The 144179-nt window shown below is 38.2% G+C and overlaps 2 protein-coding genes across 2 annotated transcripts; both read left to right on the forward strand.

Moving 5' to 3' along the window:
• Window positions 1-30999: 30999 nt before the first annotated feature.
• LOC149233873 (uncharacterized) lies at window positions 31000-32389 on the forward strand. The gene is made up of 2 exons (XM_089461050.1): window positions 31000-31273; window positions 31458-32389. Exons 1-2 carry the CDS (start codon window positions 31000-31002, stop codon window positions 32387-32389), a joined length of 1206 nt encoding a protein of 401 aa, XP_089317176.1.
• Window positions 32390-32500: 111 nt separating this feature from the next.
• On the forward strand, window positions 32501-32908 carry LOC149233874 (protein DNA-DAMAGE INDUCIBLE 1-like). Its single transcript, XM_089461056.1, has one exon. It carries the CDS (start codon window positions 32511-32513, stop codon window positions 32802-32804), a length of 294 nt encoding a protein of 97 aa, XP_089317182.1. The 5' UTR covers window positions 32501-32510; the 3' UTR covers window positions 32805-32908.
• The last annotated feature ends 111271 nt before the right edge of the window (window positions 32909-144179 follow it).

The following is a 144179-nucleotide window of genomic DNA, read 5'->3' on the forward strand; positions in this document are numbered from 1 at the left end:
TCTACCGAGCTACAATAGGTCACCACTCTGAGCTTCAAAAGATCAAGTTCGAGCCTCTTGTAGATGATTGTTACAGGTCGAAGTCTGTAATTTGAAATAGGTATGTTTAGGTTCTAAAAAGGAGGTACGAGCTTCCATGGATAAGCTTCAAGTGTGTGAATTGCTCCTCGGGCTATTTTCTACTTCTATGCTTCTTATCTTATTTTCTTTACCAGGTTGATGATCAAAATGGGGAATTCCAACTTATATTTATATATGTTTTTGTATTATAATGAAGATACATGTTTGTTGGGTGAAGGAGTTGACATGAGAGCTGACATGAGGATGAGGAAGCCAATCTACATTAAATATTTATACTTCTTTCTTTTGACTAGCAATTATGCCCAATCTTACGTGGTCTTGTGTATAGAGGCCTTCCATAATCATTCCTTAAATGCTCTTGATTTGCATGGTTAGCTAGGAATTATATCTCATGAAGGTTAGCATCATTCATGTCTAAAGGCTTCATATGCATTTAGTATTTTTCATGCATGTAGTATATGTATCTAGAGTTTCATATATGCATTTAGGGCATTTGTAACATAATTTATAGGTCATCATGTAGTCAAATATCTAGGGTATTGGCATTAGGGTTTCATCATGCATGTAGTGTGCATTAGGTCATGCTCTAAAAATCCAGGGAATCACTTTTAGGACTTCTTGTAGGCCATTCCAATGACTAGTTCATAACATCTAATGTTAACGTTCCATCAAGGTTTAGCACCTTAGGGCTTACATCATCTATTAGGGTTTCCATTATCTCGAACTATATTAATTTCCCTAGGGTTGACTTCATTAATGTATTGACATCATAATGACTTAAGTGATTCTAGGATTAGGGTATCATGGATATATGAAAATAGGAATTTCTTCTAGAATTTTTGAACCATTTGTTGGCTTAGGGGGTTATGACCTAGGTTCAGAGTTAGTTGTGCCAACCAAAAAAACCCTACACTACTAGACCTTTCAGAAACAACCGGTGTAGCGCAGGCTGTAGGCTCACCTGAAGCAGTATGGGAGGATGTTGGAACCAAGTTTCCACATCAAGAGATTTGTGTGATGTATTTTAGCGCCCGAGATCTACCTTCGTGCAGATCAATAAGCCCTTAGGTCTCGTTATTGTAATTCTGCTAAAGCAGATTTCAGACCTTCGCGAAGGTTTATGATCAGTGTTTGTAGACCCTTAACAATCGATTTATCCACTTACATGCATTAGAGAACAACCCTAATTTAGTGTTCACGTAGATCTACTTAAGTTATTAGCAAACATAGAAGAATTCATCAGAGTCTTCGGGAAAGTATTTAACAAGCATTGCGTACATTCATAAAGACTTATTAAAGAGAATCACACATCATTAGATCAATATTCCATAAATACATTATCCATCAACGACATATATCATAAACAAAAGTAAACAACAATACACAAGAATTATTCTGAAACTGTCTTTATTTATCTTCAATTTAGGACTACAGACTCAAAACTACCCTACGCACTCAGCTGGAGGGGTCCGTGCACTCATATGCGGACTCTACCTAGGCCTATGTGCTCTTAGATGCAAAGCCTTTCTTCTCCTATCTGACACACTTCTCTTTGCTATTAATTCTCTTCTATTGACTCATTACATCCATATCATCCCTTAGACTCTCTAAGACACACATATTTATAGTCTTTTTTATACAATCCCATGGTCTGCGGACCATGGGTGGGTCTCAAAATTGACTCAAAATTTACATAAAAAAGGGGCTAAAACTCCTTTGACTCCTAATCATCTGCACGCTCTACATCCAAAATCACGAATACTTTACATTACTTACAAAAGTATATAACAACTTGGGTTATTTTAACCCCAAAACCGACCCAGGGTACCCCATCCCAACAGACCCTGAGCACAAAGATCGTGACTCGCCCTTGAGTCATTTGGCTAGCGCTACCATCTTACTGCAAATATCCCCGCAGCTCCACCTGGATTACTATGACTTCAGAAGCCATTTGAGTTGCTGCCTACTTGGCGTCCTCAACTAACTTGTCTATAGCTAGTCCCACTACGACCAACCTCATTGTCTGCTGTTTCTGTTGCAAGCATTTAAGCTTATCCAGGGTCATTGTCATGATTTGATAGGCTTCTTCCTACCATGGTTGCAACTGGGCCTTTAGCGAGGTCTCCTTCTTCTGTGCTTCCTCGACCTTCGCTAGGAGCTGCTTTCCCTCCTATAATTTGGCTAGGCACTGTGCTGCTGCTATGCAGCGTGCGGTTGCCCTAAAATCATCATACTACTTTTGTAGCTCCTTTACTTCCATATTCAACATCTGCAGGTTTGGATCCTGCTGCAAATTTCTCACCAACTCCATTGCTTGCTCAAATAATGTTGTGCACTCAATAATTGTGGCATCCAAAGTGGCCATTCCTTCTTTTATCGCATCTCCACACTACTCCCGGACCTTAGGTGGAGTCATGGGATGCAACTTTAATTGCAGCTCGATGATATTCATGTTGAGTTCAAATTGAACTCGACCAACCTTAGCTTTAGCTTCACGCACAGCAATGACTATTTTTTTTTTCTTTGCTTTTGGCTATGTGTCATCGAGGATATGAAGCTCAGGCACTATCTTGCATGCCTCTGCGATTGCTGACTCTAATCATGAACTCTACACTTGCAATGTCTCCTTTTCCTTCAGAGCCTCTATGTTTTTCACAAACATCTGCTCTTTGTTTACTCTGTACTCTCTGATGAGGTTGAGAGTGCGTTGGTCTCGAGCTCTCAATTCCTCTGTCACCCCTGCATGGAGTGCATGGAGGATCTTGTTAGGTAGCACTGTTATGTGCAACCTGATGATCTTGATTGTGCTCAGGATGATGCGATCATCAGACCCATCTGGCACTACAATAGTCCTAAGTTCTAGGGTCCTTACCAACTCAGCTACTTGGCTCATCCTTGGTGCCAGGCTTGCTTGTTCTGTGCTAACTTGTCTGGTGCTCACCTGTATTCTGCTTGCCTATATCTACAGCTCATGTAGATCATTTTGGGCACTGCCCGATGTCTGCATATATTACTACTCGAATTGCTGCAACACTTCAGTTGTGGTATCTCTCATTTTATCCATGATCTCATTGAGATCACCCTCCGTAAAGACCATTGGATCACCCTGCGACTTATTCGATTTCTCTAGGTGATCACACAAATCATCCATCCCATCATATTTCTCAGTCATTCTAGTGTTATGATGCCCAAACCATAACCTCATCATTCTTCTATAATCTCGCCATCCATCAAAACTATCTTTATGCGTACCCCACCATCGTGCAGGCATAACGCGCAGTGCCAAATCTAATGCTTGGAAGCGATGATCCTCACGGAATTCATGCTCAAATGCATCCAAAAAATTATCTACGTCAGTCAAACCATCATAATAGGGTAAGTTTCTTACCTCCGACGAGACACAACGCAGTGACTTCATCATCATATTGCCCTGCAACATGGATACTTCATGCAGTCGATTCTGCTAATGTTCCAACTCTTCATCTGAATTAGAGGTGCATGAAATCTCCCGGTCCCATGCAATCCTTACATCTTCCATCGAATTTATCCAATCTTGGTCTCATGCTGTTATTTTGTAAATTTGATCCATCTCATTCTCACTTTCCTCATAATTGCAGACTGGTTTAGTGTAGCGCGACCCTTCTGTAGGGTCCAACGCTACTACAACCTGAAAGGATTTCATTTCAAATGACATTATCCTCTTCTTCAAATTGATGACCTCATTCATGTCAATGGGCCAGTCAATTCCCAAGAGCGCGGGGTATGGATTACTGTCATCAACGATCTCTATCACTTCAAAGTTGGCCATCGCGCTCGCACCTTCTATATCAATTGTGACTCCATATAATCAACCCATGGGGATGATTTTCTGCTGGTTTTCCATTCAGAGTTGAATCAGAGACCACTGTAGCACAGGTCTCCCCATGCTTTCCCATGTTTTCTTTGGTAGTACATTCACATCGGTCCCTAGATCCAAGATGACTTGGTCCATCTCATAATCTCCTATTTGCGCGGTGAGCCTCATCTCACGCCCCATTCTTGCCTTATGTTTGTCAATTTTTCTAACTATGTGGTGTCCATTAAGGACGTTCTCTTTGCTGAAACATTTGTTTATTAACTCCTGCAGGCCTTTCACAGCTTTGCTATCATGCAACAATTACATGCACGTTTCTGAAAATGTAGTAAGCACAGAGGGATCAACCTCTGCAGGCACGCTAGTGTCTTGCATCTTGTCTTGAATTCCTAAGGTGGATGCCTCAATGAAGATTTTCTTGGCCTCCATAAATGTTTCCTTAGTGTGCTCCAGATCAAAACCAACTTCCTTTTCTGGGGCCTTGCGGACCCATATGTCCTCTTCAGGTTATTTTCCCTTATCATCACCAGTTGTTATTCCACTTATAAGCACTATATTCACACTCTGGTCCTCTTTGCAGGGCTCAACTCTCATCATCTATAAATTTTGTGTAGGGTGGAGGCTGCACTTTCTTCTCCTGCATCTTAGCTATTAGCATCGAGCATTCTCCTATAGTATGGTCAAACTGACTGCAGTACTGACATGACGAACGTGTCTGATTCTGACACTCCTACGCATAGTGCCCTGGCATTCTGCAATTGTAGCAAATAACCTGACCGCGACCTCTACCAGGTCCTCCTCCTTCGCAACCTCATCCTCTCCCCTGATAACCTCTTCACGCCCCTCTGACGCCCTGATGTGGAGGCTGAGTCTATGCTTTCATCCTGTGTGTTGCTATTCTTCCCATCATCAACTCATAGCTCTGACAATGGCGGTCATCATGGCCCACAGATTTGCAAAAGTTATAGAACAACTCCTTAGGTGTCTTGATGAAATTTTGAATCAAATGGAAATAATCCATCACATGTTGTCCAACAACCTAGAAAATGGCACACCATAGCGCAAACTCTATGCTCAGTCCTGCTAGGGCTTCTGGTTTCAGGGGAATTGTTCCCCCTCCTGTAATATAATTCATGAATACAGAATAATGGTCTTTATCGTGACCCTGGCTCTTGCACTTCAGACATTAGAATTTCGCATGCACCTTTGGTTTAATCTCCTTGTCTTTCTTCAAGCTCTGCAATTCTAAGCAGAGGCTCTGTATCTTACAATGGATCTGTTGTACCCCCAAAGTCGCATTTTGAATAGGCATTGCATGCAACCTCATCAAGATTTCCAAATCTTTTGCCTATGTTCCTATCTTTGGTTGCGACAAAGCAATCCTCAAGTGGGGTAGAAGCGAAACTATAAACGATTTCTGATGTTGACCATATGTGAGTTGCATGTTAGATTCTCGAATTTGACATTTCAACCTTTGATCTAATTCCCAAGGCATCTCGTCAACCCTCATCATGATTTACTTAAATCCAACTACTGACTCCGAGTCAGACTTAGGCTTACGAAACTCTTTGTTTAAAGCAACCTTAGTTTCTGCTAGCAATGCTAGAGGATTATTAGAAACATACTTAATATACCAAGTCAGTGCATGATCCTATAGAGCCGTAAACAATTGTGCCTTCTTTATATTGTCATCAGTAATCTCTTTCACGGTCCACACACAATTTGCAACAAACCAAAACTGCCTAGTGTCTTCACTCCCTATGCCTTTGAAAATCAGTAGATTCACCATGTTTCCTATGTTGAAAGGTGGTGGTGGTGGTGGAGTTGTGGGCAAAGGTGTATGTAGTGGAGGTGGAGTGGATGGATGATGTGTTCATGGAAAACCCTATGTTATTAGCTGGACAACACTCCATGGTGAGGCATGTACCACTCCTTTGTCGTCGCTTGAAGGAGATCCGATCAACAGGCTATATTTTGGACCTGATATCTCTCAATCTCTAAAGAGTCTTCCACTTCATGTGGCTTTGAACTTCAAGGCAATGGCATAACCCATTTTTAACATAACATAATTTTAATCCAGGTATTCTAAAATCTTAAATACTTACCTCGCGATCCTTTGAAAAATCGTCGCTTCGCTTCACTGTAGCTGACTAAGGTATCAACTGCGAATTCTGTAACAAATCCTCCTATAGTTCAATCAAGCGAGTGATCGATAGCCCACACGATCTTGTCTTCAGAGGCGTCTAATCGTCGTACTAGTACTAGAGTCAACACTATTGGATTGTCAAGCTTCCACCTTCCTTCGCTGGTTGTCTATTTAACTAAGCACTCGTATAGTTCAATGGGAAAGGTAAAAAAGAAGATCTCATGTATCTCTATATATAGATAGATATTCAACCATTGTTCCTTTCATAGGCATGGATTTTCGTTTTATTGCACTGCGAACTCATGAATCTTCCAATCCGACCACCTTTCAATTTCTTTCTTTGTCGGATTCCAATGATGCGACATCACACATGTCTTTCAATCAGATCGTGGTCCCCATGACGGAACCATTTGTTGGCTTAGGGGGTCTTGACCTAGGTTCAAATTTAGTTGTGCCAACCAACAAAATCCTACACTATTGGCCCTTTCGGAAACAACTCGCATAGCACAGGCTACAGCCTCACCCGAAGCAGTATGGGGAGATGCTGGACCCAAGTTTCCGAATCTAGAGATCAGTGTGATGTCTTTTAGTGCTCGACATTCACCTTCACACAGATCGATAAGCCCTTAGGGCTTGTTACTACAACTCTGCTACCACAGCCTTCAGACCTTCGTGAAGGTCTACGATCAATCTTTGCAGACCCTTAACATTGGATTTACCCACTTATGCGCATCAGAGAACAACCCTAATTTAGTGTTCGCATAGATCTACTTAAGTTATTAGAAAACATAGCGTAATTCATCAGAGTCTTCATAAAAGTATTTAACAGGAATTGCGTACATTCATAAAGACTTATTAAAGAGAATCATGCATCATTAGATCAATATTCCATAAAAATATTATTCATCAACGACATATATCATAAACATAAGTAAACAACAATAAGCAAGAATTCTTCAAAAAATGTCTTTATTTATCTTTAATTTAGGACTATAGACTCAAAACTACCCTGCGCACTCAGCTGCAGGGGTCCACACACTCAGATGCAGACTCTACCTAGGCCTTTGTGCACTCAGCTGCAAACTCTACCTAGGCCTCTGTGCACTCAGCTGCAAAACCTTTATTATCTTATCTGATTCACTTCTCTTTGCTATTACTTCTCTTCTATTGACTCATTACATCCATATCATCCCTTAGACTCTCTAAGACACACCTATTTATAGCCTTTTTCAAACAATCCCATGGTTCACAGACCATGGGTGGGTCTCAAAACCAACTCAAACTTTACATAAACAAGGGGCTAAAACCCCTTTGACTCCTAATCATCTGCGCGCTCCACATCCACAAATCGTGGAGACTTTACATTACTTAAAAAAATATATCACAACTTGGGTTATTTCAACCCCAAGACTGACCTAGGGGACCCCATCCCAACACCTTCTAGGGTTTCATGAAGAATTAGGGTTTAGCCATAATTCCATATTGACATCAATGACAAATTTGATGAACAATATTTCTCTTTTTCATTAATGGCAATATTCTCTCCCCCTTTGACATAAATGGAAAATGGGGTGTCCACGTACTCCCACTATTAGCACTCTGTAATCACCTCTAGGCTAAGAAAAGGTTTACAGGGGTAACCACAAACCTCATTTTGCTAGACAACCAGCCTTTTCCAATTGGAGGGGGCTCCCTCACTTGAAATAATGTCAAATTGTATAAACAATAATGATTAAGGACATCTGTTAGAGGCCAGATATGTAAAGGTAAAATATGACTTAATGATGATGGTTGATAGACTTGAGAGTGAGGGCCATTAGGCATGGGTCTATGATTCATATTTTTACAGAAAATTATTAGAGTTTACATAAGATACTTATGAAAATGGAGACAAGGAAGGTATTATTTCAAGTCATAACATCTGTCATAGCATAATAGGTGAGTTTTGAAAGTAACTTGAAAATACATAAAGATATCCAATAACATGTAGCATGAAATGATTTTTGTAACATTTATCTTATGATAAAATATCGAGAATAATACCAAAAAGAAGAACCTAAATAAGGGTGTATTCCTTCATAGTTTAGAAAGGAAAGCAATCATTCAGAGTATCAACATAAATGAATTTTGAAAACTATTTTAGAGCCAATTTAAAAGTGAAAATTTAACAAAGACATAGAGACTAGTATGCACATAAGAAGAGTCACAGAACTTGAAATCCATACCACAAGAATCTCTGGTCAAGTGGTGAATTATCTACACTCATAATTTTATTTCAGAAAAATAAAACACATACACAAGCCTTCTCCCCAAATCCGAACCGTCTTTTCATGTATTGTTTAGTTTAAATACATTTAGGTAGAATGAAAAAACATAAACTATATACAATGTATCTTTCATCCACTAAGAGGACCGAAACAACTCAACTTAGAAACATCAAGTCTTAAATATGAAACTATTATAAGCCTAAAATAAAAACTACAACATTATTTTTAAGAAAAACAACCTTATCTTATCTACCTGTTTCATCCCTATACTGATCACTAACATCTTACCCTGATCTAACATAATTATAGAAGGTCCCAAAATATCAAAATGAAAAAATAGGCCTGAGTGATATAGTTGCATATCAGAGTGTAGAAAAATTCCAAGTTTACATGGTTACAAATCCTCCTAAGAAAAATAGAGTATATGGGCATGCTTTCAATGGTGGTGTAATGGTCTAGAATATCTGAGACAGTCTTTCCCGCTGCTGCAAATCTTCAAAATAGTTGACTCCAACTTGCGCAACAGAAGTTGAATTTCAAACTTGTACTAAATTCCCCTAATCCAAAATGATTTCAAGTGCCCATTCTACCATATCATTCACCTGACAATACTCATCATACTTTAAGCCTTCAAAAACTTCAAATTTACAATTTGAATTTCCAAAATTTCAGAATTTTGTCAAGAAGAAAATGTGAAAATGGGTCTCCAAGTGACACTTGTAATTCTAAAACCGTGACACATGTAAAAAATCTGAGATCATTTTTTTGTATATGAACTTTCTTTTGAAAGAAACCACTCTTAGTTTCTTGATATTCTTCCCCAACTCCTCAAAATGTGTTTCCCAAGATTATGACTAAAACAATAAGTTTCACAGTCTGAAAAATATATTTTAAATATGCATTTTAATATCCCTATATATGAAAATTTTGGAGAAACTGAAGAAGTTTTGTGTTACTTTCCCTATTATTAAGAAAAACCTCTTTTTGTTTTTTGAAGTTAGGCTCCATTTGGTAGGAAAAATCTGTTGAAAATGATGACTAAAACAATCAATTTCAGAGCAAATTCGCGGCACAATGTAGCAGACCTCCATGTTTGATATGGTTGCAGATGGTTATGTGCAAGGATGAGTGCATAGATGTGGTTGATATGACATGGTGATGATGTAGCACCCTTTGAGTGCTTCCCTCCATGCTTGCAGGCCTCCAAAATGGTTACTGTCAGTTTGCGCTAAACTTGTGCAGTGACTGTGCAACTCAGAATTTTGTGCAGTTGTTGCACAATAACCTTCTCACTATTGAAAAAAATATATTTTGAAGCTCTTCCGAGATGCTCTTGACCTTGTTCTATGTAACCTGCCAAACTTTCCTCTGAGCGCAAACCTTCTCTAGGCCCAAACTAGGAATTGGAGAGAGAATGAGGGGAATCATGAATAAAAAATTGAAAATGTGTGCCTAATATGTTTTGTTTTGGTCATTGTGTTATGTGGAATTTTGCATCTATGAATAAACACAATTTCCCTAGGTGGGTAGCTACACCTAGAACAATAGATTTAAAGAGTTTAAGCTTTTTCTATAGAAGATAAATAAGACAAGGGACCTACTTGTTATCTTTTTCTTCCCTTTGTGTCCTTTGAATATCTCCCATCGCTCCTTCTCAAACTGAATCCGCTCGATAAGTACCTGCAATAATAAATAGAGGAAAAAAACCAATCAAAGAAAGAGATCTATCTACTATAAGCAAATGGAATCGAAAGCATTTACACATATAAGCATCATACATAAAGACAGGAATATGGGAAAAGGTGTAAACAACTTTATTAAGAAGAAGGAAGAGTTACAACCAAGAAGTCTGATCCCATGTCACTCATCCAGCTTGAGTTACATCCTTCATCACATCAAAAGCACAATACTCCTACAGCATAACAATACTTGCTTACAATCTCAAACCTCACACCAACAGTATCTCCTTACAAACTTTCAAAGTCCAGCCCCTGATCACTATGATGAGTACTCAATTTATAGGGAAATGGAGGTGGTTTTGTCATAAATTGGGCATTGAATGGATTTCCAATTTGGGAGTTAGTTTCCATGGAGGAAGGGATGAGGGGATAGGAGGTTATCTGATTCATTCCCTATCCAATTTCGAGCTCATAGGAGAGGATAAGAGGTGGGAATCTTCCAGAATGGTCTAGAATGAAAGAATATTCCCAGAACCCTATGAAGATTTCGTTCAATCTCACCTAGCGCAGGTCAAAGTGGTCCTAGGTGCTCTGCAAAGTAGGCTTGAACGGGCCTAGGTGCTTTGTAGTGTAATTACCCCTGACCAAGGCTACGTTGGTCCCTCAAGGAGTCATTTTAGGATGTCTTTAGGAAAATAAACTTTCATGAATGATGGCATTCAATGTGATGAGTTCTCTAGGGCATGTAGAAACTAAATTAGGGTTTGATGAGCCCTAAAAGTACTGATGTAAATTATGGGAGTGATGTTCCCAAATAGACCTATAATAGTTTCCCCCTAAAGCATGAATTCAGAAATGATAATGTCGAGTGATATGGTTTACGATGTGATGAGGATATTTTGAAGTGGATGGTAACTTGCATCAATTACAATAAATAATGTCATGATATTTTGAATTTTTTCATGAATCGCTGAGGGAAGGCATACCCATGCTTAACATATAAAATTTCATTACAAGTACGTAGATAGTCATCTACATATATATACCCATGATGGGATGACCATCAGTGCAAAGCCATCATACAGATGATTTAGTACTATCTTGAAATTGCAACCCGGATGGATGAAACTAGATCCAGGGTCTTCTATCTTGTTCAATCGTTCGCTCAAGTACGAGTCTAACCATGTGAATATGTGATCTGAAGTCGTACATGGGAAGACACCATCTCATTACCAGTGAATGATGTAAGCTATTAACAGACGCGAGAGAAATCACCGATAATGATAATGATCCTCAAGGTACTGTAGTACATTCTGCATAGTGTGAATGGATGTTTTGATGTCGAACACCATACAAATTCTTTTATTCAAAGGCCAATGATGTCAACCTATCGCCAAAAGTGAGAAACTTGCCTTTAATGTATGCAAGCCCCAAGGTATTGAAAGGGTGTTTCTATGTCGACTTCTTGGATGATGTGCTGATTCCGACAAGAAGCGACTTGCTGTAGGAGGGCCTCGATGTATCCCACATCAACAGCACGAAATGAGTGTAATTATTTTTCTAGACGGAATGTGACTAACGACATAAGGGTTAGGAATGGCAGTCATGAAAATGAAGGTTTATGAGTATTGCAAAGGATGAATTTAATTGAGTGACTTCTCTTGAACATGTTGGTGACACTGAATGAATTGGCAGCATTGACCCAAAACCAAAGCAATGGATGGTATGATAGACCATAGGTGTGACAACCATCAAGTAGATAACCCAACCCAAGTAGTCACAGAGATGAAGTGAAAGTGTCATGTTCAAGAGCGACCTGCTACCATAAAGTGGTTTACCCCTATTCCCATTTTCCACAGTCATTGCTGACCAATACCTCTTTATTTTTTATCAATATTGAGGCGGATAACATATGCTTGTTGTATAGTTCCACCCTTTAGGTCAATCCATCGCTATGTGATGTTTTAATGAGTTTAGCGAAGGTGAAACTTGGTCTTGTCATGATGGGCAAGTTTGTCACTATTTGATGTTTTAACGAGTTTAACGACAATGATAAGTCGGTCCTTTTCATGTTTAGAGAGTTTGAAAAGGGACAAAAAGAAAACTCCACAAGTTCTTTTTCGTAGATTTATCTCTCAAGTCCGAAAAAGTGTAGAATAATACGAGAGAGAACCTATTGAACATGTTCGATCAACGTATTCCTTTTTCATAAATAATCTATCTCAATCTAGAAAAGGGCTAAACTTATACTGAGTAGATGTCATTTCCAATCCGTTAATGAGTTGAAAAGGACAAGCGCTCGACAATCTTTTCATATTTTGAGAGCCTGCACAGATCTTAAAGAGGACTCCACTTAGAGGAACGAGTGGTCTCTATGATAGCAACTGGTTCCGATGATGTTGGAACTTCTCAAAACATGTAATGGTCAAGAAGCTGGCTAATAACACCACTCATTGAAACTGTTCCTGAAAAAGGGTAAAACAACCAAGTGAAAGCGTATGATCGGCCAAGCAGATAGTGATGATGGAAGGAGAAAAACCAAGGCTCATATGACGGAAGAGGCTGATAGAATGGCAATCATGAGGGTTAAAATGGAGATGGGTTCATTTTTACACAAGCTTGAACCATAGGGAACTATGCTTGGATTCAGTTTCATCTTTACACAAGCTTGAAATGAAAAACTATGCCTAAGATTGGTTTACATGCCCCCAATATGATGAATCAATTCTAGGTGCATGCCCCCCAAGCTTCATTGCATTCACCTAAGTAGATTACTCGTGGCTATCAGGTGGATGGAATGAAGGTTCATTTTTGAGATCAAGTGAAAGACTCGACTGGGATTTTACGAGATCTAATCAAAGACTTGAATTGGAACTTTTCTCCAGGGGACCTTGTTTTATTTTTTAATGAGCTTGACACAAGACATGGAACTTTGCTCAGGGACCTGTTTCATTTTTTTTAATGAGTTTGACACAATAAAAGAACTATCCTCATATTCCTTGTTTCATTTTTTAATGAGCTTGGCACAAGACAAGGAATTATGCTCATATTCCTTGTTTCATTTTTTAACGAGCTTGACACAAGACAAGGAACTATGCTCTCAGACCTATTTCATTTTTTTTAATGAGGTTGACACAATAAAAGAACTATCCTCATATTCCTTGTTTCATTTTTTAATGAGCTTGACACAAGATAAGGAACTATGCTCATATTCCTTATTTCATTTTTTAACGAGCTTGACACAAGACAAGGAACTATGCTTTGATTCCTTGTTTCATTTTTTAATGAGCTTGACACAAGACAAGGAACTATCCTCATATTCCTTGTTTCATTTTTTAACGAGCTTGACACAAGACAAGGGACTATGCTCATATTCCTTGTTTCATTTTTTAATGAGGTTGATACAAGACAAGGAACTATCCTCATATTCCTTGTTCATGACCCATAAGAGGTCATGACTTCCAAGAGGTTCTCATCAGATGGGAGAACAATTCTCTGGAAGGGATCTGTAACAAGGAATCCAAGATCTGGTTCCAATGGCCCTAGTACATAATATACAACATCACGAAATTGATCGTCAGTTGATGTAGGCATGGAACAAGTTTCTGCATAATTGACATGTGGCAGGGAAGATACCATTGGGACAAAAGGACCATTTAGAGAAGATGGTTGACTGGAAGCCATATTTGGACCAAGAAATGGAAGCTGGTCAACGGTGACAATTTTGCCTTCATGCAGGAAACACATCACTCGAAAGAATGTTGAAACAATAGCTCCCATGTCATAAAAATAGTCGTGCCCCAGAAGTAAATTGTAATCTAAAGGGCCTGGGACTACCATCACATTGAGATAAATAATTTTTCCTCCCAAAGTAATAGGCAACCAAGGAAGGATCCCTAATGGTTGACTAGTTCCTTTGTTAAAAGCCAACAGATTTTGGGTAAGAGGCACAAGTGGTGGCGAACTGGGCGCTTGCCAAGAAGTGGAGGAAAGGAGACTCACAGATGCATGGTCACCTATAATAGTGCCAGGTAGAATCGTATTACAAACCTGTACTATGATTTGGAAAGGCACATAAGAAGGAAGATGACATCCTGTCAATCGGTTCCAATCGAAGGAAGTGACCATACTAGTTGGAGGGGGTACCATAGAAACGAGAGAATTAACCCCTTGAGTTACGAGAGTGGGAGGATTTTCCTCCTGTCTTGATGGAACAGGAGGATTTCCCCCAAGTTCATTGGAATCTGAAGAAACAAAAAGAACTTGAGTGGTATCATATTCACTCTCTTTGAGAAAGGTACAATTAACTGAAGGTGAAATTGGGTCAACTGTTTCCTCGACCTGTGATTGGTCAGGTATAGACTCATGGGATTCACATTTAGAGAGAGTGGGTTTGACTGACGGTTGATTTGGGTCAGTCACTTTATCAACTAGTGAAGGATTAAGGGAGAGTCTCCTATAACCAGATGGAAGTCAATGCGGTGAAGCAGGACAATTATCCAGCACTTTTTTGGCTTCATCCAGATAGGGACAAAGGTGAATGGGATGATTCCCCTTCGCATAACCTACAAGGATTTTTAACTTTACCCTTATTTCCATGAAATTTACTACCACTAGTTGATGGTGTGTCACCAAAATGATCTCCAGAAGTTGATGACATAGGAAGATGTGAACGAGCAGACCATTCTTCTAAGATATGAGGAATATCAGGACAATTTCGAAGAAGATGGTCTCCTTTACAAAGTTTGCATGGATATCGAACTTTGTGAGGCTTATCAACCGATTTCTCATCAGATGTTGCATTCAAAGCAATGGTTTCTTGGTTGCCCCCCTGTTTAAGCATTCCATATGTCCAATGTTATGGCATTTGAAGCATTCCATATTTTTCATCAATGAGGAAGCAAGAATTCTTCTTGAAAGGTTACTTCTAGGAGACTAATAGGGACAATTATACTTGTCCTTGTGGCATGCCCTACAATCCTTTTCCATATGCCCAAAATTTGTACAAGAATAACAATAACCAAAAAATATACTTTGGTACCTGGGCGATGGAGATTTTCTTGATGTACTTCTGAAATCATTCTGCCTTGGGATCTTATGATGATATCCATTACCTCTTGCATCCTTCACACTATCTGCATATCTTCTTGGAGTATTGTTTTTTCCAATGTCATCTTGACTCTTCTCCTTGCTTTTGCTAGAACTAAGGGCATCAATATTTCTTCCAAGCTTCCTCACATCCTTGCTGTTTGAAGAATTACGATTTGCATCATTTCTATTTGAGGGTTCACCTCCATAATCAATACCTGATTCATCAAGAGGAGATATTTGATGACTTAGGATGTCATCTATGTTGTTTTCACTATTTCTTGCACCTGCAGCACAAGTGCAGCAAGAAGCAAAGAAATATCCCTAGAGACAGCCTATGGGTTGATTGTAGACTAGTGCCTAGGACATCTTAAATAGAGGAGTGCTTGTAAGATGGTATTAGAGAGGTTTGGAACACTCCAATTGTCACGAAATGAAAATGGTGGTAAGAGGGTTTGGTTCAATATGCCTTTAATGACAGAGATTCAAACCAACTCATGAATCCAAATGCTGGGGGTATATGGAGCAATATCAAAGAGAAATGGTTTCTTCTTTTGGTGGCCTACACATGGAAATGAGACAAATTTAACTAAAGTTGAAGTGGTGATGTAGAGGGGAGGAGAAGGAGGGAATCAGGTGTAGAGGGTTGTAATAATCAAAGTCCTCAACCACTGTAGTTCAGCAGAAACATGAAAGAGAAAGAAGGTGGAATGTCAACAATAGGGGGAGCTAATGTGAAGCTTTAGGCTTCATATTAATGGGTATCAATCTCTGTTTCAATAGCTGAGGTAAGTATGAGTCACCACAGGTACTGTAATCTTCTCACAGACATGGGTCAATATGAAGGATGATAGGTATTGCATGCATAAAGATAACAAAAGTAATTCTGTGTTCTCACACATGTACTCTCTTCTATTTAGTAGTCAAGACAAATCCATTTATCAACTAGAAACATGACAACTGCCTTAACATTGTTTTAAGGAGGAAATACACAATGAAATGAAGTTACAAGAGGGAAAACTTACTGCACATCAACCATTTTTGGAATCAACAGAAGAATTTTGATTAATCTTAAAGGTCTAATAACTAGTCCATACATCTAGTAATGAAATCAATGAATCCCTCCCATGAATATGACAAATTGAGTCCAAATTGGCTTCAGAGAGATCAGCCCTTGCGGGTTCAAGAATCTCTACAACCCCGTGGGAACCTCCCCCCTTTACATAATATATCTTCCCTCTTTTCTAAGAAGAGATGGGTACTGTCATTATAGTTTACAAATATATATGAGCCCAAACCCCAACTATCATACTAGACTAGCTGTCTTGGATCTGTGACAGGCTCTACTGCACCCAAACGTATTACAACAAGATCAAATCCTTTTCTTGAAGAAATATATAAATAAATTCACAGAGAAGGAGAATCGAGAGAGAAAGGAGGAGGTGTCCCGTTGGTGTTTTAGTGGAGGCCTCGAAAGGAGCCACGTCCCTTGTGTCACAGACACTTTTTGGCTGTTTTGAGGCAGTTCATTTATACATCAACCGACTTAAGTCAATTCTGCCATTAAAATGGCTTCGATGCCGACTGATAGAGGCATGTTGCAGGCTGTCTTTCTTTAAATGCACCCATTATCCTCGTAAAATGCCCAACGTCCAACTCATCTGTCTTTGAAAGGCTTTGTGCAGTGTTATCGACGTATCACGTGCTTTTAACCATTTGAACATGCGAACAGGCGGGCTATTAAATCATTCAAACAGGAGAATCGGTAGGTGCTTTTAATTGAGTCTTAGGCCCTCTTTGTTTCTCCCCTTTTATGAATTTCCCCATAGGAACATAGGCAGATATCGGGGGCGTTTCCTTAAAGTGCTTAAGGCCTTCAATAAATGCGTGTTGGGCCTTTTTCTTGATATCGCAATAAGTCCCTTATCGACCAATTTCCTGAACTCGAAAAGTTTATAGGTCGTTGTTTATAATATATTGCGTTCGAGACCCTTCCTCATCACATCGAAATCACCGATAAAACCGAGACCCAACGCCACTGATCATTGATCACTGATAACCTGTTGATGTCATCACTGCCACTTATCACCCTGGCAGTGGTGCCACGTGGGACTTGGAAACAACCCTATAGGACCCATAAAAATGCGAAAAACAAGTGACACATGTTCCCCTTCCATGTCATCATCCATACGTGCCACATCATCACTGATGTTAGCTGCCACATCAGCTTTGAGGACCAATTAAAAGCCGCCATGTGGGCCCCTAGAGGAGAGAGAAAAAGGCCAATTGAGCCTTGGTTTTTCCATGCTTTTCTTTGTTAATTAATTTCTTGGCCTCCCAACGATATTACAATGTATCACAATCATCCCCCCAACGATATTACATTGTATCGGAATCGGCCCCTTGACGATATTACATTGTATCGCAATCGGCTGATAAATGTGGTGCCCTGACTCGCGGACACCATATATGATATCGACGATGGGTGGATTGCAGTTTCTGCAATCACAAATGTTCTTTGCCTCTTGGTCCCCTTCGATACTGATATGTGATTGTGAAGAACTGTCACAAGTCCTAATTACGATTTTTCTTCAACACTTAACAATTTTTGGGTTTTTAGAGGTTTCTAAAGGGATTCTTCAACATGCCCTAACTTCTGATCCAAGAACCCTTTTTTAGACTTCTATATACCACTGGAAATCTCTTTCTGAGAACTACACATTGTAGAGGGTGCCATCTAGTTTTGATAGATTATGTGGCTCGAAATGTGGCATAAACAGTCACTGCTATTTGGCTTTTGAAGCCATTAGTGAATGAAAAAGAAGTGAGTGAGAACATTGGCTTCTACTGGGGACAATGCCTTGCTAGAAAGGTGCTGAGAACCTGCAGACCAACATCCTTCACCATTAGGCATGGAGTCAATAATATATGAAATTGATAATTAGCAAAATCTCGATGGGACTTTTCTTTATCCATCTAGATGTAATATATATATATATATATATATATATATAACAACTGAAAGTAAATGCTCAACTGGTGAGCTTATTTATGTACAATCCTAAATTATGTACAATTCTTAATTCAGATAAGTATGTTCAACTCTCCAATAGAACTAGGCCAACGTTAGATTACTGGACCACATGCCTTCATACTACTGAGAAAAAAAAATCAAAATCAGCATGCACCATAAAAAATCAACAAAAGAAGAACTTGATACATACTCTTGAAATGACTTTGGTGCTGACTGAATAATAGGTTCATGTACTTAGCCACAGGGTCATGGAATAGACTAGGAATGTTTTCAACAAATTTGATTTCACTTGCAGCTTGCTGACCAATATCCTCTTGGTCAAGGAAACTACAAACACTCTTCAGCTCCTCAACTTCAGTGTTTCTAAGGAAAACTCGCCGCTGCTCATTTACTGCCCCTTTTTCAATGGGACAAATGTCCTGGAAATATGAAACTAACTCTTCACTACCTGAACTGTAAGAGTCATAGATTGGAGGGTCTATTGAGAATTATTGTAAGGAATATTGTTGCAACAGGAAGTAGCATACTCTGTGTGTTCTTTCAGCTTTGGGTTCTTCTTGAGGCAGTTGTTGTTGGGATCTTTCTCCCCGCTTATTGGTAAACAACTCCTTTTGCACCTCCATGACCATTTCCTCCTCCTCTGAATCATATGAATCATAGATAGGAGGAGGTCCTTGATCCTACTCTTCATGTGAAATATATGCATCATAAACTGGAGCCTCTTTTACTTGTGCAGCTTCCTATAACTGAGAGTATGGTAGCTCTGCCTCACTTCACTCTCCATCATAATCATATTTATCATAAGAAGGAGAAACATTAGACTTAACTGAATAATACCTCCGAGAGTTTATTTGCACTTCAGTGGTGTTTCCTTCTCTTTCTGGCTCATAGGGTGATGCTTCTTGATGTGAGTAGATGATTTATTAGAGAGGAGCTTCGCCAACATCTTCAATGGATTCATCATCCTCATGATTGTTTTCATCATTACAAAGTGTGCAAAAATATTCAAGCAGAGCATTATGTGGACAAAATTTCTTATAATGTTGATAGAATGTTGTATGGAAACATTTCAAGGAAGATATGCTTCCATGAGGTAGTGTTTTAAACCAGACCCTAGCATCTCCTTGTAAGGACAGTTTGAATAACTTCATTTGTACATATTCAAGAAGAATACCTCATTCCTCCATGCATTCATGAAAGTATTTGAGGTGCTGGTCAAGTCTTTTCTCTAAGTTGTCACTGAATTTAGGAAAATAGGTGTTCCACTCATGATATGGAGGGACATGATTGGGACAACCAATAATAGAAGAAAAATCCAGTGGTGCAAATTGGTTGGACAGGAATGCAGGAAGGGCCATCTTGAAAACCTCCCTATATGATTGATTTCAACTTCAAAAGTAGGGGGATTTTTGGGCTCCTATAGCATCAGAGTGACTATGAGGATGCTTAAAAGGCCAGGATGACTAGAACAGAGATATGGACAGTGGAGTCACCATGTTATTTACTATAGATTTGACAGTGCAGTTGCTAAGGTGAGAGATCTTCAACCCACAATTCCTATTCTCACTTAATAGAGGAAATGAAATGTTTTTCCGTACCCAAGGAAAAATATTCTAATCCATTCCCTGGAAATGATGCCAGAAAGATGTTGTCACTATTTCTTATACCTACGGCATAGGTGCAACAAGAGGAAAAGAAAGCTCCCTAGAGATAGCCTATGAGTTGATTGTAGACTAGTTCCTAGGATATCTTAAATAGAGGAGTGCTTGTAAGATGGTATGAGAGGGGATTGCAACACTCCAATTATCACAAAATGAAGATGGGGGTAAGAGGGTTTTGTTCAATTTACATTTAATGAGGGAGATTCAAGCCAACTGATGAATCCAAATGCTGGGGGTATATGGAGCAATCTAAAAGAGAAATGGTTTCTTCTTTTGGTGGCCTACACATGGAAATGATACAGCTTGAACTAAAGTTGAAGTGGTGATGGAGAGGGGAGGAGAAGGAGGAAATCAGGTGTAGAGGGCTATAATAAACAGAGTCCTCAACCACTATATTTCATGAGAAACATGAAAGAGTAAGAATGTGGAATGACAACAATAGGGGGGAATGATGTAAAGCTTCAGGCTCCATATTAATGGGTATCAATCTCAATTTAAAAAATTGAGGTAAGTCTGAGCCACCACAGGTACTGTAAGCTACTCATAGACATGAGTAAATTTGAAGGATAACAGGTACTACATGTATAAACATAACATAAGTAATTTTGTGGTCTGACACATGTACTCTCTTCTATTTAATAGTGAAGAAAAATCCATTTATCAGCCAGAAACATGACAACTACCTTAACATTGTTTTAAGGAAGAAATACACAATGAAATGAAGTTACAAGAGGGAAAACTTACTGTACATCAACCATGTTTGGAATGAATAGAAGAATTGCCATTAATATTAAGGGTCCAATAACCAGTCCGTACATCTAGTAATGAAATCAATGAATCCCTCCCATGAATACAACATATTGAGCCCAAATTGGCTCACAGAGATCATCCCTCGTGGCTCCAAGAATCTCTGCAACCCCGCTGGAACCTCCCCTTTTACATAATATTTCTTCCCCCTTTTTATAGGAAGAGAGGGGTACTGTCACTATAGTTTACAAAAATATCTGAGCCCAAGCCCTAGCTATCATATTAGACTAGTTGTCTGGGCTCTGTGAGAGGCTTTGCTACCCCCAAAAAGATTACAACGGGATGAAATCCCTTTCTTGAAGAAATTTAGAAATAAATTCACAAAGAAGGAGAATCAAGAGAGAAAGGAGGAGGTGTCCCCTTGCTACTTCAGTGGAGGCCTCAGAAGGACCCACATCCCTACTATCATAGACTCTTTTCGGCTGTTTTGAGGCGTTTCATTTATACATCACCCGAATTAAGTCAATTCTACCATTAAAATTCCATCGGTGCCAACTGATAAAGGCATGTTGTAGGACGTCTTTCTTTAAATGCACCCACAATCCTTGTAAAATGCCCAATGAATGACTCATCTATATTTCAAAGGCTCTGTGCAGTGTTATCGGTGTGTCACAAGCTTTTAACCATTTGAACAAGTGAACAGATGGGCTATTAAATCACTCAAACAGGTGAATTGGTGGGTGCTTTCAATTGAGTCTTAGGCCCTCTTTGTTTCAGCCCCTTTTATGAATTTCCTGATAGGAACACAGGCAAAGACCGAGGGTTTTTCCTTAGAGTTATTAAGGCCTTCAATAAACGTGTGGTGGGCCTTTTTCTTTATATCACATAAGTCCCTTATTGGTCGGTTTCTCGGACCTGAAAATTTCATAGGTCGCCATTTATAATATATCACATCTGAGACCCTTCCTAATTGCATCACAATCACTGATAAACCCGAGACCAAACATTCCCAATCACCGATAACCTGCTGACATCTTCATTGCCACGTGTCTCCTTGTGAGCAGTGCCACATGGCACTCAGAAACAACCCTATAGGACCCCTAAAGATGCCAAAAATGAGTGACAAGTGTTCCCCTACCTCATCATCATCTGTACGTGCCACATCATTGCCGATGTCAGCTGCCATATCAGCTCCGAGAACCAATCAGAAGCCACCATGTGGCCCCATGGAGGAGAGAGAAAATGGCGGGTTGGGACTTGGTTTTGACATGCATTTCTTTATTAATGAATTTCTCGAATCCACGAGGATATTACAATGTATCGCAATTGCCCCCCCCCCCGGTGATATTACATTGTATCGCAATTGGCCCCCAGTGATATTACAATGTATCGTAATCGGTCGATAAACATGGTGCCCTGACCTGCCGACGCCAATATATGATATCGGCGATCGACGGATCGCAATTTTTGGAATCACCAATTTTTTTTACCTCCTAGTCCCCGCTGATACTGATATGTGATTGCGATGAACTCTCCAAAGTCCTGATTGTGATTTTTCTTCAACACTTAGCCATTTTAGGGTTTTCTAAGCTTTCTAAAGGGATTCTTCAACAGGCCCTAACTTCTGATCTAGGAACCTTTTTTTGAACTTCTATATACCACTAGAAATCTCTTTCTAAGCACTACACACTGTAGAGGGTACCATCTAGTTCTAATAGCTTTTGTGGCTCGAAATTTGGCATAAAACATCACTTCTATTTGGCTTCTAAATCCATTGGTGACTGAAAGAGTAGTGAGTGACAACATAAGAGTTGAGATCTCTTTAGAATCTTGTTCAGATGATCAACTTCTTTTCCTAGAAGATTAATTTCTTCTTTCATCATCTTGCATTCTTCATCCTTCTTTGCTAGATGGTTCTCCATTTCTCCTTCATTCTCATTGCTTCACATGATTGGGCCTTAAGTGAGGTGATTTATGATTTTAATTTGGTGATGTTTTCATCCTTTTCTTCTAGTTGGCATGTCATGGAATTTCTTTCCTTTTCTGCTTCATTGCCTTGTCCTTCTAGGAGGGCCACAACTTCCATCACCCTTTCAGTTCCTTGTGCTTGTTTCTTTGTTTCTTCCAATTGAAATTTAAGGGAGGAGACATTTTCCTTGTACTTAACCATTTTTCTTTCAAGTTTGTTCAAGTCTTTATGTCTTTGTTCAAGAATGGAAAATTTTAGGGGCTAATATTCACAGATGGGATAATTTTCCAAGCTTTTTCCAAAAAAAGATTCACCAATTTCCATCTTTTCCTAAAAAAGATTCACCCAAATCTAATAAGAAAAAAATATTTTACCTTAAAAATCTCTATAATTTTATAAATACTACGTAAAATCATTAGAAGTTTGAATATTTTTACTAAAATATCACCAAACATTTTATAGTTTGCATATTATGTATTACTAAGATTCACCAAGGTTTCTAATCTTTAAGATAAGTTTCCATCCTTAAAATTTTCCTTGTGTTCAAGATGGTCATGAGCCTCATCATTGGGTAATTATATGTGCCTTAATTCACCTCCTAGCTTAGTCAAACCAACTCTTCTCACAACTTATTACATGTTTTGATTATATTTTGTTTAATGGGATGAGTTAAATTGATATATTATGCCTAGTGGACTAATATGCATGAATGTAGGTTTGGAAGAGAAAATCAAGGAATTTTGGCAAAATCTAAGGTTTGAAACTTGAATGGGAAAAGGAGAGAGATTGTAGGAGGTGTATCCTCCTCATTTACTCCTTCCCCATTTGAATATTCCTCCATTAATCCCACCAGCTCAGAGTGCAAGCAGCCAAGTCATGAAGATTAGAAGGCAGTTGAGCAAATGATAGAAAAAGAGTTAGTTCATCTCGAGTTTGTGAGCTGAGCCTCCCTAAATTTAAGGAAGTCATTGGGGACTTCAGTTGTATAAGTAGAGATGCCTAGAGCCTCAATAGGATTCAAAATTTTGTTGTAAAAACTCTAGTTATTTTCGAGCTCCCGACTTGTGGAAGACTTTGATGTAAGAATAAGATTTTTCTTGATTAAGTACTGAGTTGAAATCAGAGGGCTGAAGATCTTGGGTTAGGGCTGAACCTTAGCAGCCAAGGTTCCTCTTCTTGTATCTGTATTCTTAGCTTAGTTTCATAGATTGATGATTAAACTGTCTTTAGAAGTATTTCATTGCAAGTAGTGTGGATTTGTTTAATTGTTTATTAGTTTTCTGCCATTTGTGCCTTACTTCAGTAGTAGGTTTGAAGGGATAAAAGAAGCATCACAAAGATTTCAGTAGGTATTTTGGCCTCACTTCTTGCTTTTGGGATCATGATTTGAGGAAAAGACCCTTATGTAGCTCAAAAAGACAAATTTCCATTTCTTTCATAAGATTTAGAGTTTTCTTTACTTAAACTAGCATTTGATCATTTTTGCAAGTGTAGGATTTTATTTCCATCTCTTATATCTTCATTCTTGCGGTAGATATTATCCATGATTCCATTTTATTCAGCAATTTCCTCATGCATAAGGTAGACAATTAGTTCATTAAATTCTGCTTTTCTAGGTCATGGGAATTCTTCTTGTTTACATGACGTTTTTGGAAACTACACATGTTTGATGCAGAGCAGGTGCTTCAGAAGTAGAAATAAATCTCATAGCTAACAACCACCTTCCAATTTTGTCCACCCATAGGCATTCCTTGTTTTCATCAAAACCTTCACCAATTTCATCATTTTACATAGAAATATCCCCAAGAATTTTGAGCGAATCCAACCATCTCCTAAAATTGGTTTTGGGTTCTGAGTGATCCTAGGCCTTTTCTCACACCATTCCACCCATCAACCACCTTCCCTAGGCCTTCCATCACCTCCAACACCAATCATTTTGCTCAAGAGTTGTATTCTGTAGAAATACAGGGAATCTTGTAGGTTTCTAGTACATCTTGTAGGTTTTCCTGTAGTGGCCTGTTTTGAGGTCTACTTGAGGGAAAACCTCTAGGAAGCCTCCCAAGGTTGCCCAAGGCTATCACAAACCTTCCAACCATCTCCTAAACCTTCCATCCATCCACCAGCATCCCTAAGCCACCTGCCACGTCACCAAAAGAGGTCAGCTTACACACTTGATTTTTCATGAAAAGCATAAAAAGACAAAATAGATTTATTACAGTCCTTTACATGCATAATAGTGATGTTTGATGTTTTTAACTTCCATGCTTAGGACAATAGCATTTTTTTCATGTTAATTTAGTATTATTGCAAAGCATAGCTCTTAGCAGTTAATTAGGAAATGGTGTGACTTAGCATTGAATTTCATTCTTTTTCATTATTGCAGTAGATCAACTCTCTCTTAGAGTAGATTTATATTTCTTTCATCAAGGAACCAAGCTTCTTATAAATCCATAGAAGTCTAGCTTGCAAACCCTAGTGGTCTCTGGCTAGCTGAACAGTGACAAAAGGCAAAAGCATCACTTTTACTTGTGTATACAACATTGTCACCTCCAAGTTTGTATGAACCTCGAGTTGATAAAGTAAAGCTAGTAGCCCAAGAGTTACAACATTCAGATGGCTTGACAAAGTTTCTTCCCTTTTCCTTGATTTATCTAACTGATTTGCCATTGATATGACTTCTTCATGATGCCTTTTCTTGTTTTGATGCAATTCCTCCTTTAGCGTGGTGAGATCCTCATCTCTTTCTTTTACTTGAAGATTGAAAATGTTAACTTCCTTCCTAATGTTCTCAAGGTCATAATCTTGTGCTTGCTTCTTGAGTTCCTCATTTTCCTTTTTAAAACTACTCATCTCTTCTAGGGTAGCTACAAGTTTTTCCTTTAGATCTATTTCAACTTCTACTTCAAGATTTTCTTAATCATTATCTCTCTTTATACAACTGGTCCCTTCACTTTTTCTTTCATTTGTCTTATTTGGTTTATCTTGATGCTCTTTGTCATCATATTTTGGATCGAAGGTTATTACTAATAATCTTTTATAGTGAAGATCGTGAAGTTTTTCCCAAAGCTCTTTGCTGATGAACACTTCCCCACTTTGGTAGCCGAATCAAAATTTCCTTCATTTCTATTGCATTATGCACATTGGATTGTTCTTCTTCTATTGTCCTTTCGGTAACCATTGATTCCCTGATTTCAAAAATTTGGCTTATATGGGCCTGACCCAGGGTCGAAAGATTTATTTATCCAAACAAATCCCACAGCTACCAGCCCTTTCGGCAATAGCCCACGGAGCACGGATTGAGGTCTCACCCAAGGTAGTAGGGGAGGGTGCTGGAACTAGGTTTCCACACCCTTGGGATGTCTTGATGTGGTCTGGAGAGTTCACAGACCGTTCTGGGGCTTCGCGCCACTCTGCTTTGCGTAGATCTGAACCCAAGAGACTCCTTAATATTTATTAATGTGTTGTTTATAGATTAGATCTACTTTTTATGGTATTTAAGCAGAAATTTAACAGAAATAACCAGTTTGCACACCCAAAAAAGATACAGATTCACTTAGACTCATAACATAAGCATACGTGCATATATCAAACAGTTATATCAACCATAAATTAGCTAGATCCGCAATAGTTCAAATTTAACATGGAATTTCGGAATAAGCTTATCTTTATTCACTTCCTTCACCAGTACATCCAAATCCACCCTGCGCACTCAGCTGTAGGGGTCTGACCACACAGCTGCGGACTCTACTAGGCCTCTGTGCACACAGCTGTAGAGCCTCTATCTATCTACCAACACCCTTGAGTCGGACTTATAGACACTCAAGACTTCGTTATTCAGAAACCCATTACATTCCAGATCCAAAAGTACATACCAAAAATTGACTTCTATCCATAGAGCCTCACTCTATTTATACATTCCCATGGTCCGCGGACCATGGGACGCCGACTTACTTCCTATTATTTTACATTATTTTTGGGCAAACAAACATTTGACTGGACTCGTTTACACTTTGTGGTCCACGCACTTCGTGGAGTCCTTACCATATCTTTCCCAAAATTGCGGGCTTTGCTCCCAACGCTGTTACATGGGCCCTCTGCTACCCAACATTCCCCCAACATAATCATCGTGACTTGTCCCGAGTCACTCGGTTGGTGTGATTATCTTTGCACGGAGGTCGGACATCAATTTTTGTGCTTCGCTGGTACTTGTAGAAAACTCATCCACCATCTTCTGTACTCGTTCAATGCATGCCACCAACACATCAGTTTCTGTCATAGCTTCTTCCCTAGGTGCATATTCTACTTTCATGTGTGCCACCTTGCGCTCAATGGTGGTGGAAACCACGAATGCCTCATCAATCCATGGCTAGAGGCATTATTTAATCAGGACTTCTTTTTAGCAGGCATCATCAGCTTGGATTCTCAGAACCTGGGCCTCCTTCATCTTGGCCAAGCATTGCGTAACCACAAACGTCTACACGGCCCCTCTGATATTATCATAGGCTTGGTGGAGCTCTCTTGCCTCGGTTTCCAGTCGTTGTAGGGTAGGATCTTTCTAGAGTGAAGTGAGCATAATGAGCGATTGAGTCAACAAGTCAGTGCATTCCTTCAGAGAATGTTTGATCTTTTCCTGACTGGAACTAATGAGGCTTTAGCACTACTCAGTGACCTCTGGTGGCATTGAAGGCTATGCCTACAACTTTAACTCTACAATCTATAAAATGAGCTCCAATCGAATCTTCGTGGCTTCCTCCTTTGCTTCATGGAACCAACTAACCAGCTTGTGGATTCATATGCCAACAGGTAAATCGGCCGGAATCTCCAGTTCAGTGGCATGCGACCTCAACGTCATCCAGATTGGGAGGGACCTTAGTCTTCCCGTTGCTTGGAGGAACATACTTGGGATGGTGCATTGGCTGGACAGTTTCCTCGTCAGGGTTTATTTCTTTGACATATGTCGGGGATCCCTTGTCCTCCTCGTCGCTTTCAATGGTAACAGGTTTTCCCTTTTCTTCCATTGTGAGCTTGATAAAGCACGGTTTTCACGGCGATCACCTCACTGGCCCTGGTATCTGGGGGTCCTTTTTGGTCCACGATGTCTTGAGTGATTTAGGAAGTTTAGCTTCCTGCGGCATGGGATTATGTAGACTATATGTGGTAGGGATTGTTGACTTGAGGAATGACTCTCGATATTCTTTTGGCAGTGCCTAAAACCACAGGCTTTCCTTCAGTACCTTGTCATTCATCTTGATCCTTTCGGCTAGAACCCAGGGTGTCCTATTCTACGAAAGATCAAATTTTGTGGTATGCCCCTTTGCTTGCTGGATATATATAATTTTGAATTCAATGTTGGCAGTTCACCCCCCTCGTGGCTCATTAATGTGAATTTGGCAGTTATCCTTATGCCTTAATTTCCCACCGCTCGCTCCTCTGTTTCTTAAATGGTTCATCTTATCATGAACAGTACTTGTAACGTTTACTTTCCAACCCTTCCCCGTGGTAGCGTAGCCCCTGGTGCGCGGTTGCATCTGATGCATTTAACCGTCCTTGCAGAGCTCATCTACAGCCTGTTTTATAGTCCCACTCCCTCTTCCAACTATGTGGAGCACTAGGACTGGGCCTTCTATAGATAGTCTGGTGGTCGCACCTGTCGTGCGAGCCTTCCACTTCCATACTATCCCGGGCTACGAGCACCATTCGTATTCCTTTGATTCTGATGGCATATCACGGTCTATGATTCCATGTGTGCTTGGGTGTAGGCACAACCACGCTAGCAGGGTCGCAATTTGTCCTAATAGTGTAGGAGAGCTGGCTAGGTCTGGTGCCTTCAATAGCTCTCGCACGCCGTCCGTGTGGGTGAGTTCTAATTTGATTTTATCAATCTCTTCATCTAGCTTCACACTTTTCTTTCATAGTCTGGCCCCCATTTCCGCTAACTCGCGAAGTCTCATTTTGCCGCGTCGAACGGCTTCCCATATCTGTCGAATTTCGTCACGCAGGTCTTCGGGTGTAGGGTGGATTGTGGGGGAAATGGCCCCTTCGGCCGTGGATAGAGTTCCCTTGGCATACCCTGCTCTGGGTATGGTCGTATTGGCCCAGCAGACCCTTGCTATGCGTAGATTCAGTTGGTGTGATGGTCGTGCAACATACGGCCGTGCCCTTTGTTGTAACTGGATGACTGCCCTGCTCCAGTGCGCACGTCCTCCAATCTATACATGGAACCGTCTTCTCTTTCTCAGCTTCCTCTACGTGCGCGGTGCTTCATCCGATGTGCCTTGCTGCTTCTAGGTGACTATTAAGGTACCAAGGTTGGTGAACTGCCCCTCACTGGTTGCGATGCTATCTGCCGACCATTGCCTTACTTCAGTGGTTACACACCACAATGATCTAATCATCAGATTACAGTTGAGTGTGGTGACTCCCTGCAATCTATTCTGCCATCTTTCCATCTCCTCATCTATATCTGATGTGCACGAACTATTGTGCTCCCATGAGAATCTTCCGTCTGCTGAGGGATTCACTTGACCTTGATCTTGCGCTATTATCTAGTATATGCAGTCTAGTTCATCATCATTGTCCTCATTACGCACTGGCTCGGTATAGCGCTCAACTTCAACTGGGTCTAATGGGACAATTACCCATAGTGACTTCTTTTCGAACGCCACTTTCTGCCTTTTTAAGTTGATGACCCCATTCATATCCATGGCCCAATCAATTCCTAGCAATGTAGGGTAGGGATTAGTGTCATCCACAATTTCTATTACCTCGAAGTCGGTCTGTGTACTTACACCTTCAATGTCCACTATCACCCCTTGCAGTCGGCCCATCGGTAGGACCTTTTGTTGGTTGGCCATCCTTAGCTGAATAGGAGACCACTGCAATGTGGGCCTACCCACAAGTTCCCATGTTTGCTTAGGTAGTACATTCACATCCGATCCTAAATCCAGAATGACCTGGTCCATCTCATACTCACTGATTTGCGCTGTCATATGCATCTCCCATCCAGTATGCAGAGCATGTCTTCCTAGTTTCCGAACTACGTGTGGCTCGCTCGACCCTACGCACTTAGTGATTAGCTCTTGGAGTCCCTTAACGGTTGTACTATCGCACAACAGCTTCATACACATCTTTAAAAAGGTAGTAAGCATAGAGGGATCCATCCCTGGCTTGATTGGGTCCCTCCTACCTGGAGTAGAGACTTCTGTGAAGCTCTTCAGAGCTTCCTTAGGCGTCCTCATCCCTTGTTCCACTTCCAATTTGGGTTCCCTTACTAGGGTATTGCAACCCTTCACATTTTCTGTAAATTCTTTCCGCACATCTCCTCCCGTGGGTGCACCGCTCCTCAATACCATATTTATGCTGGGGTCTTCTTCGCGTGGTTTCGATCTCATCATTTGGACATTTTGAGTTGGAGTGGGCTGCAATGCTCCCTTTTCATGCATCTGGGCAATTAACATTGGGCAATCTACCATTTCATGGTCGAACTGCTCACAGTATGGACAAGATATCCTAGTTGGGTTAGTACAGTTGCGAGCGTAGTGTCCTGGTTCTCTATAGTTATAACATATCAGCCATCCGCGCCCCCGCCCAGGCCCCATTCCTCTTCCTCAATCATGTCCTAGAAATCCCCCACGTGTCCCTACGGCTGGGTCGAACCCTCACGCTTCAGTCTGCACCCGATAAGCTGGGGTCCTTTCCATCATTAATTCGTAGCTCTGACATGTTTGCTCATCATGACCTACTGATCTACAAAAGTTGCAATACAACTGTTGCAGGGTCTAGGTATACTTCTGCAACAGGTGGCAGTTGTCTGTTGCGTGCTTTCCCCCCACTTGACAAATCACGCACCAGAGCATGGATGCCACACTTGGCCCTGTTTGTACCTCCATTTTTAGTGGCATCGGGCCCCCTCGGCTAGATAGTTTGCGAAGACAGGGCAATGGTCCTTGTTGTGTGCTTGACTTTTGCATTTAATGCATCCCACCTCTGTATGCGCCTCTGATCGGGTCGCCCTTTCTTGCTTCAAGCTTTGCATTTCTAAGCTCAGGTTTTGTAGTTGCGTGTGGATTTGCTGAACTCCCAACCTCAGATCTTGTATTGGGGTTTCGTGCAATCTCGTCGCAGTTTCTAATGCTTCGGCTTGGGTTGAGATGTTTTGCTATGATAGAACCTGTTAGACTCCGTCTTGTCAAGTCAAATGCGAGATTGATTCTTCTTCAAAACCCTGTTTTGAAGAAGAAATCATTAAATGTGTTTTTTTAGAATATGTATCAAATTCTCCAGCTCTTCAAATGGCAGCAGTTTCATCAACTCCTATCCCTGCAAGCAGACAAAGAAAAAGCCCTCATTCAAAATCAGCAAATTTAAAAAGGGAATTAGAAAACAGAGTTTGTAATAATGTGTTGGAGCATAATTGGCAAAGAATATTGCAAAGAGGATTTCATCAGATGGTGGCGGTGCACTCATCATTGATTATGGACAAATATGGAAGGCGCCCACTTCTAATGATTGTTGCAGGAGGAATGTGCATAAGCTGCTTCATTATTGGATCATTCTACATACAGGGACATTTTGATGGGTCTTCTCTTCTACTACTTGCAAGAAAATTATCATTAATTGGTCTTTTGGGTTATATTGCAACATTTTCAATGGGCATGGGTGGAATTCCATGGGTCATAATGTCTGAGATATTTCCTTTGAATATGAAGCGTATTGCTGGCAGTCTGGTGTCTCTCACAGCTTGGTTTGGTTCATGGATTGTCACCCTCACTTTTAATTCTCTCTTTTCTTGGAGTTCTACAGCTTCCTTCTTTATATTTTGCATATGGCTTTTCTGAGGTTCATATCATCGCACTCTGTGGCATCCAAGGATCGTATATAATCTCTGTACCTGTGGCTTGCATCTATGATTATAATGGTTCGATTTGTTCAGAATCACAACTTATTGAGGTGTTGGAAGTCCTGTATGAGCAGTATACACAATATTTGACTTACTGCAAGTCTTCTGATTTATCTCAAAACACAGGGAAATGCTACAGAACTATACTGTTCATGTTTCCATCTAGTAATCATTTCCCTTTAGCTTGGCATGAGAATCAACAGATCGGAGAACCGGTAACTATGACTGTGACTCTGAGGTCATCTCTTAACATGCTCGAAGGAGGCACAGGCTGTTGTATTTGGCCAGCAAGTTTGTTCCTATTTGAGTTTTCGTTCTCTCATCCACAACTTTTTTCTAATAAATCTTGTTTTGAGGTGGGATCCGGTGTTGGTTTAGTTGGCATATGTCTCGCTAATGTTAAAGCTTCTAAGGTCATACTGAGTGATGGAGACTTGTCTAGTTTATCCAATATGAAGTTTAAATTAGAAACAAATCAGGTAGCCATCATGGAAAAGTTAAAACAAAAGTATTATCAGGATCTTACATTTACAACGCAGTTAGAATGCAGATATCTAACATGGGAATCAGCCTCTGCAGATGAAATTCAAAACTGTGGTGCAGAAGTAATATTGGGAGCAGATGTAATTTATGACCCATCATCTGTGCCACACCTTGTACGGGTTTTGGTTGCACTTTTGGGGACCAAAAAGGGTTCATTGGGGAGCCACGATGGAACACCAGTTCCAGAGCCACCAATTAATGAGAATAGATCCATGTTTGGTTCGATTGAGCTAGAAAAGCCTGATAAGAGTCACAAGGACAATAAAGGTCCTAACAACGCATACCTTTGTAGTTATTTCTCGCAGATTTTATCCAGACTTAGAGTTAAAAACATCCAACAGGCACACATATACTACAAATTGGACCAATTACAAAGGAATGAGGTCACGGGAATCCAAATTTGCAGATCTTCATACGGTTAGATAGTTCGACAAATTCTTTGATGCGATTGCAAAGAGCAGAAATTGATATGGCTTTCACACTATATCAGGAGCAAATGATTTGAGTCTAAATCCAGATGGCTCAGCTGTAAATCCTACAGCTATGCAGCAACACATTCGAAATGATTCACATCTTATGAACCTATTGCTGGAGAGAGATCCAGCTTTTGCAGAGGTTGTTATTGGGGATAACTCAGATATCTTTCAAAATACTCTCAGACAGCAGCACCAGCAAAGGCTGCAGCTTGAACGCCAAAAACAGGAAGAAATAACACTCCTTAATGCAGATCCTTTCGATGTGGAAGCACAGAATAGGATTGAAGAGGCTATTCGACAGAAAAGTGTTGATGAAAATTGGGAAGCCGCACTAGAACATAATCCAGAGGCTTTTGCATGAGTGGTTATGTTGTATGTTGACATGGAGGTCAATGGTGTTCCTTTAAAGGCATTTGTAGATAGTGGAGCCCATATGACAATAATATCTTGGAGATGTGCAGAGAGTTGTGGTTGATGGCATGTAAGGTTGCTGAGACTTTTGGATCGACGATATGTGGGTGTTGCTCGTGGGGTCGGTCAATCTGAAATAGTCGGTCGTATACATGTGGCACCAATTAAGATTGGAACACAATTTTACCCCTGTAGCTTCACAGTGCTTGATTCTCCTAACTTGGAATTTATCTTTGGGCATGGACATGATGCTTGCTGGTTATTCACCATCAAAAAAGAGACTCTTAAAAAACTCAGAAAGCAGTGTGTTCGTGAATTTGATGTCGATGGAAAAACTATAGTCTTTTCAGGGCATGTCAATGTCGAAGGAGTGCCATCTCAGCGCTATTCAAATGGAGCCAAAACACCATATTTCTTGGATAGTATAACAGTGAACGGCAGCAAAGTAAAAAGTCAAAGTTTAAATTGGAACGTAGATATTCATCACAGCAGAAAACAAGATTCGATTGCCTATATTTATCTTCAGTAATGGGATTGACACCTGTAAAGGCCATCGCTTCATCAATTATCAACAGATTCGAGTAGAAGAAGGAGCACTTTTCTATTTTCAGAAGAGCTGATTTTTTTTTAGTTTTACTTATTAATAACGATAAAACAAATTCCTTGTCTTGGGGATGATTTGTTTTCCCTTAGCAGAGTTTATTTAATGTATTAAAAATCACTTGTAAAAGGTTAGAGGTGGGGAGAGAATTCTGAGAGCTGGTGGAGGAGAGAGAACAGAGCTTTCATTGTACAGTCTTTAACAGGGATTTTAATGAAAATACCCATCTCTGGCTTCTGAGATTCCTGTGGTATGAGATTTAACATTTGTGTCCTCTTTTGTTTCATATGTAGCTTGTTATGTGTTTATGTCATTTCATGATCGTTTCCAATTGAACAAATGAAGTGTTAAGGTAGAATTCATATTTTGTATGCTCTGCCTTTAAGTTTGTTCATATTTAATGTTTTCTTCTGTTTGACAAAGATTCATCCTCTATGCCCTTGTCAGCTCCTCAACAGTCTTGCCATTCCATTTAATCTCAATTTGATGTTAAACTTTCTTGCCTACCTTGCCTCAGGAGACAATCTGTGTTTTTGATTACATTTCTCTATTCAAGTTGTTTCTTTGCCCCATGCAGCCCACAAAAACCCCATCATTTTATTAAAAGCCCTTTTTTTAATCAATTTACTAGCCTAAAATCAGTATTCATATCAGTCATCTTAGCCCTTTGAAGACCTTTTGTCGAGATAGACCCGGAGAGAGCCCTCTCCTGTCCTTGTAGGGCTAGCTACGAGGCTAAGTGGTTTGATGTTGCCTTGGATTTTGCCTTCTTCGGCCTGAGGTAGATTCGAGCGCTAACAGAACCATCCTTAGATGTGGTGTCAATGACGCCACAAACCACGTTCAGTGTTGCGCATCCATCAATGTCATGTTAGCCTTGCAGATTGTGCTATTTAATCTCTGATCCAAATCACATGGGGTTTCACCTGGTAACATCGCTATCTCTTTGAACCCAATGACCGACTAGGTCTCTAATTTTGGCTGACCAAATTATTTATTGAATGCATCCTGGATCACCGTTATTCTCACATTCGGATGATTGCTTGAGTAATTTATATACCACGTCAACGCACGGTCCTGCAATGCACTAACCAAGGTAGCATTTTTGATGTTATCATTCGTTATGCCTTGGGCTTCCCATACAACCCTTACCACAAACCAAAACTGACCTGGTTCCTCATTCCCTGCACCCTTAAATACTGGCGACTTGACTGCGCTCGCCATCCCAACCTTCGATGGTGGCGGAGGTGGAGGTGGAGTGGGTGAGGATGGATTTGATGTTGGTGAAGTAGGTGATGGAATAGATGGAGGTGGTATTAGTGGAAAACATTGCTTAATCAACCGGACCGTGCTTCTTGGGGTGAACCTCGCGAGCTCCTCTCGATTTCCCGTGAAATAGAAATTAGCACATTTTTCTCTAATCCTTCGGTTGCTCGGTAGCCTCTTCCACTCCGCGTTACACCAGACATCAATAAATGCACTTAATTTGTTTTTGACACAACAACATCTTAATCCAAGTATTCAATGATTTGATGTACTTACCCCACAGTCCTTGGAGAAATCGCCTTTCTACTTCACTATAGCTCACGGTTGTGTCGATTGCGAACTCGGTAATAAACCGTACTATTACCCGATCCAACTAGTGATCTACTGCGCGTGAAATTTTATCTTCAGATGCTTTCAGCCTGCGTACCAATTCTGCAGTCCACACAATAGGTTGATCTAGTCTGCACCTTCCCACATTGTCGGCTAACCTCGCGATCCACTTGTACAACTCTATCGAGAATGTTACAAAGAAGATTTCATGGATATCTGTGTATATGTAATGATCCAACCACCCTTCCTCCGATATCCGTAGGTTTCTGTTTTCCTGAACCACGAACTCGTGAAGCTTCTTATCCAGCCAATCTTCAATATCTTTCTTTGTAGGATTCCTGTGTTTCAACATTAGACATCCCTTAGGCAGATCCCAGTCCCAGCAATGGAACCATTTGTTGGCTTATATGGGCCTGATCCAGGTTTAGATCCTGTAGCTACCGGCCCTTTCGGCAATAGCCCGCAGAGCGTGGACTGAGGTCTCACCCGAGGTAGCAGGGGAGGGTGTTGGAACCAGGTTTCTGCTCCCTTGGGATGTCTTGATGTGGTCTACAGGGTTCGCACACCATTCTAGGGATTCATGCCACTCTTCTCTATGTAGATCCGAACCCAAGGGACTCCTTAATATTTATTAATGCACTGTTTATAGATTAGATCTATTTTTTATGGTCTTTAAGCAAACATTTAATATAAATAACCAGTTCGTGCATCCAGAAAAGATACAGATTCACATAGACTCATAACATAAGCATACACACATAGATCAAACAATTATATCAAACATAAATTATCCAGATCCGCAATAGTTCAGATTTAACACGAAATTTCGGAATCAACTTATCTTTATTCACTTCCTTCACTAGTACATCCAGATCCAGCCTGTGCACTCAGCTACAGGGGTTCGCGCACACAGTTGTGGACTCTACTAAGCCTCTGTGCACATAGCTGCAGAGCCTCTATCTATCTACCAACACCCTTGACTCAGACTTACAGATGCTCAAGACTTCATTATTCAAAAACCCATTACATTCCAGATCCAAAAGTACATAAAAACAAATTAACTTCTATCCATAGAGCCTCGCTCTATTTATATATTCAGACCATGGGCATGCCGACTTACTTCCTATTATTTTACATTATTTTTGGGTGGACAACCCTTTGACTAGACTCGTTTACACTTCGCACTTCGCGGAGTCCTTACCATACCTTTCCCAATATTGCAGGCTTTGAACCCCAACGCTGTTATGCGGCCCCTCTGCTACCCAACACAAAACCTTGAGCCATTAAAAAATCATTCCTTTTTTCCTTCCATATATCAAAGTTTCCGTTGAAAAATGGAGCTTTCTCAATTTGATTATCCATTGATGAGCTGACACCTTCAAGGGGTTTGCAAGTCTTCTTCCTTTAATTTTCCATTTGTGTTCTAAGGATCTACCTTCCATTTGTTAGACTGTGAGTGAAGGTACTGGCTCTAATACCAATTGTTGGAAATACTGAGAGGGGGGGTGAATCAATATTTCTTTTACAATTGTTACTTTACCAGTTTAGATCACTTATAGACATAACATGAAATTAACAATATAGAGTAAATTATTTTATTAATCAGAAGCAATGAGGACTCCAATCCTCTTCTTTACAATAAATCAAGTACAATAATAGTTTAGGTCCCCAACCCTTAGATGTAGACATCGATCTCCAATCCACTAGGCTCCAACTTGTACTTTTCCAAGCTCCAACTTCGTGTTGGCAATCAAAATTTCAATTAGACCAAAACTCGTAGGTGTTAGTTAATGATCACATCAACAAAGATAAGGATCCATGAGAGGTGGTTAGTCCATGTCATGAAACACATGGGGAGTGTTGGTTGATAAAATGCCCAATAATCTCCCCCCCAACATGAGCTTAGTGTGTATCCAAATTGTTACCTACCCTCTGATACTACTTGTTGGTAATCACGATTGCTATTCTACCAAAAACTGCAGGTGTTAGTTAACGACCACATCACCAGAGGTAAGGATCCAGGAGAGGCAGTTAGTCCATGTCATGAAACACACAGGGAGCGTTGGTTTATCCAATGTCCAACACTTGGACTTCATGAGGCACCAACCTCTAGGGCTCCAACCCTATCTTCCACAAGGCTCCAAACTTGTCTCTATGAGGCACCAACCTCTAGGGCTCCAAACCTCTCCACTAGCACAGGCTCGAACCTGATATTCTTGAGGACACCTATCCTCCAGGTCTCCTACCCTCGGATTGAATTATTCAATATGAAATCAATGGTTCTCCAAGGATTCCAATGACTTCTATAGCAAGACCTAACAATATCTTCAATGATGCTCTCAATCAATCTTCAGTAGCCCTTCATTCATCAATGAAAACTTTGTGATTCTCAGTACGTGTCTCCACAACTCTTCATGATACCCAAACAAAATGCTTCAAGATCACATTATGAGAGCTTCATCATGATCTATAAGAATCTTCAATAAGATACTCAAGTTCTGCACCAAACAATTCTTCAAGTGCTTCACAATGTTTTCAACCAAGGAGGTCTGCAATGGTTCTCCAAGGAATGTCTCCAATAGGCTTCAACAATGTTCTAGGTTCCAAGATCTCCAAGTTCTAGGCTTTAGGTTCTCCAAGTTATAGGATTCAAGTTCTCTGCTATTCAAGCCACAAGTTTGTCTATCCCTTCTAAGTTTCATCTATCCAAAACTCCAAATACTTCATTGTTCAAAGATCCAAATGATGTCAATGGGATGCTACAAACATGTTACCAAAGAACTCTAAAACATGATTATGGAACTTCCTCAAAATATGTTATTGGGTTGGTTCAAGAGGTCTTCTTCAATAGGCCAAAGTTCTGACTGTTAACCCACTGATATGATCTTCAAAGTCTAAGCCTTTTATGCCACAGTTCCAAGATATAAATGCTAACAAGTTTGACCCTTATACTATTCTTCGCTATAGGTCTGAGCCTTCAAAGGATAACCCCTCCACAAATTCATATCTAAGCCTTCTTTCTACAAGTACGAAGTATCACAGGTTTGTGATATAGTACAAAGGCTCCACAGGTAATTGTTGCTCCGAGTTAACAAATATCCGAGCTCCTATAGGTGACTTATCATAGTTCCAAGCCCTCCACTGGTTACTAAACAGAGGTCCAAGGTATTGTAGCCACAAGTTTGAAGTTTAATATAAATCTGAGGCTTCACACAATTTCGAGCCACCACACATGTACACTTCCGATTCTCCAAAGGTTATCTAACTTCAGGTCGGAGCCTCTTCAATAAATCTGAACCTTCACAAGATGACTATCCATAGGTCTGTCGAGCTACAATAGGTCATGAATCTGAGCTTCAAAATGTCAAGTCCAAGCCTCTTGCAGATGGTTGTTAGAGGTCAAAATTTGTAGTTTGTAATAGGTATGTTCAGGTTCTGAAAAGGAGGTCCGAGCTTCCACGGATAATATTGAAGTGTGTGAACTTCTCCTCAGCCTATTTTTTGCTTCTGCACTTCTTATCTGAGTTTCTTCACCAGGTTGATGATCAAAATGACAAATTCCAACTTATATTTATGCATGTTTTTTTCTTATAATGAAGAGACATGTTTGTTGGGTGAAGGAGTCAACATGAGGATGAAGAAGCCACCCTGCATTAAATATTTATACTTCTTTCTTTTGACGAGAAATTTACCATTTTAATTATATATTCCAAATCTTATGTGGTCTTGTGTATAGAGGCCTTCTGTAATTGTTCCTTAAATGCTCTTCATTTGCAAGGTTTTCTAGGGATTATATATCATGAAGGTTAGCTAGAAATGATGAAGGTTAGCATCATTCATGTGTGAAGGCTTCATATGCATTTAGTATTTTTCATGCATGTAGCATATGTATCTAGAGTTTCATATATGCATTTAGGGCATTTTTAACATCATTTATAGGTCATCATGTAGTCAAATATATAAGGTATGGGCATTATGGTTTCATCATGCATGTAGTGTGCATTAGGTCACGCTCCAAAAATATAGCAAATCACTTTTAGGACTTCTTGTAGGCTATTCCAATGACTAGTTGACAACATCTAAGGTTAGGGTTTCATTAAGGTTTAACACTTTAGGGTTTACATCATCTATTAGGGTTTCCATTATCTTCAACTATATTAATTTCCTTAGGGTTGAATTCATTAATGGCTTGACATCATATTGACATAAGTGATTCTGGGCTTAGGGTATCATGGACATATGCACATAGGAATTTCTTCTATGATTTTCCAACCTTCTAGGGTTTCATGAAGAATTAGGGTTTAGCCATAATGCCATATTGACATCAATGACAAATTTGACAAAAACTATCCAAGGAATGAGAGGGTAATCGACCATACCTAGATCATTGGGGTATAGGCTGTGACTTATGTTAATCAAGTGAGAAGGTGGCGAGGGATGCCATCATGCCCCCAAGCATGAGATATTTCCCCCAGCATATGATGATGGAGGGGACTCTTCAAGCATGCAGAGGTGGGAATGATGCCCTTTGAGGGATGATTTTATGGAGCACCATTGTGTTCTAAGTTTTCAAATAAGGGATTCAAGTATTTGGCCATACTGATATGAGATCCTCGACTGGACAATGAGAAGATTTAGGGGCATCTATACCCCCCTGATTTTTTTATGTAGGATGTTATGCGCATGTTAGATGTATTTAGAGTAGTGGAATCCAAACACTGTATGATGAATGTGGTTTGCCATTTTTTGTTCATGGTTGTCTTCCTATTATAGACATATTTGGGCACTGCAACCCCAATCACATATGTCCATAAACCAAGGGCTTCTAAACCCCTAAAAGTGTTGTTTCATACCCTAAAGGAACAAGGTCAGTTGATTACATCATCTCCCAGAAGTTCTCCATGAAAAACTACTCAGAACTAGTCAAAACTGGACCATATAGACTGCTCCATGCATAGGGTGCGATGCATCTCACCTGTTACACACAGGGGGTGTGATGCATACTGGAAAGCCCTTCTGTAGGGTGCGATGAGTGAGAGCAGACAAATGGCAGAAGCAGTGTGCTAGGTGGAAACCCAGAGACTCTTCTAGAAACTACTCATATGACAATTGCCTCTCTGAGTTTGCCCAGGGATGAGTAGGGGATCTAAAATCTCCAAGTGGAACCAAGAAATATCAGTGAAATGACACTAATAAAAATCCCAGAAACTGACTCACTCTCCTGGAAACATTTATATATGGATCCCTCATCCGAGAGATCCAGAGAGGCTGGAATTTTGTAATTTGCAAAGAAGTGTTGTTGGTTTCTCTTTGAAGACATTCTTGTGTGATCTTGCTTTGTTTGAGGTGAAGAGGGCTTTCATGCTGGGAGGATGATGCTGGATCGGATAGCCTAATTGTAATCCTCTCTTCTACTACTTCTATCAATAAATCTATTTGAGTTTTCCTCCATATGCTTGTATATCTCTGAATATTTTTTGTATATGCATCTATATGGTTAATGTAAATCTGATCCTACATTATTTATGGTTATAGATCTCTATGCTTTGATGGTATTTTGCTACTTTGACTTTACAGGTGTTCTTTGAAGCGGGACAAGTGAGAAAGGAGCGACAAAAGCTTCATCAAAGGAGAGAGGAAACAGGCAAGGAGACTAGCGAAAGATTGAGGTTGGGACTCTCTGCTTCTCTCTAATCTATCTCTCATAAAGGAAAACACAAGTAAATTTAATCTGTTTTTTTCTAAGATAGCTACCTATCTTAGTGGGACTAGCAGCTCTAAATGGACACTAGTTTTCCTGCTAACAAAATGGTGACTCTGTTGGGGAACGAATAGTTTGTTTTTTTTGTTACTATTGTTTTCTTTATAAACCACAGACGGAGCCTGAAGTCAAGCCAGCTAGCCTTCGAACTGCTTTTGCTATGCAACTGCAAAGTAGATCAACGTTGCTTCAGTCAATCTCCAAGTTGGTTTATGAACTGAACATCTAGCTTGCAAACATCCTAAGTGCCCTAGTGGTAGCTAAAATAACCTCATTAGATCAGCCCCTATACTTTGTGTTTACTGCCTATCACTAGCTCAGCCTAAACCCCTAAACTTAGCTGCAAACTGTGAGCAAAAACCAAGCTTAGTCTCCTCCCTGGACCATCGCATTGTCTCTTCTTGGAAATTTGGATGCATCGCACCTCTCGTGTGCTATAGGTGAGATGCATCCCTGTTTCCCTATGTTACAGGTGTGATGATCAGATAAGGTTGTTTCTGCCTCCAAATTTTGGTTTTTTCCTCATTGTCTTCAACTTTATTCAATAGTTTTGCTATCTGTGATCAATATATCTCTGTTGAAACCATCTTCCTTTGCATTATTCAGCCTCCATCAATAAAGAATTGTGAATTTTTTTTATGTATTTTTCGTCATTTAAAGTTCTCTTGTGCAAATAGTAGCTTAATTGAATTGTCGTCTTTTGATTTGAAAGTGTCGCAAGTGTCGTTTTCAGTCAAGAAAAAGAGTATTACAAAGAATTCCTCTCTTAGATAGTCGATTACACTTTTTCCATTGTATTTGATTTGAATCATTAGTATTTCAAGTGTTGAAAGCAGTTTAAATTCAAAATCACAAAGTGTCGTCGTGACCCTACTTTCGTTTTTTGAAAAGAAAATTGTTAGTACTGTCGTTTTGAAAGAGAATAGTTCAGATCTATACTTTGCTTTCTTTTTGTCATTCTCACATTAAAGAAACTAAAAAAAATACATGCATGTGCATTTTCATTAAGACTACATGCTGAAGTTGATTTAGGAAAAGTGCATCTAGTGTGTGCTCTCTGCTCGATGTTGAAATAATTTCATCTCTCTTTCCTTAGTAGCTAGGATTTTCATTGCAAAAAGAAAGTAAATGACTGTTTATCATCTTAGATTGCATATTTAGGAATTGTATATCTACATCATGCGGTGAACCTTAAAGGAAAAATTCTTAAGATAGATCAACTGTAAAATAAAATTCAATGAACATAAAAATGCTTTGGAACCTAACACACAACATTTAGAAGTCTAGGCTAGCGACATATTACGGTGTTGTAAAGCTTGGTAACTATCGCTTTCATCGTAGGTTGGGTGATTCCTCCTCTTTGAGACAACAAGTGGTACTACAGACTTGTACTCCCACGTACCGTCGAGTATATATTGGGAGACCACAATAGGCTACATCCTTTATCCTTAGGAAGCCGTGTCTGCCACCCTGTCGAATGAAATGCACTGAACATAGCATTCGGGAAGATTGACTGTTGTATCATAAAAAGTATTCTACAATTTTGTGATTGGTTTGGTAATCCCTCTGTCTAGATTTCCAGAGCAGTCACTTTCGTTCCTTTTCAGACTCCTTAAAAGAAAAGGTCCATCTGAGCACTTGTCACATCAGGTTCATTAAAAATTGAAGGCAACTAGAGTCATCTTTAGCTTTTTCTCGACTCTTAAAAATTGAAAAAGTAAGTTGTGTCAAAGCATCATAAAATTCATTTAATTCGGAATAACATTTTCCCCTTTTTATTTTGAGTTGATGAAGTAATCCGCAATCGTGGAAGAAAGTCAATCAAAAACCCGTCATTCGCGAAGAATAACGAGTCATCCGTCTTTGAATCTAGAAATGAAACCATTCTGGGCCAAACAATCTCGTTTAACAGGATCAAAGTCTCCTGGTTTGTTTGAGACTTGTGTTTCAACATCCTCAGAAACTCCAGTTACTCCAACTATTTCTGGTACCCTTGCCTCTACAGAAGAAGTTCCATAGTTACAAGAGGACACTAGAACTGATCCTACTATAACAGTAAACACATCTATTCTTGAACCAGTTCCATCTAGGACTGATTTGAAAAGCGTTAACCCTCCAACATCTGTCACTGGAGAGTGTGCACCTTCTTCGGCACCAGAAATATTTTACGGACCTGACGGTCTGCCTCTTCCACATGGACTGATTGCAATAGAAGAGATTGTGGAAGATCTTCCATCCAGTACTCCATTACATTTTGGAACTGGGATCCACCTATATCCTTCTAATTTAGAAGATAGTCAACCTTTATCGCAGATTCCTGTAGAATCGTTAGGAAGTCTTTTGGGTAGACTCAATATGTCTGAACAACCATCGACATCTAGGATTGTGTCATCCAATACAACAATAGCAGAACTTCTTGCCACTACTCTGAGAATGTTCGCTGGTGTACATCTGTCCCAACTTGCTCTCAACTGCTAGATGGAGTCCACCCAGGGACAGTTTCGACAGTGTGGTCTATTCCCGTTTGTTCATCCGGAGTAATATCTCAAATTTCTTATGTTGAGTCTCAACAAATTGATCCTCCATAATAGTATCAATTTGGGTAGCCCAGTCTACAAGGACTAATTTTTCCTTTGAACATTGGATTGCCACCATATGGGGGGCAGTATGCCTTTTCATTGTTCCCTCCAGGAGAACAACCATATGAGAGTTCACAACAAAATTTGGGTCAAGCTGGAATTGCCTCCAGTGGTTGGGTGCCAATACTGCCTCAACAACCAAGAGTTGTATATTCAATGCAACCAAATCTACCTGTGTCGAATATCCCCACTACACCAGCTATTGTAACGGTGTCACAAGTACAAGCGCTGCTTATTGCATGTCGACCTCAAGTCTCTCAGGTAGTAATACAACAGCCTCTTATCTCAATGACTCAACCACAATCGCTGATTAGTGGCTCCTTAACTCAAGCGACTCAGGCTCAAACGTGTACTATCACCCCTCATCTTGGTCAAGCATCCAGTATTGGGCAACAACAAATGGTTTCACAACCATGGCTGGTGCAATATCAACAATCGCAATTCCAACAAGTTTACCGAGAACCTGAGCAACAAAGATTTGTGGGTAATGGGCAACCGTATATTAAAAACGGTCACCATCAATCATATCATAATGGTTATGCCCATCAACCTTATCAAAGTTATCAGCATCAAATACATTATGCTGGTATGCAAAGATCCACTTCTTAGGCAATCCCATCTTATCCTGGGTATGCTTCGCCAAACCTGAATCAACAGTTGCCCTTCGTCGCAACGTTGGAATTACCAGATTTAAATCAACTAACAAATGATCCAATTGCTTACGCCCCTTGGTGGCCGACGATTCCTCATAAACTTCCGTCAGATATTCCTAAATTCAATGGAAATCTGGGTGAAGATCCATCGAATCATGTGATGACTTTTCATTTGTGGAGTTTGTCCAACACTCTCAATGATGATTCGATTATGCTTTGCCTTTTTCAGAGAAAATTAACTGGTCCAATGGCAAAACGGTATGAAACAGGAACTAATCTTCTTACAAATTTTAAGCAAACAACAGCCACTCACATATCTGATCATATTCATGAGTGGCGACGTCGTCGCCCAATGGTAAAGACATATGTTCTTGATCAGCTGCTAGCTGAATGGTTTATTAAGTCATTGCTACCTTCTATTACAAAAGATGTGGCTAAGGGGGGAGTTGTCACTGAAGAACAAGTCATCGCTCGTGTGCAATATCTAGACTTGATTTATACTCAGTCTAGCATGCTCTACCAAAAAATCCATGATGCTCCTAGACCAAATTTTTCCGTTCTTCCCCCTCCCAAATCAAACAAAGACTCTCATGCCAGCGATGGCATGATAGGTACAACCAACGCAAAAACCACCAAGGCTACATCTAAGAAAGCCCGCACGGTTTCTGGTCAAAATGAAAATGAAGAACTTCTTGCCTCAGAGGTTAATGTCGTGTCGACTGACAAAGGCAAAGAACCAAAGCAACAAGGGGGAAAGAAAAAAGGGAAAAGCAAAATGAAGAAACAGGATGATTTGTCTCCTAAAAAATCTTCTTCAAACCCTTCTGGGCAAAAGAAACCTAAGCAGCCATGCCTCATATGTGATGAGGACCATTGGACGAGAGATTGTCCATATAAAGCTGAAGTTAAGAAAATATCTAAGAATTCAAGAACTTCAGCAGTATTGACTGACCTGTTTCCAAACCCAAAAACCAATCTGGTTGCTAGCAACAATGCTTCCCCTTCCCTGTTAGGTAAACTTGATTCAGGATAGAGTCAAAGTTGACCAGATTAAATAGTGATGGTTTTGGGGCACATGGTATTGTGTACCCATGGTATTTTTCCCATGGTATTATATGTAATGGAGCTTATAAAAGGATGGAAGGACTTGATTGTAATGCAAGACCTGGAGGTGAGCGGTGAAGGCTCACTTGGTCGGATTGGCCAGGGTTTTGACCAATGCTAATGAGATCTTATTAGGTTGGGTTTTTCCCTGGATTTGGGTTTTCCCGGATAAACATTTGTGTTTATGGTTTTTGTTGGTTATTTTTATATTTGCTTGTCTTAGTAATTCTCCGTAATCAATTTGTGTTCTCGGGTAAATTTCTAACAACTGGTATCAGAGCCAGATATTGGTTTCAAAGGGATTCTTTGATGCCAGGGATTTATAGTGCCTGATGAGATTAGTGCAACCTTTTTTACAGATGTGGGTCTGGAAAATAATGCTGGAATAATCGTACGCAAAAGAAACTCGAGGAGAATGTGCGGAAGATAGTGCCGTAACTGCCAAGGATCGCAGTGCATTTGCGATATTTACCGGTTTGGAACATACTGACGAATTGTTCGGGATTCATGCGGCTATTTAAAGAAGGTAAACAGAAGAAAATTGTTCATGCGGCTTCGAAAATTGTTCACTTTCTGCTACGTGAGGCCACTGGTGCTGGAATCTACGAGGTTCTCGTCGGGTTCACAGTTGGAACGGTTTGATAGAAGTTTTTGAGAAAATCAAATTGAGAGAGGATGGATTAGAATCACAGCAGCAAAAAAAAATAAAATAAAATAATATATATATATATATATATATATATATATATATATATATAGATATATATATATATATATATCTATATATATATATATATATATATATATATATATATATATATATATATATATATATATATATATATATATATATATAGATATATATATATATATATATATATATATATATATATATATATATATATATATATATATATATATATATATATATATATAATGAAGTCAAAATTATTGCATGTTAATGTGCATACTACTGTAAGACCTAGTAAGGCATGTGTACCCCTCGGTGATCATCGGTAAAGTCTGGGTTAGACCTAGGTGATAGGGGGGATGTCGGATTAACAATACCCCAGGTAAAAACTCTGAGGGGGGTAAGAGCTAGAGTGAGCGGGATTGTATCGCTTAACAGGTTTGGCTGGTGTTAGTCAAGGAACCCCAAGTCAAGTTTAAGGGGGGAATTGTTAGGTAAACTTGACTCGGGATAGAGTCAAAGTTGACCATGTTAAATAGTGATGGTTTTGGGGCACATGGTATTATGCACCCATGGTATTCTGCCCGTGGTATTATATGTAATGGAGCTTATAAAAGGCTGGAAGGACTTCATTGTAATGCAAGACCTGGAGGTGAGCGGTGAAGGCTCACTTGGTCGGATTGGCCAGGGTTTTGAGCAATGCTAATGAGATCTTATTAGGTTGGGTTTTTCCCGGGATTTGGGGTTTTCCCGGATAAACATTTGTGTTTATGTGTTTATGGTTGTTGCTAGTTATTTTTATATTTGCTTGTCTCAGTAATTCTCTGTAATCAATTTGTGTTCTCAGGTAAATTTCTAACATTCCCAAGTGCTTATGTTGTCCATTTCGAAAGGGAAAAATGATGCTTTGATATCGACAAGGAATAAAGATTACGGGAATCCACAGCGATCAAACAACAAGGCTGTAGATCAACCTAGTAGTTCGACAACAACTTCAACCGAAGTTGTGCCACCCATCATTCCTGAGCTAACAATAAAGCCGCCAAAGGGAGTAGTAGACAAATCGACATTTAATCCTTGTGCCTGAGCAGCACAGAATTATAATATAGTAGAGGATCTGGCCCAATTGCCATCCACTATGTCGACACTTGAGGTACTGCAAAATTTCCCCTCCCAAAATCAGGCTCTGTTATCATCAATAGGTGGGATTGACCCAACGGATTCCAATCTGGTGGCCTTTAACCATAAAGGATTCGAACCTCAGTTACCAGCTCAACTTGGTTTACTCATCCAAGTGAAAGCCCTCAACAAAACTGTTCATCGAACAATTATTGATGAGGGGGCATCTACCTGCCTTATGTCAATGAGTTGCTGGAAAACTTTAGGATCACCACCCTTGTCAAGATCATCAATGACATTAAAAGCATTCGATGGACGAACATACACCCTGTACGGGATTTTAAGTAACTTACAAGTTGAACTGGGGGGCAAAACAGTAGAAATTGACGTCGAAGTTATCGATGGAAACCTCGATTACAATATCTTACTGGGAAGGCCCTGGACTTATGCCATGGTTGTTGTTGTATCAACCTACTTTAGAAAGATACCCTTTCCTTTCCAAGGAGGAATTACAATCATTGATCAACAGACGTTTCTCCCCAATAGTTCACAAGTTTTAGGAATCATTCCAATGATCCATGGAAGCTCTCATTTGCTCCAAAATGTCAGAGTAGGCCTACTGAAAGACCCCACCTTGATGGGTAATTTTTTCCTACCACCTCCAAGTAATCTGGTGGAAGTAGCAACAGTAGGAACCTGTAATATGATATCTTCCATTCAGAAGATTTCCAAACATTTTGTTAGCATGGATCATCAACAGGTTTTGCCTCCAAGCCCAATAGAGATTTTTAGCAATCAATTTTCTTAGCCTGGGCGGCAAACCCAAACCAACGATCATTGAGTGTTTGGGTGGATAGGTCAAAGGAATATGGCACCTCTTCATATCCTTGGTCACATGTACATTCTACAGACGAAGGAATTATTCAGTTGATGATGATAGAAGAGGCACCATGGGAAGATTACCACCATCGTTCCCATCTTACGGATTACAAAGAAGATTATTCTAGCAACCTTGATCATCCTTCAGTTTTTTATTTTATATCAAATACTGTAAATACGGTGGATTCAGAGCAAAATCTATCCAATATTGAAGAAACTATGGCCATAAATATCTCGATCAAACCTGATATTTTAGAGAATATTCATGTTGGCAAATCTTATTCTCCTTCAGAAATGGGAATATATTGCACTCTCTTTCGCGAATTCATAGTTGTCTTTGCATGGTCATACGAAGAAATGCCTGGCATTGACTCGAGCATCATTGAACACGAAATCAAGATGTATCCAGATGTCAAACTGGTACGACAACGACTTCGACAGGTGCACCCGAAGAAAGCCGCTGCCATCAAGGTAGAAGTTGAAAAACTTTTACATGCTAGTTTCATTTACCTGGTTCCTCTAATTGATTGGGTATCAAATATTGTTCCTATGATGAAAAAGTAGGGAATGATTAGAATGCGCGTTGATTACAGGGATGTAAATCAAGCTTGTCAAAAGGACAACTACCCTACACCCTTCATTGACTAGATAATCGATGAATGCGTCAGATGCAAAATATTTTCATTTATGGATGGATTTTCTAGGTATAATCAAATAAATATCCACCCATAGGACCAGTTGAAGACTGCATTTATATTCCCATGGGGCACATTCTCCTACCGCAAATTACCTTTCGGTTTAAAGAATGCAAGGGTGACTTTTCAGAGGGCTATGAATTATGCCTTCCATGACATCAAGAACATTGTTCAACCATATCTCGACAATCTTCTGGCTCATTCGCGAAAGCGGACTGGTCATCCGCGACATTTGAGAGCTATATTTCTACGTTGCCGATACTACAAGATATGACTCAATCCACACAAGTGTGTGTTTTGTGTTTGTTCTGGTCATTTACTTGGCTTTGTATTTTCTAAGGACAGAATTCAACTCAACCCATGTAAGGTTTAGGCAATCATCGATATGCCTCCACCTGCAAATTTGCTTCAGATTCAGAAACTCCAAGGGAAAGAAAATTTTCTGAGGAGGTTCATTCAAAATTACCCAGAACTTGCTAAAGGTTATATGCGTCTTTTGAAAAAAGAAGTACCCTTCAACTGGGATCAGGTTGTGCAAGCTTCCTTCGATGCTCTAAAGGAATCCCTAATAAAAGCATCATTAATGTACACTCTTGATTATCAAAAAGACTTTAACCTGTATCTAGCTGTAGCAAATACAACCATCGCAATGGTTTTAGTTCAAGAAGAAAATGGAATAGAACATCCTATCTATTATTTAAGCCGAAACTTAAATGATACAGAAAGAAAATACTCCTATGTTGAAAAGCTGGCTCTTGTAGCTATTCAAGAAGTACAGAGATTTCGACACTATATCCTCCTTCGCAAAACTATCATTTTATCAGATTGCAAACCAATGACTTACATTCTGTCACGCTAGTTACTTGGGGGAAAATATTCAAAATGGATAGCTATTTTGCAAGAGTTTGATCTGGAATTCGTAAAATCCAAATCAAAGAAATCTCTAGTTTTCGCGGAGTTATTATGTGATTTCCCATCGTCATCCAACGATTCAACATCCAATGAAACAATCGTGGACGAATCTTTGTTTATGATATCGTCAAGCGATATGTGGTACGGAGATATAATCATCTATCTCCAAGCCCAAAAATATAGGCCTAATACCTCTCTCTCTTAGCAATGATGTACTCGATGCCAAGTGAAAGACTACATGATCGTCAGTGATACGCTTTACCGCTGTGGTATTGATACAGTCTTGCGAAGGTGTCTCATCCATGAGGAGGCTGAAAAAGTCCTGAGTGATTGTCATTTAGGCACGTGTGGGGGGCATCAATCTGGTTATGCTATGGCACAAAAGATTTTACGAGCAAGTTACTTTTGGCCAACAATGTTCAAAGATTGCATAACCGCAATCAGAAGTTGCCATGCTTGTCAAATTTTTGACCGCAAAACCAGAATACCACCTGCACCTTTGCAAACAATAGTTGCTATTGGGAAATTCACCAAATGGGGCATAGATTTCATGACATGTAACCCCACCTCGGCCGTGGGGCATGGGTATATCATAGTCGCAGTTGACTATTTTACGAAATGGGCTGAGGCAATGCCTACATTAAACAACAGTGGCGAAACAACTGCTCTTTTCTTTTTCAATCATGTAGTCTCTAGGTTCGGTGTTCCACAGGCTATAGTCACAGATCATGGATCACATTTTCATAATCACATGATGGTCGAATTGGCTACCAAACTAGGATTGTCCCATGACAGTTCTACTCCATATTATCTGCAAGCTAATGAACAAGTTGAGGCCATCAACAAAGTCCTAAAGCGCATGCTGCAAAGAATGATCGGAGTCCATAAACGGAGTTGGCACCTAATTCTGTACTCAGCCTTGTGGGCATACAGAACCTCAGTAAGAAATGCGACTGGGTTTACACCCTTCCAGCTGGTGTATGGCCTCGAAGCTGTCTTACCAATTCAATTTGAGACTTCATCTCTCAAGCTCCCAATCGACCTTCTACCCGAAACTTCAGAGGAAGAGGCTCATTTCTTGGAACTAATCCCATTGGATGAAACCCGTCGTGACGCCGCCTTGGCCAACGAAGCCCATAAGAAACGAGTTAAGGCATAGTTTGACAAAAATGTCAAACCCCGTGTCTTCTTAGAAGGTGACCTAGTCTTGCTTTACAATCAGGAATCCAATAAATTGGGAGCAGGTAAGTTCCAAAATTTGTGGATGGGTCCCTAAATTTTTAAATGAGTGTTATCAAAAGGAGCCTACGAGCTAGTAGATTACGATGGAATTCCACTGGTGTAACCCCGAAATGGGTTGTACCTTAAGCATTACTATGCTTGACTAAGTGTAGTGACTTCTTCATATGCTTTTGTTACATTTTTGTTTTCGTCAAGAGTGATCATTTTGGTTAGGTAATCTGTCTTTTTCATTTGTTGCAGATGTCGAACCTATTGGAATCATTCATTGGATACGCTAACAGAGCCAGTCATAGTACGGGGAACCTATCCTTTGCAGCCTGGGCCATTATTGATCCAAGCGGTAAGTTAGTGAGTTTCAAAGGAGTGTGTATTGGTCAATCAATGAACAACATCGCTGAGTATAGAACATTGATAGAACTCCTATCTGATGCCATCACACGTGGCATATGCCGACTTTTTGTCAGGCTAGACTCACAACTTGTCATCATAGCATACTGGCATATATTCTATTCAGAATCTAGCTATCTATCGTATGTTCCTAAGGGTAAAGATTTTGGAAAGGTAGTTTGATTCTATTCAATATCAACACATTTCCAGAAACTTAAACACATTAACTGATTCATTAGCAAATTATGTGTTAGATAGACATTTGCAGCATTTATAAAAGAAAGCTTTTCAATCGACATTTGCATCACGTCATATAACTTAACCAAAATAAAGCTCCAAAAATCAAAAATATATAACTGTTTATAGTTTATCAAAGAGGTTCTGTGTCCCAGAAAAAATCAGTCACATGACCCAAAAACTCAAAAATGTAGAGAAGCACCCTAGACTAATGGTCCTGGTGATAAAAAGTCACCACCTGTGCGATCATACGTAAGAGTCTAGTCCATCGACTCGGCACGCCAATAGTATGGCACTGTAATCTCAGAGGTAACTAATCGGTCCTCACATCCTGGATACCAAGAGTGAGACCCTCGATATGATCTTGCAATGTTGCAAGGGTCTCGGCTACGTCTAGATTGCGAAGGATAGCCCTCCCTACGGCCTCTCCTGCTGGAACGACAACTGCTACCCTCGAGCGCACTGCTGGTCTTACGGGTCCAATATCTGCATGAATATATGAGTTTGATTAGTCTTGATAGCATTTAAAAGACATAAGAACATTATAAAAACAATAAATAGGGATATGGTCAGATATTTTACCTATAACACCCCACTGCTCACCAGCCGACAGCACTAAATCTGGGTCACCCTGGAAATCCATCTCACTGTATGGATACTCAGAAAAGACCATCTCCTGATGGTTGAACCACTCAAAGAAGGCATCAAAGAATGAAATCAGCGACTGACCAGCATGTCTGGTCATAAGATTGACCCATCTCTGCATCCGTGGTTCCGTAGGTACTGGCAGTCCAAGTGAAATGTACTGTGGTTGCATCAGTGGGATCTTCTCCAAGGCGAAGGCGGTGAGAATAGAACCATAACCAGAGTTCTTAGATCTTCCATTCTTCACGTTGGAGAGCTGTTCTTTTATCACCAGAAGTACTGGATCACGCCAGTTGAATAACTTTGGTTCAAGGCGTTCCAGAGCATACTACATATAGGACCTGTTAGCCAAATGAAGAGCCGCACTACCAGCCAATCTAGCAAAGGTGAATAAGATAGTCCTCAAGGACTGGTCAATGACATCTCAAATACTGATCTTGTCCCTGCTCGGTTGAGATCCATCTCTACAGAATTGGCGAATATAATCCCTCACGGATTCACCTCCACGGACGGATCCTAATAGTGAGAGAGGGGAACCATGCCTCGATAAACCGGTCAAGAAGTAGATATCCTCAATTGTCAAAGGGATGGATTTACCTTGAATCTGGAACACTTGGTTGGTAGGATCCCATGCATCAAGGAAATATTGCAACAAATTGATTTGTTGCCTCATCCTGGATATGCGGAAAAATTTGAGCAAACCACAATTTCGCAAAGCAGTCACTGTACCCAGATCATGTAAAGAAGCCATGTCCTCTTCTTCATGCTCGCGTTCAGGCCGTGTAACAACCATCTTGATCCAATGAATCTCTAAAAAGCAAACAAGAGAAGAATTAGGACCCTGATTCAGGTAAAAACAGGCAAAATTTCCATTGAAAAATAGTGCATAAACTTTCCTTCTTGCGCCCATCGCACCCCAGCTGTGTACTGGGTGAGATGCATCCTAACTGGCCAATGGCCAGCTCAGTATGCATCACACCTTTCAATGTACATTGGGTGCAATTGGGAGAGAATGAATTTTTCAAACCCTAGAGGTTCAAAAGAACAAGAAAACATGTCCAAAATCAGAGAAGGAAAGAATGCAATTGAAGAGCTCAAGGTTAGCTCCTACTTGGTCCAGACAACGCTGAAGATAGTCCACAGAATCTCTCGGAATCAGCTGTTGAAAATCAAGGGGGAAAACACCTCCAGAGCTCCAAAAATACCAAATTTGAATGAAATGGTAAAAATGAGAGGTCAAAATTATTTTTATGTTACTATTCACGTAGTTCGAGTAAAATATGGTCATTTAACTCATTTTTTTAAGCATGTATTCAAATTTCTAATCAATTTGATGGAGTAATTGAACAGGCAGCACGACCGTCAAAAGAACAGAGTGTTAATGGTGAAATCAATGTCTCTGACTATTATCACGAGCATTTTTACGCAAAGTTCAAGCTCGTTAAAAAATAAACCTCACCACGAGCAGTTTTACACAAAGTTCAAGCTCGTTAAAAAATAAACCCCGCAATGAGTAGTTTTACGCGAAGTTTAAGCTCATCAAAAAATAAACCTAGCAATGTGCAAATGTTCCCATAGAGTTTAAGCTCATTAAAAGATAAACCCCACCTTCCGTAAATAATCTTTGCGATCGCATAATTATCAGCTTTTGAAATTTGGTCGTGTTCTTACCATCACCTCCACTCTTTTTTAGCTGATCATATGCCTCCATTTGATTATTTACCCTTTTGAGGAGAAACTGTGACGAGTGATTTTATTAGCCACCCTTTTTACCCTACCATGATTAAAAATTTCCAAAACTTACCTGGAACCAGTTGCTATCCAAAAACATCACTCGTTCCTCAAAAAATGAGCCTCCATTAAGATCTTTTCATCTGACTCGTAAAATATGAAAAGATTGTCAAGAAATTGGCATCTCCAGCTCGTTAAAGTGACCGAAAGTGTTATCCCTCCTCTAGATTTTAATCTTTTTGGACCTGAGGGATTATTACACAAGAAGATCGAGCACTTGTCTTGTTTGGCTCGTTAAAACTATCAAAAAGTAATCCCTTTCGTATTATTTTATACTTTTTCGGACTTAAGGGATTACATTACAAAAAAGGACCACTAGAGTTGCCTTTCCATCCCTTTTAGACTCTCTAAAATTGAAAAGGACTGATTTATCTTTGTCGTTAAACTCGTTAAAACAATAGCGACAAACTTGTCCATGCAGACAAGAGCGAGTTTCACTGTCACTAAACTCGTTAAAATATAGCAACGGGTTTTCCCGAAGGGAAAATTATAGAACAAGAATATGTTATCCTCCTCAGGCTTGACAAAAATAAAGAGGTATTGGTCAGCAATGACTGGGGAAAAAGGGAAGAAAACTTGAATAGCTTCATTGGTACCAGGTCGCTCTTGAACATGACACTTTCACTCCGTCACCATGATTGAGTCGGGTTGGGTTATTCTGTTCACCGGTCACATCACCATTGGTCCACTGTACAATCCACCTTGGGGTTAATGCTACCAATCCATTTAAGTGTCGCCGATATGTTCAAGAGAAGTTGCTCAGAGAATTCACCAACCTAGCTAACGTCTCATCCGTTGAAATACCTTCATTCTCCATTTTTCATGACAGCCACCCTGAACCTTGTATCTTTAGATCGTTTTCACCTCCACAAAATCATTAGCTCTGTTCCGTGTCATAAATGTGGGATTCATTAAGGCCCTCCTATGATGGGATGCTTCTTGTCAACATTAGCTCATTATCCAAGAAGCTAACTTAGGGACACCCCTTTCAGTACTTTGAAGCTTGCATGCCTCAATGGCAAGTTTCTCACTTCCGACGACAGGGCTACATCAATGGCCTTTGACCGAAATATTTTACGTGGTGTTTGACATCAACTCATGTATTCACGCGACGTGGATTGTACTGCAGTACCTTGATGGTCATCATCATTATCGGTGATTCCTCTCGCGCCTGTTAACCGTTTATATCATTGGCTGGTAATCAGGTGATGTCTTTCCATGTTTGACATCAAACCATCTTTTCACAAGGATCGACTTGTACTTCAGGCAAATATTGAATGAGTTTGAAGACCCCAAATCTAGTTTCATCCATCAAGGCTACGATATATTCAGGAAAATAAAGACGTCAAATGTACATCACAGCTGCACATATAATCATCCAAATTAAAGGATGATGGCTCTACCAGAATCATCAGTTTGTCACACAGATGATTGTCTATCTTATGTACATGAGTATGAATTTATAAAGCTGAGCATGGGAATGCCTGCCTCAGCTAGATCATGAAAATATTATGAAGATATTTTATTGTGTTGTATCTTATTATAGGTCACCTTCCAGTTCAAAAAACCTCGGATCCTCATTATAAATCATTTCACTTGACATCAAAAGGATTTACGACCTCATGCTTTAGGGGGAAATTGTTATAGACATATTTGGGCATTGTAACCCCAATCACATATGTCCATAAACCAAGGGATTCTAAACCCCTAAAAGTGTTGTTTCATACCCTAAAGGAACAAGGTCAGCTGATTACATCATCTCCCAGAAGTTCTCCATGAAAAGCTACATAGAACTGGTCAAAACTGGACCATACAGACTACTCCATACATAGGGTGTGATGCATCTCACCTATTACACATGGGGGGTGCGATGCATACTGGAAAGCCCTTCTGTAGGATGCAATGAGCGAGAGCAAACAAATGGAAGAAGCAGTGTGCTAGGTGGAAACCTAGAGAATCATCTAGAAACTTCTCATATGACACTTGCCTCTTTGAGTTCGCCCAGGGATGAGTAAGGGATCTAAAATCTCCAAGTGGAACCAAGAACTATTAGTGAAATGACACTAATAAAAATCCCAGAAACTGACTCACTCTCCTGGAAACATTTATATATGGATCCCTCATCCGAGAGATCCAGAGAGGCTGGAATTTTGTAATTTGCAAAGAAGTGTTGTTGGTTTCTCTTTGAAGACATTCTTGTGTGATCTTGCTTTGTATGAGGTGAAGAGGGCTTTCATGCTGGGAGGATGATGCTGGATCAGATAGCCTGGTTGTAATCCTCTCTTCTACTACTTCTATCAACAAATCTATTTGAGTTTTCCTCCATATGCTTGTATATCTCTGAATCTTGTTTGTATAATCATCTATATGGTTAATGTAAATCTGATCCTACATTGTTTATGGTTATAGATCTCTATGCTTTGATGGCATTTTGTTGCCTTGAATCTACAGGTGTTCTTTGAAGTGGGACAAACGAGAAAGGAGCGGTGAAAGCTTCATCAAAGGAGAGAGGAAACAGGCAAGGAAACTAGCGAAATACTAAGGATGGTACTCTCTGCTTCTCTCTCATCTATCTATCATAAAGGAAAACACAAGTAACTTTAATCTATTTGTTTCTAAGATAGCTACCCATCTTAGTGGGACTAACAGCTCTGAATGGACACTAGTTTTCCTGATAACACTTCTTGTGGGAATAATGTAGGATTGGTGCAGTATGAGAAAGGAAATGGTGGATTATCAACCTCACTTTGCACTTCAGATATGAATCAAATGGACTAAATTTCTGGGTTCACATACATGGTGTCACTATACCAAAGAGTGGCTCCAGATATAATGAATTGATGCTCAGCTAGATGATACTAAGGTTGAACAAAATAAATGTCTAAGGGACTGGGTTATTGATGTAAAATGGAGGAATGATGAAGTGGACAATTCCCAGTTTGATCTAGAGTGATATAGGGCTCTAGAGGATCTTCAATATGGGGAAGAATGATGGGACTAGACTTGACACTACCAGATGCAGTAAGAGGGTTTGGGAGAATTGCTTCTCCTCAGCTCTCAAAAATGGATGCCCCCTTACCAAAAAATTGAAATGAAATGGCTAAAAGGTGGATGTGGTTTGATTCATGGGTTTGAGGTAAGGGGTGATTGAACTTATCATCGTCATGGGAGACGAGGTTCACATATGCATCATCAAAAATGAAGGAATAATGACTAGTAGATGTGACATCTATTGATGTTGAGACTAAAGTGTTCGCAAAAGAGGGTTCGACATAATCACAATAGGAAACTACAAGAGAGTCCCAATAGATTGATCCCATGGATGATGACAGGTAGAAAATAGGGGCTAAACTATCTGTCATCTCGACATCAGGAGGGGGAATCACAATGGTGGGTTGGGAAACCACCGTTCTGGCAAAGAAGTGGGGCTAGAAACCATAGGTAGAGGGGAAGTGGAGTCACAAAGAGTGACATATAACTCGCAAAGCACTTGAAGTGTATCATGAAAATATTTGAGATAGGAATAATGATGGGAAAAATGGCCACAATTATCACACACAACACACGAGTGATTCATGTGTAAGGATTTGTTCTTTTTGATGGACTCAGGTAAGGCGACATGGACCTCAGGAATGTTAGAGTCTAGGAAAGTATCAAAGACTACATTCTTAATGTGAGGGATTTCAGGAAAATTATTGGTGGGGTGCCCAACAACATCACAAAAAGTGCATGCATGAGTATGCTTTGGCGGTTTAGGAGGAGAGAGAGTTTCTTGGGGTGGCTTGCCTTTAGGTCCCTTTTTCTAGTCTTTCCCCCCTCACCAAATTCTTTCGCAATAGGATTAGCTTCCTGTTGAGGTTGTTGTGGAACTAAAGAAAAGGAAGGGGAAGGAACAACAAGTTGAACTGGAGTCAAAGCTATGCAAGGTTTGGGTTGATTGGAAGGAGTGTTTTCCAAAGGATCAATGTACCAAACTAGTATGCCCAAGGTGATGTTAGGTAGACTCAATGTAGCCATAACAGGGGTAGAACATATTCCTAGTGGTGTGAATAAGAAAGGTATCTGACTTGAGGGGTAATGACCCGGGGGAGATGCTCCTAGATGGTTAAGACTTGGGGGAATGATTCTGGGTTGAAAATGACCAGAAGAGATACCAATAGAAGGAAATGGGCCCAGAAGAATTGTACCTGAAGGTTTGGTTGAGTTAGGAGTAGGAGGGTGCAAAGGGGTTGCCTGATGTGAAGGCATACTAAATCACTTGTTGGCGGCCCGTGATTCTTGAAGCTTGCAAACACTAGACGAGATAGGCTTAGAAGGGGTAGGCAATGGGCCATAATAAGCCCCAAGTAGGGTGGAATCTTTGCAGATCCTAGGAGAAACATAGGTTATGGAAGGGATAGTCTTAATGTCAGTCACTGATGAGATATTGGTATGAAGAGGTGTTTGAGAATGAGGTTCATAGTAAGTCACCTGATCGATAGTGATGATATTTACATACTAAGAAAAACACAACTTGTGAAAGACAAAAAATGCGACAAGAGGCATGGCATATGTGTAACTACGACCCAACAAGATGTTATACTATAATGGGGCATCAATGACTTCAATATCAATCAAGAGAGTCTTGTCGACAATGGTGATGGGATAACTGTGATATAAACTGAGGGGCTGTGAGTGGTGACCATCCCAAGCATGGAGAGTGTTAGTGGATGGGGACAAGTTATGGGAACCAAGTTTCTTCCAAACACTAGTGACCATCACATAGGTGGAGGCACCTTCGTCTATGATACACTACTGGACCGTGGCATTCTTTATGGAGGCTGGTATTTGAACGAAAACTAAGGAATGAAGGGGGGGTGGGTTCAGCTTTGTCAACATCAAAGAAAATCAAATGACTATTAGATTGATCCATAGTGCCTAAAGAAAATAGTAGAGCCTTTCATTAATATGGGCATGTCTGGAGGACTTCAAACATTGACATGGCAACAAGAGACTGTGCCAAGTCATCTACTATGTTATAGGTAAGAATGGATTTAGAAGAAGCAACATTTTTACGTAAGGGAAATTTGGGGATCTTGGGGGAAACTCAACTTTATGTAGTGGGATATGTAAGGTGCAATTTGGTGACAAAAGAGGCTCAATTGAAACTTTGGGTTGGGAATCAGTCGCTGACTTTGGAGGGGGCTTGTCATATTGGTGCAAACAAGTTTGGAGGTTGACTTTTTCAGCATTGACTTCTTCAGAATTCATCATGAGGATATGGCATTGGCTTGAGGGGGCTTGGACCCAGGTTCAAATTTAGTTGTGCTACGAAAAAAACCTCACACTACTAGCCCTTTTGACAACAACTTGTGTAGCGCAGGCTGTAGTCTCACCAAGGCAATATTCAGGGATGCTAGAACCAGGCTTCTGCATCTAGAAGGCTATGTGATGTGGTTTAAGGTGCTTTCTGCAATTTTTGTTTAGATCCAACCTTCACGAAGACTTATTCATGAAACATAGGTGATTTTCAGTTAAAGAAAGTTATAAGCTTCATGTAACTATCTAATCATGCATTAAACAACATCTAACAGCTGCGGATTTACCAAGGTCTCCACGCACTCACCTGCAGGAGCCTTCTCCTTCACCCAAAACATAGAAAGATCTACAATTATAGCCCCAAAATCATATCATAACATCTAGTTAATTTCCTTAGACTTACTAAGACACCCCTTTATATATCCTTCTCTATTACAATACCATGGTCCACAAACCATGGGCGGATCTCAAAGCAATAAAAAAATATAAGGGGTTTTGACCTTCCTAAAACCCCATTGACTCCTATTTGACCTATGCTACTTGCACTCTTCTCCTCAAAATGTGAAGAATTACAATATTTTAACAAAATTGACCCAAGGAACCCTGTCCCAACAGGCCTCCAACACAATTATGTGACTCGTCCTAAGTCACTAGGCTGGTACACTCTAGATCTTTTCTCTCAGGCTGTTGAATGAAGACTTCACTAGGCGAAGCACCTCCATGCATTGAACGACTACCTGTCCAAATTCTTCGACCAAATTTTCCGTAGTTGGCCCATCTACTGCTAAAACAATGGTTCACTGTGTCTACTGCATACTCTTAAGCGTGCCTTCCAAGGTTTGTGAGAGCTACCATGCTTCTTCTTCCCATGGATGCATTTGTGAAGTGATGATCTGTATATTCTTCCACAGCTCCTCGATCTGTCGCTATAGGGATGTACCCTCTTTCAATCAGGTGAACCATTGCACAGGGGCTAGGGTGCGTGCCGTCACCTTTATCTCATCATACTGCAGTTGCATATCCAAAATGTAAACTTTGATCTTCTTCACCTATGGGTCCTCCTGTAGGGAACCCCATAGTTCTAGAGTTTCTTCAAACAAATGGCTACACTCCTTGATTGCATCATCAAGCTTTGCCCTATCGGTTCTGATGGCAGCCTCTCACTGCTCTCGGAGATCCGGTGGTGTGCTGGGTTGCAGCTTCAATTGAAGTTTAGTAATTTGGAGTTGTAGATCGAAATGAAATTTATCCACCTGTACCTTTGATTCTCTAAACACATCTTCCCGTTGTTGCACTTTACCTTCAGAAGCGGCCTCCGACTAAATTTGGAGCTTGGGGATCTCACTACATACTCTTGAAATAGCCTTCTCCAGCTGCACCCTTCGTGTGGCTGCCTCATCACGGTCCTGGAGAGCTTTATGCTTTTCATTTCACATCTATTGACTGGTGATCTGTACATCCTTGATCACCATGAGATCCCTTTTCTCTTGCAACTTAAGCTCATTTACTACACCTTGGTGTAGCTCATGCAATGTGGATAGGGGGAGTGTCGCGAGGTCAATACCTATGTCTTTGGGTAGCTGGGCACTCTCCTATTCTACGACCTCATTCAAATATAAGGATCCATGAAGCAGGGGTACAACACAGAGCTATGAGGTGAGGACTAACTGCACACTATCCGATGTCGATGGCTTCGTTCTCGCTTGAGACTGGCTCACTTGAACCACACTCGCTTGAGCCTGGCTTGCCTGAACCAAAAACTTTGTGAGGTCCGCTTGGACCTTTGACAAAATGGACTAGTACTAATCTTCAATATGGCCTGAAATTTCTTCTGCCGTAGATCCTAACAGTATCTCCAATCTTATCAAGGTCCCCCTCAGTGAGGACCATGTCCTCCGCACCAGCAGTCTTATCAGACTTGTGCTTCTTTTATGTGCCTCTCGCACTTGAATTTTTTACCGTTTAAGAATAAAGGGAGAATCAACGCTCTCCAAGTCTACAATGGGGTCTTTGGTACCCTGATCTAGTATTTCTGTGTGCTACTCTTCATCGCACTCACCCTTTGGTTCTTGCATGGTAATTTTCTCTAGATCGATGGTCATCATCTTCATTTCCTTTTGTGTTTCTTTACTGGTGCCTGCTACACCTTCGACACTAGTCCCCATGATACCTTCGACAACAACCATGGGAAGAAGCAAGTCAGTCGGCCACTTAAGGACTAACTATGTGATATCGTCTTTTGTGACCAAAAATGACAACTTCGTCCTCTTCTTTGTCACATCATGCCTCACACGGATGTATACATGATGGAAATTAGCCATAAAATGTGTAATGCACCAATATTCTTTGAACAGAGTGGGTGAAAACCGTGCTTTCTGGTTAATCACCATACGAAATTCTGATTCAAGCAGTACTCGGAACATCTTGTTTTCAATGACACGGTCAAAGTCCTTTTTTTCCCACAATGAGGCAAATTTTACAGCCTCACACAAGTCTGGATCCGTCATTGGGAATAGGGAATTCTCTAGCTTCCTCCAAGCTATCAACGCGATCAATAACAATAGCCACGCTTAGTGGAACACTTTTCTTTCTTCCTGGGATTTGCGACATATTTCCAAGAATTCTTGGTAGAGGTACTTTTCTCAATTAAATTTGAACCCCTGGCTACACTGCACAGCTAAGGATAAGACTAGTGTTAGTACTTCATCGACATGACACTTTCTCATAATTTTTCCTACCAAGATCTGTGCAGCAAACTGCACAACTTCATCCAAGATAGAACTAATGGTGTATCCTCACGACTTCTTCACCAACCCAAAGTCACTTTTCATTTGGTTTGCAATATTTTTCTGTTGTGACTTCCCCACAAAAGCTTCTCTGGGGTTCATCCCCTGATATGGTAGCACTGTGATTCTGTGGATCATCATATCATCAATTGGGATGGGCCCTCCCAGCTAAAGGCACCCATCATGAACCAGCGGCAACAACTAGTGGACATAGATGGCAGTAATAATGTTGCGGCTAAAATGTGGGACATACAACATGTTGAGGAACCCATCGTTAATACCATCCACCCACCTCAGTAGTTCAATCCTTGTGAAACTCGCCTACTCATAGCAGATTGATTTCAAGTATTTATTGGGTTTTAACTATAGAAATTTCTCGTGATCGCCCCAATCCCAATCCTCCATCTTCAGAAATGGTACCCAGGCCAACAAGTCACCCTCAATAGGTGCTTCCTTCGGTAGCAATGGCGTAAATACCTTGAATTTCAAAGGGTTAGGGTCCTCAATTACTTTGGCAGTTGGTTTTCTTGGGGTTATATACGGTGGCAACCGAAAAATTGGTTTCGTGCCCTCTGCACTTATCTCGTCAATCCCCATATTCATATCTTCTTCGTCTAGGTCCTGCGGTTCCATCGACTACTTATTTTTATCCATACGACCCTTTTGTATCTGTGGGGATTTTTCACGGTGATTACCGAACCAGGGCTTCCTGTGGCTTTTTCTGCTTTTTCTCTTGTGCCGCATAGGTAGTATATTTTGGCCTTAGTGACTGGGGTGCTGTAGCAAGGACTGGCGGTGTTGTAGTCATGATATTTCCTACTCCTCTTGTTAAGAATTGTTACCCAAATTCTTCCCAACTCAAATAACCAGACATACAACAATTCAATCGGCTCTAAAGGCACAACAACACATAACAAATTCTCAAGAAGCAAAGTCATCAAGTTGGAGCAAGGTGCAATATTTATAACTCAATTTGAATTCAAATAGTCCATTCCCCATAAATATTTCTCATAAATGCGATTTTGGTGGCAGTCACTCCCATATTTATGCCTTAAATGCACTTCCCCCACTCCTTTTAGTGGAAAAATAACTATCAAATCAACTGTAGTTGCCCTAACAGTCACTTTTTGGGTAGGTTGCATGGAAAACCTCTTTGCAATGCAACCATCTCGTTCTAACTTCCATATACGTGCTCCTCCAACACATCGCACAACCTTCCTTCTTTGACAATTTTTTCCCTTGGTGGCATATTTTATAGTCCCGCACTTTCTTTCAACTGCCAGAAGCACTAAGACTTTCCTGCGTCCATGGAGTCATTGTGTAGGGGTTGGATCATCCCTATAAAATTTCAATATGCTCCCATTAATCCTTCCCGGAAATACTTCCCGATTCAGCTTTGCGAGCTGAACTGTGCCACATCCGAAATGTCCTTAATGATATATGGTCCTAGCCAGTGCATTTGAAACTTCCTCAGAAACTTAGTAAAACTAATATCATACATTAGTACCAAATCATCATTTTTGAAGGTGTGTTGCTTGATGTGTCGGTTGTGCCATGCCATTTCTCTAGATTTTTTTACCTGCTAATGAAAGCTAGCCAAAAAGCGGTCTTCCTCTAATGCCAACAACTGCGCAAGGTGTTCCTCCATGATGTCGCGATTTTCCATCTCGGTCACTACTGTGATTCTTAGGCTGTGCACTATGTACTCCATTGCATTACTACTTCTTGTCCATAAACCAGTCGAAAAGGTGTTTTCCTAGTTAATTTCCTATAAGTAGTCCTATAGGCCCATAGAACAACTGGTATGCGCACATCCCATTCATTCTTATTAACATTGCATACCTTTGTGAGGGAATTCTCCAAGATCTTGTTGAAAGATTCAACAGTGCCATTCACCTGGGGGTGATATTGCATACTCTTTTGATGGTACATTTGGAAATATTCTGTTAAAGCCGCGATTGTCTCATTTAGGAAGTTTGACCCTCTCTTAGTCATCAAAACGTTTGGGCATCCAAAATGTTATCCATGATAACCCCTAGAAATAATTTGTTAGTTTGATTAATCATTTGCATCTATCTGCTACTTTTCCAAAGGAGGTTGTTGTGTTTTTCAAATTGGAGATTAAAGAAGGAAGGATAGGTCGAATCTAATTTGTTTTGGAGAAATTCCCATATTCTCTAAAAAAGTCGTTTCTTTCACAAACCCCATCTTTCCCTTTGTATATCCCTCTAGCCACATTTCTATTTTGTTTATACATTTGAAACTCTAGCCTAAATCCATTTTATATTCCAACTCTTGCCGTGTTCCCCATTCCCCTTTATTTGTTTTTCATAAACCATGCCCCTTTCTTTTTATTATATATATTTCATTATATCTAATATAAGCCTTGCACCACTCGTGCTGAAAATAAAATGGACCCAGAGGCCACTTGTTGGCATGTTGCACAAATCATAAAGCCCTCCTCCACCGATATCGCAAAGTTCTATCTCCCCTCACCGATTACAATATTGCATAAGTCCTGTCACTACTCCTCTACCAATATCGCAAGTTCATCTTATTGATTGCAATATCGTAAGTTCTCTCTGGCCTACCGATTGCAATAAGTCTTCCCCCGTCGATGGTGATATCGCATTCGGGGATTGCTCAAGTCACAAGCTCCTCTTCCGTCGAACTCCCTTCTGACTTGCGATTGTGATGGACCTGAAAAGTTATGCATTATGGTCGTGTGAAATTTCAGGTCTGACATATTGGGAAATCACCATAAATTAATGTTAACACCCCTTATTCCTTCCTAATGGTGATATGTGAAGTCTTGGTTCTAGATGTGATATTATATGTGTCATGATTTATTAAAGTTTCGCATCCAGATAGTCAGTGAACATTATGGAATATGGTAAAAGGCCCCCCTCCTGTATTGTGATTGCGATAAAAATAGGCCCGGATCAACAACCCAGATTGAATCATCTTGGAACAACGAACCAGATCAACGAAAATCAAAATATCCATTTCGCTTCCACTCAGTGGGACAGCGAGGGTGTTTTTCGGCATATATCCAGCAACATGGTCAGCAAATAGAATATAGAGAAAACATGACAACGAGACACAAAGGACACTGAAGGAACTTTCAAACATGTTTTAATCATCAAACAACACGCCTACTAATAGGACAAACAACATTGCTCATTTAAAGGCCTAGAAACAACGTTGTCAGATTTGAAAGGACAAATGTTCTGAATTTCAACAAATACAGTGCCAACATTACAAACTATTAATATAGGAGGTAACTCCTCAAATCAACTATGCTTCTTCATTAAGATTACTCATGGTTATATACATGATGGAGTGACTCTTGGGTTTCACCTCCCGATGACCCTTCCTTTTCCATTATTTACAAGTGTTTACCCAATCCCCATGATTAGGTGTCAACATTCCCCCCCTTATTCTGAAGGGATGTTGGTGAGTCCAAGCATCATTCTAAATATTTAAAGCTTTTCTCTTCCAAGCACTTTGGTGAAGATGTCTGCAATCTTCTCATTAGTGGAACAACGCCGTAGATGGATTGTCTTGGCCTCAGCATGATGTCGAATCATATGGTATTTTGTATTGATGTGCTTCATTTGATCATATAACTTTGGGTTCTTAGCCAACTTTATTACAGAGGTGTTATCAATCATGAGTGGAGTTGAATGTACTTGGTTTACATGCAAATCTTCCAGAATTTTCTCGAGCCACACAATTTCCTTTGTTGCCTCTGTTGTGGAATCTGCTAGAACTGATTGTTTGCATGATCTCCAGGAGACAACTCCTGATCCAAGACTCATAGCATAACCAGAAATAGATACCCCAGTTTCTTTGCCTCCATCGAAATCTGAATCAGAGTATCCAATCAAGATGAAGTTTCCCACCTGTGTATACTTGAGTCCAAAGTCCTTAGTTCCCTTCAAGTGCTTTCGAACTCTTTTTGCAGTAGACCAATGTCCCTCACAAGGCTTTTGCATAAACCTGGCGAGGATTCTAGTAACAAACGAAATGCCTGGTCTGGTAGTAGTCAGGTAGTTGAGACTTCCTACAAGCTTTCTATACTTTGTTGCATCCTCAAATTCTTTTCCTTCAATGGATGTGAGATTTAAGTTTTGTTCCATTGGAGTAGTTAGAGGATTGCATTTAGCCATGCCAAACCTGTTCAAAAGATATCCAATGTATTTTTGAGAAAGGAATATGGACTTTGGATGTTGAGTTACTTCAATACAAATATAGTAGTGAACATAGCCCAAGTCAGTTATTTCAAAACCTTTCCTAAATTCCTTATTTATGGATGCAATGTAGCTCTCATTATTCCCTGTCATCAAAATATCATCTACATATACCACAAGATATACAACTGTTTTTCCAACTTTCTTGAAAACAAAGTTGCATCATCAAGATCATAATGTTTGAAGTTGAGTTTTAGAAGATGTTTAGTGAACTTTTCATACCAGGCTCGCGGTGCTTTCTTGAGGCCATACAAAGATTTCACAAGTTTGCATACTTTATTTTCATTACCCTTCACAACAAATCCTTCAAGCTGGGACATAAAAATATTATCTTTTAGATCTCCATTCAAGAAAGAAGTTTTTACATCCATTTGATGCACTTTACAACCATTCTGAGCTGCTAAGGTAGAGAGTATTTGGATGGTAGCCCATTTTTTTGTGGGGGAAAGTATCCTCATAATCAACCCCTTCTTTCTGTGAAAAACCTTTTGCCACAAGCATGGATTTGTGCTTGTCAATTGAGCCAATAGCGTTATACTTGTTCTTGTAGATCCACTTGCAACCAATTGGTTTGGTTCCCAATGGAGGATCAACCAACTTCCAAGTTCCATTATTTATCAAGTCATCATACTCCTTTTGCATCACTTCTTTCCATTCATCATGAGAAGCGAATTATTTGAAGGAATTTGATTCAAAATTTGTAGACAAATTCATTTCACAATCATAAGAAACATCCATATCAATAGGTGAATCAGAATCATCTACATCACCTCCATTTTTCCTAGTTGAATTTCGTTTTCCTGTCTTTCCAACCTCATCAGGATGAACACTTTCAAGTGTCTTTGTCAGCCACTTTGGGGGACCTTTATGAGATGTTACAGGATGCGCAGTTGATTGAGTTGGGATTGACTCGAGATTGAGTCTCCAAATTCTGTCAGTCACATCACTCAAAGTATCATCAGTGGTTGGAATTTCATGTGGACGAGAGAGTGCTTTAGAAGAAGATTCCATAGATTGACCCAGTATAGGAATGCTCCCTTCAATATGTGGAATCTGATTATCAAATTATTGAAATGATTTTGCATGTCCGAATCTATCCAAGCAATCAAGTTTCCACTCAACAACATTGTCAGTTTTGGAAGATTCAAGAAAGATTACATCTCTAGATGCAACAAACTTTTTATTAACTTCATCATAGAGACGGTATTCTTTGGAGGTATTTGAATACCCCAAGAAGATACACTTACGACTCCTTGAGCCAAGTTTTTTTCTTTGTACTTTTGGTATCAAGGCATAACAGGTGGAACCAAAGACTCTGAGATGCTTTACTGAAGGAATGTGGCCATACCACATTTCACAAGGATTCTTGTCTCTAATAGCATTAGATGGACATCTATTGTTTACATATGCAGCACATAGAACTGCATCAACCCAAAACATCAATTTTACATTCTTGAAAAACATCATGGAACGTACCATATTTAATATTTTCCTATTCATTCTTTCAGCTACTTCATTGTATTGGGGATTATAAGGCACAGTTGTTTGATGTTTGATCCCATGCTGGCGAAGATAGTTTTCAAATTCATATGAACTTTATTATTTTCCATTATTAGAATAGAGCCAATATGAGATTTTGCATCATTTTCAATCGATGTATGAAAGTTCTTGAATGTTTGAAAAGAATCAGATTTGTTCTTCAATAAATAAACCCAACACATTTTGGTGTAGTCATCAATAAATGTCATCATATATTTATTTCGATTTGCAGAAGGAACAAGCATTGGACCACATAAATATGAATGAATGAGTTCAATTTTTCCATGTGCTCTGGGATGTGAATCATGAAAAGACTGTTTGCTATGCTTTCCTAGAATGCAAGCATCACATTGCTTAAGTTTCCTAGGAATTGTAGGCAAACTAATAACACCATTTTTCTTCAATAAGTGAAGTCTATCATAGTTCAAGTGTACAAATCTAGCATGCCATAATAGACTTCATGGAAATGTACCTTCATCATAATGAGAAATGTATGAGAAATTTTGTTCATGAGCAAAGGTACCTTGCAGCTTGAGAAGCCTTTCTTCTTCTATCCCCATCATGACAAGTGAGTGATCTGATGCTTTTCTCACCTCAACCTTGCCATCAAACATATGAATGGAGTGTCCTTGCTAGCGGATGTGGACCAATGGCAACACGTTTCTCCTTCGCTGTGGGAGATATAAAACATCATGCAGAGGAAAGTCTGGAAGACCAAGAAATTGGAGCCTGATTGTGCAAAGCCCTGATGGCTTGAGTTTTTATTTTTCTGCAAATTATACTAATCTATCAACATTATTAGTAAATTATTCAAAAAAAATTCTTCTAAAATTCATGTGGCAAGTTTCTGCTTAATCAAGCAACCAGTAAATTTTCCAGGAAGCAAGTGAAGTATTAAACAAGTCTTCATTTACTTCAATATTCCAATGTGCCACAACATAGTGAGCTGATTCAGGTGCTTTACCTTTCTCTTTGCCATTAATTTTACCTTTGGGTTGATTTATTTCTTGCTCAATTCTATGCCAAGGTAACTTTCATGTGGATGAATCATGTGATCCATGTCTATTGCAACGTATGCAATGGAGATCAGACTTTTCTCCTTGAGTGTCTGCCCCGTTGCCTCTGAAATTTCTTCTTCCTCTTCCTCTTAGACCACCTCTTCCTCTGGAAGAATCTTGAGCATGATTCTTCTCTCTATATGCAAGACACACAACTTCTTTAGAAGACTAAGGAACTGTCTTCTTCTCGAAATCTTTCTCTCTCTCAACAAATTTATTCACAAGGGAGTCAAAGGTAATTTCTTTGAGGTTTCCATTTGCTTGTAATGACTCAAGATAATTTGAATAAGTGGGATAAAGTTCCCTGAAAAAGCTATTGGAGCAATGTCTAGTTCAAAATTAGTGACTTTGATATCATGCATAATATATTTTACTTTTGATGCAAGAGCAAGAGGATCATCATTTTGTAATTCAAGGCTGAATAATTTAATCATCATTTGGACAACTTCAAGTGCAGAGTGTGATTCATAGAGTTCATTCAATTTTTGTAAGGCTTCAAAAGCATTCAAAAATGGGGAAATATGGCTACTCACCTCTTCATTTACGGATGCTACAATCAAGGCATAGGCCTTGCTATTCTTGTTTTCCCAAATGGAGAATTCCTTGTCTGAGGTAGGCTTTGCTGGTTCATTGTCTCCTTCTCCAACACAAACTCCTTTCCACAGCTCATTAAAAATGAGAGTGTGTTTGATCTTCCACGACCATTCTAGATAGTTCTCTTTGCTGGTGAGAACCACTCCCACAATAGATATCAATGAATTCATTTTAAAATATTTGTACTATAAAAATACTTATGCTGCCAATGTATAAAATTTGCACTCCTAGTGGTAAAAACTATAATTATGACATATATAGTAGAGGTATATATGGGGGAGGGATTATATGGGGAGAGGGTTATATGAGGGGAGGGTTATATGGGGGAGGGATTATATGGTGAGGGTTATATGAGGGGAAGGTATATTTAGTGGAGTTATGATACTCATCAGCGTTATATATGAAGTTCAGGGCCGTGTTATATTAAAAAACACATGTATTAAAAACAAGTTAATACACAGTGATTATATGCCAACATTGAAGTTATATATAAAAACACAACTATTAAATGAGGTATGGGGCCGTGAGGTATATACTGTACGGAGTAAGGCGGACAACAATGTAAGAGAGAGCAGTATGGAGAGTGGTATGGTATCGCAGTTTAAAATTTACTATGATATGGAGTGTTATATATGAACCCACAACGTTATAGCGAGGAGTGTTAATGCAATAAGAACCCACAACATTACAATGTTCAACATAATAGGAGCATGAGAGCATTCATCATAACAAAGATATGAATTCAATGTTAAATGTGGTATGGACAACATTCAATAGAGTAATATAATGGAGCTACAGGAACCCCTCGCAATGCATCTGAGCCATGAAACGGAGTTGTGGCAATCACGACGGTCAGAATGTGCAAGGACTTTAAGTCAAGTCCATGGGAAATAAAAAATTTCACACAGACACAGTTATTCAGCCCAACATACATGCCATGAAAATAACTTTTAAAATACTTTATGCCATTCAATCAACTATAACTCCAACATATACGACATTCATCAACCATCCAACTTTTCAAGCTCTTAAAAGACTCACCAAATTCCAAATGCCATCAATACACACACTTTTAGTCTTGTACACCTCCCAATAGACACACCAGTCTTCACACTGATTCAATCTTTCAACACACTAGGCTGTTAAGCAATGCCTCAACGCAACAATACGACCTCCTCAACAGTAAGATAAAATACGAAATGCAGTGCTTAATGATGAGCCCCATAAATGGGTAATTATATGGGCTCATTTTGCCTCCTAACATAGTTAAATCAACCATTCTCTTAGCTTATGGCATGTTTTTTTATTATATTTATTCTTATGGAGTGAGTTGAGTTAGTTATGATGCCATGATGTCTAATATGTGTTTAATGCAGATGCTTGTTGAATTTTGAATACAAAGTCAAAGATTCAATGGACAATGGGAACAATAATTAAAAGTGGACAAAGGAGAGGAGTTATAGGAGGGAAAACCCCTCATTTATTACTCCCCACTTCGAATTCCCCTTCATGCAGCTTGGAGTACAAATAGTCAGATCAATGCACTAGGAGGCAGCCGAGCAAGTGGAGAATAACTTATGTTTATCTCTAGTTTTGGGAGCCAAGCCTCCCTGATTTTAAGGAAGCTATTGGGAGCTTCAGTTATATAAGTAGAGAGGCCTAGGGCCTCACTAGGGTCGAATTTTTGTCGAATTTTTGTTTTACTTTTGCTATTATAAAACTCTGCTCAACTTCGAGCTTACTTTTGTGGATAGTTCCATGTAATCCTATTACTGTTTTGATAATAAATATGAGATCCTTTTTGAGCTAGCACTGAGTTACCTCAGAGGGCTGAAGCTCTTGGGTTAGGGCCCAATCCAAGCAGCCAAGCTCCTCTTTTTTGTATTTATACGATTTGTTTCAGTTTATGGATTAGTTGCTATTAGATGAACTTCTTTCTTGGTTAAGAATAGGTTTCTTTTGGTGATTTAGAAGGTTTTTTCAATTTTTGTTTTCCATAGCAGGTTAAGCAGTGATAGAAAGAAGATTCAAAAGGCTAGCAATAGTGCCTTGGACTCTTTTCCTCCCTTTGGGACTATGAATTGAGGCAAAGACCCTCTTGCTGCCCCAAAAACACAGATTTTCCTTCTCCATAGGATTTCTAGTGTTTGCAGTTTGTTAGAAGGTTAATGCTTTGCTTTAGATCTCTTCCACCATGCTCATTTCTGTATTTGCAATAAGTCTTCTTCCATGCTTTCTTTTCTTGTAGCATTGCTCAGCATTCACTTCCATAGATCATAGTTTAGACTAGCTTGATGCAAAATTATGTTTTTTAGATGTGCTCACTTCCTTGCTTGCTTGATCTTATTGGTTGACTGTCAGTTCTTTTGCAGCAGATCTCTTCTCATAGCAGGTCAGCCTTCAGTCATCACATTCTCTCTTTGATCCATGCCCTACAAGTTGCCCAAATTTCACCTCAAATCTACCTTAGTTTTCTGCATTTTTCCATAGGACTTCTTCCTCTCTCCCAATCATCTTTCCCTCTCCTAGTAATTCTTTATGGACCCTAGGTGCCCTAACACATCATACCAACCTTCACCTACCTACTCTACCCACTCTCACACCCTCAAAACCTTCAAAACTGCTCTCGGCATCCTCCTATAGACTTCTTGTACATCCCCCGTGTCCTCCTATAGATTTTCCTGTAGGCTTTCTTTTGAAGGCTGGGTGTGCGAAAAGCCTCCAGAAGGCCACTTGAGACCTCCTAGGACCCATCTACACCATCTTACATCTCCTCAAACCCCATAGTTTCCCTTCAACACCACCTATTCGCTTCCACCTTCACACACAATAAAATACATGCATATCAATTTCACATAAAAATACATAAAAATCCAAAAATATGTTTTTTGCTCATTTACTTCTAGAAATATCTTGAGTAGATGTTGTTTACTTCCTTGAGTAGGTAATGGCATTCATTTCATGGTTTTCATAGTGCTTTCTGCAAAAGTAGGATTAGTTGGCTAAGTAGGGTTTGCTAGGTTTACTTTACATTTCAGTCTCTTTCCTTTCTGCAATTAGAGTAGCCTTTGTAGAGTAAGCTTTCCTTTCTTTCATCACATATAGAGCTTCTTATAGAATCCATAGAAGTTGGCTTGAGCTCCTAGTGAACTTGCGGCAGTTGACCAAGTGACAGCCTGCAGTAAGAACTAGTACTTGTGCATACAACATCGTTGCTTCCAAGTTTGTTACGAACTACTGGGTTGATAAGCGTAAAGTAGAGAGCCAAGGAGTTGTAGTATTATTGTTGCAATACTGGTGCTCACCACTTAATGCACTCAAGACAAAGAGAGGTCTTGACCAATGCATTCAACAACAATGCATGAGATTTTGCAGGGATTCGATAGAGATGTCAGTCTACAAAAGATGTATAACAGAGGTAGGAGGGATTTACAAGGAAAGAAAGGAAGCCAAAAATGGGGCTGACTTTGATACCATTTCAAGCTAGGAGGTAACTCCTCAAATAAACTATGCTTCTTCATTAATATTACTCATGGTTATATACATGAGGGAGTGACTCTTGGGTTTCACCTCCCGATGACTCTTCCTTTTTCATTATTTACTATTTACATTATTTAAAAGTGTTCACCCAATCCCCATGATTAGGTGTCCGCACAAACAATTGCAATTGTTTTCCTAAATTATTGTAACATTTAGATAAATTATGTTTAGATGTGACTCTTATTTGTATTCAAACTCTATTAAAACATAAAATCCATATGAAAACTTTGTTTGTTATAAGAAAATCAGGAACAGGTCTATAGAACAATGAATCGAATTTGGCCTAGGTGGCAAGATATGTAAAGATATATTTTCTCTATAAATAAGTAGATCTTCGACTCTGAGAAAGGATGGAGAATGTGAAGAATTGACCTTCTATAATATTTTGATATTTTAATAGAAAATCTATAGCAACTCTGGTTTTGTACCTGAGATTCATGTCATGGCTTTTATGGGTTTTTATCATATTGTTTCAATTTTTACATAGTATCTTGATTACTTGGAAATCTGTCAAACTGCTCCAATTTCCTTCATTTACTGTGTATGACTGTGGGTGTTTATTTATATTATTTTCAAAGCCATAGATGCCTCAGCTTCCATTAAACATTGTTGTTGATCATAATTTGTTTTAATTTGACTCCATGCCCAATGGTGGAAGTTATCACATTTTTCTTCACCTACAAAATCATAAAAAGAGTTCAAAGTTAGTCATCTGAATTTTGAGTTTATCACAGTCATTTATAAATGTTTTGGTAGAGCCCTCTCAGATTGGAAGGACTAACTTCCAGTCAAAAGTTGGTTTGAAATAGTTACACTTGGTTGAAGTTTGATACAACCTAACCCTTTCCAACCTAGTGATAACACAAAAATTGATAGAATAAACTCAAATATGAAATTTACAAAAGTGTCCGTGCTATAATCCTTAAAAGGTTGTGCCTCATCCCACTTGGTTAAGTATTATGTTGCAGGGACAATATAATGCGCTCCCATCTTTTTCCCTGGTGCCTAAATAGGCCCAAAAAATTCAATTTCCCACTTATCAGATGCTTGTAATGTGATCTATGGATTTAATGGAAGTTCATCCCTCTGCGACGGTATCCCAATCCTTTGACACACATTGCATGTACCACAATATTCCTTAGAATCGTTATGTACTATTGGCCACCATAGTTCTACGTGTAGGATCTTCTGCACAATAGCCATACTTGCATAGTGTACTCTTGCGACAACGCTATATGGTTATGCTAGAATACTGTGTATTTCATATTGAGGTACATATCAGCGTAGAACTTCATCTGACCCCATCTTATATAGTTCTCCTCCAATCATAGAAAAATCGACATCCCTAGCAACGAGTTCTTTGTTTTTCTACATTGTATAACCTTCAGGAGCTACGCCAGTAGATAAAAACTGAATGATATCTACAAAATGCTCGTTTGCAACCCTGCCAGCAAAGAGTTGTGCGTCAGGTAATCCTTCCTCAATATTTGTAGGCTCTTTTCCATTTTCTTTCTGAAACAGGTGGTTTGGTCCAACATTCAATCTCCTGGGCTTCACTATGACTTCAAAATCATATTCTTGAAAAAGGAGCAACCACCTATAGATTCCACCCCCTAAGACAGGGTTATTAACCAGGTACTTCAAAGCAGAATCATCCGTGTACATTTTAAAGTGTGCACCTAGTAGATAATGCTTGAACTTCTATAGTACATAAACCATGGCCAAACCTTCACACTTTGTGATGGAGTGGTTTCTTTCAGCCTTAGGGAGTTTCCGACTGGCAAAGGAAATCGGGTGATTGATATCTCTGGCCCCTAGTTGTGTTAAGACAACTGCCAACATTATGCAAGAAGTATCCACATGCACATGAAATTCCTTCTCCCAATTTGGGAATACTAGGATTGACACCTTGTTGCGGCCTCAGAATTCTGCTACCCCAACATGGGGGATAACCACCCATTCTAGACCTTAAGACAACTCCTTTTCCGTTTAAAATGGTGGCTCCAACTTGGGATAATGGGACCAGTTTCCCATTGTGGGTTTTAAGATGAGAGTGAGTGGTTCATGAGTGATTGCAATAGAATAATGATAATCTAAATGACTTATTATATCATGCAAATCTATAACTAACTTATTCTAATATAAACCCGGGTATTTCTGTGTGGTATGCGATATACAAAGATATCTTCTTAACATGTGATAATAAAGATCAATCACGCATAAACAGAGTTGATAACGTATAAAGATAATTTATTTGACTCAATAGTTAGTGAAAGAAATTTATAAAATATATCGCATATATGAAGCGTTATATATGAAAATAAACAATTTCATCTAGGCATCATACAATAGTGAAATTAACTCTTAACAGAAAGGATAAATATCACATACAATTCATGAAAGTAAAGTGTTGCCACTAATTAAACAAAAACATAATCAATCATACAAGATAATAGTACCATATGTCAGAAGTTCTTCTCATTTGACTAATGACATGGATCAACTCCTTTCTTCAAATCAAATTATCTCTCAAGAACACAATAATGCATCAACAAAGGAAAGTAGTCTGATATCTAAAAGAAACGATCATGTTCCATAATTTCACCAAAGCATTTACAAACTTACAAAAGTGCATTCTTTGCAAATGTTTTTGATAAAATTCTGGACCCTTCTCTAAATGCATGAGAAGTGTATAAATACTATTCTAACTAATGTGAAAAAATAGATTATACAAAAATTTGAGGAGGTTTCAAGCAACCTTCCTCCTAACTAGTTAACTAACTTTAAAAATAAATAGTGGCTTGATGATCAGAGGCTAAGATGATGATTTGTTGTGTGCCAGCAACACCTTCAGTACGGGGTGATGATGAGCCCCATAAATGGGTAATTATATGGGCTCATTTTACCTCCTTACATAGTTAAATCAACCATTCTCTTAGCTTATTGCATGTTTTTTGATTATATTTATGCTTATGGAGTGAGTTGAGTTAGTTATGATGCCATGAGGTCTAATATGTGTTTAATGTAGATTTTTGTTGAATTTTGAAGACAAATTCAAAGATTCAATGGACAATTGGTAGCAATAATTCGAAGTGCACAAAGGAGAGGATTTATAGGAGGGAATCCCCCTCATTTATTACTCCCCACTTCGAATTCCCCTTCATGCAGCTCAGAGTACAAACAACCAGATCAATGCCCTAGGAGGCAGCCGAGCAAGTGGAGGATAACTTATGTTTATTTCTAGTTTTGGGATCCAAGCCTCTTTGATTTTAAGGAAGCTATTGGAAGCTTCAGTTATATAAGTAGAGAGGCCTAGGGTCGATTTTTTGTCGATTTTTTTTTGTACTTTTGCTATTATAAAACTCTACTCAACTTCGAGCTTACTTTTGTGGACAGTTTCATGTAATCCTATTACTGTTTTGATAATAAATATGAGATCCTTTTTGAGCTAGCACTAAGTCACCTCAGAGGGCTGAAGCTCTTGGGTTAGGGTCTAATCCAAGCAGCCAAGCTCCTCTTGTTTGTATTTATATGCTTTGTTTCACTTTATGGATTAGTTGTTGTTAGATGAATTTCTTTCTTGCTTAAAATTAGGTTGCTTTTGGTGATTTAGAAGGTTGTTTCCATTTGTGTTTTCCATAGCAAGTTAATCAGTGATAGAAAGAAGATTCAAAAGGCTAGCAATAGTGCCTTGGCCTCTTTTCCTCCCTTTGGGACTATGAATTGAGGCAAAGACTCTCTTGCTGCCCCAAAAGCATAGATTTTCCTTCTCTATAGGATTTCTAGTGTTTGTAGTTTGTTAGAAGGTTAATGCTTTGCCTTAGATCTCTTCCACCATGCTCATTTCTGTATTTGCAATAAGTCTTCTTCCATTATTTCTTTTCTTGTAGCATTGCTCATCATTCACTTCCATAGATCATAGTTTAGACTAGCTTGATGCAAAATTCGATTTTTTAGATGTGCTCACTTCCTTACTTGCTTGATCTTATTGGTCGTCTGTCAATTCTTTTGTAGAAAATCTCTTCTCACAGCAGGTCAGCCTTCAGTCATCACATTCTCTCTTTGATCCATGCCCTACATGTCACCCAAAGTTCACCTCAAATCTACCTTAGTTTTCTATATTTTTCCATAGGACTTCTTCCTCTCTCCCAATCATCTTTCCCTCTCCTAGTGATTCTTGGTGGACCCTAGGTACCATAACACGTCATCCCAACCCTCACCTACCTATTCCACCCACTCTCACACCCTCAAAACCTTCAAAAATTCTCTCTACGTCCTCTTGTAGACCTCCTATAGACCTCTTGTAGATCCTCTGTGTCCTCTTGTAGATTTTCCTATAGGCTTTTTTTTTTTAAGGCCAAGTGTGGGAAAAGCCTCCAGAAGGCCACCTGAGACCTCCTAGGACCCATCTACACCATCCTACATCTCATCAAACCCTAAAGTCACCCTTCAACACCACCTATTCGCTTCCACCTTTACACACAATAAAATACATGCATATCAATTTTACATAAAAATTCAAAAAGATGTTTTTTGCTCATTTACTTCTAGAAATAGCTTGAGTAGATGTTGTTTACTTCCTTGAGTAGGTAATGGAATTTGTTGGGCTATTAATATGTCATTATTATTATCACTTTTGAATGCTTATTTCATCCATTTCTACTCTTCTTTATCATGTCATTTATCATGGTTTATCATATAATTCCATCTTATAATGATTTATGCTCTTATGGATAAATATTATTTCTTCTCCCTTATTTTTAATAAATTGATTATTATGCATGTTTTTACCAATGAAGGTTTATTAATAAATTTTCTCACCATTTTAGCCTCCAAAGATATTTTCCAAATTGAAGATTTGATCATTAAATGTGCCAACCCAGAAATTCGCTGGAATAAGAAGTGATGATTTTGTATTGGACGTTTTGGGCAAATGGAGAAGAGTTTGGAAAATCTGAAACATGGGTTTTGTCCAGAATGGACCAAGTTAATTTTTTTATGTGCTGTTTTCCCAATTTTGGTCCGTACTAAGAGAAACAAAAGGTTCTCTAAAGACATTTTTCTCAGATTCACTGTGTGGCTGTCTTCCAAATTATCCCAGTTGCAATGCCAAATTCGACTTTTTCCCGTTGAATGATTGATGGAAAGATATTTCAGATATGATCTTGCTTATCAATTTGTTCAGAACAATCCAATTGTGTAATAGAAATCATATTGTAACCATATCTGTTGTAACTTCTCTCTGCTCTCTGTGTATTTAAATGAGAACAGAGATCAGAGAAGGGGATGATTGATTATTCATGATGGAATAGATTATGAGAGATTAAGTCAGGGATTATTAGAGATAGGATAGGATAGGATAGGAGGAAAGGGGGATTGTTGCATTACCATTGTAATTCTCAAGGCTTTTGCTATTGTAATGATTTCACAGTTTGATGATTAATAAGTAAAAGGGATTTTGTTCATTCGCCTTATCTGAAGTAGCCCAGTAGCATTCGCTTGCGGCTAAGGGCCTAGACTCTCGTGGATTAAGTTGTTGCTCTGCATTATATCTTTACGATTTCTATTGTGTGATGGTTTGGTTTCATTTCTATTTATTGTAGTCACGTCGCTTTACTGTTTCGTATTGCTAGACTTAATGAATTGCTCTATTTTCTATGCTGTAATTGAATCGTGTTGTTGTTCACTTCCATCATAACAAGATTATTATTCATTACAACTTAAATTGTTATGCTATTCATTAAAGCTCCGTTGTTCACATTAGATTTTGTTGTTCATTACAGATTGCTAATTTAGTTACATTTAGAGTTGCTGTGTATTTCTAATTAATTATCTTTGCTATTCAATTCTATTTAAGATTGCTGTTTAATTCTAGTAATTTAGCATTACTGTTCCTTTTCATTAAAAAATCATTTCTGTTAGATGAAGCCTTGCTATTCAGTTTTTCAATAGACTTAGTTGTTGTTCTTTTCTACAAGGATTTGATTTCATATTTTAATTGATATTGTAGCAATTGTGTTTTAGCAAGAAATTCCAATTGAATTGCCATTTCCAGTTATTTGTTTTAGTGTGGATTGAAAGATCAACAACTGTAAAGAACATTGACTATAGTTTTCTAAGTTCTCAGATTGGAGAGCTTGCCTATGATTGATTTTCATTTGCATCAGTTTACAGGGGAGAGAGTTATCATTACTGAGTCCCCGACTGATGATTGTTTGAGTAAATTATTTAGTTACAGAACATTTCAGTTTCTTGTTGTTCCAATTAGATTTTGTTTCCAGCACTCATTTACTTTTGCATTTTAAAGCACTATACTACAAAACATTTCTCTTGAGTAGGTGACCACCTCAGACTGAGTACACTCTTGAGATAAAAAATCGTCCCTGGGTTGACAATTAATGTGAAGATAATTAGGAGTTAAAAAGACACCTTTTATCACTCAACATTTTGGCACCATTTCCGGGGAGAGTGTAGCCATTTCTACAGAGTAGTGTGCATCTAATGAGTGTCTAATAGGAAAGAATTGGGTATTAAAAATGAAAGGTAAGAACCTGCGTATGGAGCATGTAAAAGCCCTGCTCCCCTACCCGCTTTCCAGCAGAATTGTTAAAGAACTTAGGGTAGAAATAAATGTTTGAATTTCTATGTGAATGACTAAGAAAAAAATAGAAATTTTGAAAAACAAATCTCATGATTTCACTTAAGTGGTGATGTAAGCACCACCCATATCACTAACCAATTGACAAGAACATTTGAAGAAGGAGCCTTGAAGAAACACATGAAGAAAATCTTCTATTATGGTAAGAAATCGCTCACATTTCTACTTTTGAATTCCCTATCAAAGATCTAGGAGGAGTGACACAAATGTACATAATTCCTTGATCTTCTCTACCAAAATTTCATGGCTTGACAAATGAAGACCCAGATACATTCTTATTTGAGTTCGAAAAACTTTGTAGAGGATATGATTATTGTACTAATGATCAAAGGTTGAAAGTGTTTCCTCTTACTCTAAAAGGAGAAGCTTTCTGATGGTTCAAGAACCTAGGTGGGAACTGCATCCAAACATGGGAGGAGATGAAGAACATATTCTTGAAGAAGTACCAAGACTATTGCAAGCCCGATGAAGATATTTTCAATATGATACAAGGGGAAGATGAAAGCTTGGAGGACTATGTAGATCGATTTCATTATAACCTTCAAAAATCAAAGCATAAGTATTTGGAAAAAGAGATCTTAAAAACACTCCTACTCAAAGGAATCAAAGATGAATTTTTAGAACTCTTAAATTTGATAGGAAAAGATGATGTTTTTCAGTTGTCATATAATGATGTTTGTGAAATGTGCATAAGGTATTCAAGAGGAATCTCCAAGGCTGGTAAGAATTCTAGAGATGTTTGTTCTTTCTTTTCCAAATCTGCTACAAGAACAGGAGACGTAAGAGCTGAAATCAATGTTTTATTTGAAAATTTTAAAGTTGATTTTATTAGCTCTTTAAATTCAAAATTGAATTTTTTGTAGGTTCAGAAAAATCAAGAAATTGAAGAAGTCTTTTTCCCTCATTACTGAAAGGAGCATTCAATAGATAGTTGTTCTTCCTTATCTAGGATGGAAGTACCATATCAAAGAGATGAGGAAGCTGCAACAATGTCAAAACCATGGAAATCACGGTCTATAGGTATGGTTGAAAACACTTCTTCTCCATTCTCTTACTTGCATAATCCATTATGGAATACTAATGTGTTAGGGCAACCATGTCAATCTCAATATAACCACCACCAATCTTGTCTACAAGTTTGGCATGGTTCACCTTATGATTGCATGATTACTCTCGCTCATCTTGTAGCATAAACACATTCTCCATATTCTTCACTAGCTCTTCCACAACATCCTGCTTGCATATAAAAATCATCCACTCAACCCAATCATCTACATCATCAAAATGCTTCATTCTGTACACAATTTCATGCTCAACTCATTCCACATCCTCACCATAATAAACCAGTACAACATGCTTACAGTGTTGAATTGGAAAATTTACACACCATTCCTACCCATTCTATCTCACATGCACCATTAGAGAAAACTTACAATGAGATTCAAAATGTTTTAAATTCAAAACTTGTAGAAGTTATGGAAAAGAATGTGGTTTCTTTTAGTTTACATCAACAATCCATTTTAAAATCTCAAGAACTTCATGATATGATGGATATGGGAAATCAAGAAAGTAAAGGATATATTGAAGACTAGTTTCACTCCATCACTTGTTTGCACCATCACTCCATACTTCAACAATTTTTGACACCATCTTTTCAAGGGAAGTTGGATTTTCATACCCTAATATTTATTAATATGCATTTTTCAAATTTGGGTATGTGCATACATGAAGCCCTATTTCAAAAATGGTTCCATTGTAAGTACTTTTATACGTAATCATATTAATTTTTCAAATCAGAATAGCTTAGTGTAGAAAATAAAATAAATAAGGGAATAAATAAATACATTTTGTTTTAATGTAAAAATAGTTGTTCTTGTTGCAACACGCTGTTGAAATCAACATCGGTGATCATTTTTTTAACTCATTTGTGTATGTAGATGAATTATAATGGAAGTAATAGTTCTACAAAAACTCATTTTCATTTTTATCACCAATTTGGAAAAAATGCTTGAATATCATTTTTTTGGCTTGTGGGCTTGATGAAATTTCTGAAAACACAGTTGGGACAGCCATGTTTTGAGGGGCCAAAATGGAATATTTTTAAAACCTATTTCTATCATAAGTATCCCTTAATGTCTACTTTCCAACCAAATTTGAATCACTCAATTTGAATTTGAAATGAAAACGTTAGAACCAAAACATTAACAAGGTGTCTAGTAGGCAACTTAGGAACAGAGTTGGGACAGTAAATTTTTGGAGGCTTAAATGACTGTATTTTTAAAACTTATTTCTATCCTAAGTATCCCTTTATGTCTACTTTCTAACCCAATTTGAATCAATCAATTTGGATTTGAAACGAAAAAGTTAGAACCAAAACATTGACATGGTGTCTAGTGGGCAACTCAGGAATAGAGTTGGGACAGTCGGTTTTTGGAGGCCTAAATTAACATATTTTTAAAAATTTCTTCTATGGTATATTCCCATATGAATTTAGTTTACAAGGCAATTGGAATCATTCATTTTCAATATTGTATGAGGAAGTTATGATCAAAATACTGACTGTCTATCGTAAATCATCACTCTTAAAACTCTGTCATTCCGACTGTTCCTTAGAGTATTTGACCTATCAATCCTTCTTGTATTCAAAACCTGTTTCTATTGGAGATAAATAAATGAATTTAATTTAATTTCAAATTTTAATTATTTGAATCCGATATCAAACGAATAATCTATGCTTAAAATATCCACCGTTGTTCTAAGTGGGGTAATAAAAAATGAATCTGTTATGCAGGTTGTTCTAAGTAAAATTGACATATCATATCATTGAATTTTTAAAAAATGTTTCTATTGGAGATATACCTTTGAATTAGCTCTCATCTAGCTTTAGAATCACTCAATTTGAACGAAAAACAAAGAAATTGTGATTAAAACACCGCAGGTTAGCATGATTGGCCACTCCTCTCCCACAAGTGACAAATAAATTTCACTTTGTTATTTTTTCCATGGATTTGTTATACAGAGTAACTAATTGTTGTTTTTTTGCATAATTCTTGGATTAGGGGAGCCGGATCACCTCTCTTTCTTCACTATTTAATGTTTTATTGTACGTAGACACTCGTTTTTTTGCAGGTCCTAGGAGAATAAAGAAGGTCAATTTATGGACAAGCGATTCTTGAAATAAATTTTAATGAAACAAGGGAATTTCATCCAAGTCATTACCCAACGGATTCATAACACAAGAAATGAAGAATTGATTTTCAGTTGAAGATTCATGTCATGTCACTGCTGCCAATACATTTTTCCAAAGATCATTTTTTTTCCTTGCCTTAAGAAATAGCATCATAGTTGTTGTAACTTAATTTATTTATTTACATACTGTTTTTAAATAAAATGTTGTTTCTTTTCTAATTTCTCTTATATTTTTGTGTTTCAGGTGTTGATTCCTTCAAATTGTGGCCCATCCTCAGCATCAATGCAGTGAACAACTAATTCGTTTTTTGTGTGACTGCATTTTATAATTGCGCATTTTTGCTATTCCTTTTCGAAGGAACAACACTTTCACATTTTTTTTGTTCCTGTCCGAAGGAACAACACTTCTGCATTTTTGATGTTCCTTTTTGAAGGAACAACACTTCTACACTTTCACATTTTTGCTATTCCTTTCTGAAGGAACAACACTATTGCACTCTTGCATTTTTGCTTTTCCTTTTCGAAGGAACAACACTTCTGCACTTCTGCATTTTTGTTGTTCCTTTCCAAAGGAACAACACTTCTACACTTTCACATTTCTGTTGTTCCTTTATAAAGGAACAACACTTCTGCACTTTTGTTGTTCCTTTTTGAAGGAAAAACACTTCTGCATTTTTGTTGTTCCTTTCCGAAGGAACAACACTTCTACATTTTTGTATTTTTGTTGTTTCTTTCCGAAGGAACAACGCTTCTACACTTCTGCATTTTTTCCATTCCTTTTCGAAGGAACAACATTTTTGCATTTTTGCATTTTCGCATTTTTGTTGTCCCTTTCAAAGGAACAACACTTTCACATTTCTGTTGTTCCTTTAAAAGGAACAATATTTTCTCATATTTTGTTGTTCCTCTTGAGGAACACCACTTTTTCGCATGTATTCTTTTTCTTGTTGTTGTTCCTTTTAAGGAACAACACTTTTTTTTGGGTGTATTTTTTTGTTGTTCCCTAAAGGGAACAAGATTTTTTTACATGCATTTTTTTTGTTGTTCCCTATAGGGAACAACATCTTTTCATGTGTATTTTTTCTTTTTGTTGTGCATTTCATTTGTTGTCCCTACACGAAACAACACTTTTTGGGGTGTTTTTGTTGTTCCTTCAAAGGAACAACACTTTGGGAGTATTTTCGAGAATAACCCTTCCTTCCTCTTGTGGGATTATTCCTAGTTCATCTCAACCACATTTTACTGATTCCCTTTCATGGCATGAAGTACATTACTTTTATGAGGACAAACATTATGAATTTTTTTGAAGTGAGTTAATATCATTTACATTATGATCTTTAACAGGACAGCTCCTTGATGATAGATTATTTTCAAAAGGGACACAATTATTTATATACTACTTTACTGCATTGTTTTCTGCTGTACATGATACTGATTGATCATTTTAATACCATGTTGGTTCCACCCTTCCTGGTTATAATCTTCTCTGTTTGTACTAAATGAGATTATGGGTATTTTTTTCTATTGACATGTTCAACTTCTTCCACTATCCCTACTCTTAAGGAGTACTGAGCCTCCCTCTTTTTATCATAAAAATGTGTAATAACAACAAAATTTTGTTCGCAGATGGAGGATAGGGGGTCTCATTACGATCTAGCCTACCATGTTCATAAGGCTGTAGCGAAGTGACATTCCCATTATGGCCCCCACGCTAGGGTTATGATCCATTGGATACCCAAATTATCCTTGGAACAGGAGGTCTCATCACGAGTCGGCCTGATCACTTTTGCTACATCCCAGTGAATGGCAGAGTGGTTATCTGGTTACCACGCTAGCACACTGATCTCTTCTGTAGAATAGCATTGGAACTCTTTAGTTATAAATTGAGGATCCTGGCTCATATGGGTTAAAAAGCAACCATGCCGAGGCTATGGATGCCTGCTGGTAGCAGAGGCTCTGTTGATGGTATTGAAGTTATATCTTATTGTCAATTATTACTATAATACCCTTTTCTTATATGCTCTTTTTATCGGAGAAGTTATTTTCTTAATTTTTTTCCCTGTTTTGAACCTTTACGCATGAGAAATTGTTTTCAGATCAATCGCATCATTTTTAGCTAGAATACCGTCAGCAAAGCATCTTTTTGGCATATTGTTATCATTTTTATTTTTTCTCATAACTTATCATCAATCCAAAGTGCCCTATCTCTTATTCATAACTATCTTTACACACTCTACTCTCATTATAACCATAACTCTCACCGTCTTATCATTGATATGTGTACTCTACTTCATTTACTGTCGTATTGTTCATTCCCTTGCCTTGCCGTCAGCACAACACCTTTCATATGCTTTATGGTCATGGAATCCCTTTTCCAATTGGAGGGGGGAATGTATGCATTATGGGATAGCATGTGATATGATTATTGCACTCTGCCATAACTTGTTGATTTGACAAAATATTAGTATTATACAAAAGTTTTTCTGATTGAAATTTTTGCATGCATCTTATCTGTTGCTATTCAAAACTAACACTGTGGATTCAAGAACATTGTATGCAAAATAGTGATTTGTTGACAGGGGAACAACAAGTATGGGGAGACAATCTATTCGCAGCATGACCACACTATTGCAGCTAACAGAAGAGGCTCTAGCAACTCACGAATGTGAACAATTATTTAGACATGATGTGCATGCCTAGATTCTACCTTTTGCATCACTTTCAACACTAACTCTCCCTACATCAGCTTCAACAAATGCCAGTCCATATATGTCATTCCAAATTTTTCTTTTTGGAGGTAAAACTTGAGGTAAAATAGCATAATTTTATGATTTATTACGACTTTAGAAGAATCTCATGAAAATCCATTTTGAGCATTATTTATCATCCTTCATTCCACATCTTTACCAATTCCCATTTTTCAGCGACATATCGTCTTTCAGTTTAGGGGAGTGTTTCTTTCATTCATTTATTTCTTATGACCATTGTTACACAGTAATTTGTCACTGCCTTCACCCCAGTCCTTCTACTGTGTCATGTGTCCAAGTAAAACATGCTCATGCTGAAAAAATGCTCACTTATGTTGCCAAGTGACCCACTTTTCCTAAGTTTTCTGCCTCATCGCGACTATGGACTTAATATACGTGATGAACAGCGGTTGTAAATAGTCCAGCAGCACTTTCAGCGTGAAAGTACGTCTATTTCCTGCGACAATCGGATTTCATGCTCCAGCGCGAAGCTATGTGCTACCTTTAGCGATGTTTTGACTCACTATATTACCAACTAACGATGTCAGCGCTAAAGCTTAGTTATGAACTCGCGATGATCTAGATTGGGTGAATCCGTTCCAACAGTTAGCCTTCTGGATGTCTCTGGACTTGGTTGTTTGGTTACTTTGGGTCACCTTTCCACCTCTAGGATGGTGGTTCCACCTCTTGTGAAACCTCCCTTAAGGATAAGCTCCCTCTCCCTCATTTCATGGAGGCTCCTCCTCCTATAAAATCACTCACCATTGCTATGATCTGCTAGATCCTAATTCTTGGATTGTTGGTTGCTAGTTGTTGTTTTGAACTCTGTAGATAGGTTTGGTGTAAGTGTGACAAGTGTGGGATTGCTTTATAGTTTGCAAGAAGGTGTGGAGTGCCCTTAAGCTAGTGTAAAGCTTATGAATGAGAGAGAGATATATATTGCTATTTGGGAGACCCATCTTTGAGAGTGAATGCTTGAAGAAACACATTGGTTGGACCCTCTGAGAAGGCTTGCGACGTTAAGACTTTGGTTGTAAGCTTGCTCTTATTTCATTTATTAATACAATCAATGATGTTTTCCTATGTGTTGTATGTAATTTACTTGATAGCTCATGACTTCTTGACTTTATGAGTAAATAGATCATTATTGTTTTCCGGTTACGTGCTTTGTTGTATTTCCTTTGCATTGTTTCAGGTTGATCACTCATCAAGGAGAAGGGAGTGGAAGCTGGAGTAGTGCAACAGAACTCCATTGACCACCAGTTGAGGTAGGCCTCCAACTATGACTGTTTAAAGAAATCTATTGTTGATCTGTCCTTGCTGTGACTAGACCCACTTTAGGGCTAGATGGGTTGCCTCCGTCCGCGGAGGGAACACTTTCCTGCATCACAAGTTGGCAACTCTGCTGGAGAATCCTTTGTATGTTGTTTCTCTTGTTTGCTCTTGTTTTGGTTTTGATTTGGTGTCTTTCGAATTTTGGGGATAAACTATCAGTCCTTTAGGTTACTTGGGTTGATCTGGGAAATCCCTCTATTGATTAAAGGATTGAATGGTTTTTGTTTGGGAGTTTTTTATTCATTTAGAATTGTTTTTAACATCATTACGGAAAATAGCTTAACAGTCGCGACGGCATCGCCATTTTATAGCTTTGTACCCGCGACGATCTTGGGTTACTAGTTTAATTCCTGCGACGACTCTTTAAATCGAACTGTCACGGAAAATAGGTGTACTTCCGCGACCAGCTCTAGTTGTCAGTGTAACACTAGTGACAACAGCTCTAGTTTTCAGTGTAACACTAGTGATGGTCTCTAGTTGTCATTGTAACACTTGCGATGATTCTTGTAAAGACTTTACCTCTTGAATTCATCAATCTTGTTTATCTCATGTTGTTTCTTGTCTCTCATTAGCTTGTTTTAATTGCATTTGGTTAGGGTACTATCTCTTTGATTTCATTGAGTGAGTCATGTGTTTTTAGACCATGTGCCCTAGCCCTTTAGAAGTTTCATCGAGAAACAATTTGCTTGGGTTACTTGTCCGTTCAAGGTTCATCCACAACTGTCTTATTGATTTGCTTGAGGCTTTTTCACTGCTTGTTTTCTTGCTCGTTGATTTTTACTGTCGATTATTGAAGCAATTTTTTATGTTGATTCGATTTCTTCACTACCATGCATAGATCACAATTGTTTGGATCGATTAGTTCACACTTGCTTGTTTGTCTCTTTAAATTCAAAAAAAAAAATTAAAGGATTTCATTCATTTGATATATGAAAGTGAAAGTATATGTGCATTTCAAATTTTCATGTTCAAGAAATTGAAAAGCGAACTCTAAATCTTTCATCAGTAGTATTGATGCATCATGAGATTAGTGTATTGATGCATTGTGTTTCTTAGTGTTTTCATTCACTTGTCTTGGTTTGGGAATGAACTCTCTACCTTTTTTTAAGTAGGTGTTCATCGAAATAAAAGTTTATTTACTCATTCTAGCTGCATCCTAGAGTTTTTGATATAAGTAGGGCCTGGAAATTGAAACATAATTCAAGATTAACTCTAAAATGAACTGAATAAACCTAACAATGCATTGGAACATAATGCTCATTACTTAGAGATCTAGGCTAGAGACGTGCTCCGGCATCATTAAACCTAGTCACTATTGTTTTCACTCAAGGTTGGGTGATTCCTCCTTCTGTGACTGAATAGCAGTCTAGTACGGAATTGTGCTCCCATGTACCGTCGAGTATATGTTGGGAGACCCCACTACGTTATCATCCTTTATCCCTAGGAAGCCGTGTCTGCCGCCTTACAAACCGTAATGCACCAAACACAGTATTCAGGAAGATTGACTGCCGTACGGAAAGTCCTTGTTTTTCATATGATCACCAAGGTGTATATGTAGTTTTACAGGATGTTTGGTAAACCTTTTGCCGAGTTTCTCCAGAGTAGTCACTTTCGTTCCTTTTCAGACTCCTTAAAAGAAAAGTTCCATCTGATCACTTGTCCTTTCAAGCTCATTAAACCTCGAAAGAGATAGAGTCACCTTTTCGTCCTTTTTCCGACTCTTGAAACATGAAAAGGTCAAGTTTTGTTCTTGTGTCATAAAATTTACTGCCCACGAAATATTCCTGGTAACAGTTAGAGTTCTTCATTACAGTTTGATTGTTTTTCAGGCTCGTTCCTAATGGCAACAGCCCCCGAGCCCACCGATCAAGGTCTTCCCCTAGATGGAAATCCTGGTCCATTTCCTCCTTTCGGAAATACCAGTGCTCTGTATATGGCAACATTGTCCTTGCATGGGTTAACCATCGGTTTACCCATTTGGTTGTTTTCAACCTCGGTGGTCCTGAGTGTCATGACTCCTGTTCCACCTTCTCCTTTGTTTGAATCATGACACTGCAATTCCAAGGTTGAGCCTGCACCTTCTTCCCCTGTTTCTTCACCTTCATCTCCTCCTTCGCCTGGTGAAAGTTTCGCATCTAGTAACCAAGAGACTAAGAAGAAGAAGAAGAAGATGAAGAAGAAGAAGAAGTCTAATAAACACGAGGCCACCTGTGTAGCTACTGCTCTAAGTACATCTCAGGTCGGAACACCTTCTGCTCCTTCGCAAAAGGTTAAGTTTCCTTGTAAATTGTGAAAGGGTGACCATATTCTTCATGATTGTCCTGGTATTCCTAGGATATTAGAAGCATGGTCTCACGATCTAGCTCATCCCTCATCATCCTATGAAGCTCATGGAAATGCTACCCTATCAACTGGTGATAGTAAGAAGAAAGGGAAGTTTCGATTCCCCTATAGGCTATGTGAAGGCAACCATCCCCTTCACCTTTGTCTGCTCATGGATAAAGCTTCTGCCATTTTGGAAATTCTTACAGCTTCTTCACCTCAACTTCCCATTGGTTCTCAGTGGCTCTCTTCAGACCCTCTCCTTGTCGACAAAGAGGTTGACTTAGATTCTTCTCTTTCTCGTCCTCCTCCTTCCGAGCCTGGCTGTGCTCAGCTTCTTCTAGACCAACCATTGGTTGGGGATAGTGTCAACTTGGGTTCACCACCTATTGATCACTCTATTTCAGAAGAGCATCATGCTCATGTTCTTCTCATCTCATCAGATTCTCTTGAGTCAGAGAACGACCCTCCTATCCCTGCTGATCACGAGAGTCCTTCTTCGGTTCCTGTCGAGCAGGGGGGAAATCATATGAAACCCCCTCCGAGTAGTGCAGTCGTTTCCTTTGAATGGAGTCATTTGACTACATTTCGCCTTCCATCCTATGTGCCTTTCTAGATTACGGTACATGCCTATAATAAGGAAGTACTTGGCACTGTCTTTGATGAGGGTGTGTCTGTTAGTCTTATGCCTTCCACTACTTGGAAAGCTTTGGGCTCTCCACAACTTGTGCCAGTCACACAGAATCTGTTGGCGTTTGATGGAGGAACCAGTCAACCTTTAGGGATCCTCCCGAAGCGTCTTATTACTTTGGGGGGAAAAAACGTCTATATAAAAGTCATGGTTGTCCGAGGTGTTTTAGACTTCAGTATTCTCCTTAGTCGTGACTATGTTTATGCCATGGGGGCCCTCATATCTTCACTTTTCCATGTGGGTTGTTTTCCACACGACGGAAGAATGGTGACCATAGATCAATTATCGTTCTTTAGTCCCCTAGTGCCTCGTACGTAGCTATCATCCCCTCTCGGTTCTTGCTCACAAGCAGTACCTTCTTTGCACAGGTCAATTATGTGGCTACCCATTCCATCTCTACATCTGCTGATGATCATGCAGATGGGCTTGTACATAATGTACTGGGGGCATTGGAACCCGATCTGTCATTGGTGCATCATGACATGTATTCCTACTAGAGTGCGTTTCTTACATCCCGCGAAGACCTCTTGGGAGCCATGTTCTCGTATGGCCCATGAGCAGGAGTGATGAGCATAGTTCTTTGTCTTGTGTCAAGCTTGTTAAAAAATGAAACAAGGAGTTCTGAGGATAGTTTTGATCTTGTGCCAACCTCGTTAAAAAATGAATCAAGGTGTAATGAGGATAGTTTGTTCCTATCTCAACCTCATTAAAAAATGAAATCGGGTGTCCCGAGGATAGTTCTGATCTTGTGTCGACCTCGTTAAAAACCGAAACAAGGTGTACGAGGATAGTTTGTTCCTGTGTCAACTTCGTTCAAAAATGAACCGAGGAGTAACGAGGATAGTTTGTTCCTGTCTCAACCTCATTAAAAAAAAACAAGGGTTATAAGGATTGTTCTTTTTTACTGTGTCAACCTCATTAAAAAAATGAAACAAGTCCCTTTCCAAATCGAGTCTTTCCATAAGCTCTCGTCAAATCCAAGTCAAGTCTTTCCAAGATCTCGAAAGTGAACCTTCATTCCATCCACCTCGTTGAATGCACTGAAGCTTGGGGGGCATGTACCTCAATTTGCGTCATTATGCTTGAGGGCATGCAAACTCATAACAAGCATAGTTTTCGTTTCAAGCTTGTGTAAACATGAAACCGAATCCAAGCAGAGTTCTCCATGGTTCAAGCTTGTGTAAAAATGAACCCATACCTGATTTACATCTCATGATTACCATTTTTATCCGCTAAATTCTGCTAGATGAGCTTTAGTTGTTTCATTCCACCGCCACCATCTCTTTGACCGATCATATGATTTCACTTGGTTATTTTTCCTTTCCTGAGGAACCGCAACGATGAGTGGTTTTATTAGCTAGCATCTTGACCATTACATGTTTTGAGCAGTTCCACCATTATTGGAACCAATTGGTACCCTTTATACCACTTGTTCCTCCAAGACGAGTCTCCTTTAAGCTCTTTTCTAACTCGTAAAAGATGAAAAGATTGCTGAGTATTTTTCCCTTTTTGACTCGTTAAATAGAATAAAAATGGAAGTCTTCTTTAATGCTATTTTCCGACTTAAAAGATGAAAAGATAGCCGAGTTATTCCTTTTGACTCATTAAACGAAATAAAAGGCGATCTGCTTTAAGCTCTTTTCCGACCGTGTAAACACGAAAATATTGCCAGACTTTTGTCATTTCGGGTTCGTTATTGGTTACGAAACGACGTGGTTTCGATCGCTTTTCTACTTTTTCGGGTCGAGGTCACTAATCAAGAAAAGTATTCCTTGATTGTAATGATCAAGCGGTTCTCTCGGGTATTGTTTTATACTTTTTTGGGCTCGAGGGATACAAATCTACGAAAAAGGACCCCCTGAAGTTTTCTTTTCCGTGTCTTTTCAAACTCTCTAAGCATGAAAAAGACTCTGAGTTTTACCTATGTCGGACTCGTTAAACCCTGACGAAATTGGACTCATCACCATGACGAGGCTCGAGCTTCTCCTCCCTAGGGATCGTTAAACTATTACTAGGTTAGATTCGACCGAAGGTCGAGCTTGTATTACAAGCATATGCTATCCCCTTCAAGCTTGTTTTCAAAAATAATTGGGTTACTCGCTAGCAATGGTGGGGGAAAATTTGGAAATCATCATGGTAGCTAGTCAGTCTTAAAAATCGACACTTTTGCTTCTTATCGAGTTGGGACATCCATACATCGTCATTTGGCCTTCCACGGGTTTGGGTTGCCATTTAGCCTCATTCCATCTTATCCATGTTGTCTCCATCAAGCCTCTCATCCCTTGGCACTTGAATGCTGCCACCCTCCGGAGTCGTGTCACCGACATGTTCAAGAGTATAATCCTTCTATAGTTTACATCCTTTCCTTCTCTTCTGATGCTCTGTTTCGCCATCTATCGCTTGTTCCTTATCTCGCATCATTGATGGGGGAAATTTTATGGCCCTCCTATGATGGATCGTCTCCTGTCGACATCAGCTCATTATCTAGGAGATTGCTCTAGAGATTCCCTTTGGTACCTTGGAGATTTCATGCCTTAATGGCAAGTTCTTCGCACCTGACAGTCGACTTTCATCATTGGTCATCGATTGGGTAATTCCACGAGTGTTCGACTTCAGCTCCTTCTTCACACTTCGTGGATTGTGCTAGACTGTACCTTGAGAACCATTGACATTATTGGTGGTTTCTCTCACACTTGTTAATGGTTTTCCTCATTGGCCGGTAATCAAACAACTTTCTATCATGCTCGACGTTAGCACATCTATTTGCATGTTAGAATTTGTACTATGATCGTTTGAGTTTAAGACCCCGAACTCAGATTACACATGTTCGGGCTGTGTGGAATAGTTCGTGATTACATGACTCATTGATGGATAGCTGCGACCATACCTGAGTCCTCATGGATGGCTACGACCATACCTTTATTACTATCGTGGTCTTATTAGCTGGATGGTTGCGTCCATACCGCAGACCTAGTTCATATGTCTTTTGGATGGCTGCGCCCATGCCTATACTACATGTATTTCACTATCAGAAATATCAGTTGTACTCATGTGTGCAGGTTCTTCCAGATGGTGTTCCAGCTCAGTCATTTTCATAAACCATTTCACCCCTCCCACTCTCTCAGGCTTCATACTTTAGGGGCATCTCTTACACAGTAATTTGTCACTACCTTCACCCCAGTCCTTCTACTGTGTCATGTGTCCAAGTAAAACATGCTTAGGCAAAACAAATGCTGTCTTATGTTGCTAAGTGACCCACTTTTCCTAAGTTTTCCACCTCATCGCGACTATGGACTTAGTATACGCGATGAACAGTGGTCGTAAACAATCCAGCCATGCTTTCAGTGCAGAAGTACATCTGTTTCTCCAGACAATCAGATTTCATGCTCCAACGCGAGGCTATGTGCTACCTTTAGCGATGTTTTGACTCGCTGCATTACCTACTAGCGATGTCAGCGCTAAAGCTCAGTTATGAACTAGTGATGATCCAGATTGGGTGAATCCGTTCCAACAGTCGGCCTTCTGGATGTCTCTGGACCTAGTTTTTGGGTCAGTTTGGGTCACCTTTCCACCTTTTGGATGGTGGCTCCACCTCTTGTGCAACCTCCTTTGAGGATAAGCTCCCTCTCCCTCATTTCATGGAGGCTCCTCCTCCTATAAAATCACTCACCATTGCTATGATCTGCTAGTTCCTAATTCTTGGATTGCTGGTTGCTAGTTCTTGTTTTGAACTCTGTAGATACCTTTGGTGTGAGTGTGACAAGTTTGGGATTACTTTATAGTTTGCAAGAAGGTGTGGAGTGCCCTTAAGCTTGTGTAAAGCTTATGAATGAGAGAGAGAGATATATTGCTATTTGGGAGATCCATCTTTGAGAGTGAATGCTTGAAGAAACACACTGGTTGGACCCTCTGAGAAGGCTTGTGACGTCAAGACTTTGGTTGTAAGCTTGCTCTTATTTCATTTATTAACACAATCAATGATGTTTTCCTATGTGTTGTATGTAATTTACTTGATAGCTCATGACTTCTTGACTTTATGAGTAAATAGATCATTGTTGTTTTCTGGTTACGTACTTTGTTGTATTTCCTTTGCATTGTTTCAGGTTGATCACTCATCGAGGAGAAGGGAGCGGAAGTTGGAGTAGCTCAAGGGAACTTCATCGACCACCGGTTGAGGTAGGCCTCCAACTATGACTGTTTAAGGAAATCTATTGTTGATCTGTCCTTGCTGTGACTAGACCCACTCTAGGGCTAGAGGGGTTGCCTCTGTCCGTAGAGGGAACACTTTCCTGTATCACAACCATGTCATTAATATTCTTTATCATCCATTGCTATTCTTATTCATTCTCAACACCTCCCTTATTTCATGTTGTTTTACACCAAGCATAGATTTTAATAGATTGTGGCAACCACCTCAATTTGTTTTCTAGCATTGCATGAAGGCATGCTAATTCTTCACTTTGGGGGAGGAATTGCTATGCATGATGGATGTTTTCTACTTTCTTTCTCATTTAAGGCATACAATTTCATTTTTATACAGTGCAGAAATTGATTTGCGTATATATTTAAAACTATGAACTCAATTCTTGTGATTTCTGGAAAACACAGACGTATCATTAAAATACACAAACCCAAATAATTTCAAGTTAAATTACTTCATAAAATCTCAGAAATCATGCACTATCACCTACAGCCATTTTGTTTATATCTCATGATCCGTGCCTCAAAATGATCTGATTTTTGGATCATAGAAGTAGTAATATAGTAGAAATATACTTGCAAAATTTCAACAAAATTTGGTTTGTAGTTTCTGAGAAAATAGTTAATGAAGTTTGATGTTACTTATATCATATTTTGCTGCAACTTCATATACACATAACTTGAACATCAATATAAAAATTGTTACGCCTTCATCAAGATTGCTAAAATTGAATATTCAATAATTGAGGAAGAATTCATTTGTTCTATCCATTTCATGTGCTCGGATGAACAATTCTTTATTGTGTGGTTAACACAGAGTATTTGGGTTGCATGAGGACATGCAATATATGCAGTTTTTTGTTGCATGAGGACATGAAATATATTCATTTTGGGTGTATGTTGGGCCGTTAATATGTCATTATTATTATCACTTTTGAATGCCTATTCCACCCATTTCTACTCTTCTTTATCATGTCATTTATCATGGTTTATCATATAATTCCATCTTATAATGATTTATGCTCTTATGGATAAATATTATTTCTTCTCCCTTATTTTTAATAAATTGATTATTATGCATGTTTTTACCAATGATGGTTTATTAATAAATTTTCTCACCATTTTAGCCTCCAAAGATATTTTTTAGATTGAAGATTTGATTATTAAATGTGCCAACTCATAAATTTTCTAGAATAAGAAGTGATGATTTTTCATTGAACGTTTTGGGAAAATGGAGAAGAATCTGGAAAATCTGAAACATGGGTTTTGTTCAGAACTGACCAAATTAGTTTTACAATGAGCCGTTTTCTTAAATTCGGTCTGTACTAAGAGAAAAAAAAGTTTCTCTGAAGATTGTTTTCTCATATTCGCTGTGTGGCCGTTTTCCAAAATATCCTAGTTGCAATGCCAAATTCGACCTGTTCCTGTTGAATGATTGATGGAAAGATATTTCAGATATGATCTTTCTTATCAATTTGTTCAGAACAATTCAATTTTGTAATAGAAATCATATTGTAATCATATCTGTTGTAACTTCTCTCTACTCTCTGTGTATTTAAATGAGAACAGAGATCAGAGAAGGGGATGATTGATTATTCATGATGGAATAGATTATGAGAGAATAAGTCAAGGATTATTAGAGATAGGATAGAATAGGATAGGAGGAAAGGGGGATCGTTGCATTACCATTGTAATTCTCAAGGCTTTTGCTATTGTAATGATTTCACAGTTTGATGATTAATAAGTAAAAGGGTTGCTATTCATTCACCTTATCTGAAGTAGCCCAGCAGCATTTGCTGGCGGCTAAGGGTCCAACCTCTGGTGGATTAAGCTGCTACTTTGTATTATATCTTTACGATTTTTGCCGTGTGATGGTTTGGTTTCATTTCTATATATTGTAGTCGCATCACTTTACTGTTTCGTATTGCCAGACTTAATGAATTGCTCTATTTTATATGTTGTAATTGAATCGTGTTGCTGTTCACTTCCATCATAACAAGATTATTATTCATTACAACTTAATTTTTTATGCTATTCATTAAAGCTCCATTGTTCACTTTAGATTTTGCCATTCATTATAGATTGGTGATTTAGTTACAGTTATAGTTGTTGTGTATTTCTAATTAAATAGATTTACAGTTCAGTTCTATTTAAGATTGTTGTTTAATTATAGTAATTTAGCATTAGTGTTCCTTTTAATTAACAAATCATTTCTGTTAGATGAAGCCTTGTTGTTCAGTTTTTTAATAGAATTAATTGTTGTTTTTTTCTGCAAGGATTTGATTTCATCTTTTAATTGATATTGTAGCAAGTGTGTTTTAGTAAGAATTTCCAATTGAATTTCCATTTCCATTTATTTGCTTTAGTACGGATTGAAAGATCAACAACTCTAAAGAACATTGATTATAGCTGTCTAAGTTCTCAAATTGGAGATCTTGCCTATGATTGATTTTCATTTGCATCAGTTTACAGGGGAGAGAGTTATCATTACTAAGTCCTCGACTGATGATTGTTTGAGTAAATGATTTAGTTACAGAACATTTCAGTTTCTTGTTGTTCCGATTAGATTTTGTTTCCAGCATTCATTTACTTTTTCATTTTAAAGCACTATACTGCAAAACATTACTCTTGAGCAAGTGATCGCCTTAGACTGAGTACACTCTCGAGATAAAAAATCATCCCTGGGTTGACAATTAATGTGAAGATAATTAGGAGTTAAAAAGACACCTTTTATCACTCAAGAGCATTCATTTCATGGTTTTCATAGTGCTTTCTGCAAAAGTAGGATTAGTTGGTTAAGTAGGATTAGAGTAGCCTCTGTAGAGTAAGCTTTCCTTTCTTTCATCACATATAGAGCTTCTTCTAGAATCCATAGAAGTTGGCTTGAGCTCCTAGTGATCTTGTGCCAGCTAACCAAGTGACAGCCTGTAGTAAGAACTAGTACTTGTACATACAACACTATTGCTTCCAAGTTTGTTACGAACTACTGGGTTGATAAGAGTAAAGTAGGCAACAGAGGAGTTGCAGCATTATTTTTGCAATACTGTTACTCACCACTTAATGCACTCAAGATAGAGAGAGGGCTTGACCAATGCATTCAGCAACAATGCACGAGATTTTACAGGGATTCGATAGAGATGTCAGTCTGCAAAAGATGTATAACAGAGGTAGGAGGGATTTACAAGGAAATAAAGGAAGCCAAAAATGGGTTGGCTTTGATACCATGTCAGGCCAGGAGGTAACTCCTCAAATCAACTGTGCTTCTTCATTAAGATTACTTATGGTTATATACATGAGGGAGTGACTCTTGGGTTTCACCTCCAGATGAATCTTCCTTTTCCATTATTTACTATTTACATTATTTAAAAGTGTTCACCCAATCCCCATGATTAGGTGTCAACACAAACAATTGCAATAGTTTTCCTAAATTATTGTAACACTTAGATAAATTATGTTTAGATGTGACTCTTATTTGTATTCAAACTATGCTTAAACATAAAATCCATATAAACCTTTGTTTGTTAGAAGAAAAGAAGGAACAGGTCTATAGAACAATAAATCGAATTTGGCCCAGGTGTCAAGATATGTAAAGATATATTTTCTCTATAAATAAGTAGATCTTTGACTCTGAGAAAGGATGGAGAATGTGAAGAATTGACCTTCTATAATATTTTGATCTTTTAATAGAAAATCTGTAGCAACTCTGGTTTTGTACCTGAGATTCATGTCATGGCGTTTATGGGTTTTTATCATATTGTTTGAATTTTTATATAGTATCTTGATTACTTGGAAATTTGTCAAACTGCTCCAATTTCCTTCATTTACTGCGTATGATTGTGGGTGTTTATTTTATTATTTTCAAAGCCATAGATGCCTCAGCTTCCATTAAACATTGTTGTTGATCATAATTTGTTTTAATTTGACTCCACCAATGGTGGAAGTTATCACATTTTTATTCACCTACAAAATCATAAAAAGAGTTCAAAGTTAGTCATTTGAATTTTGAGTTTATCACAGTCATTTATAAATTTTTGAGAGAGCCCTCTCAGATTGGAATGACTAACTTCCAGTCAAAAGTTGGATTGAAATAGTGACACTTGGTTGAAGTTTGATACGACCTAACCCTTTCCAGCCTAGTGATAACACAGAACTTGATAGAATAAACTCAAATATGAAATTTACAATAGTGTTCACACTATAATCCTTAAAATGTTGTGCCTCGTCCCACCTGGTTAAGTATTACGTCATAGGGATAATATAACGTGATCCCATCTTTTTCCCTAGTGCTTGAATAGGCCCAAAAAAGTCAATTTTGCACTTATCAAATGCTTGTAATGTGACCTGTGGATTTAATGGAAGTTCATCCCTCTGCGATGGTATCCCGATCCTTTGACACACATCGCATGTACTACAAAATTCCTTAGAATTGTTATGTACTATTGGCCACCATAGTCTTGCATGTAGGATCTTCTGCACAATAGCCTTACCTGCATAGTGTACTCCAACGAGAACACTATATGATTCTGCTAGAATACTATATATTTCATATTGAGTTACGTATCAACATAGAACTTCATATGATCCCATCTTATATAGTTGTCCTGTAATAATAGAAAAATCGACATCCTTGACAACTAGTTCTTTCTTTCTCTACATCGTATAACCTTCAAGATCTATGCCAGTAGATAAAAACTGAATGATATCTACAAAATGCTCTTTTGCAACCCTGCCAGCAAAGAGTTGTGCATCAGGTAACCCTTCCTCAATATTTATAGGCTCTTTTCCATTTTCAATCCGAAACAGGTGGTTTGGTCCAGCTTTCAATCTCTTGGGCTTCACTATGACTTCAAAATCATATTCTTGAAAAATGAGCAACCACCTATAGATTCCACCCCCTAACACAGGGTTATTGACCAGGTACTTCAAAGCAAAATCATCTATGTACATTTTAAAGTGTGCACCTAGTAGATAATGCTTGAACTTCTGTAGTACATAAACCATGGCCAAACCTTCGCGCTTTGTGGTGGAGTAGTTTCTTTCAGCCTTAGAGAGTTTTCGATTGGCAAAGGAAATCAGGTGATTGATATCTACTGCCCTTGGTTGTGTTAAAACAACTGCTAATGTTATGCAAGAAGCATCCACATGCACATGATATTCCTTCTTCCAATCTGTGAATACTAGGATTGACACCGTGTTGCGGCCTCAGAATTCTGCTACCCCAGCATGGGGGATAACCACCTAATCCGGACCTTAAGACAACTCATTTTCCTTTTAAAGTGGTGGCTTCGACTGGGGATAATGGGACCAATTTCCCAGTGTGGATTTTAAGATGAGAGTGGGTGGTTCATGAGTGATTGCAATAGAATAATGATAATCTAAATGACCTATTCTATCATGAAAATTTCTAACTAACTTATTCTAATATAAACCCAGTTATTTCTGTGTGGTATGCGATCTACAAAGATATCTTCTTAACATGTGATAATAAATATCAATCACGCATAAATAGAGATGATAACATATAAAGATAATTTATTTGACTCAATAGTTAGTGAAATAAATTTATAAAATATATCGCATATATGAAGAGTTATATATGAAAATAAACAATTTCAGCTAGGCATCATACAATAGTGAAATTAACGCTTAATAGAAAGGATAAATATCACATACAATTCATGAAAGTAAAGTGTTGCCACTAATTAAACAAAAAAAGAATCAATCATACAAGATAATAGTGCCATATGTGAGAAGTTCTTCTCATTTGACTAATGACATGGATCAACTCCTTTCTTCAAATCAAATTATCTTCCAAGAACACAATAATGCATCAACAAAGGAAAGTAGTATGATATCTAAAGGAAACGATCATGTTCCATAATTTCACCAAAGCATTCACAAACTTACAAAAGTGCATTCTTTCCAAATGTTTTTGATAAAATTCTAGACCCTTCTCTAAATGTGAGAGAAGTGTATAAATACTATTCTAACTAATGTGAAAAAATAGATTATACAAAAATTTGAGGAGGTTCAAACAACCTTCCTCCTAACTAGTTAACTAACTCTAAAAATAAACAGTGGCTTGATTATCAGAGGCTAAGATGATGATTTTTTGTGTGCCAGCTTGTCATTCAAATCACATATATCTATCATTGGTTTGAGTTGAGGAGGTGCCCCAAAATGTTTCCTGAGCTATCCTGCTAAAATCACATCGGTAAGAGGTGGCAACATCCACTGAGTCGTATGAAGTGAGCAGTTAAGGGTAATGATTTGGCTATGCGGCTTGACGAGGTATTGCAAATATGAATCCAAGTCGATATTGGTCAATTTTGTGATTGATTCCCTTTGAGCCTCTACCGTTTCCTTCCAGATTTTATGCAAATCACCTAAATCATGCATTTATTTTATATTTCCTTCCTTTACTAGGTTGGTGACAAATAGAGTGTGGTTCACCACCTTGATTATATTCTTTAATACCCATGCTACCCTTGCCACTTCTAGCTTAGATCACTTGATTCTCGCATCCCAATCCATGAAAAGAATTTCTTTGTGTGTCTCCTCAATCTCAGTCAGATTGGCTTTCCTTCCATCTTTTGTTTCCTTCCATTCGATGAACTCTGAGATTCTGGTGTTAAAATCTGTAAATTTGGTTCTCTGGTCAACAGCCTTATTTGTTAGCTGGTTGCTAGTGATTAGATAAGGAGTAATGTGTGACATGTTTTGGTAGAAGTGATCTTGTTGTTTCATCAGGAGAGATTTAGTACCAACGGCTCTTTAACGAACTCCTCGTTAGTAGGAACTTCCTTATATCATTCAATGGCTTGCTGAAATTCTTGGAGTTGCATGCTTTTGGCTGATATATCGACTTCATGGCTTATCTTCAGGACCTCCATGCTCTGTTGCAATTGAGAAAGAGGCTTAGCTACTTGCCTGTTCACACTTGCTTTCTTTGTTTCAAGCTGCTGCTCAAGTTGTGCAATCCTCTTCTCCATTTCTCTCAACAAATTAGAGAATTCAATAGCTTCGTCCATGGTGGCCGTTGCATATGCTCCCGTGAATTGTGACAATCTAGTCAATTTCTCAGCTGGGTTGAAATTAATGTCACTCCAAACTATGTCCATTGGCTCATTTCCAAGTGGGAGCTCTGCTGTTTCTAACATTTTCCTTTTCCTCTGTCTTCTTACTACAACCTTGTGGAGCAGGCTGTAGAAAAAATCAAGTGGAGGGATTTCAGTAACTTTCAAGACGATCTCTGATGTGGGTAGAACAGGGATAATCTCAGTCTGCTAGGATGTTGTCGCCTACTCATCCATAGGCTTGGACTGCTCATCCATAGATTTGGACTCTGTATTCTCCTGAATATGAATAGGAGTTTGACACTCTATTGCTTCTTGGGTATCTATCATTTTGGCAGTGTCTTGTAGTCCTTGATTAAACTGATCCCACTCCTCCTCCAAACTACTTCTTTCGACTTCTGAATTGATTTCTTTAGGTGGGGTGCTCATAACCTGTTTCTCAACTGACTTCCTGCTAGACTCTAGTGCTATATTATCTGTGTCTTGGACCTTCCCTGTATTTGGTGTTTTCTCAGTATTCACCTGAGATTCTATGCGAGAACTAGGTCATTCACTGTTAATAGTCACATTGGGTTTAGGCTTATCTTTAATTTTCAACAAGTTCTTTGGGATTACTTCGAGCCTTTCATTTCTGAATTTTTTATTTTTTTCAAAATCTTTAGGATTCAAGTTGGCTTTAGCCCATTCAAATGCTTATTCGAAGGATTCAGCCGACTGTAACAGGTCTTCAAAATCGTTGTCTTCATGATTGTATGGCTTGAGCTTTACTGCAGTAGTGATTTTATATGCTACCTTGTCTAGAACAAATTGCCTTTTCGACAAAGTATGAAGCCTGATGGCTTCCACACTTATTGACTCCTTAATCGCATGATTATAATTTGCTAAAGAAAAATAACCGCACTTGACAAGAAAAGAAGGCCATAATAATTTCTTTCTTTCTTTGAGAACTTTAGTTAGGCCTTTTCCCACGGTTTGGTGGGCGATTTCCCTTGCCAAAAAATTATCAGAAACATACAAAGGAAGGACATGTCGGTCAACTGAGCTACCAAAAACCCTAATGTAGGTGAAGCATTCTTCAATAAAATATTTGCCAACAACTAAAAGGTCTTTAGCGGCTTCTTGGGAAAACCTGGGTGCTTTCTTATTTAAAATTATTTGATGCGGGCGAAAAATAAAAGAATGGCATATTTTATAGAAATGGGGTATATAATGGGATTCCCATATTTTCTTATGACTGAGATGGATAGGGTAGGGGTCCTGCAATGTCCATTTCCAACCCATGGTCGGAAATGTAGTGCAGAAACAGATGGCATCCATAATGTAGGCACTAAAATAGAACAAAGGAAGGTTCTCTGGAGAGGAGGATCTCCTCTGTCGATATTCAGTAATGATGGTGGCCCAATTCATGATGTGGGAATTAACGTAGAAATCAATCAGAGGAATCCATTCTATGGAAAACTTAGTATTATTGGGTAACCCATATAGTCTACATAACATAGTAGCTGCATAGTTGTAGGGGTTTGCCAAAGAGGCTATAACATACATACCCAATTTGTCAAATTTGAATTTGTTCTCCAATACTCTCCAGCCCTGAATCAGCTTGAAGGGGTCTTGGTTCTTCTTTGCGAAGTTGGCCACGTATGTCTTGTCATATATATCCTGAGGGTTAGGTATATGGTACATTTTCTTCAGGTCCTCTGCTCTAAATGACCCCATGAGTTCCATTCTTGAATTCCTGAATTGCCTATCTTCAATGGTGAGGTTTTCGACCACCCACCTGATCATATTAGTGTATGGGAGGATTTTATCCCTTGCTCCTATCCTATGAAGGAAAGAACAGGAAACATCCTTGAATTGAAGTCCTGAAGGTCTTATTGAGTCAGTTGTTGCTCTTGTGACAATAATCTTGGGACGCTTGTCCTCAAGCCTATTGTATATGACCTCCCAAGTTGTTTCTCCTCCGATAGCACTGCAGACTGTATCAGAGAACATAGGAGCCATCTCTTGAAACTCAGATTTATCAATGCTTTGCTTTTTCTGTTTTTGCATCACCTTCCTTAATGACATGTCTTTTGTAACATGCTTGAAATGGACAAGATATATTAGCGTAGACGGTGTCAAGCAATTAAGACTGAAAGCTTTTCTTAAATGACTTTGGATCGTGAGAAAGGTTTTAAATGAGATACGCAACGCTAACTACCCATAACTTGGAAAATAATTACCTCTCCTCGTGCCTTTAAACATTTATTAACATGTCAATCTGTTCGTTTTTATATTAAAACACAATTATTTCACACGCTTACCACTCTTATTCGCACAACACAATCTTTAAAAGGATGCAATATATCGTTGCTTGCTCTATAAGGCAAAATGCGATTACGATTGCCGCAATATCGCATTTCACAAATCATTAATGGATGCTGTAGTGGCATAGCTTAATTTCTTGTGATTTTTTTTGCGAAGTGTGATTTGCGAAATAACCAAGTGCTTTTCATCAGGATATCACAGCGGGAGGTTTGATCGCGCATCGCAATTTTTTAAAGGTGTTCTATGATCATCAAATGGAAAAGCACGATTTGCAATTTATGTGAGGATCACATCCTTGGGTTGTTTTGCAAGATTTTTTCAAGGCAATTTCTTAGAGTTAGTTTTTATTATCTTAAGACTAAAAATTTAAAAAGGTTCCCCATTTATATCTCTAACCTTAGTCATTGTTATTCATCAATGGGGGGGTTGTTTCATAGTACAACAATTGGTGATTCACTTGGGAGAACCAGCTATCTTTGAGTATTTTTCTGAAATTTCTAAAGCATTCAAAGTAATTAGAGTTATAGGAATAATAATTAAATGAGTTATAAAGTAAACAACATTTCTCTAGAATCGTAATCACTTACTCAATCTATTTATTCAACTACTTTACTCTTGTAATGATAAAAATACAAATGTTTACATCAGTCAATAATAAGATTTAAATTGATATAGCAGGTGTCTACAGATTAGGTGTTTACTCATTTATCATATATAGAGCCTCTGCTACCAGTAGGTGTTCATAGCCTCAATAGGGTTATCTTTTAACTAACAATGATTCATTATCCCATTTGAAGCAATTTTAAAATTTCAAAATGATATTCACTTTCTTTGAATCTCACTTGGATCTTCTCCCTATTTCCTTTTTAATATAATATTTTCTTTTAGGTTTCTTAAAAGACATTGTCTAGGCTTGGTAACCTAATAATGACAATGCCATTCATTGGTTGCAACTAAACTGAACATGCTGGCTCTTGATGAGTCCCCTTGTCTTCTGATTGATGAGATCATTGGCTATTACCTTGTTTTGATATGCAGTATTGATAATATCAGTTTAATTATTTTCCTATGACCATGGTAAACAAGCTCGTAATGAGACTTTTTATCTTCTAAGTTTTGCATATTTGAGAATTAAACTTTGAAAAAGGAAAATTTTATCAGATGGGGTGAACCATTTGCTCTTTTAAGAGTTGTGGATGATAATGATAGAGTTTTAAGATACTAATCTGTAGAAAGTCCTTACTAGGTTAAAGATTCTTTTCTTGACTGATAACAAAACATTCATACTCTAAAAAGATAAGAGTTTGTTCATAGAATAAATGTTTTTTAGTAAGATCAAGTTTTTCCAAAGAAATCAGGTTTACTTTGGTACTCAAATGTCCTAATTATTTCTTTTAACCTTTACTTACTTATAGAAGCGAAAAATCAGAAATATTATCAAAGATTTTATTTTGACAAGCCAAAAGTAAATACTACTTAACCTTTATTTTCCTAAGAATCTTAAAGGCGATATGATACAAAATTGGAAGAGGCTATCTTCTAAGAAAAGTATTTTTTCAATATTTTCCCATTAGCAGGCATATAATCCTTCTTACTGGAAAGGTCTTGTAGAAGAAACATTGATTGTCCAATTTTATCATTGATTTGAAAAGGGCTAAGCCATAGTCTTTGGAATTTAGTATGTTTACCTTTTTCCTCGTGTGCTTTGTCCCATTTCAAAACCAAATCACCTACTTCAAAAGTTTTTTGACTGGAAGAGGTTGTATTTGTTATCACTCCAATATATCTCTTGAGTGTTGGAGAAATAAATGATTAGAGGTAACCACAAACCAACTTTGGAGATTAGGATCTAGCCTTCCTAATCTCAGAGAGGGCTCTCTCTTTTTTATTTAACTTTGTTTAGTTATTTTATTTTAGGCTAGTTATGATTGTGTTTGGGTTTTTATTTAAATTTGGTGGTGGGATCACTTAGATGAAAGAGGGTATCTTTTACCATTGGGCTATGGGGTCAAATGTCAGAAAAACAGGATTGGATCAAGTTTTAAAAACAATGTCTACATGAAAAGATAGTAGAGTTACTTCAGATATCAAGGGTGGATGGTGAAGTGGTTTTCAATCAGATACAAAGAGAAATTAAGGGTTCCTTGGGTTGGACTATGAAGAAAATAAAATAGGTCAACCGAGATGGGAGAGAAATTAAGGATTTTCATATCCGGATATCAGAAGAAAACATGTAAATGATTGACTGTGGAAAATAGAGTGTACTTAAACAAATTCTGAGATAAACTTCCAGTTACTTCGTTCAACTTTAGATAACATTTAAGTTTGTGAAAAACATAAGATAATAACAAATTGACAAAGGAAATACTTCACTCTAATAGCTCCACACATGAATCCTGTAATGCAATCTCTTTATTACTTGGTCTAGTCTGCTGACTTGAAAATTGGTACAATAACCCTCAGGTTTATGATAAAAATAACCTTACAAATATATAGCAATCCCCCCTCAATACTTATATTTATGAAGTATTTATACAAAAATAATTTACAAAATATCCCAAATTGTCTTGGGAACTAATCTAGGAGAAAGAAAAATCTTCATTCAAGAATATAGAGACAACTATTGAACTGTTGTTTGTTGTCCCTGTTTATTAGGTTGTGTTGTCTGGAATCTTTGATATTTTTCCTTTTAATCTCTACTTTTATGTTTAATCTTCATGATGTATGTTCTATTTACTCTAACCTTTCAACTAATACACTTTAACCTGATACACTTTGACTTGGTTGACTTGTCATTATCCTTTTGTTGTGCCTTTTTACTCTTACTGTACATTTTCACCTTTTGACTTTCTACAGTAAGTCATTTAATTTCTCCCATGTTTTAGCATCTGGTAATTGGATATTCAACATCTTCCTGTAAATCTCATCGGCCTCTGTATACTTGGAAAAAGTAGGCTTATTCACAAAAAGGTGTTTTACCTCATGCTGGAGGTAAAACAAATTCTCAAAAGTTTGGTACAATACCTTTCCAGTAGGTATGCCCTTCATGGATGAAGTATTCACTTGATCTCTAGCTACTTATCTGATTTTTTTATTGTAGTCCTCATGCGTCATCAGCTTATCATTTATTACCAAGGGATTCGGTAAACCTTTCTACCTCAAAATCTCAAATTTGACCATGAATTTGTCAATGGCCAGTTGCATGGTTTGGCACTTGTCTTCTAGGTTTAACATTAAATTCCTCTTAGTGAGGACCCTTTCCACTTCCAAAATTGTACATGTTCTGTCAGGTATCTCTAATTCCTACAACTCATACTTGTTCTTGGAGTTGAGGAAATGAATGATCCTTGCAGCTTCCTTTGGCATGTCTCCAAGTTCTAACTTTACTCTCTGTATGGTTTCTATAGCTTGATTTATCAAATCAAGCTAGTAAAAAATAACTTGGATGGATGGCCAAATATCATTGAAAGAGTCAATGATATTCAGACAGAATTGTTCTTTAGCCTGACCAAGGGGTTCCTGCAATGTCAATTCTTTCTCTAGGATTTTTATTATTTTGTTCATCCTGGTTTCTTTCCACACTTCTTCCTTGTGCATGATTTGGGAAAGCTTGTAGTCAGTTTCTAGACTGGTCACCTTCTCCTTAAGCTTGTTCACTTCATTTTCTGAATGGAAATGTCTTCCATTGCCTTGACCAATCTACTTGCCTCATCTCCTGTAGACCATGTTGCTGTAGACCCTAGTGCTGATGCAGACGGTGTAGATGTTGGTAGTGTTGTGGCCATTGGAGCTGTGGGAGCTAAGGATGTTGCCAAAGTGGAAGGCACTGCAGTAGTAACTATTGCAATGACAGTGGCAGGGGCATCCTCAAGACTAGCTTGTTTTTTCTGAATCAAGCTATCCAATTCTTTTTCCATCTCCTTTAGCTGATCATTCAGTTGTAGCACCAGGTCCATCATCTCTTCATGATTGGTTTGGCTCTCTAGGACCTCTTTTGTTTGTGGATGTTCGCAATGAAGTAGCTTTAGTTGTTTCTTGAGAGCTATTATATCCTCATTCTTCTTCTTGATCAACTTTTCAGTGGCCTTAATGCCATTCGGATCATGGCCCAACTCAATGACCAAGTCCTCCAATGACTTGATCCTGCTGTCTTTGGCATATGAGGAGGCCTTCTCCAATTTGTATTGGGTTGTGATGTTGTCCAGTGAATCCTGTAGACTGTGTGAAGCCATGGCCTTTCTTGTTAGGGTTGAGTAAATCATCTCTTCAGCCTGTTTATGAAACTCTATTTGGTCATGGGATGAACATCCCTGACCAATACCTCAAAATCGGTTTTTCTGTAATTAGCTGAGGTCTTTGGCTGCTGGATAGTTGGCTGCATGAATGAGACTTTCATATTTCCTGCTTTGATGTCAAAAGCTTACATCAACCTGCTCTGGTTGGCTGGTGTGTGCTTGAAGTATTGGGCATATGTCTCAACCTTTAACTTCTCATTCCTCATCTTTATCTCATTGTACCTGTCTTTAATTTGCTTTTCTTTATCTGCTGGCCTAGTGAAGGAGGAAACCTCAACACTTAGTTGTCTCTCAATCATTTGAGTGTTGGAGGTTGATGGTTGTTGTGTCTCTCCTGAAGTAGCTATTTCTTTGCTTCTTTGCCCCATCGTTTCAGTGTTAGTGAGTTCCACTAATTCAATGTTTTCTTCCTGTTCAAACACAAGATTCAACTTGGGCCTTTTTATGAGTTCAAATTACTCATCTAGGGTCTCGATGGCAGACGTAGAACCCTCCTCCTCGATTCTTTTTGGATTCCTTTCCTCATTAGTTTGGGTCTATATAACAGGAAGATTACTCATTGGTTCCCCTACTTATGGAACCTGTAGGAAAGAACTATGGCCAATTTTCTTTTCAACATAAATTAGTGTGTTTTCAACATCCACTACTGTGCTATCCATGTCAATCAATATATTTTCCAACCACTCAGATTGGTTGACTGCTCAATATCAGGTTTTGGATGGTAGATGAAAGGTCCCAATTTGACCTTGAGTCTCAACTTGTTTATGACCCCATGAGGGTCATACTTCCACATGAAGTTGTTTCTGAATTTCATCTGTTGCAATATCGTGTTAGCCTTTGGTCCAGCCTCTCTATTATTGCAAATGAAGGGGCCCAATTGGCTTTCTATTGTAAACTAGGTTTTCTTCCTAGCAGCTAGGAAGTTGACTTCATCTGAATTGATGATTTTCCTAAAATACTCCAGTGCAAATATCCTCATAGAGAGGTATTTGGGCAGCTTATAAGGGGCTAGTTGGTAGTCATAGACTCTGCTTTCAGTGTGATTCCGGTACAGATACCAGTCTCCCACCTTGTTGTTCTTAGCCAACTGTAAAACCCTTTTAATATCTTAGCTGATTCTGGGTTGAGGGGTAGTGGTCAGCATGTTCATGACTGGGTGGACAAATGAGTCAATGAAGTCCTTATATGTGAATGTTGTGGAGTATTTCTGGATCAGGGGTGTCCAGTAAACAATGATCTCTCTTCTCCCTTGGTATCCAACTTTTGGATGTTGATAGGGAATTTATCTGCTTGATAATATAAAAGCATGTGAAATAACACTGAAGCGTACTTGAAAACTCTTTTTGTTGGCAGTCTAGTGAACTGTTCATGCATCCTATCTGCAATGAATTGAGCATAGTTGTATATGATAGCAGGAGGCTTGCCTTGGGTAAAAATGGACAAGAAGGCCAGGATAACCTCATCCACATTCTCATCTGTGGTATATCCTAGGATGCAAGAAAGCATGGTGATTATATGTTTTCCGTTCTCTGAAAAAATGGTGGCGGCATAAGGTGGACTGTCTGTGGGAGTATGGCGGTCTTCTATGATGAAAATTTGGAAGATTTGTCTTATCTTAACCGTGTCTAGTGTGATATATAGGTCCAATAGGTCTCCAATGGATAGTGGGGTCTCATTAGGGCTAGGTTGGACTTGCAACATTTGGTTGATAGACTTTGGAGTGATTGTGAACAACAACTACTGATTAGGGGCAATAATAGCTCTTTGGCTAGGGATATAGTAGGCATGACAAAAGTGTATGATATCAGGGAATGGGTGCACTTCCGGGAATAAATACTTGGGTAAATTGGATTCCCACAGATGGATGTCATTTGTATGGTTCAGGAATTTGTCCTTACTCTAGCAATGGAGCTTTAGAAGGTAGGCTGGTGAGGTAGTATCTTTTATCTAGAAATCCCTGTCTTCTAGTGACAAATGGTTGATGTCCAGGTGAGGGGTTGACATGGGTCTCATGTCTAGAGTGGTCTCGGAAGCCATGACTGAGTTTATGGATAGGGATTAGGCTTTGTGGTTACTACAGATGTAAGGTTTTGGAAGCTTTGGTACAACGAAGGGTAATTACAATTTGCAAAAAGAAGGGCTTTGGGTATTGAATTGAAATAATCTTCAATTTAGGAGAATTTTAATTAATTTCAATTAATTAAGCTTTTAATTGACTGTATGCTTTGAAAATTGAGAGGGTCATTCTGGTTTTCCTCAAGAATACCTGGAATTTGGTGGTATGGCTTGCAAACTTGTTTGAATGGTGATTTCAAATGGTATGATGGCTTCAGCTATGAACTGGATGCTCAAATTGGGTATCCATAGCTTCTTCGAGTGGTAGACAATGGTCAATTTTGGTCGCAGAGGCTCAGGGTGTTGTAGAAATGCTTGAGCAGCATTCACAGTGAAAATGAGCGAAAAGGGTGAAATGGGGCTTCTTCGACCTTTTAACCAACAACAGTTACAATTTGGCACAGAATTTACAAATGAACAGTGGATGGTTTTTGGTCTTGGCGGGGAGGTAGTTTCATGGGCCATCTCACCGCTTTTGGAGGGCAGGCAATATTTCCTTGAGAGCACAGGATCTAGCGTGGGGTTGCTACATTGAAGAATAGTGCCCGGGCAAAACCACGAATCTCGTGTGCTATCGGGCTATTAACGGTCGGATAGTTATCATACGTGATATGGATGCGCATCGTCAGATTTGGGGGTGGGAGATCGGACGAATTTCGCATGGTCAAGATGCACGGAGGGAATCGAGACTGGGATTTCCGGGGCCCAGGGAGTTAATTACAAATAATTGTAATTAATTAATAAGTAAAGTCCGGATTAGATATAAGCGTGGGTTTAATGGAGTGGGACCAAGGTTTATTGTGGTGGGGTTTTTAAACTACACCAGGGGTTGGTGGGTTAAATGGGTTTAGCGGGAAAATATAATTTCGGGGAGTTAATTAAATAATGTGGGGGGAACAAAAACTTAGGATTAGGGGGTTTTTATGGGTTTTGAAGGGAAATAGGGAAATTAATAAGGGGGATGGTAATATTTGCAATGGGGAATGGGTTTCACACTAAGGAAAAGGGGATTTTTTGTAGGGGATGATTTTTGCAGGGCAATTCCTAGTGGAATGTGTGAAACTAAGGGTAAGGGTCAAAATGAGGGGAAAAAGGGTATTTAATAAGAAATGAGGGGACAATGGGGAAATTAGTAAGTATGTATGTGCAGCTGAAATGAAATGAGGGGAAATTAATCAAACAAGCTTTTGAATATCTTTTCACTCTCATTAATGCTCCTGCACATGAAACATAAGATTAAGAATGATAAATGTGCTTTTAATTGAGCAACCTTTCTTCTACCTACCCTTTATTTATCCTAACATTTTTTCATCACTTTTTTGGGTGCATTTGATCCTGCAGACCCTTTATTTCCTTTTCTTTTGACAAGAAAACTATATAATTCTAACCTTATAACTTCCAATGGCTCAGATTAAGCTAATGAGCACATTTTTATTCTCTACATAACTACTGATCTACCAAGGTTAAACAGTTTGGCTAGATCTTTATTCTCCATCTATCAACATAAAATTTAAAATATGAATGAGTCAAGATTAAGCTGTTTGACCATCATGGATTGTGGCATTTCTAACAAGCTACACACAAACATATTTTGCATAGTAAAGTAAGAAGTAGTCGCATTTGAATTTGCATACTTTCATGATCTGTTTATTTCTTTTTGGGGTTCATATTTTTCACTTTTTTGATCTTTCGTCTTTCTTTTTTTCCTTTGATTATTCTTTTATGACATACCCTCTTTACATTTTTTAATTTTTTAATATGGAAAACATTTTATAGAAAGCAAAAGTATATACAATATTACAAGATTAACCATAGCCAATTCAAAATTATGAATCCTATTATTATAGGACCTTAACAATGGCTCCACATGGGGATGGCATTTCCTGGTGAAATGTCAAGAACTTTTAGATCAGTAACCTTTGAAAATGTGACTGAAGTTATCTTGTAAATTGTTCTTCTATGATTCTGCTTTATTGATACTTATGATAGTGAAACCTTCAAAGCTCAGGGCCTTCTCTCCAAGCTTCAACTTCAAAAGATTAGCATCCATCCAATCCAAACTTTTCACTGTTATATACAATGAATAAAGTAAAGTGAACTATTGTTAATCTATAGAAAAGTAATTCTTTAGCATTCTACCATTGACAGGTCCTCCTGGTAGATTTGATCCATCTATCTCTCTCAAGGAAAAAGCATTGTTACCTCTGTAACCATAAATGACATAAGGGCCTTGCCACTGAAAATCAAATTTTTTGTTGGGTCCCTATAATACTAGTGATTACCCCATTACTATTGTAGTTATACCCCTTATTAATATTTTTGTGCCCCTATTGCTCCCATATTGTTATTACTGTGCCCCATAGAATCCCTCTATTGTTATTTTTGTGGCTTTATATTATTATTGTTAGGTCGGTTGGATTATATTGTGACTCCTTAGACTCCTATATATAGAAAGGAGGTTTTGTCATTTGTATCATCCAAGAATTGTTCATTTATGTAATGTAAAGGAGGTTGCCCCCTCGAAGAGGCTGAATTCTAAGGCGTTGATCTATTTTTTCTATCTTTTCTTGAGCTGGTTTCATAACATTTGGTATCAGAGCTTTGGATTCTAGGGTTTCGCTGCTCCAAACAGGTCATCGTGGAATTTTTGCTATAACTTTTTTCTGTGAAGTTTCAGAAGTCGCAAAAAAAACCCATTTGAGAAGAAATCGCGCTGAACCTTGGGTCCGAATTTTAGAGCTTTTCGCGAGATATTTGCGGAGATATGATCTAAGGAAGTTGGTCTTTTTGCAGACTCCTGAATTACATTCAAAACAGGTGACCTGGGGAAAATTGTCATAACTTTCTCTCTGGGGATCGGATTGAAGTTTCATAAGAAGGTACAGAAAGAGAACAGACTTTAGTTTCTTGTGGGTGTTTTTCAGATCCAAAGGTAGAAACAGTGACTCGTGGCACGTCGTACAAGTTCGCTCTACTGAACTAGTCTATAATCAAGTCACTGTGGGAGATTCTGCATAACTATTCCTTGGAGAATCCAATTTGGGTCAGACTTGTGGCATTGGAAAGAGGACACAAATGGCTACTACAGGTCACAAATTTAGAACTAGATAAGAAGAAAGTACAGAGATACATCATAGGCAATATCGAGCTCCTACAAAGTGAAAAAAGGTGTGTAGATTTTCTTTAATTTTTGCTTAAGCTTGGTTTGAAAATTTATTTTGAAGGAATTCAAAGGGCATATTAGAGAATTATTATGAGTAACGGATGCCCCGAGGAAAGAAAATGCAAACACCTAGTAAGGAACCTGAAAGCTCTAGCATGACTCATGAAGAAGAAGAAGAAATGCTATATGATATATCAAAATTACAAGAACAAGTGCAACAAGTGTCACTTGCACAAAAAGCAACAAAATCTAAGATGGATGGTTTAAGGAAAGATGTAGAAGCTAAGATGGATGGTTTAAAGAAGGGTGTAGAAGCTAAGATGGATTGTTTAAAGAAAGGCGTAGAAGCTAAGATGGATGGCATGGAAGCTAAGGTGAATGGCATGGATGCTAAAATTGATGGCATGAATGATAAGATGGAAGAATTGAAGATAAATATGAATAAGTTGCTACAAGAAATGGTCAATAAGGGTGAAAGGGTACTAAAGGAAACTCATGATGAGAACAAAAGAAATGTTAATCATGATTCCATAGACTCTAATGTTGGATCGAAGACTCACCATATTCCAAAAATCGATATGAGGAAGTTTGATGGCAGGGATCCTGCCACATGGATATTACAGATGGAGCAATTCTTCGATCTCAATAATGTGCAAAACACACAAAATGTACGTATGGCAACTTTATATTTGGAACCAAATCAATTTGTATGGTATCAATGGCTTTGCTCTCGTAAACAATTTATCACTTGGGCAATTTTTACGGAAGAATTGATAGCACATTATGAGGATACAAAAGCAACACTTTTTTTAGCCAATTGATAAGTCTCAAACAAAAGGGTTCAATAATGGAGCACATTGAGGAGTTCCAAAAATTGAACATAAGGGTAAAAGATATTCCAGAGGAGCATAGGATTGATGTGTTCATAGGGTCTTTAAAGGATAATATCCAACATGATGTTCGCCTTTGGGAACCTGATTCATTAGAGAAGGCATTCAGGTTAGCAAGAAAAATGGAAAGCAAAATTATGGCAACCAGGAAGCATACCACTCACAACTATAAAGACGAAATTTTTTTTGCCGCTAGTCTTCCACAACCTATAAGGTTGACACCACAACAATTGGAAGAAAAAAGAGCAAAAGGGCTTTGTTACAGTTGTGATAGCAAATACACTAAAGGTCATAAGTGTGCTGAGAAGAAATTATTCTACATAGATTGTGAAGAGGAAGAAGAAAAGGAGCAAGAAAGGTCAAAAGAAGAGGATATACTCCAGGAACAAAGCCTAGATAAAGAAGAAATGAATCCGACCATATCTTGTAATGCATTGGCGGGAATTACCACTCCTCAAACCATCAAGATAGAAGGACAAATCAAGAAGAAAAAGGTAATAGTGTTGATTGATTCAGGAAGTACCCACAATTTTATTCATTGTAAGGTAGCAAGAGAATTGAATTGCTTCTTATATCCAGCACCAGAGTGTCAAGTGATGGTTGCAAATGGAGGAACAATAAATTGCTCGAGAAAGTGCCATAATATCAAGCTATCCATGGGAGAATATGTATTGACTAGCCCAATGCTTTCCATTCCAATGGGAGGTGCTGATGTTGTACTAGGAGTCCAATGGCTACAATCCTTGGGTACAATAGCTTTTAATTTTCAAGAACTTTTCATGAAATTTTTTGTGGAAGGAAAGGAAGTCGAATTAAGGGGTATTGCAGGGAAACCGGGAAATATAATAAGCTCTAACGGTATGACAAAGCTTCTAAAAAAGGAACAAAGAGGTGTAATTGCACAATTATGTTCGCTAGATGTTTCCACAGTGGAATCATCTATTTCTCCAGATCTCCAAAAAGTCTTGGACAATCATTCCAAGGTATTTGAGACTCCCAAATGTCTCCCACCTATTCGTGATCATGATCATGCTATTCATCTAATTCCAGGAAGTGTTCCTCCAAACATCAGGCCGTACAGATATCCCTATGCCCAAAAGAGTGAAATTGAACGTATGGTTGCAGAAATGCTAGAGGCTGGTATAATTCAACCAAGTCAAAGTTCTTTCTCTGCTCCAGTCGTATTGGTGCACAAGAAGGATGGATCATGGTGCATGTGCCCAGATTATAGGGAGCTCAACAAGCTCACTATTAAAGATAAGTTTCCCATTCCTATCATTGACGAATTATTGGATGAATTGCATGGATCAATTTACTTCACCAAGTTGGATCTTCATTCGCAATATCATCAAATCAGAATGAAGATTGAAGACATTCCGAAAACAGCATTTAGAACTCATGAGGGTCATTATGAATTTTTGGTCATGCCTTTTGGCCTTACCAATGCACCTTCAACATTTCAAGGTTTGATGAATTCAATTTTCAAATCATTCCTTAGAAAATTTGTGTTAGTATTTTTTGATGATATATTAATCTACAGCAAGTCTTGGAAGGATCATGTTGAACATGTTGACAGGGTGTTACAACTATTGGAGGAGAAATAGTTATATGCAAAAAGATCCAAATGTTTCTTTGGAGTACAAGAGGTGGAATATTTGGGTCATATTGTATCTCATGAAGGAGTTGTTAGCCTCCTGTTGCAACAGGGTATCATCATTCATGATTGACATTTTTACATGCCAAATATGTCATACTTTGCAAGCTGCAGTGTTCCATATTTCCACGAGGTGCCATGAAGTATGCTTAGTCCAAATGCACTGTTGTAGTCCATTTTTGATGGGTAGTTCCAGTTTTTGAAGAGTTTTCATTTAAGGGAGGTCCAAACAGTTTAATCTTGGTCTCCCTATGTTTCAATTTCCTGTTTTAGAATTTAGAGAATGATATCTGTCCAAACAGTTTAATCTTGGCAGATCTGTAGATAGGTAGAGAATCAAAGGGACCCAACTGTTTAATCTGGGCCCTGGCAAAAATAAGTGCAGATTTAGATAGGAAACATTCAAAAGAAAAATTGTAAATCTGGGTCTGCAAGTCTAAGTGCACCCAAACCAAAAAGAAGAAAAAATGTTAGGTGAGTAGGCCGGTTAGGTAGCTGTGAGGTTGCAGAATGGTGATTTATGATAAATTTTGTGTTTTGAAGTGTTATATCTTTACAGATCACAGTACAGGCAGTTTTGCATTCACAAGAGCTCAAAGGTGGACATCACTAACTCCCCTTTCTTCTAATTCCCTAAATCACTTACTAACTTCCCAAAGAGGTCAAGATCTGCTTGATTCCTCTTAGTTTCATCATCATCCATATCAGTTGCCTTGGTGAAGATCTGGTTCACTCAAGGATTTTATTTCTTTTCAAGGTCTTTTCCCCAAAATAGCCTAAGGTCCCTGACCTTAGCGCTTGCTGATCACCTTCATATTAACTACTAACAGTGTTATATAACTCCCTATCAGTTTTCCCCTTTCCCCTACTAAACTTTGTATATAAAATTCCCTTATGTAAATATCCCCCTCTGGCAATATAGCCATATTCTTTCTAAGTCAGGGAAAGAACAGTCCATCTGGGGCTGCTTTTAGACCATCTGTGTCCAAGGAGGGATTAATCTGACACCTGGCCAGATTAATAACTTCTCCCCTAGCCCTAAACCTTAAAAAAAAAAACCCTCTTTCCGCCCCTAAACCAAAGTTCTGTGCATAAATCATTAAACCCGCGCGCAAAAAACCATGATTTACCCCTTATCCCTAAGCCCCAACTGTAAATACTTTAACCACGCTCATTTTAAACCCATAAAACCCACTAAACCTAAGTTTCAAACCCTACCGCCGCGCCATATTAAAAACGGGATATTCCCTGTATATTCCCCTGCCCTAACCCTCCGTTTTTTTGTCCGCCCCGCCAGCCGTTAGATCTAGCCCGTCCCAAATCTATGGTGGGCGGGCCTTTTCGCGCGCCAACTGCCTGAAGCTTAGCGTCCGGGAGATGGGAGGTATTACCCGCCGTACTCCCGCCACGCGTCAAGCTCTGCGGTGTGGCGGAGCCCCTCCCCCCAAAACTGCCCAGGCGCTAAGGCGGTGTGCCCAAAACCGCTTACCGCCCTCCCCTATGACGTAAGCCCCACGTCACCTGCCGCGTCACCCCCCCTGCCACCATACCGCTGAGTCACCAGCCACGTGGCCTCCTACCACCATACCCTGCCACTGTACATGCAACGTCACTGTCCGTACATGATAACGTCACCCACTGACGTCATCCCGCCACGCCATCATGCTGACGTCATCGCTGACGTCACCCACCGTAAAATGTCTCGTCATGCTAACGTCATCAGCACTTTTTGGCGCGAAGGAGCAAAAATCGCACTTCGGAGCCCCGGAATCAGTTTCTGAGGCAGTTTTTGATGAGCGATTTGCGCCTAGCACAAATCGCTCATCGCTAGATTTTTTGGGCCAGAATGGGGAATCTTCAAGGAATCTTTTCGTTTTGCAGCCCCCAGGAAGCCCGAAAGGCGCCGAATGAACCATTTTTCTTTTCGAAGCTTGCCGAGAGGAGCAGAGAACAGTTTTGAAGGAAACAGAGGTCGAACAGCGGCCATTAATTTGTGATTAGACCCACAGCACGTCAGAATAGCATCAGTTTATTGCCAAAGAGTATCAGAGGAAGAAGAAGAGCCAAAGAGTATCAGCCGAAGATTTTTTTAGGGGCCCGAAGCACCTGAACATTGATGAGCCCTCCAGAAAGTCAAATCAAGAGGCGTAAGCCCATCCTTGCCCTCAAATCATAGTTAAAGCTTTAAATGCAGACAGACAGCAAAAAAGCAGAAACGCATACACATTTATTGCAGAAAACACTGCACGAAGCCGCCAAGGACTAAATCATTTACTCAGTTTTGATACGGCAGCCCTGAGCGCAGCCCGAGATATTTTTTGCATTTATTTCTGGATAGGATTAGGTTAAGTAATCATCTTTCTTTCAGACCTGTTTAGGTCAAGTTGTAATAAAAGCAGTTGTAGAGAGTTTTTCCCGATATATACCGCTCTCTACATTGTTTCAAGGGTTGGAAAATTGAGAATTTTCACTAGAGACTCGCATTGTATACCTGAGTTTTTTCTATAATCAAAGATTGCTGAAAGCTTGGAGAGAAAACTGTCTGTTGTAAATGAATGTTTTTGGAGATATGAAGATGGAATTCTTGTGTTGCAGCCTGAAGCAATAAGTGCATCTTACCTCTGTTTAATGTTTACCACTATCTAAATAGCAGAAAGAAAGAATGGCTTAGAATTTGTTTAAATACACTCTATGCTCAATTTCTGCTATTTCTTTATGTTTTCCTCTGATTGAATTGGTTATGAATATGAATTCCTCCTGGCTCATGTTTACCCCGATTCACCTGTGTTTGCCAATTATCTAGGGATTCTTTACTGCCCCTAGGTAGAGCTCTGTTACCCCCATTTGTTAAGCTGATTGAGAGATTCTTAACTGCCTCTCATTACTTAGCATTCTTCCCATCATTTAAACCTGAGATATTGTTTCATGCTCAGCTATCTTGCTCCATTTTCCCTCTCTTGTGACCGAAGAAATGCACCAGCAGTTCTCCTCCTCGACTCCACTCCCAATGGTTTGAAACTTCCAGACTATGCCTTGCCTCTCTGTCTGAAAACATCAATTTTCCCACCAAAAACAAAAAAAAACCCTCTGAACCCAAAACCTAGCCTAAAATCCTTTTCAACAAAGCTAAATCATAAAGAGAGAGCCCTCTCTAATTGCAGGTTGGCTAGAACCTGTAGTCCAAAGTTTGTCTGTGGTTACCGCGGCCGTATCCTTTTCCGGAGCTTAAGGACAACCTGAGTGATAACATAATGGCGACTCCACTGGGGACCATCCTCAGATAATTTCACAAAGAAAGTTGGAAAGCTCCACTGGGGAAGAACCAAACCTTCACAACCATTTTTTCAAGTCTAGTTCTGATCTTTGATGGTGGACAGAGATCAGGCACTCCAAAGTTGATCATCCACCTGGCGGCTCCACATCATCTGCATAATCAAGGCTCCACTGGAGGAGCGAACCTGAGAGAAAACTTTTCAAAGTTTTGAATGGCTTTACAGCCAAATAATCCCGTTTCACAGTGTTAATAGTCAGGTCAAATGACTAGGTGTGGGGAAGATGAGGTTGAACAAGCTGTAAATGAATTCAGAAAGTTGTTATCAGAATATGAGCTTGATGAAAATTTTCTTAGACTGTTGTTGATTAAGATCACTGCAATACAACAGCCTCAAATCAAAATGTGTCTTCTTGATTTAGTCGTGGAAGAACATGAAAATGAGATTGAACTCTTGCATTCTCAGATCCAATCATATAATTTTCAAGATCCTAGAGTTTTTCTTCAAGAACTTCCTTCTCCTGGTCATAAGGAAATTGTATTACCTTCTGACTTACAGATTAAAGTTGATCATGTTTTCAAGAGAAAGAATGAAGTATTGGCTGCAGAGGTTGTAACTAAGGATGCAGTCGTTCCATCAGACAAAGCAAGTCTAGAAGAAACTCTCACACATAATGCTTTTATAGATCCTGTAGCTGATTACATGGAGGATCTTTTCAACTCAAAATCTTTAACATATTGTCTCTATGAAGACCAAGATAGTCAGCAAATACCTTCATATGTTAGAATTTTGATTATGGGAGCACATGACCAGAGAATGTTCCTGATTTCATCAATTATCAGTCAAACAGTTTGTTTTCTTCTACAAGTGCTAAAATGGCTGCACTGGTTCACATTCAATGATTTCTCCCACTAGAAATTTGATTAAAATCATAGGGAGATAAGTTGAAAATACGAGTTGAAAAATAGTTTTTCTTTTTTTAATCCTTTTATCATTTTACTCCAAAAATGGTGTTATCCCCCATGGTTGAAATCATAATCTTGAATCCTATTGGTTCTTATAAAGTTGATTTTGGTTGTACATTTTTGTTTTGAGGTCCATTTTAGACCTCAAAATTTCTGTAATGCCTTGAGGTACTTTGCTTGTGTTATGAACATTCCAACATCAGTTTGAGTTACTTGAAGTCCAAGAAAGAAATGATGAAAACTTGACTAAACTGGGAGAGGGGGGCGAGGGGATGAATTAGTTTAGTACATTCATGGACAATAATTTGATTTTCTTTGAACTCGTTAACTGAACCATTAAATGAGCAGATTGACACATAATGATCAACAAATTTAATATGCAAACAACAAGTAATAAGTAAACCAAAAACATCACATAAATACATAATAACAACACATATGGACACTAGATATAAGTGGAAACCCATAAAGGGAGAAAACCATGATTTTTTATTGTTGTGATGCAAAGGCAAGCTCCTAATCCCTTATTACATCTGCTTTTCTGTAGGCTCCAACTTACAGGAGGCTACTACCTCAATTTTTTTGCAAACTACAACTTGCAAGGAAGATCCAACTCCCATTAGTTTTCTACAAGCTACAACCCATAAGAGGCTCCTACCTCAATAGGCTCCAATATATCATTTATCAAGCTACAATTTGAAAGGAGGCTACAATCCCTTGATACATAAATAAAACAATGTGTTGGTTACCTGATCTATAAATCTGCATACCTTCATCTTTGTCTTTGTTTCTCCTCCTCCTCAAATCCGTATCATGTCATCTCTTCTATGAGCTAGATAATTCATGAAGAACACCCCAATAAGCTCTCACACATTCACTAACTCTCTAAACCCACAACTCTCCAACCTTACAAAAATTTATAAATGAACTTTGATGGTTGTTAGTATTCCACTCGCACGAATATGAAATGAAAATACTTGTCTCTTTGCATTACAAAGGTGTCCCTTCAATTCCAAAACTGCTAAAACTCTTGAATATTAAAATAAATAAAAGGAATTCTGTCATATAAAATGTCATGCATTCATATTCTTCATGTAAATAAAATAAATAAATAGCATGCAATAATAAATTATTGCATTCATATTCAAATAACCCTGCATCACAATATGTTTCCATGTCTTTGTCTTTTCCTTGCATCTTGCCTTGCCTTACATCATATCTTTTTCTTTCCTTTGTTATCATGGAGTCTTGCCTTTGCCTTACAACACAACAATTCAGCTCAACCAAACCATTCTTCAAATTAGCGTTAAGCAAAGCATGTATGTAAGCATAACCCAATGCACCTATTTCCACAACTGTGCATATACCAACTATGCCATGCTCCTTTGTTCTGCTACCAATAGTTCTAGCACATCTAGCATACCAATCTGCTTTGCAAACATAACATATGAAAACAAGCTAAAATTTATTCTCCTTTGCCTCCAAGGCATAATAATGCATGGATCAATACAAGCATGCCATCAACAACACATGTACCATCATATTTTCCTACTCCTTTACCCTACTCACAAACATACATGTAATATCTCTATTCTTTATAGCTTTCGAGTTCAACATATAACACATCATATCATATGAAGCATCACAAATGTATCATTGTACAAGTATACCTTTGTTGTTCACCTCTCATCAATATATCAAACATACCTTCAATATAGCTTCTATAACATACCTTGATGGTCTTATTGTTCCTTTGCCATCAATGAGAACAATGCCAAGAAGAAAGACAACTCTCCAATCATTGACATTTCAAATTACTTTGACATTTCTTAGGATAATTTGTGACTCATCTCACCATTGTTTCTGCCAAAAATTAGATCATCCATGTATACTATTGTGATCAACAAATTGTCTTTGTCCATATTCATGTAAACATTTATTCTTGCAACTCCTCTTTTGAATCCTTGTTGTTGAAGATACTGATCCAATATAGCATACCAAGGTCTTGGAGCTTGTTTTAATCCATACAAGGCCTCCTATAATTTGCAAACAAAGTCTTTATTTTTTGACAGGTCAAACTCTTTTGGTTGTTCCATGTATACTTCTTATTTTAGATCTCCATTTAGAAAGGATGACTTCACATCCCTTTGGTATCCAACTTCTGGATGCTGACAGGGAATTTGTCTGATTGATAATATAAAAACATATGAAATAACACATAAGAGTAATTGAAGACTCTCTCAGTTGGTAGTTTGGTGAACTGTTCATGCATCCTATTTGCAATGAACTGAGCATAGTTGTAAATGATAGCAGGAGGCTTGCCTGGGCTAAAGATGGAAAGAAAGGCCAGGACAACCTCATCCACATGCTCATCTGAGGTATATCCTAGGATGCAAGAGAGCATGGTAATAATTTGTCTGCCTCTCTCTGAAAAAATGGTGGTAGCATAAGGTTGATTATCTGTGGGAGTATGGTGGTCCTCTATAATGAAAGTTTGGAATATTTGGGTTATTTTGGCCAGGTCTAACTTGACATATAGGTCCAGCAAGTCACCAATAGACAGTGGGGTCTCATTAGGGCTTGGTTGGACCTGTAGCATTTGGTTGATAGATTCTGTAGTGATGGTAAATAACACTTGCTGGTTATGGGTGATAATAACCCTTTGGCTAGGAATGTAATAGGCATGACAAAAGTGGATGATGTCAGGGAATGAGTGTACTTCAGGGAAAAAATACTTGGGTAAATTAGATTCCCAAAGGTGGATGTCATCATTCTGGTTTAGGAGTCTGTCCTTACTCCAGCAGTGGAGCTTTAGAAGGTAAGCTGGGGAAGTAGTATCTTTTATTTGAAAATCTCTGTCTGCTAATGTTAGGTGTTCAATACCCAGGTGAGGGGTTGATAGAGTTCTCATGTTCAGAGAGGTTTGGGAAGCCGTGATTGAGTTTATGGATATGAATTAGGCTTGTAGTGGTTGAAGAAGTGAGGTTTGGAAACCGTGGAACAGTGGGATGGTAGTTACAATCTGTAAAAGAAGGGTTTGGGTATACAAGTAAATTTCTCTTCAATTTAGGTAAATTCCTTAATTTATTTCAATTAATTAAGCTTTCAATTAGATTAAGCATTTTCAATTTCAGGGGTTGTTCTAGTTTTTCCAAGAATACTTAGAAATCAATGGTCTGGCTTGCAAACTGGGTTCAATGGTGAATGAAGAGGGTACGATAGCTTGAACTGTCACCTGGTTGCTTGAATTAGGTGTCCAGAGCTTCTTAAGGTGGAATATAGTGGTCAATTTGGTCGCAGAGGTTCAGGGTGTTGTAGAGTGGCTTGAGTAGCAGTTACAGTGAAAAACGAGCAAAAAGAATGAATTGGGGTTTTCCCAGCCTTTTAAAGGGTAACAGTCACATTTTGGCGCGGAAACTATAAATGAACAGTGGGCGGTTTTTGGTCTGGGTGGGGAGGCAGTTTTTTGGGCCATCGCACCGCTTTTGGAGGGCAAGCGATATTTCTCGTGACCACACGATCTAGTCTGGGGCTGCCACATAACAGAAAGAACCCAGGAAAAACCACGAATCTCACGTGCTCTCGGGCTGCTATCGGTCAGATGGTGAACCTACGCAATATGGATGCGCACCATCAGATCTAGGGGCATGATATCGGACAACTGTCACATGGTCAAGCTGCACTGAGGGAATCGGGGAAGGGATTTGTGGGGCCCAGGGTTTTAATTACAAATAATTGTAATTAATTAGTAAATAAGGTAGGGATTAGATATAAGCAACGGGATTAATAAGGTGGGACCAAGGGTTATGTGGCGGGTTGTTTTAACTGCACTGAGGATTGGTGGGTTAAAAGGGTTTCTCGGGGAAATATGAAGCGGGGAGTTAATTAAATAATGTGGGGGGATAAAAACTTAGGATAAGGGGTTTTTTTGGGTTTTTGAAGGGAAATAGGGAAATTAATAGGGGGGAAGTTAATATTTGCAATGGGGAATGGGTTTCACACTAGGGAAAGGGGGTTGTTGGTAGGGAAATGATTTTTGAAGGGTAATTACTAGGGAAATGTGTGAAACCAAGGGGTAAGGGTCAAAATGAGGGCAAAAGGGGACTTATAAATGATAAATGGATAATGGGGAAATTAGCAAATAAGCATGTGGGGGCATAGTGAAATGAGGGGAAATTAGTTAAACTAGTTTGTGAACATCTTTTCTTTCTCATAAATGCTCCTGCACATGAAACATAGGATTAAGCATGATAAATGTGCTTTTGACTCAGCAACCCTGTACATTTGCAATCTTTCTTCTACCTACCCTTTATTTATCCTAACATTTTTTCTTCATTTTATTGGGTGCATTTGAGCTTGCTGACCCTTTATTTCCTTTTCTTTTGACAAGAAAAATATCTAATTCTAACCTTATAACTTCCAATGGCTCAGATTAAGGTGATGCGATCATTTTTATTCTCTACCTAACTACTGATCTGCTAAGGTTAAACATTTTGGCTAGATCATTATTCTCTATCTATCAACATGAAAGTTAAAACATGAATGAGTCAAGATTAAACTATTTGACCATCATGGATTGTGGCATTTCTAACAAGCTGCACATAGCCTTATTTTGCATAGAAAAGTAAAAGGTAGTGGCATGAATTTGCACACTTTCATGATCTGTTTCATTTCTTTTTTAGGGGTTCATATTTTTCACTTTTTTGATCTTTTTCTTTATTTTTGTCCTTTGATTATTCTTTAGGACATACCCTCTTTACATTTTTTAATTTTTAATATAGAAAACATTTTGCAGAAATCAAAAGTATGTACAATATTACAAGACTAACCATATCCAATTCAAAATTATGAATCCGATTATTATAGGACCCTAACACCTACAACCATAGTCTAAGGTACCAAGGCTGATAACATCCAACTAGTAGTCTTGTGGCTTCCAGGAGCTCCACTACCATCACAGGAATTGCAAGTTCCCTTCTAGGCATCTAACAGCCAAGGCACCAAGTCCAAAAGCCTCCAAACAATCTTGTGGCTTCTAGGAGTTCCACTGCCCTCATAGGCCTTCCACCTACCCTTCCAAGCCTCACACAAGCAAGGTACCAAACCAAATATTCCCCAACCACTAGTTATGTGGATTCCAAGAGTTCCATTTCCTCACAAGCCTTCCAGGTACCTTTCCATGCCACTCATTGCCACAGTACTAAGCCCAACAACCTCCAAACAACAATCTTGTGGCTTCCAAGAGTTCCACTTCCTTCATAGGTCTTCCAGATACAATTATAGGCTTCCATTTCTAACATGGTATCCATGATTTCATGCCCAACTCTCCATAATCGTGAACATGAACCATTCCATATTCTTGTCACAACACAAGAATCTCAAGTGTAATCCCCCCATTGTGTAATACTCCACAACTCCTAAACACGCGTTTATTATGTTAGGGTCTTATAATATAGGTAATCAAAGTCTATCTATTCAATTATTTATTTGGGAATCTATTGTTAAAGTTTAGCCTATAAATTCACCAAGCATTATAGTCTAAATTATCTTTGTACTAAGGTCTCAAATTGCTCAAGTCATTGAAAATGTATGTGTCTAAAGAGGTCCATTAGTCTTGATTTGAATTTTAAAGTTGTCCAAAGAGAAAATGAGTAGAGATGTTTGCAGTCATTTTCTAAGCAACATAAGGACTCAAAGCCTACATTAGACCCTCTCCATTGGAAAATGCTCTAAAAAAGCTTTCCAACGAATGTGGAAGGCCAAAAATGGACTCCTAGATCAAAATATATGTCCTTTTGAAGTTTAAGGGTTTGAAGCCTTTGAAAGGAAGGGATATCAGAAGTCCAGGGCACATCGACAATCACATATCGGAGGTCCGGGGCACATCGGAGTTCCAGGACAAATCAAGGATCGAAAAATCGACAATCGGCAATTGGAGAATCGACAATCGTCAATCAACAATCGGCGAATCAACAATTAGCAAATCAGCAATTGACGAATCATAAAAGTTGTGATACGAAATGTCGCGATATGAAAATGTTGTGATATGAAAAGTTGCGATATACAAATGTGTCAATAGTGTTAAAATCATTAGAGAACTCCAATACAGGTTAAAAAAGGATTTTATAGCAAAACCAAAAGTGGACGAGCCTTTTCTCTCTCATTTAGCAGGATGTGTGGCAACATATGATTAGTTATGATAAAGCTAGGTGGCATCTAATATCAACATGACATGGCGGTATGACAGAACACGTGGTAGACAATTTTGGCATTTTGAAGAGTCCTAAGGGGGAATATCTGGGTGACACGTGTCACCACTCACGAGATGTGATGTGAACTAATGACGTCATATCAGAGGTCTCATATTAGAGGTTGAGGAATGTTGCAGGTCCAAAGTAAATATTCTGATGAAAGGGGGCTTCGATATTGAGGCTAACACATGGTCATTAAGATTTAAAGAACCTATTGCGGAGAGCACTTAACAAAGGAAAAATAGCTCCGAGTAGTGAAAAAATTTCCTTAGCACCTCAAGGTTAAGCGGAAGATCACAACCCTTGGTCCTATGGTAAAGAAATGCAGGAGGGCCTAAAGCAAAAGGATCCAGGAAAAAATCAAAATTCGAGTTAAGTTACACTATAATAGGCTTCCGATATGGCACTAACTCAAGATTCATTGACCCAGTTACATAAAAAAGCAAAGGGCCAAAGGAGTAAAGCGCAAGGGGTTGAGGAGTATCGACAAAGAGATAAAGTGGAAACTTCTTAGGTAAGACCATACAGAGAGATGAAGACACATGAGTCAGCAACTGTTGAATTGTAGGAAAAGAGGGGATGGTAGTTTGAAAGGGAAACTAACAAGTTTTTGTGAAAACAACTTCAACCAATCCAGTTTCAAAGGCAGAGGATCAAAATTAATGAGCAAGTTTCTAGATTTGAAGGCTAAATATTTTCCCAATAGTTCTAGATTTCTTGCACACTTCTAGTGATTGTTTTTATTTTCTTAGCGTATTGTTCAATTATTTTTCCAAACAGTCAGCAACAACTTTCCTTTAACGATTCAACAGAACAACTGAATTTGTCCAGAATTCCTATTATTTAGTTCCGTTTTAGAAATATCTACATGTTTTTAGTGGATATTATTTTTGTAATAAGTTTGATTGAAGTCTGAATTTATTCGGGACGGTATATAAATATGTTGTAATAAGACTTAGCAAGGGTTGTATTATGTATGAAAAAAAGAGCTCTGAATTAATGTAAGCTATGTATTGTACTCAAAGAGATCAATTTTTAGCAATGCAGAGGCTGTCTGGTTTCAAGATTCTTGTGTCAGGCAAATGGTGATGTTTTCCTCTCTGTAAATCTATTTCCTTTCATGTTTTACATGAATGTTTTCATTCCTAAATTGCTACAAGAAGATTAAGGGCCGAATTTACTTTCAGTACTATGCTATGGCTTGTTAAATAATATCAATGTTTTCTTTATGATGTTAAGTATATAATTCATCTCAGTATGCTCTATATTTAATTGATCTTCCTCCTCATTCATTTCATTCATATCAAAACAACTCTACAAGATCCAAGAGTTTGCCTACGTCACCATGTTTTCTACTCCTTTGTCTATTTAAATTGATTACTGAAAAACCATATGACTCCATGCCCAATGGACTTATCCAACATCTTTCAACCCAAATTTTGAAAAACCCACCTCAAATTTAAATAGCTATCCTAAGATCTTAAAAATAGAAATCCAAATCAGACAGAGAGAGCCCTCTCTCAAGATGGAAGGGCTAGATCCCAACTTTTAAAGTGGTTTATGGTTACATATGGGTTTCTCTCCTTAGCCTAAGGAAATTAAGGAGTGATAGAGTTCTGGCGACCATATTGGGGAAGGAAAGGTTCCATATTCCCAGGAAAGATCAATGGAGTTTAGGTCTGATTGCTGATGGTGGACAGTGATCAAACACAAGAAGGCTGAAACATTCACTAGGCGATTCCAATCATTGTTACATTCAGATTTAGAGACTCCACTGGAGAACGAAACTTGTTGACAGAGGAATGGAAGGAAATTTCAAAAAAAATAGGTATCATGTATTCTTTCTCATTAGGTACCTTTTGTCCTTTCCTGAAAATGTCAAAAGGATTTTCCTTTACCTACTGTATCCAAACGAAGATTACAAATCTACACATAATTCTCCTTTTAAAATTGTATATCATTCCTTTGAAGCTACAAATGCATCTCCTTATTGTATTAGTGATCCAGAAAAAGATCCAAATGATAAACATAATCAAATAAGTACAATTCCATCTCAAAAAACCATAGTCATGGCTATTGCCCAATATGCTCCATTATATCTGTAATCTCCTTTACATGATTTACCACAAAACTATGTTCAAAGGTTGCCTCAATTTGATGGCACTGGACCCACTACAACACAACAACACAACAACACATAGACATAATGAATAAATTTTTAGATGTTGAAGAAGTTTATTTTGATGATGTTAAGATGAGGATTGTTTTCCCAACTCCCAGTTGGAGAGGTCAGAAAATGGTACAAGGGGACTAGCAGCAGGCAGTATTGCTAATCCTGAACAAATTGAGCACACATTCCTTGATAGATGGGAGGTAAAAAAAAACCCTTTCCAGATTATGGCTGAGTATAGGAATCTAGAGAGGAAATCGAGATAATCATTCTAAGATTTCTCAACTAGATTCAATAAGGTTTACAATTTTATCCCAGTAGACATAGAGCCTCTCCTAGGATTGGATTTACTTCACTATCCAGATGGATTTGATGTAGAGATAGCCTATCAATTAAGGGAAAGAAACCTAACAACTTTGGAAGAAATGCGGAAAAAATTTGTTGATATAGAAGCGAATTTGCTGATCAAAAGGGCCAAAATGGAAGTTGAAAGAAGGGGAGTGGTTAAGGAGGAGTTTCCTCCATCATCAGACAATAAGTTGGATGCATTAGTGAAAATCATGCAAAGGTTGATGGAAAAATTCACTTTGCAAAACAAACCTACTGTTAGGGAGCAACAAAGAAGACCTCCTTTCCAAGCAGATTTTGCAGAAGAAGGAGAGATTGTTGATTCATGTCACCATGAGCTACATATTAATTGTTTTATATATTCACTTGAAGACAACAATGAAGAACATGAAGAAGATACTGAATCAGGTGAAGAAACTTTGCCCTTGTGTTTTGCTTCATTTCAATTACTAAAGGAGAACTTTCATAGTGTTATAAGTCAACAATCTCATAGTCTTGACATCAAACATGAGGAAAACAATGAGTTTGCTGATGGAAACCCTCTACCCTTATCTTTTGCTTCATTTGAATTGTTGAAAGAAAATTATAAGATTACTAATGAAGCAAGGAAGCAAGTTGACAATAACATAGATTGGCAGCAACCTTCTCATGTATTTGATGACCCTGTTATTTTTTTATATGGAAGACCTTTTCAGTTTAAAATCACAACCATTGAGTAACCATGAGATTGAAGATGCGGTTGTAGTATTGAAACATGAATAACATTGTGAATTAATTCATGGTGGTTTTGTGCCATTAAGTTTTGGTTCATTTGAGTTCTTGAAGAAAAATGTTAAAACTATCACTGGAACAAAGGATGGTGAGCTTAGAGAGGGGCCTATAGTCTCCTTGGAACCAGTACGCAATAAATTTCATCAGCCCTTTTCATTTTTCAATGATCTAATAATCGATATTTTCATTTAGTTAGTCGTGAACTTGAAAACAGGGGCGATGAAGACTTAGTTTGGAAACCAACATAGTTTTTTTTTCCAGTAGTGGTTTCATCACAAAAGTCACATGAAAATTTGTAGCCCTGTCATGATAGCTATAAGTTGAAATTGCATGAAAGCAAGAATGCATATAAAGGTTTGTATTCCTGGTATGTAGACCACCTAGAGCAAAATTGTAATCTGTCAGATGAGCTAAATTTTAGTGTTCATTCATTTGAGGATCCTTTTACAAGCCTATTAGAATCATCAGTCAAGGTAGATCTTATTTTGTTTACTAGTGCAAAGATTGGATTCAGTTTGAAATTTGAGTTGTTTCTGCGATTTAATGTTCTAATTTTTATCTTGTTGGAGCACAGTCAAGCAATCAAATTACGTGAGAAACTACTTGATATGTTTTATTGGAAATATGAGATCACTTGATTCAAGACTTGTGCTCAATGAAGTAAGATAAGTAGGTATGAGTGCGAATAAGATCAACATTTTGAGCATTTTTTTCAGTCATATTATTCAAACTTTAGTTTGTAATAGAGGTTTCAGTTCTCAGTGTACAGTTCAGATTCCAGTTTGAAGAATGGATTTGGTTAAGTTTCAGGATTGGAACAGATTACTAGTTGGGTTTTAGTTTAGTGGTTTCTGGGTAGAGCATGTTGCATGTTTTAGATTAGCCCAATGGATAAGGTTGCTGATCTACAGTGTTATTTGGCGCCTCACATGGAGGACGCCATCCCTAGTTGGAGCCACTATTAGGGTCCTATAATATAGGTAATCAAAGTCTATCTTTTCAGTTATTTATTTTTGGAATCTACTGGTAAAGTTTAGCCTATAAATTCATCAGGTATTATAGTCTAAATTATATTTGTACTAAGGTCTCAAATTGCTCACGTCATTGAAAATATATGTGTCTAAAGAGGTCAATTAGTCTTGATTTTAATTTTAAAGTTGTCCAAAGAGAAAGCGAGTAGAGAAGTTTGCAGTCATTTTCCAAGTAGTAGAAGGACTCAAATCCTACATTGACCCCTCTCCATTTCAAAGTGCTCTGAACATGCTTTCTAATGGTTTGTGGAAGTCCAAAAATGGACTCTTGGATTAAACGATATGGCCTATTAAATTTTAAGGCTTTGAAGCGTTTGAAAGGAAGGGATATTGGAGGTTTAGGGCACATCAACAATCACATATAGTAGGTTCAGGGAATATCAGAGGTCTAGGACAAATCAACGATTGGTGAATCGTCAAATTGGAAATTGAAAATCGATGAATCAACAATTGACAATCAACGAATCAACAGTTTACAAATCAACAATCATCGAATCCGAAAATTTGCGATATGGAATGTTGTGATATGCAAATGTTGTGATATGAAAAGTTGCGATATACAAATGTCTTGATAGTGTTAAAAATGATGGGGAACGCCAATACAGGTTAACAAAGGATTTTTTCACAAAACCAGAGGTGGACTAGCCTTTTCTCTCTCCTCTAGCGGGATGCATGGCGAACTATGATTGGTTTCGATAAAGTTATGTGGCATCTAACGTCAACATGACGTGGTAGTACAAAAGGACAAGTGGTAAGTAGTTTTGGAATTTTGAGGGGTCCTAAGGGGGAAAATATGGGTGACACATGTCACCACTCATGAGATGCCACATGGATTGATGACATCATATCAGAGGTCACATATCGGAGGTTGAGGAATGTCATGGCTCCAATGTAAATCTTCTGATTGGAAACTTCCGATGAGAGGGGGCTCTAAGATTGAGGCTAGCACATGGTCATTAAGATTTAAAGAACCTAAGATGGACAAAACTTAACAAAGGAAAAATAGCTCCCGACAATGAACAAAACACCTTAGCACCTCAAGGCTAAGAAATAAGTGACAACCCTCGGTCCTATGGTGAAGAAATATGGGAGGGGCTAAAGAAAAAAGAGCCAGAACAAAATCAGAATTCGTGTTAAGTTACGTTATAAAGGGCTTCCGATATGGTATTAACCCTAGAGTCATTGGCCCGGTTATATAACAAAACAAAGGCCAAAGGAGTAAAGCGCAAGGGGATGAGGAGTATCAACAAAGCAATAAAGTGGAAACTTTTCCGATAAGACTATATAGAGAGATGAAGACATGTGAGTCCATAGTTGTTGAATCGCAGGAAAAGAGGGGATGGTAGTTTGAAAGGGAAGGTAACATTTTTTTGTGAAAACAACTTCAGCCACTCCAGTTTCAAAGGCAAAGGATCATCATTAATAAGCCAATTTCTAGATTTGAAGGCTAAATATTTTCCCAACAGTTACAGATTCTTGCACTTTTCTAGTGGTTGTTTTTATTTTTCAGTGTATTGTTCAGTTATTTTTTCTAAACAGTCAACAACTTTCCTCTAAAGATTCAACATAGCAACCAAATTTTTCCAAAATTCCTATTATTTAGTTTTGTTTAATAAATATCTACATGTTTTTAGTAGATATTATTTTTGTAATAAGTTTGATTTGAAGTCCGAATTTATTCATGACAGTCTATGAATATGTTGTAATAAGACCTAGTAAGGGTTAGATTATGCATGAATAAAAGAACTTTGCATTAATGTAAGTTATGAATTTTACTCAAAGTGATCAATTTTCATAAATGTAGAGGAAGTCTGGTTTCAGGATTCTTGTGACAAGAAAATAGTGATGTTTTCCTCTCTATAAATATGTTTCCTTTCAAGTTTCACATAAATGTTTTAATTCCTAAATTGTTACAAGAAGATTAAGGGTCGAATTTAAGTTCAGTGCTCTGCTCTGGCTTGTTAAATAATATCAATGTTTTCTTTCTGATGTTAAGTATAAAATTCATCTCAGTATGCTCTATATTTAATTGATCCTCTTCCTCATTCATCTCATTCATATCACAACATCTCTGCAAGATCCAGGAGTTTTCCTACCTCACCCTGTTTTCTACTTCTCTGTCCAATGGACTTTTCCAGCATCTTTCAACCAAAATTTTGAAAAACCCACCTCAAATTTTAATAGCTAGCCTAAGATCTTAAAAATAGAAATCCAAATCAGATAGAGAGAGCCCTCTCTGAAGCTGGAAGGGCTAGATCCTAGCTTTGAGAGTGGTTTGTGGTTACCTGAGGGTTTATCTCCTCAGCCTAGGGAAATTACAGAGTGATAACATATTGTATGCATCCTTATTTTTGGCTTTTTTGCATTCACCTAAGCCCTTAATGGACATTTTTTATATGCATTGGTAATTTTTATGATTATAAATCATAAATGCTTATTTTACCCATCCATGGAGTCTTAGCCCTCCATTCTCATTTTATCTTTGATTCTGAAGCCATTTTATTTTATTAGTATGCATGTGTTACATGACTACATTACTAGGTCTTCTAGCCTCAAATTACAAAACATTTATACATGGGCGTACTAGCCAAAACACATAACATATTCATGCATAGGAGAAAAATGACCCCCATAACACATATACACAAATGCATCATGACCCTCAAAGTTTCCCTCCACTCAACAACTTATTTACTGTGTCCTAGCTCACAAGTCCAATTCTGTATTTGCATATTATTTACATTCTAGGGGTTGAGCATGAGTGTTACAACAATCCTCAAAGCCATCCATTCCAAACAAAAAATGTTTCAACACATTCACTTCCCGTCACATAAGCTATCACTTGAAGCTCTTAACCAATCACAAGGTCTGAACCCCTCTGGGTTTTGCCACCAACTCTCTTTCTAATCCAAAATTTTTGAGTGAGAAGGAAAATAATGTACGAGGAGAGAAAGTAGAATAAGTTGAAGAGCTAAATAAATAAAAAACTTGATGATTGATCCTCACTCTTGTTTTTATAATCACACCTTAACCCTTCATATTCTCAATCTCTTGCTAGAAGCTTCTTGGGAAGATTAACCATCTCATCGAAAGGGAAAAATAAATCAAGGAATGTTTTCCTCTTGAGGCATCATAATATGTTGGCTATCTCCCTTCATTAATATATATATATATAAACATTGCATCATAGCATCAATGTTGGTATCCCAACATGATAAGTTCTCAATTACATCACAAAATTGGAAAAATAAAAGGGGCGTCACATTAAGGAGTATACATATGCGGTTATGGAGGAGGATTGTAGGTTTTAACCCTGTACAAAAATTACTTGCATATGAATTCTAAAACACAAAAAATAAACAATGCAAGAGCATAACACATAAAACACATATACACAAAGATTTTCCCCTGGATCCCAAAACCGAGACTACCAGCTTGATTTTTCATTATGTTCCTTTCAATGTTACAATACATATTTATACATGCCGAAACATCCAATACCATGGACCGAAAAACCATCATGTCCAATACCATGGACCGAAAACCATTGCGTCCAAAAAAACATGTGTGAAAATCATGCACAAAACTATAGGTGGGTCCGCACATCCTAACATAGGGTCCAAAACCAAAATTTTCTAGGGCGCTGCCCCAGACCCCATAAAGTGGGGTTAAGGGTACGCCTCAAACCCCCTGTAACCCCCCCCCCCGCTACACAATCGGTGCAACAAAGGGGGGCCCTGCCCCCCCTCTAACCCCCTGGTTAACTACGTGGGCTAGTCGTGGAAAGAATATAACACAACCCAACATTCTCCCACTTGTTGTTTTCTTTCCACAGGGGGCTACAAGAGAGCTTAGTCATTTTTCCAACCCTGAAATGCCCATTGTCTCTCTACACCAAGAGAACTTATCAGAGCTCATAGATTTTGTCAATGCATCTGCAATATTCTTCAAAGTGTCCACCTTTACCAGCAACACCTTTTTGTCTTCTATCATATCCCTTACAAAGTGATATTGAACATCAATGTGCTTTGTCTCTGAATGATATGTAGGGTTCTTTGCCAAGAAAATTTCACTTTGGCTGTCACAGTCTACCCTTATAGCTCCCTGTTAACCCCATACTTGAACACAATCTCTGCAACCAAACTGCTTCCTTGCTTGCATGAGTGGTTGTCATGTATTTTGCCTCTATAGTTGATAGTGCCACTACAAAATGTTTCTTACTCATCCAACTGACTGCACCTCCAAATAGGTTAAACACATACCCACTTGTAGATCTTCTTTGATTCAGATCTCTAGCCCAGTCAACATCAACAAAGCCACGAATATCCAATACTCTATCCAATCTTGGTCTTCCTTGGTAGCACAAACCATAATCACCAGTGCCACGCAAATACTTGAAAACCCGCTTCACTGCTATCCAGTGCTCTTTCCCTGGTTTTGACATAAACCTGCTCAATACTTCCACTGTATGTGCAATGTCTGGTCTAGTATAGACCATTGCATACATAAGGCTACCGACTGCACTTGCATATGGAACACGGGACATGTCCTCTTCCTCTTCTTGTGTCTTGGGACACTGTTCATCAAATAACCTCACACCTACATGAATAGGAACCTTCACCGATTTACTATCCTGCATATTAAACCTCTACAATATTGTCTTGACATACTTCCTCTGGTTTCTTGGGACACTGTTCAATAGATAACCTCACACCTACAGGAATAGGAACCTTCATCGGTTTACTATCCTGCATATTAAACCTCTACAATATTGTCTCGTCATACTTCCTTTGGTTTAACCAGAGCTTCCTCTTTGTCCGATCTCTTTAAATTTCCATGCCCAAAATATAGTTTGCAGCACCAAGATCTTTCATGTCGAATTTGGAGTACAATTGGGTCTTCAAATCCTGGATAATTTCTTTGTCATTTCCAACCAACAACATATCATCCACATACAAGACCAGATAAATAACATGGTCACCAATTAATTTAAAATACGCATAGTGATCTGCTTTGCTTCTGGTGAAGCCAAGTCCCCGTATAAATGTATCAAATTTTTGATACCACATCTTTGGTGACTGTTTTAACCCATACAGAGACTTCTTTAACTTGCATACCAGTTCTTTCTAACCCTTCACCGCAAAGCCTTTAGGTTTCTTCATGTAGATCTCCTCTTCTAGATCCTCGTGAAGAAATACTGTCTTCACGTCCATCTGTTCTACCTCAAAATCAAAAGCAGTAGCAACAGATAAAAGTACTCTAATGAAAGTTACCTTGGCAACAGGAGAAAAAATATCACCAAAATAAATTCCCAGCACTTGGTAATAACCTTTTGCTACCAACCGAGCTTTGTATTTCTCCACTTTTCCTTTTGCATTTGTCTTCTTTTTGAACACCCATTTGATACCAATGGGTTTCCTTCCAGCCGGCAACTCCACCAGATCCCCAACATCATTTTTGTGCAAAGATGCCATTTCATCAACCATGGCCTCTTTCTAGAGGTGTCCATCCTCTGAATTCATAGCTTCCTTCACAGTTCTGGGATCATCATCAGTAACATACAAAGCAAAATTTGAACAGAAAGCAGATGGGCTATACCTTTCTGGCTGCCTTCTTTCTCGAACTAATCTTCTCACAGGCAGAGTTTGTGGCTCTTCATCTTCTGATCCCTCCTCTGCTGTATAGTCTGATTCTTCCTCCTTTAGCTCAAACTCTATCTTCTCAGGCTCCTTTGGTTGAACTTCATGTTTAATAACATATTTTACCTCTCTGAACACCACATCTCGGTTGTACACAACCTTCCTTGTTACTGGGTTCCAAAGCTTATAACCCTTTAAACCATCCTTATACCCAATAAAGATGCACTTTTCAGATTTACTATCCAACTTGGTTCTTTTCTCCTTTGGAACATGTACATATGTGTCACATCCAAATACCCTTAGATGTGAAAGAGAGGGTTTCTTACCAGTCCATACCTCTTGTCGAGTCTTATCCTCCAACGCTGATGAAGGTGACCTGTTGACCAGGTAACATGCAGTATCCACCGCCTCTGCTTAGAATTCCTGTCCTAACCTGGCACCACTGAGCATGCTTCTTGCCCTTTCCATTAATGTCTTGTTCATTCTTTCTGCAACTCCATTTTGCTGAGGTGTATATGGAGTAGTCTTCTGCCATGATATATCACACTTTTTACAGAATTCTTCAAATTCCTTGCTGCAAAACTCTCCACCATTATCTGTCCTCAGCACCTTTATCTTCTTCTCTGTCTGATTTTCCACGAGAGCCTTAAATTCTTTAAACCTGTCAAAGACTTCAGATTTCTTCTTAAGGAAATATATCCATGTATTCCTTGAGAAGTCATCTATAAATGATACATAGTACACGGACTTACCCAGTGATGGAACCTTCACAGGTCCAAACACATCACTGTGCACAAGCTCTAATATCTGTTTTCCCCTCTTACTACCAGAGGGGAAACTCACCCGATTCTGCTTCCCATATACACAATTTTCACAGAAATCAAAATCCAGAGAGCTATTACTCGTACCTTCTACCATACCTTTACCATGAATTATTCGAAGGCCCTTCACTCCAATATGTCAAAGCCTTTGATGCCACAACATGGTCTTCTCTCTAGAGACCACTAGATTTTCCGCTCCACTTTCAGGAACCACAGAACTGTTCCACCCATCAATAACAGTGCTACCTTGCAGCTTGTATAGAGTTCTAATTCGAACTCCCCGCATCAATACCAGTGCTCCCCGAACCATTTTGCAGGTATCCTTCTCGAACATTGTTTTTACACCTGCATCATCCAGCTTTCTTACAGAAATCAGATTTCTGTCTAATGTAGGAATATGCAAAACTCCTGGAAGTGTTCTAACCCTTCCACCTTGCAACTTCAACTTTACTTTTCCACGACCAATGATTCTAGCCTTCCTATCATCCCCTAAGAAGATATCACCACCATTGTATTTCTCATACTCACAGAACCACTCTCTATGGGGAGTGAAGTGAAAGGATGCACCTGAGTCAATCAACCATGCCTCATGATCTACATGTGTACTTGAAGAAGCCAAGTACACATCCCCACCTTCATCTGAGGTGGTTTTCGCCTTTGCAGAAGGAGCCTCATCAGATCCCTTTCCTTTGTTAGGAGCTTTAGATTTACAGTCCCTTTTGTAGTGCCCTTCCTTTCCACATTTCCAGCACACCACCTTTACAGGTTTTCCTGGAGATTTAGATCTCCCACTTGATGACTTTTTTTTTTTTTTCTGTTCTGGGACCATCCTCGTACAGACAAGGCATCACCATTCTGGCTCTCCATATTTTTCCGTCTCATCTCCTTCGTCAGCAAAGCTGAGACTATTTCATCAAACTGCAAGGGAGTTGCATTGCTACCTATTGCAATAACTAGACTATCCCACAAATCTGGTAGAGAACACAACAAACTGATGCACTTATCTTCATCTAAAATTTTAATATCAACAGATGCTAATTGACTTACCACAATATTAAATGCATTCAGATGCTCTATCACCGAGTCTCCATTTTTTATCCTCAGGTTATATAGCTTTTTCCGCAAGAACAGTTTATTCACCAGAGACTTAGATTGGTACAAAGTCCTTAACTTGTCCCAAAAAGCCTTCGTCGTAGCTTCCCCTGATACATTCAACAATACTGAATCTGAGACACACAATCGGATTGTGCTCTTTGCCTTTCGATCCAACTTCTTCCATTCTTCATCAGATATTCCCGTTGGTTTAGTACCCAGATCTACCGCGATCCACTGATCTTTATCCACCAACAGATCCTCCATCTTGAGTTTCCACAACTCAAAACTGTGACCATTAAATTTCTCGATCTCTATATTTCCACTTCTCGTCATCTTCTTTCACCACTAGAATCGATCTCGCAGATCTCCCACTAAACAGGGTCTACCACAGGCCCGAGCGAAAAACCTCAGCAACAAAGGCATCCCCTTGAAGCCAAAACTTCTCTGATACCAAATGTAGGTTTTAACCCCGGACAGAAATTACCTGCATACGAATTCTAAAACATAAAAAATAAACAATGTGAGAGCATAACACATAAAACACATATACACAGAGAGTTTCCCTTAGATCCCAAAACCGGGACTACCAACTTGATTTTTCATTATGTTCCTTTCAATGTTACAATACATATTTATACATGCCAAAGCATCCAATACCATGGACCGAAAAACCATCGCGTCCAATACCATGGACCGAAAACCATCGCATCCAAAAAACATGTGCAAAAATCATGCACAAAACCATAGGTGGGTCCAACCATCCTAACACAGGGTCCAAAACCAAAATTTTCGGGGCGCTGCCCTGGACCCCATAAAGTGGGGTTACGGGTACACCTCAAACCCCCTATGACCCCCCCCCCGCTACACAATCGGTGCAACAAAAGGGGGCTCTGGCCCCCCTCTAACCCCTTGGTTAACTACGTGGACTAGTCGTGGAAAGAATATAACACAACCCAACAAGGATATGAAGGTTGAAAACATGGTGAACACACAAGTCCCATTCAATGCTAAAATTATGATGAAAATACACATCTCTCTTGAGATTCCCTTTAGTCAAGAAGAGTGAGGTGTGGCCACTTTAGAGATACATGCCACACAACTGGAGATTTCCTTGATTTCATATCCAAGTGGTAAACTAGAGAAAGAGATAGAAACACATATTTACTAAGATTGGAACCATGAAAATACATAAAGGTTAGAGATGCCATATTCAATGTAGTGGCCTAAGGTGGAGTTTGTACATGAGTCAACAATAGAGAAATTTTGAGGTAAAAAATGAACATCAAAATAAAAATGTATTATCAATATCATCGTTTAAGAACCTGTAAGATTCAAGATGATGATTTCAACAATAAGGTAAATAGTTGTGGAGGGGAAGGAAAAACGCTACATTTTATAACATATTTTTGACTTATATCATTATAGGATTACTCCAATTTCAAGTATAGGAACTCAATGGATGTAAAATTAAATTCTATGTCGAATGAATACCTATGTCACATACATTTGATAGACCCATGATGAGATAAACAAGAAATACATGAAAACAATTTCCTTTTACTCAAATTTCATGTGTAGGAACTTGTTAGATGTAGGCTTAAATTTTGCATCCAATAAATACTCACTCTACATACTTTTGATGTATCTATTATGAGATAAACTAGAAATACATGAAAATAATGTGTTTCTTGAAATTTCATTTTATCTCACTATGGGTCTATCAAAAATATGTAGAGTAGGTACTCATTGGAGGTAGAATTTAGTTTTGCATTGAATGAGTTCGTATATTTGAAATTTGAGCCAACTTATAAGGATATAAGTTGAAATATGACACAAAAGTTTTTTTTTGTTATTATTTTCCTTAAGAAGTCTATTTTAAACTTCAAATTTTCCTTAATGCGACCCTCGATTTGAACAACCTTGCATAAGGAAGAGATCCCTAGTGAGTCTTGGGTTTGACAATAGAAACGCAGAAGTTCTCTTATAGAGAGGCATTAGAAAACTTATGGGAAGTAACCATTTCCCTTGGCTAAGTGGCCAAGGGTAGTTTCATAGTGAAGAGCCCTTTTGAATCTTTTAAAGTAAAGAAAAACCATGATCCATAACTAAAATTCAAGGGGGAATTCAAAAGAATTGAAGTGATTCAATAATTTTTCCAGGACTTGGCTAGGATCCTAGATGACATACAATTAGTGATGAAGTTGCAATCAACACTTACTAAGCCAACAAAGGGAGGAGAGGATGATCCTATCTACACTATCCTACTAGAAAGAAAAGTTCAGATGGAAAAAAGAAGCTTTTGCTAGGCTAAGAGTTCAAGATGGATGCCCAGATGCAAGGTTATGAGTTGTAGTGTGTTATGCTGGATCGGGGATCTTATGTAAACATCCTTACAAAGAGGTCATGGGAATTGGTTGAAAGATCACAACTAGTGTATTCACCTATTTACTTATGGTTGGACAATCAATACAAGATATAACATGTTGGCCATTTAGAAGTAGTTGATGTGAATTTGAGGACTATTAGGAGAACAATACATTTTGAGGCCATTGAAATCATTATTGTGGATACCTACCCTACATTGTTATGTTTGCAGTGAATTAATGATAATGAGGTGATCCTAGATAAGAAAAAAATTGAGATGTCATTTGAAGCAAAAGGGAGGAGAGTCATACAACCCATTGACCCTCAAAGAGATACATACAACTAGTAATTGAACCAATGGAGAAATATGCAATGGTTTAACTGTACAAATTTGTTTTTTTCTCTTTTTTTTTGTTTTGTTTGTTTATTTGTTTAGTTTTTAAAATTAATTGATTGCTATTATTTTTGTAAACTTTGATTATTTATTAAGCAAACGGTGATGAAAGAATGAACACCATTTTAAAAAAATCATTTTTAAATTAAGTTTTTTCAAGATAAATTTATTTTGTAAATCAATTTTCCTTTGCTATTTTTTTCTTATTGTTTTTCTAGTTTTTCATTTTAAGAGTTTGTTTTTAATCATATTGATTGTGAAACTCACAATTTCAAACCAGTTATAATTTTAAACCTCAAAAAGGTAATATTTGAAGTACCATTTTTGGTTTGAGGGTTGTTTTTTATGTTTTATTTATGATGATACTATTTTGATAAAACTATCAACAAGTTGTAATCTTAACCCTAGAATTCCAAAAATAAAAAAAAAAAAAAAAAATCTAAAAACATAATTTTCAATTGAGGGGTTATAATATTCTAAGTTTTTTTGTTTCAATAAGTACCAATGTAAGCAACAAAACACAATTTTTGAAATTTTATTTTTTCAAAGGGAAGCATTTCTATGAGCATTACATTTTAAATTTGGAGTACGCAATTTTAATGAAATTTCATTTTTTCAAAGGGAAGCATTTCTATGAACATTACATTTTAAATTTGGAGTTTGATTTTAAGATTTTGATTAAAATATTACATGTTGTTAGGGTTGGAATAGAAAAAAAGTTGTAATTTTAACTTTAAAAAATGTGATTTTTGAAGTAACAATTTTCAATTCAATAACTAATTTTAAAGCTTTATTTGTAATGGTATTTATTGTTAAAGTCATAGTTTTAAATAAGTTGTGATTTTAACCCTCCTATGATAAGGTGATTATGTTAATTTGAGTTTTCAATTCAATAATGATTTAAAGATTTAGTTCAAACAACAATGAATATAAAAATATTAATTTCAAAAATTGTTTTATGCAAAAACTAATTTTAAATTGTTTTATTAAAAAATTATATTTTCAATTTCCACTCAATTTAAAAATTCTCACACACATATATATATATATATATATATAGTGAGAAACTCTATCATAACTTAGTGGTCAAATTAGTAGGGGACAACTATCGGCAAATGCAGGTTGATTCATCATTGTTATTCAAGAAAAACCATGACACCTCGAATAACCCGTTGGTGGCCCTTAAAAGATAGGTTTTCACACCTTGTGAGATGTCTTAGGCTGTTAACCTGTTTTCTTATATCTAACGAAAACGAACTCTTAGCCAAATAAAAATAACTTTAAAACATAATAAAATAAAATATTAGTGTAAAAACATTTTTTTTTTCCAAATGTGAAGTAACTATCCCAAATTTTAAATAGAATAGGATAATCCAATATTTTGTTACGCAAGTTATCATCAGTAAAAGAAAAACTTATTAACCCAAAAATACCACTTTAATGTCTTCAAAATTTGAATTTAATGCTTTATTCTTGGTATGAATGTCTATGCTGTAACTTCCTTGAACACATCGGAAGAAGGTGCGGGTGGCAGATTGTGTTGAAGCGTTTACCTATACTAACTTATTAACTGGAGAAGTTTGACCGTATGAAATGATGACCTCTAGCGTTGCAGCTTTAAATTACCATATGAGAAACTTGATGGCGTTTTTAATTTTCAAAGAAAATGAAAACCAACAATTACGATCACACTGGATTTATTGGATTCTGGGAGATAACTTAAATGTTGCAGTGAAATGTCAGAATTAGCTTTATTCCTTTTCAAAAACTTCCAAACGGAAAAAAACTAAATAAATAATAGAAAATTTCAAATGGAAAAAACTAAATAAATAATAGAAAATGTTTTTATTAATAAAGTAAAATTAATTTTACATATTTTTTTATTACTTGTAATAAGAACTACTGCTCTATTTTTTATTTTTTTTAATGAGGTAGTTTTTTTGTTTTTTGTTCGCATCACACATTGCGAACCATACTTTTAACTATTAGTTTAAGGTGTATAAATTATTTTATTTTTTGAATTTTAAAAATTAGTTTAAGGTGTATAAATTATTTTATTTTTTGAATTTGTGAATTTTTAAAAAAAGAAATAGATGTTTTTAATTATTAAATCTATTAAAATTATACAAAGTTGTTTATTAAATTATTTAGTATAGTTTAAATTATATAAACTAGTAATTACACCAAATGTTATAAAGGAAACGTTTTAAGTGTTTAGCATATAAAAAAGGAGTATAGATGAAGAGTGATGTGATATATTATGCGATCTAAATGTAGCATAATTTGAGTAAAAGAGAAATCTTAATGTTGTTGCCAAGGGGTAATATTTTATAATTGGGATTTCTATTTTTCCTCTATCATGTGAAAATTCAAATGAATAATTAAAATTTTTAGATATTTGAATGATGGGAATTTAGAAATGCAAATGTGAACTTTTGTTATTGTTAAATTAATCTCCACACTTAAATTCATAAAAATTTCTTATATTAATTTACAAACACAACTCTACCTTTAAAAACAAAAGGAAAAATTATCAAGGGTTTATTCCTTCCCTCATGTTTACGGAAATACTTCAACAAGTAGGAGTTACATTGTCACTTATAAATGATTGACGATATGATCCATATACATTTTACAAATATCTAAAGTTCAAAAAAAGCCTAGCACTTCTAGGTTTGGAGTAAGTGGCCAATGTATAAGAAATATTTTTAAAGTACTTTTCGTACCACATGAAACCATGCTTCTTGGAACTATACAACTATCATATCATTATTATACACATTTGACATTAAAACAATTTAAAAAATATGTATTAATTAAAAGAAATCGTTATGAATTGAAATTTTAGAAACTATGATATTGTCATATCATATAAAGTGTACTATTATATGTGTCATCAGTAATGATGCTTATGATACGTTCATGAGCATGTGGAATCAGTTTTATGTTAGTGTCAATTTTAATAAATGACAAAAATGTAACATGCAATTCCAGCATGGGAAATCAATAATGCTTGGGTTAAATTTGAATTTAGACATCAAATTGATAAGGTAAGATAAATCTTAATGGTTCTCTATAGAATTTGAAAGGATTTATTATAAAAGGAATTGTAGGGTGAAGGTCTTATAGACACTTATAAACACATACAACATAACACATTGTAATACACTTATTCATTTATCAGAATTACGTTAGTTGAGATTGTTAATAATGTACTTGTTACACATTAAGTAAAGGAAGTGTGTTGTGTTAGATTGTTATTACTGTACTTGTTTTTGTTGCTCATCACCTCTCTTTCATTCACACTTTTACTCTCAAATTATTAGTAGGTTAAATTTAGGTGTGGCCTTAAAGATGAATGCAACCATATATATATATATATATATATATAAAATTCTTGGTGTCAAACAATTATCTTCAAACACAAGTTTTTCATTTTTGATGAAATTTAAGATGTGTTGGTGCATTTGAATCTTGTTGGACTGTGTACATGGTTTTGAATAGGAAATGAATAATAATGTTTAGTTTATCTATAACACATA

The sequence above is a fragment of the Pinus tabuliformis genome, chromosome 8 (genome assembly GCF_031772625.1).
Source record: "Pinus tabuliformis cultivar Carrire ecotype Pingquan chromosome 8, CPIR1, whole genome shotgun sequence".
NCBI lineage: Eukaryota > Viridiplantae > Streptophyta > Pinopsida > Pinales > Pinaceae > Pinus > Pinus tabuliformis.

Coding starts and splice junctions, on each gene's coding strand:
- LOC149233874 (XM_089461056.1), top strand. CDS start 32,511: ATGCAGCAACACATTCGAAATGATTCACATCTTATGAACCTATTGCTG.
- LOC149233873 (XM_089461050.1), top strand. CDS start 31,000: ATGGACAAATATGGAAGGCGCCCACTTCTAATGATTGTTGCAGGAGGA. Junction 31,274..31,457: donor GTCTCTCACAGCTTGGTTTG/GTTCATGGATTG, acceptor CGATTTGTTCAG/AATCACAACTTATTGAGGTG.